General features: G+C 44.9%; 1 protein-coding gene across 1 annotated transcript; it reads right to left on the reverse strand.

The window, feature by feature from the left end:
- Window positions 1-5,842: 5,842 nt before the first annotated feature.
- On the reverse strand, window positions 5,843-120,702 carry LOC142802848 (calcium/calmodulin-dependent protein kinase kinase 1-like). The gene is made up of 17 exons (XM_075887907.1): window positions 120,654-120,702; window positions 81,208-81,286; window positions 63,726-64,091; window positions 58,119-58,338; window positions 56,804-56,992; window positions 53,241-53,292; window positions 50,769-50,798; window positions 45,485-45,506; window positions 44,332-44,420; window positions 40,374-40,447; window positions 39,749-39,848; window positions 16,068-16,093; window positions 13,640-13,761; window positions 10,339-10,426; window positions 9,707-9,835; window positions 8,773-8,906; window positions 5,843-6,355 (listed from the first exon to the last, which is right to left on the reverse strand). Exons 1-17 carry the CDS (start codon window positions 120,700-120,702, stop codon window positions 6,292-6,294), a joined length of 1,833 nt encoding a protein of 610 aa, XP_075744022.1. The 3' UTR covers window positions 5,843-6,291.
- Between the last annotated feature and the right edge of the window lie 23,477 nt (window positions 120,703-144,179).

The raw sequence follows: 144,179 nt of genomic DNA on the forward strand, positions 1-144,179 counted from the left end.
TGGTATCTATTAAAATGCTTGGTGGTCAGTGAGCACGTGCCGGTTCATGATGGCGATAATTTTCTTGGTTGATATTGATCGATATGGGAGGTTTAACGTCCGAAACTACGATATGATTATGAGAGACGCCGTTGTAGAGGGCTCCGGAAATTTCGTCCACCTGCGGTTCTTTAACGTGCACCCAAATCCGAGCACACCGGCTTACAGCATTTTTGCTTCCATCGAAAATACAGCTGCCAGAGCCGATGACAATTTTCTATCTAAGACACACTACGAATCACGACCACAATACAGGCCTGCTATAAAATAATTGCTGTTATTGGGAGTTCTACCGAAAGTTCAGATAGTTGGTAATGATGATTGGGTCATTCCAGTTGGCATGTACTTACCACGTATGCTACACAAGCTTTCTAAAATTTTTGCTCTCAGCATACTTGTCCCAGCTGAGGCGACGAGTACTAGATCGTAACCGGTGCTTTTACAAGCTTACTAACCAAAAGTACTACACAACACATGGTAATGACCAAGTACATGACACTGCTAGAACTGGTCATGGTGCCCCGTGAGAAATAGTCAAGATACCTTTCTCAAGAAAAGACACGGTGACAAGCGTATATGCATACGCATGCTGGTTCCAGCGATACCTCTAGCCAGGTGGTAGTCACCATCATGGGCCTCTTTACAAAACTGTTCCAACCTGCCAATCCGATATGCCACGAGACGTTACAGACTACATGGAACATGCTTGTAGCGCATGATATTACACTTCGTCTATAAAAATACTCTAAGAGTGAACTTCAGCTTTTGAACTCACCATTGTGCATTCTGCTTAAGCTTCTAGAATACCTGAAACATGATATTTGTGAATATAGGCGATAGGTGCCAGACAGACGGTTTTTAACGGTGGCCATACACCTTCAGTGGGACTCGTGCTAGAGTTACGACAAATTCTGTGCGAACGGCAAAGCAGCACATATCCTCTACACGCCACGAAAGCTAACTTTCTTGGGGGCCAATAGCTTCGAAGAAACTTTGTAAACAATGTATATATAAATGTGTTTGTGGGTACATGTGTGTGGCTAAATATGTACGTGGTTTTCAGTGTATATAACAAATTCATCAGCCGGCACCTGCAGTACCGAGTAGGGAAACAGCCATGCTTACATCTCCAGTTTTTTTAAACGTTTTTCTTTTAATAACAACAGCAGGCAGACTTGAAAAAAATATTCCTGCTCAGAACTTCTTATATTGAAATTAAAATACTCGGTCTCTAGTGGTTGAATATTGTAAGTCGACTGCATTCCCCTATTTTTACTATATCTGTTCATGAAATGTGTACGAGTATGAAAACAACAGGTGTCCTCAAGAGAAAAAAACAGCATTAAGCATGAAATAAACTATAGTGTAAAGTCTACGACTAAGAATTTGACAAGAACACAGACGTGATTGCACCCTTAGTTTATTTGATGTCTCAAAGGATCTTACAATAGAACAGGAGGCACAATGGCTTAACAGGTTCTGCAAATTGATCGCGCAAGAATGGTGGGCGCAAGTGTGCTGGTTCATCTCTCTTAACATCTTTACTAGGAAACAACATGTGTTTAAAGAAATTCTGCAAGAGAAAGCAACGAAACTTTGTGAGCAAATATTATTTCTCATGCAAGACCATTTGCATGAATTAGCTGTGGAAATAATTTGCATGGGTAACCAAGGTAGGTAATATAGCTTGATCGACAATTAGGCTAAGCATTTTAAGAGGTCTTTCAATAATAACAGGCGGCATTGCTTTTCATTTAAACCAGGCTTATTTACCAGAAACTGAGCTATGGTGCTTAGTTTGGTAGACGTGGCAAACAGAACCCGCAAATGTTATTATTTCTAACTCCGCCTAAATGTCTTCAAGTCGCAGGCCTCATCTTCCCAATACAGAATTTCAGATGCCCTTTCTAAACAAAACAAAAAAAATATTACACTTGGCAGCTAGGGTTCCCACATTCTGAAAATGCGATTTCATATTATTATAAACAATGGAAGTAACACTGACACTGTCATGCACAATCACCGCATTCTATAGAGAAATGACGTCATTTTGTCTATGCCGTAAAATAGTTACCTGATATATGAATACTTCTAAGGACCTCGCAATAAAACCATTTCTAAAGCTATGTTCATATAGGTGTGTGTCTTCATTTTTCAAACTTATTGACAAAATGTACGTGCAGTTCATCGCATGACAAAAAAACAGGTTTAAAATTGTGTTGCTCTAGTTCAAAGTGTTAGAGTGAAGACAGTCTGTTAGGAGGTTGTACCCAAAGATGTGAGATGAACGAGGAATGTGACATCAAACTGACTCTACTTGTAGCACCATGAGCGAAAAAGAGGCATCGTAGAGAACAAGACATGTTCAAAGTGTAGTTTTCATCTCGTCGGTGGCAAGTGGCGTATAGAAATACACGGGCTTCTAAGTACAATGCATGCTTAATATGCAAATTCTAGCCGCTACAGTGCACATATTATTAGCCGAAACAGCACAATCGATGACACAAAAATCAGCAATAAATAAAAATTTAGCGAAAGTCTCAACAATACTATTTGCCTCTCCAAAACCCTAAAAAAAGCGGCACCTTACGAGAATTACTTATTTTTATCCGACAGCTTCAAATGTCATGTGGCTTGCTTTTACATTCTCGGAACATCGGCGCTTTCCATTTCCCTACTGTGAAGTACTTGAAGGCACCCATGTTAGGCCAGTATTATTATTGCTGTGGAACAAAAAGAAGCCCTCAAGGGTGCAACTAGTTTTGCGGTGCAAAAGAGAGGCCGAGTCGGGCAGTCGAGGTGCACGTGTCTGCTCAAGCGCAGTCGCTTGTCCAGCTTCGAGCAGACCACTCACAAGTGTGATGTAAAACACCTTGCGTGATAAAATAATCTGCGAGGTCTAAGGGTAGTAAATGCACAAGAAGTTGTCTTACAGCTATCAATATTTCTCTAAACTAGTGGAGAACAAAATGCCCAAAGCTTGGCTACTTGCATAATATGGGAGCCACGCTCGAATTCAAATATATGATGCGTGACGTAGCTACAAGCAGTGCTCCAGCATAAGCATTCAAGCGAGGAACGTCATTTTGCAGTGAGAGCGGTGTGAATTACTAATTTTCTCATCAGAAAGAACTGAAGATGTCGCTTTAGTCAAAGTAAATAACGCCATTGTATAGGCCCTTTCCTCCGGCTAGTTCATTCGCTGTACACTGATGACGCTTGCAGCACGCCCTGTCATTTGTTGAGAGCGGCTAGCCTTCCTTAGCGGTACACCGGCCGCTTGACGTAGGTCAACGCATTCTTAGAGTGATTAGAATCGATGCCGGAAAATATTCTTTGATTTACTTGCTCAATAAATAACGTCAAGAGTTAAGTGAAATCGGTTCCTTACCCCACGTTTTTGAAACACCCTACTTCGTTGTCTACATATTTCGGTCACAGTAATTATTACACCAAGAATTGATCCTGACAAGGACTTTGTACAAAACTCTTTTTAATTCTACACGAAGTCATTTTGCCGAACCGACTTAGCAAGATTAGCGAGGCAATGTAAAAAAGAAAGGCCAGTTGAAACAAGTGATACAGGTGTCAGTACATGATGGAACATGGCTGTCTTCAGCTTGAGGGCACCGTGGGTGAAAGGGTTTATTCAATAATTGCACTGCCGTGTGTGTTGAAGCGCCCCAAGGTAACGTGTGAATTGCAATATAAGAAACTCTGCGATCTTAGATCGTAATTTAGTGAATTCGAAATTCGCTAGAGTTGTTATCTAGCGAAGTCGAGCGTTCATTTTTTTTGCAGTTCACTTTATAAAAGTTCTTTAACCCAAGCCATACGAAATCAGACATATTCGTTAGTACGATGAGTAGAACGCCAGTTGCGGCATGTATGAGGCAGCCTTAATTCATTCAAACACGTAGTCTCTGCGAATGACATATTTACAGTGTGAGAAGCAGATCAACATATATTGAGGTATTCAAAGATGAATCCTGCGTCTACCAATGCATTATTGCTCTGTAAAAACCAGCTGCGTGACTGCCAAAATACCTATACCTATTGAAGGAGTCGTATAGGCTTCAAATATTACGTTTCAAAACATCACACATGTTTAATGATCGGAATGAATAAGCAGAGACAAAGCGTACTGTCATATGTGCAATAGGTGGGTAATAACTATAATCTACGCCGTAAAACTTTATCTCGAGGGATACATTATGAGACACTCAAGTCTAAGCATTTTACACAAAGCTTTTTTTTTTAACTTATGAGAGTCAGGATTGTGCAAAGCAAGATAAATACTGTACAAGAGAATTGATCCCTCAACCACCTGTGTTCTACAGCGACACTTACCAGCATTGCAGTGTATATCTGTGTGCAAATATGTTTAAGCCAGAAAATAGAATGAATGGACTTGAGGAGACAGGATAAACGTATAAGGATGGCCTATGATAGGTTGCAAGTATTGTCTATTATGTAGCGCCCGTGTCTCCTAATAGGCCACAAGGCACTCTGCAGAGCCTGCGCTACGTCATCGAAAACAATGGCGCCTTATATTTATTCCTGCAACGAAAAAAAAAGGCGATGATCAAAAGAGCACGACTTATATAAACAATTTTTGCGACAGAATATCAAACTAAGTCACCTTTAAAAATGCATTGGTTACACTGCAGCAAGCTTTTCCCTTTGTTCGACTGAGGCTTTCTTGTGGCGTGACACGACTTACAAAAGCTTGAAAAATCGGCATAGGAATTACTCTCTTCAGTGAAGCGCCGTAACATTATCGATGGTGAAAGAATAGAACGCATTTACGAAAGCAATGTGTGTTTCTTCTTATTTTCAAGTTTGGGATTATACAGTATACGAACATCTCAATGGCTACGAGGAACAAGGGCAAACGAAAACTTGATGTGAGAATCAAGCCACGAATAAGTGCATATACTCTGGCAATAAAAATGTGCCAGAAACACTGAATATGACGTACCACATTGTAGTGGCGCCTTGTGTACTAGTTCCGACGGTAATTGCACAAAGACTAGGATATGGTAATGTCTTGCATGTTGTATATGGGTCACTAAATGTTAAGAATAATGTTGATAGAGTTGAGCTCAAATAATGCCTCCTGGTGAACGAATGTAATGGTAAAGTCACTAAACACGGAATTGATTTCAGTTTGGTAGAACTATTACCGATTATTCAGGCCATTCTGTGCCAAAAGCTACGACTGCAGTGCCTCGAAGACAGCAACGGTATTTTGTGTCTTTACTATTATCCTCTGAATTTTTCATTAAAGAAAGATTGAGGAAGAGTTTGGTTGGGTGCATTCAGGTAGTTCAAAGTCTTGATTCAGCTACCTATATCTAGGCCATTGCCTGATATATCAACGCAGGTCAATCAGGCTTACGTTTATCAAATACTGTAAAGAAAGATGATAAGTAGGTCACAGCAATAATTGACCCCTGAAAAAAGAAGACCACTATCGGCGCACAATTAATGGCGAACCTGTGGAGGTCATAGAAAGATTCACAATGCCGCTTCGAAGAGTGCAGTAGTCTCACACACAAGGGCAGACGCGCTGGTAGCACGAAAAAAATGCAATAATATTTTCCACGAAATGCCAAAATAAGAAAACAAGAAGTCTATATATATATATATATATATTTATATATATATATATATATATATATATATATATATATATATATATATATATATATATATATATATATATATATATATATATATATATATATATATATATATATATATATATATATATATATATATATATATATATATATATATATGTATATGCCAGCGTTGGCGATTGCAGCATCTGTGCTGCGCAGAGTAAAATCGATGAAGAGAAGGGTATCAAAAAGATGGAACAGTGAGGTGGAGCAACTGCACTGTCGCTCAAGTGCTGTCGAGGGTTGAAAGAGTGTCGCTTGCTGTAGAGTGCTTTCTGTGGGTACTGTGCAACGATGAATACAGCTGAAATGGGAGTCGCGCCAACCACGTGTGAATGAGGTGTAATGCTGGCTTTCGGAGGTATAGGCACCGGGAAGTCGTAACACGTAAAAGTTCATTCGTCGCGGATACGTTCGCACCGTACAGTCTTCCATGACGTCAAAGGCTTCTTCCTCGCTTCATCATCGTCTCATAATTCATCCGATGTCACCTACACGTCAAGCGCTCATCAGCGGTGAAGGCCAGCCACGTTGACGAGGCGGCTGCCCACTCTTCGAACTGCCGCTATGTCTGGTCCAGGAAGTTGATTTCGTTGAGGGCCGGCAGCGGACTTTCCAGAGAGACTTTCCTGCGATTGCGCAAAAAGATGCATAGCGTACATCGTTAGGGCTATTCGTGGGTCTAATACTAACAGTATCTGTGATTTGCTGTGGGCTTGCTCGGCCAAAAAAAAAAACAACTCTTATTTAAAGCCAAAAGGATTGACTGAGCAGGTTTCACACATTGGGATACCCGACAGTGTTTCGCATTTTCAACAAATGAGAGAGTCCTATTCGGTGCTGGAGCCAACAAAAAGTGATAATGGGTCATTTTACTTGAAGTCCATAGAAAAGAGTGCACTAAATTAGCGCACGACTACTAACACTGTGCACAAGAAGCGACAACTTTTTCGTGAACTTGTCTGCAATGTCATTGTGTATTTGTAATGGCCACTGATTTTTTCACGATTTCGTTCAGTTGACAGATAGCCTCCTACTCTTCTATAGGCCATGGAACCCCATGGCTAATACGATATGCCGTAGTGCGTTATTTTGGCAGTGCCGAACCCAGACCACCGACGCAACCCGACTGCTCATGAGGAGTACGTCCCGTCCATCTGAGACCTGAAGGCTTTGGCTATACTTGACAAGACCGTACCGACTGTTCACTATTTTCTTGTCCGGGACAGTTCACGCGAGGTTCCTAGCGGAGATAATGCACGTGGTACATGACGTCTGTAACAATAATAATAATAATAACAATAATAATAATAATAATAATAATAATAATAATAATAATAATAATAATAATAATAATAATAATAATAATAATAATAATAATAATAACTAAAGTTTGGCGTCCCAAAAATGGTTATGAGAGACACCGCACGCAGTGGAGGGCTACAGAAGTATAGGCCATCTGGTGTTTTAACGCGCTCTAACATCACACAGTACATGGACCTCTATCATTTTGCGTACTTCAAAATGTGGCCGCCGTGGCCAGGATTGAGCCCGCGACATTCGGGTCAGCATCCAAGCACCTTAAATGGACCCTGAAATCATTTTGACAATTTTTTACAAATGCATTAGGCCGGTAGACCAAGTCTCAAGGGTAATTTAGAGACCAATTTGAGTTCTCTGCGTAAACTGTGTAATTTATTACAACGCTCGAGAGCTGAGAATCGCTGCAACTCGGCCAAACACGTTTTCAGCTGCCCATACACCAAGCTACATGCTCTGCCCCGCTGACGTCATCTTTCCCAGCTGATCTGATTGGCTGGGAAACGCGCAGCACAAACTGCCGGTATCGGATCGGCGGTGGGATTTACGCGTATGTGGGCTGGCACCACATCGTGACGCAGGCGCCGTGAAGGCGGAGGAAGAGTTGAGGGCAGTTGAGGGTGAAAGCTGGAGCAGCGGAGGAGGATACTTATTTAGTACTTGTAGATCCGTTAATAATGGGTGTTTCAATTGAACTCAAATATCAATGATTTGCTCCAGTATTGGTCCAATCAAAATAGGAATGGGGAAAAACCGTTTCAGGAACTTTTTAACCACTGCTCCATGGTGGCGGACCGTCAGGTCTGTTGTGAATAAGACGTACCCACCAGAAGGCGATATTACATCTTGAATATTTCTGCAACCTTGTTGGGTTCAGCTGAACTCAATTTAGTTTCGCTTTTTGTTTAGAATCACGTGTAAACGCTTTAGAGAACTGTACTCATTCTGCTATCTGAGAGCCATATGCTGTCCCGGTTATGCAACAACTTATAACAAAGAGATGACGAAGTGGGGACTGCAAATCTATGAAAGCAAAGGATAAATTAAGTCCGCGTAGCAATGTCAGTATTAAAAAGAATTGTGCAAAGACAACATCATCGCCGGATGCACTGTGATATCGGTCTCTCGCGTGCATGTACGCGCTGAAATGTGGAAGAAAAGCATTTTCGTTGGTTAAAGAGCCTGTGTCCCTGGGCAGAGTTTTTTTTTAAATAACGGTTGTGCCACGGGATATTAGATAGATTAGGTGATGTCATAGTAGATTCTTTTCACAGTCATGCATTTTGTCGCTCTATGTGTTCACCCCAGCGCATCGTGCTTTTGAGGGGCTAGCGTTCGGAAACATTACTTCAGCAATCCAGCTATTTCACATATTCAAAAAACTTGCATTGCCCTCGTCTACGAGGAGCATTCATGGCTGTGAAAACACCCTCTTAGTTTGGAAACTTTGACGTAGGTCTGCATTATGTGATAAACACTACATAGTGTTTGATATCAGATCCATGATACGAATTTAACATTTAGAAGATAAAGAATATCATCGGGCCTTATTCTATCCAGCTAAGATTAGGCATAAACTGACAGTGTCAAAAAGTTGCCAAGTACGTCCATTCACTAAGCAAAATGGCGCTCGCAAATAGCAGGGCACTTGAGCTTTATTCAGCTCAAGCCTTCACTGTAGCTTCAGTATACATTGTTAGTGAAGATGACTTGAAGTGTTGCATACCTTTCGAGGAACACGTCGAAGGAGGAGGGGGCTGAATTCGAACGATTTGCCTTGGTGAAGTGGGCGCGGTGGCGGGGAACGTCCTTGTAAGGGTGGCCAAATGAGTGCTTCTCTAGCATGCTCTTAACCAGGATCTGCGTTCGAATGTAATACGAGATCTGCAAAACGCATCACTAACAAAAGCAAAGGCAGCGCGAGTTGAGTATTCAATGGGAGAATATTTTTGTCATTTACATATGTAGCCAATATATTCTCCCATTTTCATGCGTAAAATAAACCTCCATTCAACTAGTTATAAGATGTAGTAGAATAATATGCCAAATTGAGGTTGATATTTTTTAGTGGATTGAGCTTTTTTATTAGCAATGGACGCTTGAATTAGCACAACGACTAAAGCCTTGTTAGTGACCCTGCAGTAACGAGTACTTAATTCCGCGGTGTCTACTTACAAAAGAATTGCAGATGGGATGACTGGGAGCTATATAGAAAAAGGCATGTTTCTGCCTTTGATTTGGTTGCATAAGCAATCTCGGAATTAGCAACTTTCCTAGCGCCTCACTTATTAGGTAAGTTTTTTCCCAGTTGAAGATAATGCTCATTCTGAAAATACTAAGCACTTCTTTAGGGCTACTTAAATAAACGCTTAAAAAAACCTGCATTCATTTCACTTCTGAAAGCGTGGTTACAACATGTGAAAACTGTCACTTCAGAAAGAAAGGCTCCGATCTCGGCCCCACAATAAAACTCTGGGATTGCAATTGTCATCTTCGAAAGATGAACCTTAAAATTAAAGAACGAGCACCGAGAGATGCTACTTGCAATGACGTCGTGTGAAGAGGTATGGGCGCACTTTCTTTCTCATTGTTGTCATCCTGTATGCTTTACATATTCTGCACTTCCTGAATAATAAAGGAAGATATTTGTGCATCCTTACCAAAGTGTCGAGCTTGGGAATCGTGCGCACACAGTTGTCAGTCTCCTCCTCCGTGACTTCGACGAATACGCAGTTCTCGCTTTCAGATGGCATTGGGAACATGCCATTCTTCGTCACCCATGAATGCACCTGAGAAATGGCCGAAGGAGAACACTGGTAGCAACTACAACGTATGTCTCCACCGCACGCATTCTGTGGAAATGCTCTAATGCTTTTAAGCAGTCACATGCTGCGTGAAAATTGGAATGTAGCATCTGTATCATTGATGCCGAATCAAATAGAGAGATTTGCCCAAGTTCTATTTTTTTCCTGTCGTATTTGAGTTCGTTAATTGAAACATGCTCAGCTGAATTCCCAATTATGCTGCTTTCCTCTTCCTGGAGTTGGTGCGAGCAGCCAAATTGTTGATGTATGTATGTATGTATGTATGTATGTATGTATGTATGTATGTATGTATGTATGTATGTATGTATGTATGTATGTATGTATGTATGTATGTATGTATGCATGTATGTATGTATGTATGTATGTATGTATGTATGTATGTATGTATGTATGTATGTATGTATGTATGTATGTATGTATGTATGTATGTATGTGCGTGCGTGCGTGCGTGCGTGTGTGCCATTTACCTTGATTTCAGGAACTGTGATCCTGTCCGAAGGGTTTTTCTTTAACATGCGTGAAAGTAGGTCTTGCAATTCGGTGCTGATGTTGGAGCTGCGATTCAAGAAATTGGGAAAAAAACATATGCAAAAACATTTCTTAAAGCAACTGCTAATCAAATTTCAAACTTTGTAAATGTGCCATGTATATATTACGGAATATAACTGTTACACTAAGTTAGACACCAAACATAGCAGTACTACACGTATTCTATCTTAGTTGTATTTGATTCTGATTCATGCTTTGACGACTGCAGTAAAGAGGTCATACCACCAAATTTTTGCTCATAATTACACACAAGCTTACAAAATTTTAGTGCATTTTAGTGTTTATTTTATAAATGAATATTTTAATCAACACGTGAGGGAAGGGAGAGGCGGGCCACACTGGCGAATGCGCGAGCCGTGATGTAACAAGCAGCTAGCTGTGTGAGTGTCTGCATTTCAGCGAACGATATACTTCGGGGGCCAGCTGTGCATGAATGAGGGTATTTTATCTCTTTTCAGCTTGGAAATGAAATTCGACGACTTGCAGGGCTGAAGCTTTGGTAGACGACGACAGCTCCACTCGATAATGCACGCAACGTCACACACTCCATGGCGGTCACCGGCAGTGGGCGAGTTTACGACCGTAGGGTGCCTGGATGTAAGCGCGCCCGCTTGGTAACGAAGTCAGGTAACGAAGTCGGGTGCTCCCATTATATACAAACGAATAGTTCGTCGGTTGTTGATGGTCGCGCTTAATCTTGATTGTCCATTGGAGCCGTACTTCTCGGTCTCAAGGAAATAAAAATATTCTGAAACCATTTTTAGCACCGTTATAGCACTGCTAAAAGCAGCATCCAGGCATCCTACACAGGGACAGCGTGAAGGAATCCGCTTTCCGTGTTTAGCGTTAGAGTCGGCGCGAGCGGATAGCAAGAGAATGGTGTTGGTGCCTCCCGAGAGCCGGTTTTGGCGGCGGCGATCCTTTCTAAGAGTGTCTCCACTCTGAGCGGGGGCGCACGCATCGAGCCACCCCATACGACCAGTGATTTGCAGGGCTCGTTTTGCACCGAAATGATATACTACGGCCCACTTTTTATATATAGTATGCGTAACAGGGAATATATTTCTGTTTTTCACTAGAAACCGCCAATTTTTCAATGACCATGTCATGGCTCCTTTATTATACTATGCGTAACAGGGAATCTATTTCAGTGTTTAACGGGAAACCACCAATTTTTGGGTGACCATGCCATGGCCTCTTCATTACGACCCTGACTTGTCTGAATACTCAAACTTGAAGGCCTATCAACCCCTCGTTTCTATTGTCTTGGTCAAAAAAAAAACATCAAGGTTGTCGATTTTATCTTGATGCAAACTTAATGAGAGACTTTAATAATGCACTTGCATTTAGATCACGTCAGCACTCGCGTCAGCCTACGTATTAAATGCAAGCCGTCCACGAAGGAGAGAATAGTTGTGGTTAGTATATTGATTAAGCCCTCTGATAACCTCCAGACGTGCGTGCCAGTCAAGAAGGAAGGCTAATCAGTAAGTGTCCTTTAGAATAATTTTGTGGTAAGTGAATAATTGGTCTCCTTGAATTTGCACGGTTTTATAAGCCAAAACAAAAAGGAATCCCTCTGCAATGAGATAATTTTCAATGGCTTAAAATTTTGATAAAGTACACACTGAGATTGTATTTGTTCTTTTGATTTACTTCTGGCTGCTGTATTCTAAATGCCCTCAGGGCAATACGCCTTTAAAACGACCTAAAGCAAAGGTCTACAGCGAGAAATGCTAAAATGAAGATCCCAAAGTAAAGTTTTATCTTCCTTTGTTATCATAAATTACCGAATTGTCCTACTTCGTTTAGTCATTGTCCTACGCTTTACGCCGGAAGAAATTGAAGTACAACAAAAAGAACTCCGGATCATGCAAGTTCGTCAAAGTAATAAATTACAAGATAGAAATTATTTCTTCGAACATGAATTTCACACGCACTGCGTTGTAATACAAGCTATGGACAGATAAACCAGCGCATAGGCTATAGTTTAAAAATTAGACGCTATCACAGCTTGACGGTTACAGTCAACTGTTTGTATTGCCAACTATCAGTACTCTGTTAACGCTATGTCAATTAGTCCCCCCCCCCCCCCCCCGTGGCATAAAACGTACCCTAGCCGCTCGGCTTGTACAGATTGTGTCACAGCTGCATTTCTCGCAACTATCACATACTAAAGGAGTCGATTCAGTTGAAAACATGTACAAGCACAAATTAAAACGCAGTGTTTCTAAGTTATAACATGTACGCTAAAATTTGTACGCGTGGTTATAGCGTTATGGCAAACATAATGCAATGCCCATTGGCCCATCCGCGTAATGCTCGTCTCGAGCTGTCCTTGCCATCACTTACGCAGGGCCTCCCCTGCTTCATCCACAGCGCAACTTCTCACTGTCCAGGACAATCCCCAGCCCCTATTTTTGTATACTGATATCCTACAACATATTGTCACGTGGTTGATCAAGAAAGACAATGGCATTCGTGAATGTGCCATGAGGGGCCATGAAATGAATGAAAAAGAAGAGCTCGCTTGCACGTTCGAATAAAGAGACTGACCTGCTTCTGCTGTCTCAATCTCTGCAGCAAGACCTCTGCTTTGACGTCGTGACAACATAAGACTGAGTATAGACGCATTTTATCCCCATTTGACCCTAGATTAGATAAGGCATCACAAGTCACGTGGTGGCGATTACAATCATTATTCTTTGCAAATCCTTATGTATTGTTCAAGACAGTCCCTTCGGTGTACGATCTGCAATGTAATTTCTGTCCCCAGACGACCACTCTATTTCACTAGGTCTGGGAGCGCCAAAGAAATTGTAGTATATCAGCCAACCATAATACTACAATTGCCCAGTAAAAGGCGAACCTGTCAAGCTCTGATGAAGTGCAGCAACAGGCCCTGGTCGACCTAGCCGCCCAAAAGAATGCAAGAGCCAATGGTCTGCTGGACTAGAAGGTTCAACCACTATGGTGACCTATTTATTACCAATAAATGGTTTATTCTAACTTTCTTTTCACAGTTTTCAAATCTTTATTGCTGTCCTGTTTCTCCCAAGCTCCTTTTTATAGACATCGCCCAAAAACTGCGCACAGCTGCATTGAAGTTTTTTGCTACTATAGAAAAGTGTGTGAGCTACATTCTCGTGTTGACGTTAGCAATACTCCGGATCTCCAGTTCTCTGTAATTCGGGACATTAGGTGTTTTAGGGCACTCACGGGAAAACCACTGGCTGGTTTCTTATCTTGTTGTAGAGGATGAGCACGCTGGGATCGTGGAAGGGAACGTTACCAACGACGAAAGCATAGAGCGTCGCGCCCATCGCCCACACGTCCACCGCCTGCGTAGACAGGTGGAAGAATAATGTAGCAGTCAGGCAGTTCTATATATAAAGGTGGGATACATTTATTTGAAGTCAGTGCTTTTAGTAAACACTCTGTAGATACGAAGACGCAGTAATGAGAGTAGTTCGCACACATGCTCGCATTCATGCAAACATCCACATACATACATACATACATACATACATACATACATACATACATACATACATACATACATACATACATACATACATACATACATACATACATACATACATACATACATACATACATACATACATACATACATACATACATACATACATACATACATACATACATACATACACAGCTCAAACACCAAGTTGGCCATATATTCACCGTATACAGAACTTCATATGATACAGTGACATTTTGTACAATTCATCTTCAGCTGCAGGCCAGCGCACTTGCCTTGGTGCTCAAATAGCACGAGTGCTATTTTATATGCAACCGCGTACTCTTCTTTGTCAGCCGGTAAACGAAGATCAATAGATACTTGAATATAGGGCCGTTCAACTGATGTCATTGTGTCATTACCGAAGTGGTCGATGGTAGTGTACTTTCTTAACTTTGCGCATACATCGGTCCGGCAAATGGAAATAGCTCTTCTAATTCTTGCGTACTTTGTTCAGTCACTACTTTGTCAAATTTGGCATGGTCCTTTTTTCATGTGCTGATAATATGAAGTATGGCCATGCTGATAATGATGAACGATATGTTAATCAACCAGAGTGAGTGACCTTCGTGTTACGGCACAGTGACATGTGACATTCTGCCGTTGTTTATACCTTGACCAGTAAATTTGTACACGCCACTGACGTCTGCCCCATTCGTCGTCTTTCCTGTTGTTTATTGAGAACTACTCCGGTAACCCTCTTAATTTTTCGCGGACGCCGAGCATCGAATCCCTCCGACCATTTTAGAAATTATGTTAGCGTGTGTTGAATCGTTTCCGCATTTCGTGTTTGTAACACACAACAATCTCGCGCTGCCGAGTCGTTTTACCACATGCGCCTTATAATTACAGCCAGCATGGTGCCCAAACTGCAAGGCAGCACCTATTGTGTCAAATCGTAAGTTTGGCTAGCTAATATTTTGTCCCATTTTATACGGTTTCTCGGTTCTATTTATTTGCGTCCAACTTAGCATCTTATTTTGAAATTTTTTTTGGAATATATTACATTGTGCATGTGTGCTTTTATTTGATATTGATCTCTGTATTACCTTTTTATATGTGTCTGCACGACCTTTCAGGTACCAGTACTTATGTACTGTAGAAGCTACTTTCCCTCAGTATGTGTTTTTTACGCCTAGCAATGAGCGAAGGTTGCACAGCACAAAAGGCCAATGTAAACTTTCTATTCGTGTACGGGCAACTACTAAACGACAAAGAACATGCCGTAAAAAATAGTAAAGTGCTCAGCTCTCAACATGTGATTGTTAGTATTTCTCAAGTTGGTCGCGGAAGCCCAGCGTTCTGCTGATAATCGTAAGGTAGTGAATTATATTTGTGAGTGTGTCTGTAGCCTTCAAACTATTCTTTATTTGGAAACGAAACAGTGCTATTTTAGGCGGTTCTGCAAAATGCCAGCCTTCACACTTAGACGTTTACACATTCGACCCCTGAGTGCACGTACACACCTACCTACGGACACAGTTACTTGCGCCTATACGCCTGGCTGCACGCTCGCAGTTAAGCATGGTTAAAAAAAAGAAGGGCATATTATCACACACAAAGCCTAACAAGTAAGCTGTAGCAGCTTCAATAAATGGGGAATTAAAAGTGAACAATGTCCGGAAATGGCGTCGCTTTCGCTGTCTCGCCTAGCTATCATTCCTGTGTTAAGATATTTTCAAATTTTCTACCACACACATGTTTACAAACTGCCGTCGCGAACGCAAGACGTAACATTCGTGTATTTGGGCAAACGGCGACGATATTCACGTTCGTTTTTTTTTCATTTAAGCACGCGTGCATGCCTTCAGGCGAATGCCAATAGCTTTGATTCGTGTAGAAGCGCATGCAGTGTTTGTGGGAAACAGTTCCTTTCATTGTCATTAAACTATCGGTGTAAGAGCGCATGAGTGACCAAAATAGCAGAGGTGCAGAGTTTGCGTTGTAAATAACCAGGTATGAAATAATTTCAGAGCTGTACAAGGTTAAAAAATGCGTTTAGACAGTAACCCGCAAGTTCTCGTCACTGCAATAAACCGGGATAGTCACCTCGATGGTGCCTCGGGGTGCCCCCGAAAAAATGAGACCAGTTATTGAAGTACTCACCTTGCCGCTGTATTCGCTCCGGTTTTCTGTGATAAGAGAGCAAAAAAAAAAAAGAAGGTGAGTCATGCACACAATTTTTTGTCGCTTTTATATCAAGTCAAGAGACTAAACGCAGTAGCAGTTTGTGCGACACACAAGAGCGAATGTGCACGCTCGAATCGAAAAATAAGTGGCTAAAAGAGGCATTGTGACTGCAGCAATTGCTTGCTCTAGAATTATTTCACTTGTTTAAGACACGCGGGATGCCCATTAGAGATCAAAGACACTAGAAACTACTTTCTCATCGTCCGTGCCTTTGGGTTTGTTCGCTTTTTGTGTGTGTGTTCCTTGTGGATGCAGCGCTGCTTGGCTACGCTATTTGAGATGACGTCTGACGTGGAACAAAGCGTGAATCGCCACATAACATGCATTCTGCGCTAATGAGTTCAAAGAAAGACGTAAAAATGAGTGAAGTTGAACATCTCAAAATCGTTAATGGTACGTTCTGTTTCAATCTGCACACTAAACGAAAACAACTTGAAATAACCAAAAAAAAATGGCACCATATCCATGGAGTGAATGATGGAGAGTGAGGTGAAGCATTCGTCCGTCCATTCGTTCTTGCTTCCGTCCGTCCATGCGTGCGTCTGTTCGTGCGTCCGTCCCTGCGTTCGTCCATGCATCCGCCCCTGCGTTCGTTCATGCGTCCACCCATGCATCTGTCTGTGTGTCCGTTCGTCCATCTATTCAACCCTCCATCTCGCATCTTTTCACCGTATATTCCACGTATATGCACCGCCATCCAGCGGACATTCCATGGACTAAACGAGAGGTGGCACACGCACACTTTTTACAGCTTGCGCTTCGGGTCTACTACCCACCTTTAACCACCTCGAGTTCATGGTATATACCAGTTCATTGTAATCATGGCACTGCGGCTCAACGCTCACTAAACCTTTCTGAAACCAAGGATGTTACACCCAGCGAGTATAACGTGGCAACCCTTTCTTGTCAGATAGTACTCACTGTACATGCCAATGGCTGCTAAGGGGGAATGAGAGACAGGAGAATTTGGCTTTTAGTTAACGCGCACGCTGCGAATTTTTTTTTTTTGTTCAAGAACGGACAGAAAAAATCTCCCACCGGCACCACCTTGAAGGTCAAAATGTAAGACTCGTTACACACTACAACTACGACTACGAGGGACGAATGGGTGCCGCTATAAGAAGCTTCGCACTCAGTGATCAATTAGATTTTCATGCTCATTTGTAAGATGTCTACACAGTCTTCACTTGTTTTCGATGTTTAGTTTGTGTACGTACAAGTTAAGTGTACAAAAAACTTCCCTTTTTCGCCCCTAAAAACCACATCTGTGGTACTCAAGCACCTTCACGATTCACTGAGAGCGTCACTCGAGGGGTATGTGGAAAGACGCCGAAGCAGCTGCAGTATGCAGTCCCGTGGTAAAAAAAAACTCTGAAACCCAGGTTAAAAATCACGTGATAGAAAACTGCCTACGTGTTAAAACTGGATTTAGACATCATTTTACTACGTGCTTCAAAGGTGGTGGTAAAACTATGTCATGTACCATCTTTTACTCCAACACGAGGTAGTAATTTTAAACGCGAGGGAGTTTTCAGAGGTCATGAGCCACAAAAACCCCGAACTCGAATAGTTTTTGCTTAGAGTGTGTAGCCGATTCGTTCACCTAAAGATAAATCTAAATACGGTGTGCCTTCTCCCAACTTAACAATTGGCACGAGAATAATCATCGCGAAATTTCAGCTGTTTCCTGTGAAGAAACTGTAAATGAGAGAATAGGACTTTATACAATTTACTAATGCCATTCAGGTGGATCTGGATCTAATCACTGTTAGCGCTTCGAGGTACTGAAAAATTTTTATGCTTAAACATGCTAAGTTGTATTGTCATTATGGTATAATATTCACAAAACGGCTAATCCAAACTTCGAAGACAACAAGGGCTACTTGAAACAATCTTATGCGAAATATTTTTGGGCAGCTAGCGATTCAGCAGTGCTATGAATTACTGTGTACATATCCGTATTTCTTTTGTTTGCCCTTCAAGTGTTTTGTTGTGCGCTTGCGATATTTTTGCTGAATACAATATTCCCGACCTCCACACTTATAACGTGCACCAATAAAATAGTTTTTTTCTGTGAAGGCTTGGTGTTACCTTCGTCCCTGACAGAAGAGAGTGCCTTACGAGAAATTACCACAGGTGAGCAAGCAGATGAAAGGTGCAGCAAACGTAACAGAAACGGCTTATGTGAAACAATGCGGGTGTACAACGAACCCGCCTTGACCGCCTACACCTATCACTCCAACTCAACAAGACAACTGGACAACCCCAACCTACGATAACCATTTTCTGCCTTGTGTGGTATGGCGCACCTTTTACAAACGTCAGTGCTCCCCGCATAGGAATGTGTCAAGAATGACAAGATGAAGAAAAGAGGAAGAGAAAGAAGTTGTCTTGAATAGGTAATTTAAAATGCTAAGTAACCGGAAATATGGGTTACGGAGGCACACCTTGGTAACGTTGTACAAGATGTATAGGCGCCCCATCATGGAATTCGGCTGCATAGTATTCTTGGGTGGCCCTGCTTATAAAACGAAACCTCTAGTTGTCTTGGAGCGAGAAGCACTGCGAATGTGTCTGGGACTCCCTAGATTTGTGGCTATCAGCGTACTGTACCAGGAAGCACGTCTGCCTACACTACTTTGTCGATTTCGAATTTTGACCGTACAACCATTTTTAAAATTTTATAGCTTACCGGCAAGAAGATCTCAATATGCTTTTATTGCTAACCCAGACGCCTTCTTTCTTGCTCATTGGCCACGGTTTCACACACCTCAGATAATTTTTGTACAAAAGCATCTACAAAGTATAAATGTGAACATTAGAAATGTATTCGAGACTAATGACTCGAATTGTCGTGTTATTATTGAGTATGATGATATATTCCCCCAAAACGCCAAATTACAATATCTCAAAGTTTTAAATAACATATTATTAGATTACGTGGAGCATGGAGAAACTAAAAGTATAATAGCCATATACGCTTCCGTAATTAATCAGAAGGCAGGTGTAGGCATTGCCTCTTATTCGCTTGACTGGTCCTTTTCAGTGAGATTGCCTGATTTTACTCCAGTTTTTGAAGCGGAGCTCGTGGCGATTATTTTAGCTCTTCAAAAACTTCCATCAAATCAAAACAACGCAGTCATAATGACGGATTCTCTTTCAGTTTGTGCAGCTCTGACAGCTTCAGAGAACTCTCGAATTCTAAGCACATTCAAAACATTAGTACCCCCGCAGTTGAGACTCCTGAGGTTACTACGGGTTCCGGGACACTGTGGATTAAGATTAAATGAATTGGCTGATTCCTTAGCACGAGCCGCACTTGATGGGCCAGTTTTGTCCGTACTGCCAGATGTTAAATATATCACGCCAATAAGATATCGAAAATCAGCAATCTCCACTGATACGAGAGAAAAAGTAACTACATAGACAGAATATAACCACCTGATGTTTCCATGGCAACCCCACTGGAGCCAGTCCAGAAAGCTCGAAGTCTTAATTACTAAATTTCGATGTCGTGTCCCCCCCCCCCCCCTAAACCTGTATCTACACAGAGCTGGTCAGACAACATCACCCCGCTGCGCATTCTGCGGAAAAATGGAATCACTAGATCACTACTTTTTGTATTGTCGCCGCTACAATTTACTTTGAAAAAGGTTACTAGTTATGCCATTTCTGAAAAAAGGCGTTAGATTGACGGCGGAAACGGCGCTAAGCTTTGGTGCCTCAGTTTTGGGATATTGCCACAGGGATTCTTTCAGTGCCGTTTGCGATTATATTCAGGCAACCAAGCGTATACCTTTGTGATCTTCAATCAAAAAATTATTAATTATTACTCCCCAGGGCAGAGTGAAGTAAACACAGCTGAGTAGTAATCATAACACCTCAAATCTCAAAATTGCTCAACTTGATTTTTTTTTCGTTTGCTCTTTTTATGTTGTTTTTTACATTTTTCTTATTATAATACCAATTCATTACACATAGTTAAAATGATCACAAAAAACTGCACTACACTTTCTTGGCCAATCCCCCTGAGTGGGTATGAGCTATCACCCCAGGGAAACAAAACAAAACAAATGCTGGAATGAGGGAGAAGAAGAGGAAAAAGAAGAGGGCGCAGGGCGAGTGATGAACGTGAAAGCCGGGACGTGGCGTTCGAGGGGCGAAGGGCTCCGGAAGTTCGGACTTGGTCTCACTCCAAGCTCCCGCCCGAGCACCTGACTCGGCGAGCAGCGCAAGGAAGTACCGCCGCCCCTGGTTCGCGCCCGAGCACCTGACTCGGAGAGCAGCTCACGGAGCAACCGCTGATCCTGGACGGCAGTTTCCCGTCCGAGCACTGACCTCGGCGAGCAGCCCCGGAACCACCGCCGATCCTGGGCTGCAGTTTCCCGCCCGAGCACTGACCTCGGCGAGCAGTCCCGGAACCACCGCCGATCCTGGACTGCAGTTTCCCGCCCGAGTACTGACCTCGGCGAGCAGCCCCGGAACCACCGCCGATCCTGGGCTGCAGTTTCCCGCCCGAGCACTGACCTCGGCGAGCAGCCCCGGAACCACCGCCGATCCTGGGCTGCAGTTTCCCGCCCAAGCACTGACCTCGGCGAGCAGCCCCGGAACCACCGCTGACCCTGGTCTGCAGTGTATCCCGCCCGAGCACCTGCCTCGACGAGAAACCACTGGAGCTACTGCTGTAGTGGTTCTTCAACATCGTCGCTACCGTTGAGCATCGATATGGCGTGTCATCACGCCTGAGAGGGACTCCCAGCGGACCAGAGGCCACGCCACAACTGTAAGCGCGAGACTTAGAGAAGTCCAACGGAATGGGACGTTGAAACGCGCATCATTAAGACATCTCCTTTTCTGTGTTTTTCAACGTGTGCGTGTTTTTGTAGTTATTTAGTTTTGTGATTTTCATGGTAATGAAGTGGTGGTTTTTGTTTGGTACCATCAGCCTCCATGTTTCATTTCGCAACGCCCGACGAGCGAATTAGGCCTCAGTATATACTCGTGACAATGGCGAGCCTGCCAGGATCCATGTAACTGTCACACGCCTAGGTTTGTCGGGAGCCGTGAAATAGATCTGGAACGCTTCATGGCAGCCGGTAGTGCTGCGGGATTATCGGCTGAGACTATAATGACGCTCTATTATGAGGAACAGAAAAGATTACGTGAAGAGCGTGCAGAGGCACGAGAGGCCGCGAAAGATGATGAAGAGCGAGCGAAAGCCACTGAATAGCGTTCGAAAGCCGCTGAAGAGATAGCGAAAGCCGCAGATAAGCGAACTTATAAAAACTTAATGTTGGAAAAGGAACTCACTGAAAAAAAAATTGCAGTTGCGCGCAAGCACTAGTGTGGAAGTACCAGATAGGTCAGAGATGGTACCCCAGACACCAAAGGTGAGTCCGCGTAAGTTAATCGCACCTTTTAACGAAAGGCGAGATCCCCTCGACGCTTACATACATCGGTTCGAGAGAATAGCGATAGGACAAGGCTGGCAGAGGAGTGATTGGGCGACTGGATTGAGCATGTGCCTTGCGGGAGAGGCATTGGCTGTTTTTAGCCGGATGCCAGCAGCGGATGTGCTAGATTACGACAAGGTCAAAAGGGCTCTGCTCCAACGCTTCAGATGAATTGCGGAGGGTTTCCGAGAGAAACTCCAGAGCTCGAAACCACAGGAAAGTGAGACAGGCCAGCAGTTCACTGCTCGAATCTCCAATTACTGCGATTAGTGGTTGGAGATGGCTAACCTAGGGAGATCATTCGAGGATCTAAGAGATAGCAGGATTGCGGAACAATTTCTGGCATCGTGTCACAAGAGAGTGGCAATATTCCTAAAGGAGCGGAACTTGAAGGCGGTGGCTGAGCTGTCCGAACACGCCGACCGTTATTTGGAAGCTCAAGGTCAAAGGAATCTAGGGAAAGCCCAAGATGAGAAAGGTTTGGAGGAGAAAGAGCGAACCCGGAGTGCAATCAAATGCTACCTCTGTGACAAGACTGGGCATAGAGCAGCAAATTGTGCCGTGAGTCGCACTCGCAGTTCATCGTCGAAATGCGACCTGTGCGGAAAGCGTGGGCACACAACAGAAACCTGTCGTGATTGGTCAGGAAATAAAACGGCTTGCATGGTTGCAGATGAAAGCTCTGCTGATGCTGGCAAGAAAAAACAACGTGACCAGGAGGACAAGGATAAGACAAGTGCTGTTACGGCATCTGTCAAGGCGGGAGCAGCCGAAGATGCTATGCCAGTGGTCGTGGGGATGTTGCAAAGACGTAAAGTGTCGGTACTTCGAGACACGGGCTCCAACATTGTACTTGTAAGAGAATCCATGGTGCCAGAAACGGATATCACGGGTACAGAAAAGCCGGTTTGGTTGGCTGATGGAACAGTACGGCGGATGCCAGTTGCTAGGGTACTAATTTTGTCGCCGTATTACTGCGGTTGGATTGAAGCCCGATGTGTCGAAGACCCTCTTTACGACGTAATTCTTGGTAATATGCCAGGGGTCAGAGGAGTTGACGATCCGGATCCCCTCTGGAGATTGCCTACTACAACGCACGCTGAGGGTACGGTGTTCCAACCTCATAAGGTTATAGATAAACGTGACGAGAGATGTGTTGATCAGCATACCAGGGAAGATTCCGCCTACGCCGTGGAGAAAGCTACGAGGAACAAGAGTGAAAAGGAAAAGGAGGGCATCAAGGAGAACAACTCAGTAGCAGCCATGGACATGACTAACTGCAGCAGAAATGGGGAGAATGCAGGAAGCGGACAGTACGCTGCAAAGGTGTTTTGAGATTAAGGGCAAATTGATATATTGTAAGAGGAGTCGGGGTCGGGCATAAGTTTGAGAAGCTTTCAGGGCTGTTGTAGAGAATAGTCAAGACCCATGAGGGAGGGGAAAAGAGAAGTTAGCAGTGCCGGTGAGTTTACGAAGGGCTGTTCTAGACTTGGCACATGACACCATTATGGCTGGCCATTAGGGAGTAAGAAAGCCAACTAGCAGGGTCGCTGAAGAGTTTTTCTGGCCGTGCATGCAAAGCGACATTAAAAGGTTTGTGCGATCTTGTGACACATGTCAGAGAACCCCACCAAAAGGTTTGGTCTCGAAGGTACCTTTGAGGACTACGCCTATTATTGAGCAACTTTTTCAAAGAGTCGCGGTGCACATTGTAGGACCTATAAAACCAGTGTCCCACAGAGGAAACTCCGTGCGGACACATACCTAGTATCATTGTTTCATGGCTGATGTGGGGTGACAGTGAAGTGTGACTGTGACTCACGGAGATGGATGTGCGTGTTAGTATAGGCAAGTCTAGTGGTGCCACTGTGGATTTAAGTATGCCGTGCAGTGACGTGGTGTGCCGTGAAGTGAAGTGTTGTGCGGTGAAGGGAAGTGCCGAGATGTGCCGTGAAGTGCTGGGTCGTGCAGGGAAGTGTTGTGTTGTACAGTGAAGTGTAAGGCGCTAGTGGGGACAATAGTTTTCTTAGAGCGAAAACTAAATAAATTGGGAACCATTGTCAAGAATGACAAGATGAAGAAAAGAGGAATAGAAAGAAGGTGTCTTGAATAGGTAATTTAAAATGATGGAATGAGGGAGAAAAAGAGGAAAAAGAAGAGGGTGCAGGGCGAGTGAGGAACGTGAGAGCCGAGACGTGGCGTTCGAGGGGCGAAGGGCTGCGGAAGTTCGGACTTGTTCTCGCTCCAGGCTCCCGCCCGAGCACCTGACTCGGTGAGCAGCGCAAAGAAGTACCGCTGCCCCTGGTTCTCGCCCGAGCACTTGACTCTGTGAGAAGCTCACGGAGCAACCGCTGACCCTGGACGGCAGTTCTCGCCCGAGCACCTGACTCGGCGAGCATCGCACAGAGCAACCGCTGATCCTGGGCTGCAGTTTTCCGCCCGAGCACTGATCTCGGCGAGCAGCCCCGGAACCACCACCGACCCTTGTCTGCAGTGTATCCCGCCCGAGCACCTGCCTCAGCGAGAATCCACTGGAGCTACCACTGTAGTGGTTCTTCAACATCGTCGCCACCGTTGAGCATCGAAATGGCGTGTCATCACGCCTGAGAGGGACTCCCAGCGGACCAGAGGCCACGCCACAACTGTCCACAACTGTAAGCGCGAGACTTAGGGAAGGCCAACGGAATCGGACGTTGAAACACGCGTCATTAGGACATCTCCTTTTCTGTGTTTTTCAACGTGTGCGTGTTTTTGTGGTTATTTCGTTTTGTGATTTTCATGGTAATGAAGTGGTAGTTTTCGTTTGGTACCATCAGCCTCTATGGTTTATTTCGCAACGCCCGACGAGCGAGCCAGGCCTCAGCATATACTTGTGACGATGGGGTGCTCGGGCGGGGAACTGCAGCCCAGGATCAGCGGTTGCTCTGTGCGCTGCTCGCCGAGTAAGGTGCTCGGGCGAGAACTGCCGTCCAGGATCAGCCGTTGCTCCGTGAGCTGCTCACCGAGTCAGGTGCTCGGGCGCGAACCAGGGGCAGCGGTACTTTCTTGCGCTGCTCGCCGAGTGAGGTGCTCGGGCGCGAGCCTGGAGCGAGACCAAGTTCGAACTTCCGCAGCCCTTCGCCCATCGAACGCCACGTCCCGGCTCTCACGTTCCTCACTCGCCCTGCGCCCTCTTCTTTTTCCTCTTCTTCCCTCTCATTCCAGCATTTTAAATTACCTATTCAAGACAACTTCCTTCTCTTCCTCTTTTCTTCATCTTGTCATTCTTGACAGAATGACAGACTGCGCTGCCCGTGACTGCTATACCACAGAGAAAAAACTAGTAATAGACCATAATACACATATGTCGTTTTTCTTACTACAGCTTCCAGAAAAAAGTATCTCACAGCTGTGTCTGCACACGTTGACAATCAGTCGTTTTCGATCAGAAGATGTAAGAAAGCCAGAACATTTGAGCTTCAACCTAGAGGATGACAAGGACACTGCTGAAGTTTCTGCCGGGAACTTGCTTCTTTGAAAGATTAGGTCACTCCTACGTACGCGTGTGTGTGCGTTTCTACTTCAGTTTCTTCCTCCTTTTCCCCCTCTAGATATTTTCTTTTTTTCCCTCTTTGTCTTCCCTCACGCATTGTCCTGTCCAGGATAGCAAAAGCAAATACCTTCTGTTTACCAAGTTCTATTTGCATCACACTCATCTTTGAATCGCATTTGCAGCATGTAACGAACATCAGGCTGCATTTGGCAATGTTTGGCCAAACTGGCTTTAACATCATGCATCGAACAGCCAATATTACTGGGAATTGATCAATATATTCAGCAAACACTTTCAACCAGAGCTGTCATTAGTTAACAGAAGGCGATATCAGCCATCTTATGAATAAAAATAGCCGCCAAAGCCTCTGTATGGTAGGGTTGTTTCCTTCGGAAAATGGATTGCGTACATTCCTTCTGCGTCAATTGTTATTTTTACATCGCTGTGCCACGTTTGTACATGCAGCTACACTCACATACATTTTTCGTTAAGATATAACCAAAGAATCCTTACGCATCAAAGGGCCATGCACTCTATTGTCGCGCTAAACCGTATGCAAAAACTCACGCCGCACCATCTTTGGGTGTCACACTAAGTATGTAATTGGGAAGGACGGCTCCTGGCACTGGGGCCTATATTCATAAACCAACCTCATCCTTATCGCTCGGTTAACCGATAGCTTGCAACAGAATCGAAAGTTGGGCTAGTTAGATATACATCGTATAACGATCTTTTAAGCGCACAAAGAAACACACACATACACAAAACGGGGAACAAGCAATTTTTCACAACTAGAAGATTTTTCGAAAAGAGAATAATATATAGGCAGATGCTTGTCCCCTATTCTTTTGTGTTTCTACTTGCGCTTCAACGACAGTTATATAAAACTGATAACTTGTCCCTTTAATACGCTTTAAAAACAAGTCTGGATGTAACGCCCACAACGCAACACCAAATATACTTCTCTTGCTTGCTGGTTTACGCTCCTGCAATTGATTTTATTTGAGCATAAGGCCTTCGTTTTAGTAAGGGATGGTGCAGTGCTCTCCCATAGTCGAATACGAAGTACTCGCAATCGTTTAACACTTGATATATATATATATATATATATATATATATATACATATATATATATATATATATATATATATATATATATATATATATATATATATATATATATATATATATATATATATATATATATATATATATATATATTGTGAGCATTATTCATACGCGTCATCTTATATGTACATACTCATCATCATCAGTCTGACCTGTGTTGTGGGGCAGAGGCTCGGCAAGTAAAAGAAGTGTCTTATAGCCAAAAACATTGCTTTACAAGTGGTGAAGAGTGCTTTCCGGTCCCCTGGTCCTCTCCCTGCAGCGCTTTTTCGTTATCTTCGACTCTGAACCATTCCTGGAGCTCCGGTCGGGTCGCCGTCTGCGCAGTCAGCCTATGGTCATGTCGCAGAACGAGCACAACAGCACGGCTCCATCTACCACACCTGCACCCCTGGGAATGCCTTCTTGGACTGTCACCGCCCCTCAAAAAGATCCACCAATGTTCACTGGCCTTCGCGGTGAAGACGTTAAAGACTGGTTGGATGAGTACGACCGTGTGAGTGCGCCTAACTATTGGCATGATTCTGTCAAGCTGTCCCGCGTACCATTCTATCTGACGGGTGTCGCTAAGACATGGTTTCTCAACCATCAGTTGGATTTCCCAGACTGGCCTACCTTTAGGCAGCAGCTCCGTCAGATATTTGCCAACCCTTCTGTACGTGTATACATCGCAAACGGAAGCTTGCCGAACGTGTCCAGCACTCCGGCGAGTCCTATACTTCGTACATTGAAGATGTACTCGCCCTATCAAGTCGCGTCGACAGCTCGATGGCGGAGCATGACCGTGTTCGCCAATTGCTCAAGGGCATAGGCGCCGTCGCATTTAACGCTCTGGCGGCAAAGAACCCGACCACGGTCACCAATATCATCAGTACGTGTCAGCGACTCGATGACCTTCAACTGATATGTTTACAACCTGAAACCGCAGATATCAGGCAAACGCATGACGGTGAGTTCCGTGCGCTGATACGGTCCATGATCCGCGAGGAGCTGCAGCTCCAGGCCACCTCGTCATCTTGTGAGCTCCACCTGCAGGCAGCCTTCGCAATATTGTGATGGACGAACTAGCGTCCATGACATGTGAAGAAGTCCCGAGCTCGCATACCACTCCAAAGCCGACGTACGCTCAGGTGGTTGCAGCGACACCTCCTCAGCAATCACCGCAGTATGGGTCAACTATGCAGCCTTCACTGAATGCCCTCGCCCCAAGAGCAACGCCTTCTTTTTTTCAAGCCTGGCGTCCATCTAGACCAATTCGCTATTATTGCGGAATACGCGGCCACATCTCACGGTTTTGTCATCGACGTCAACAAGACGAAAGGCGTGGCTATGGTGACTTCGAGAGGGAGAAGTTTGCCCCTGCTTCACAACATCGCCACCTATGCCAACTGTACCAACGGCGCTCACCCTCTCCACAGCACTTCGATGCAGCCAGTACTTCCCGCTCCTCGCGCCGTTACTCCCCGTCACCTATGTGCCGTTCCTCGTCACCACTTCGTCCGGCTACCACGGCGTCTGATCATCGCCCGGAAAACTAAACAGTGCAGCTTCAGGAGGGAAAGCTGCATTTTGCGGACTGCATCGAACTCCTCCGGCACGCCCCTCAAATGTACTTTTAGTGTGTGTTGAGGGTATACGGACTGAAGCCTTGGTGAACACAGGTGGATCGCTCTCAGTTATTAGTGTGGACTTGTGTTCGCGTTTGCGCAAAGTGAAGACACCGTATGATGACCCTCCCTTTCGCTGTGCTAATGCGGTTTTTGTTCAGCCTTCTGGTGTTTGCGCAGCACGAGTTTTTATTGAAGGCATCCTTCACTATATACAGTTCGTCGTTCTGTCACCGTGTACCAATGCGCTCATTTAAAGATGGGACTTTCTCTCCTCAGCTTCAGCCGTGATATCTTGCCGTCAGAGGGTCATTTGCATGTCAGATACTGCGCTTTCGTCTGATAACTATGCCCATCATAGCCAGCGTTTTGTCACCGCTGATGACTGTTTTATTCCTCCAGGTAATGAGCATATCCTGACCCTGAAATCAGATAAGATTGGTACTGGTGATGTGTCCCTAGCACCGTGTGGACGTTACATCTCTGGTGGACTTACCATCGCTCCTAGCCTGGTGCGCTTTCGTGATGGCAGAGCATTAGTTACGGCAGTTAACCCTACTTCATTGCCTGTTGTACTGCCCCAGGGCACCCGTGTGGTTTGTTTCACAGATACCGAACCACTTTCTCTGGTTCTCCTTCACGCAGACTCGCCATCTTTCTCTATGAGTACTGATGACCACGCTACAACGGCTGCTTCAACAGCCACAATAAATCCCAATCTCACGTCAGCGCAAAAGCAAGAACTTTTGGGTATTCTTCAAAAACACAGCGCTTCATTTGATGTATCGTCCAAGCTCATGGATCGCACTTCTGTCGCCGTGCATTGAAATGAAACAGAAGGCAATGCAATCGTACGCCGCCGCCAATATCGAGTGTCATCCGCAGAGCGGAAATATTATCGAGGAGTACGTTGCTCAGATGCTCAAACGAGACGTTATCTGGCCTTCGTCCAGCTCGTGGTCATCACCTGTAGTGATAGTACGAAAGAAGGGTGGTTCGGTGCGATTCTGCGTCGATTATCGAGCACTTAATAGGATAACGCGCAAAGACGTCTACCCGATTCCACGAGTCGACGACGCACTTGACTCTCTGCATGGCGCTGAATTTTTCTTCAGCCTCGATTTAGGGTCTGGTATAGGGAAATACCTATGCACGAAGCCCACAAATAAAAAACTGTCTTTGCAACACCAGACGGGCTGTACAAATTCAAAGTCATGCCATTCGGTTTATGTAACGCTCCTGCAACGTTTGAACGCATGATGAACACAGTTCTACGCGGCCTAAAATGGAAAACATGTCCGTGTTGTCTAGATGACATCGTCATTTTCTCCTCTTCTTTTCGTCAGCATCTTGATCGTTTGGACGAAGTTTCGACGTGTATTTTTTGTGCTGGACTTCAGCTTAACGCAAAAAATGCCATTTCGCCAACGAGAACATCAAGGTGTTAGTCCATGTTGTCAACAAAGATGGCATTCGTTCAGATCCTGAGAAGCTTGCTGCCGTGATACGCTTCCCTCGGCCAGAAAATCAGAAACACATACGAAGTTTCCTGGGCCTGGCATCCTACTTCCGCCGCTTCATCAGTAATTTGGCTGCCATAGCGTCGCCACTGCACAAGTTGCTCACATCCGTATAACTTTCGCTTGGAAGGACGACTGCGAGCGTGCCTTTCAAGCCCTCAAGAATGCTTTAACGTCTGACCCTGTTCTGTGCCATTTCGACGAGAACGCACCTACATGTCTGCACACCGACGCGAGCAGCCATTGCATTGGTGCAGTTCTTCTACAGCGGGTACCGTTTCACGGAAAAGAGTTATAGCGTATGTCAGTCGTGCTCTTACGGCTGCTGAACAGAACTACTCCATAACTGAGCAGGAGTGCCTTGCTGTCGTTTGGGCCATACAAAAATTTCGGCCATATCTTTACGGACGCCACTTCACGGTTATTACAGACCACCACGCCTCGTGCTGGCTCTCGACACTGAGAAACTTGTCTGGTCGCCTCGGTCGTGGGGTGCTCCGCCTACAAGATTGCGATTTTGACGTCATCTATAAGTCTGGCAAATGACACCAAGATACAGATGCTCTCTCTCGCTGTCCCCTTCCACTTTAATCATCAAGTACGTAAGCTTATCACTCGTCTGGAGGTCAAGGCACTGCGTCCCCCCTCACATTATTACGCCTTGCGGTTATCGACACGCCGGCTTCAAATCGCTACACCGAGTTCGCCACACGCCAGCGTGATAATCTATATTGCAATCGCATTATCCAACACCTAAATGGCGTATCACCTTCTCCTTATGCTAGATTGCGCCGACAACTACGGCAATTTGAGCTCTATAACAATGTGCTCCATCGTTATGTTTACACTACTGATGGACACCGCTGGGTTCCAGTACTTTCGCGTTCCCTACGTCATCGAGTCCTCGAAGCCTTTCACGACGACCCATGTGCAGGCCACTTGGGATTTCACAAAACACAAAGCCGCATCAGAAACCATTTCTTGTGGCCAGGCATCTCTACCTTTGTGGCCAAGTACGTCGCATCTTGCCATCTGTGTCAATGGTGGAAGCGACCAACTTCGTGTCCTGCTGGCCTTCTGCAACCTATCCCCTGTACCGAGACTCCATTTGCCATCATTGGCATAGACCTACTCGGACCTCTCCCCATCACGCCAGCAGGTAATTGTTGGATTGTGACTGCTGTCGATCACCTGGCACGGTACGCAGAGACTGCTGCACTACGCACAAGTTCTGCTTCAGACGTCACACACTTCTTTCTCAACGCCACTGTACTGCGTCATGGTGCACCTCGCGTCCTCCGGAGTGATCGCGGCAAGATGTTCCTGTCCACCATAATCGAAACCCTGCTCACAACCTGTGGCGCAGTACATAAGACGACGTCAGCCTACTATCCCCAAACTAAAGGGCTGACAGAGAGATTTCATCGGACACTAACAGACAGGTTGTCGATGTACATCGCACCAAACCACGACAACTGGGATGCAATTTTGCCTTTTGTGACGTTCCCCCATAACACCGCTGTTCAAAAAACTACTGGCTACTCGCCTTTCCACCTCGTGTATGGCCCTTCACCGACATTCACTATCGGCGTCTCTCTCCTAATTGTGCTAACCGACGCCTCGGCAACCGTATCAGAGCTGTTCATCACAAGGCTCGAAGAATATCGGCAACAGGCTCGCCTTAATACAGAAGCCAATCAGCAAGATCGGAAGCAACGCTACGACAGCTCTCATCGCGAAGTATCCTTCAGTCCGGGGGATGAAGTGTTGCTTTGGACGCCCATTCGTACACCTGAATTGCATGACAAGTTTCAGTCAAGCTTCATTGGACCATATACAATCAATGAACAAACGTCCCCAGTGAACAATCATGTCACTCCCACCGACCTTTCTTTCGGATCGTCGCTGTCGTGGTTCGGAGATTGTCCACGTATCGCGTCTGAAGCCATTCGTTCGACGTTCCGTTTCCGTCTAAGACGCGTCCGGGCTGACCGCTTACGCGTGGGGGGAAAATAAGTGTGAGCATTATTCATACGCGTCATCTTATATATACATGCTCATCATCATAAATCAGTCTGTCCTGTGTTGTGGGGCAGAGGCTCAGCAAGTAAAAGAAGTGTCTTACAGCCAAAAACGTTGCTTTACAATATATATATATATATATATATATATATATATCTATATATATATATATATATATATATATATATATATATATATATATATATATATATATATATATATATATATATATATATATATATATATATATATATATATATATATATATATATATATATATATATATATATATTTATATTTATATATATATATATAGAAAGAGAGAGAGCATCGAACGCGTTATTCGAAGGTCGTAGGTTCGATTCCTTCTCACGGCTGACTATTTTTTTACCCAGTTTTCTTTCTTGTTATTTACATTCCATTGGTTCTAATAACTTCCCCTATACACTCCTTGGCATTACTGTCTGTTAGATCTCATTATTATTGTGTCAAAACACGGAAAAACAAGCCCTAAGGTACACACTTCTTTACCATATATATATATATATTGTTACGTTATTTCGTCTGACTGAAAGAGGGCATAGTGAGGCATACCCAAGAAAAGGTGCCTCAGACTGATAGTAAAGAAGTGGACGTTGTTGGTGAGCTGCGTTGTGGCTGCGGACTGACAGCTGTTATTTTCCACGTAACAATATATATATATATATATATATATATATATATATATATATATATATATATATATATATATATATATATATATATATATATATGTAGATATATATATATATATATATGTGTGTGTAGATATATATATATATATATATATATATATATATATATATATATATATATATATGAAGGACATAATAAACATGACAATTTGAAATAAGGATGTGATACGAGCTCTAGAGGGGCTACAATGCTAGCATGACTTATTTCGACCTACACTCCCACAAATTACCTGCGAGCTACACGTGTTCAGTTTCCCGGCAAGAAACACAGCCACGCACGTCTTTATGCAATGCGAGTCTATCGAGTCGCCATTAAAACCTACAAACTAAGGCTCCTTTCACGTGATTTTACTTGCAGAAAGCGCCTTCGAGACCCATGTTTGCGAGTATGACAAGACTGTGGCTTTCAACCGAGTGACGCCAGCCCATCTTGGGCATTGACTGTCCCTTTTTTTCGTTCCTTCATCCATTTATAAGCCTCTGGCATTCCAGGGGCGGAGCCCTCGTCGCCTTTATTTGTTGCTTCTCTCACTGTCTCCTTTCAGCATGAAGCCCCCATAGACATCACTACGAGAGACATATTTTTTGTTAAGATGTTACTGGGAAATACCCTAACATCCGCATTTACTTGGAACGCATTTACAGCTGTTCGAGTCGCTTCATCGACTGGCAATGATGCCCCTTCGCACAAGACAACGATCACAATGCTGATACGCCTACGATGCCACGCTTTTCATCTCTTCATGCTTATGTATAACTGACAATCTCTCTCATCTCAAGTGCCCAACCCATTTATTTCATGCGTCATCTAAACCCAGCTCCCTACAGCTGTTGCCCAGGCCTAGTGGTGCGTTGAGAACTGCGAATGAAAACTCAAAATGTCGACTAGGATGCGACACTGCGTAGTGACACTACAGTTTTTGAACAGGGGCGTTCAGACGTTCTATCGCATGTTTTCCTTCGATAACACGAGTGCGAGCAGAGGAGCTTCGTCACGCGTTCCAAGTTTGCCGGTGTTTTTTGTATATATATAGCTCGGAGTTCAGTCGCCATGCCTACATCTTCAGTTGTTGCACCGTAACTTTTCCTAATAGTACCGGTGCTTCCCGACACACTTGCTTTCGTAGTTTCTAAACAGCGTAAATTACTGAGGAAGAGGAAGAGATAGAAAGAAAACGTAGTGGCAGCACTAAAAAGCTCACCACTAGCGCTGCGGTTTGCAATGGTACCCTGGAAAAATCAATTCATTTACTGTCGGCTGTTTCAAACTGTTTCAAAGACGGTGGGTCCTGTAAACCGTGATATATTTTCTGTTCCCTTTATTTTTCTTTTGAAGCGAGTGACTGAATTTATTGGTGTTATAAAGGAACGGCACCTGCACTTCTCTCAGGAGCGAACACGGAAAGAAAGTGCCCTCTAGCGGTGCAGGTAATCGATCGGTTCGATGTAAGAAACACGAAAGTGATTTGCCCACTCAAAGGACATCAGCACAACAGGACTTCGCAAAACTTTCCGCCGATTTTACCCTGTTGAAATACCGAATGTGATGGGCGAACGAAATTGGATTTGGAAAGCGCTGCACGCATGAATGCTCGCGAATATGAGGTTTGCAGAAGCCCCGAGTATTTAACCGTTACCACAACTCTCAGAATTACCGAAGCAATAAAAAAAACACAATAGTCCTAAATGAACGTCTCCGTAAAATTACAAGCGAATCTGACAATAATTCGATGCTGTGAGGCAGTTAACACCGCGCAGCGCTTGGTTTAACGTTTGAATGTCCCCTTTTGTTAAAAACACGTGCAGTCTTCCGATATACTCACCATTAGAGACGATGGCAGTTCAAGTCACCCCAATGCTTTTTCGCTCTCACCCCAAGCCCCCTTACCTCCATCATTCGCGGATATTAAGAACGTGCGGGCAGGGATTCTCATGTCCTTGTGCCTAGCTTTTTTTTTGAAGTTACAAAAAAAACCTAATGGAATAAGCTGTGCACATGTAATAATGTATGCTTCCAGCTTAATGACACACAGAACTTCGAGCTTAATCAACATGGCATTAGTTAAATAATAAAAACAAGCACAGAAGGGCTTTGAGTAAAAAAAAAGCAGCCTATCCACGGGTTGATTGATGGAGAGTGGGGCGAAGCAAGCGTCCGTTCATTCGTTCTTGCTTCCGTCTGTCCATGCGTTCGTCTGTGTGACCTTCCATGCGTCCATCCGCCTGTCCGTGCTTGTGTCTGTTCGTGCGTGCGCACGTACATCCGTGCGTCCAACTCTGCGTTCGTCCATGCATCTGCCCCTGCGTCCATCCATGCGTCCATCCTTCCGTACAGTCATCCGTGCGTCCGACCATGCATCTGTCTGTGTGTCCGTTCATCCATCAATTCAACACTTCAACTACCACCATCTCGCATCTTTTCATCATATATTCCGCATACAGAAGCACCGCCATCCAGCGGACATTCAGAGGACTAAATGAGAGGTGGCACACGCACACTTTCTTACGGCTTGCGCTTCGTGTCTACTTCCTACCTTTAACCACCTCGAGTTCAATGTATATACTAGTTCACTGTATTTATGGCACTGAGGTCCTACTCGCTAAACCTTTCTAAAACCAATGCGGTTACGCCCGTAGCAACCCTTTCTTGTCAGATAGTGCTCAATGTACATGCCAATTGCTGCTAATGGGAAATGAGAGACGGGAGAATTCGGCTTTTAGTTACCGCGCACGCTGCGAACTTTTTATTACTGAACAACACACAGGAGAAATCTCCCAACGGCACCACCTTGAAGGTCAAAGCGTGAGACATGTTACGCACCACTACAAGGGACGAACGGGTGCCACTCTAAAGAGCTTCGCCCCTAATAGCCAAAGAAGAAGTTGTGCAAAAATTGAGGCCTTCTCCTGCTAAAGAAAACAATGTGTAGATGCGAAGCAGCAGGCGTTAACGCTTACACAGGCGGCGACATTACAGCTGGCGCTCAACGCAGCGTTGCGCAGGAATAAAAAACTGAGGAGGCGCAAAGCACCCAGCGATGAACTGTTGATTTCTACTGGAGCATTACAATCACTGCTAATGGGCAGTGCAAAACATATCACTGTTATTGTCCTAATGATTGGACAATATAATGTCCAAATGATTGGACGCTGAACTTTTATTAAAGCGTTACGTAGTGGGCCTGAAGCAACCCAAAGCAAGGTTACTGAATAAAATTGTGACAATTTCTGGAATAACTGCAAGTAATTATTCAAAATTGAACAAATATTAAAAAGCTGCAAAAAATTGGACCTTAATTTTTGCCGTTAAACTTCCAGAACACTGGTCTGTGAAGTCTTATGTTTTCTTCTTTGTTTCGGGTTCTCCTGATGCGATTTCGACAAAACTTTGTAGAGGGCACTAGTAGATGTCCGAAAATATTGAACAATTGGTTGTCAGAAAAAAAAAACATGCTAAAATCTTTGTAGTGATAGAGTATTTGATGTCCAATATATTAGACAAATCGCCATAGCTGAAACTCAGGAGGATATACGCGGTGGCCAGTGAATGGTTGTGCAGCGCGATAGTCGGTGGTGTTTTCAATCAAGAGACTGTCTAGCACATGCTCTCTGCGTCGGTGTTGCGAGGTGAGAGAAAGGGGGCGCAGGAGAGAGAGGGGAAGGGCACGCTCATGCGTAATGGTGCATGGTGTTGACGCCGCGGGAAGGAATGCCTAAAGCCGAGGGGGGAGCATAGGGTTTCTTAAAGTTAACTAAAGGAGACACTGGCGCTGCGATCGTTAAGCGACCATGAGAATTATACGTACGACGCGGCATTGCCTAGCCATTGCCTAATTGCCGACGCGGAAGTTGACAACTGCACAAGTATGAACCTGAACGTTGAGCAATATTGAAGGGCGCTTCGGATGGGGTTGGCCGTCTGGAGTATCGTTTGGCCACTTTGATGCCTTACAGGAGCACCCTTCTGCTCTCCCGTATAGTAGAGTACCATGTACTCTGAATCGTTAAACATTTATTCTGAACACACAAAGTTAACTAGAGGGGTCTCTGGCGTTGGGATCCTTCAGCGAATATGAGAATGACGGGTAGTACACACATTTGCCTGGTATTCGTACTTGCGGGCGGCGAATAGAACTTGCGACTTCGTTTATTGCTGCTTACGGTTTCATTTCGAAGAAAAGAACAAGCCCTGCGGAACTTCGTGATCTGATTCAAAATGGTAAGCCTAAAATAATAAGGTGGTGAAGCGCAACCACTGAGCTTTTGTTCATTTTTGTTTCGAGAGAAAACAGCTTGAAGCCACACGAACACACACGGAGCCAGAAGCAGGCCACAAGTACGCAAACTAGACAATTGTCTGTACTACCCATCATTTCTATGCTCGCTGAAGCGCCGTGCGTTGCAGCTCCCATAGACAGTAGCGCCAGAGTTCTCTCTAGTGTATATTAGGAAACCATATGGTTTAGGGTAACGTTTAGAGTGGACAAACAGACAATGGTACAGACAGTTAGATAGACCAAAATGTCTGTGTCGGAGGTCCCCAAGAAAGACTATCGTCTTTAAAGGTGCGGGAAGTTTGGCCTAAGTCATGTAAAGCTTGGTACAGCATAAGCTCGTGCCTGTCACCACTGGTACTCGCCGTCGAGCGACATGCCCAGGTTACATAAAAGCGGCTCGCTCCGCGGGAGTGCGCACTTTCTTAGGACGTCCCATGACAGTCTCTGCACAATATTGCGAAGCCAGGCTATGCGCTGCAGAGGTTTCCCGCGATGTATCCGTCAGTGGGTGTGACTGATGCTACCACGCATGCACGGATTGCTTGGCCACGAGGTGCGGTATCTGGTCTCGATGCTTGCTCCCTTTTCGCAAGTTTTTAAAGACGATGGTTTTTTTGGGGGGACCTTTGAAGCAAAAATTTTTGTCTGTCTGTCTGTCTGTCTGTCTGTCTGTCTGTCTGTCTGTCTGTCTGTCTGTCTGTCTGTCTGTCTGTCTGTCCAATTGTCTGTTTGTCCACCCTTAATGGTACCGGGCACTTTAAACGGCAGCAGCAGATATCCCTAAAGACGGACCTCATCTGCAGCCCCCATCAATGTGGCTCATGGTTCCGCGTTTATACTTGTGCTATTGTCAATTAAAAAGCAATTATCGCGCATATCTGAGACCATAACACGTATATGTTCTGTATGCGCGTCTTTTACTAGAAAAGGCATACATAAGTTATTCTAAGGACCCTAGCGTTTATCATGCGGCACTGACCGTGTAACGTTTGCACGAAAAGCAAGGCGTTGCCAACGCTTTGCTAAGACGACACGGTGGTGGCACCTACCATCGTTTTGCATGGCTTGCGTGGCTCTGAAACGGGTGAGCGCGCCTACCTGAGAGCCACGCGTTTTGTTTTGCAAGATAACTGCCAGATAGCGCTCAAGTCTTACATGTGACATGACTTAGTGCGCTCGTTCGCCTCCGCTGCACGCTCGGGGCACTCTAACGCAGCGCCTTCAGAATACCATTCACCGATTTCCTTGCGCAGAACATCAACTAAACGTTTTGTTCAAAATCTCTAGACGCAAGACTATCGTCTTTCGACGACATTTGCAAAGTAACATTCAGATACGGGCCACTTTTTCATCTTTGTATTTTTTCTCTCTTATTCTCGCTTTCACAATTTGTGTGAGCCATGCTTTGTTCTCTCCTCTCATCTTTTCCATCCTTCTCACCATCAATCTCGGTCCCTCACAATCACCTACGTATCTTTCCCAACCTTTCGCTACACCATAATAAACAAGGTCATGCTTATGCTCTGCTAACGGCAGACTTATAAAGAACTAAACACCAGACAAAACTGGCGCCCCCATCTTAATGGCATGTTCGTTCTTACCAGCCTCACTGTGCGACATATTGCTACGTAGCTGACATATCAGCGGTCAGAAGACGACAACGAGCAATATTTTGAAGTCTTTTTCCCACTTTTCTGTACTCGTACAGTGTATGTAGGTTAGACGTCGAATGCTTGTTTTGCTGTGCTTGTGCATTGTTGTGGCAGAGTGAATGCATCCCTACGTCATAATGTTTGTGATAATTTCAAATAACCATTGTAATAAATACCACGAAAAAAGGCATCTGGATAACCAAGTTATTAGAACGTGCGCCTTGGAATCCGAGGTACGCGTGTTCCAATCTTGCTTTGTGAAAAATTGTAGAGGCAGGAATTTATTTGCCTGTATATTTCTTTCTTTCTTTCTTTCTTTCTCTCTTTCTTTCTTTCTTTCTTTTTTCTCTTCTTCTTCCTTTCTTTCTTCCTTCTTTTTTTCTTCATTTTTTACTGTTTCCTTCTTTCTTTATTTCTCAGTAGACGTTATCTCACCCATCAGGGTTATTACAGGCCATGCCAGAGACACTGATGCTCGTACGTGTTCTGGGAGCGGAGCAGGAGATCAAGAACAGGGCGAACAAACCGTGTGCCAGTTGATAATAGTGTTCGGTCAACACAGACAGATTATGCAAAGCTAAAACAGCTTCACTGCTAATACTAGCTCGTCTATTGTACACGTACAGAGCTTATATTCATATAACACGTACATGTCTACGATTGGACATGTATATTCGCACTTTTAACAGGATGGGTCCATGAATCCGTGCCTCGCTAAACTTACAAGAAATTGTGTTATTGGGTGCACGCAAAGGCCATGAGTCTCAGAGTAGACGAGTAGAACAGAGTTGGATTACACAAAATTTTCCTTCCGTAAATGAGTTTTTCGATTCGTCAGCCGGCGTCGCTATAATGACCCGCACAGTTATTGGCTGGAATATTTTCTCATGAAGATTTCACGTGACCAGTTCACCAAGGCAAGTTCATATAGTGGTAGACGAGTGTTTCACCATAACAAATGCAAACTTATTTTGTATAGATACGTATAGGTCATTATGAATTATCCCCTTGAAAAACCACGAAACCTTTGTTGTCACAATGGTTTTGTTGGGCACCTAAATATGCGACTTATTGATAATTTCAAATTGGCTGTGCATGCGCACTTAAAAACCCGTTTTCGCAGAGCTAGACTTCCTTCCAGTTCTGTGTACGAACTATGTCGTCAAGTACTGAAGAGACCTGATTCTCCTAATTTTGTTTTTTGCAATTACTTTTCAGCAATTAGGGGAAAATGCAAAAGGTAAATGGTTAGTTTTTTTTGTTAGGCACCATAGTAATAGGAACTGACAGGCATTCATGCTAAAAAAAGTATATGGCATGTTATTAGAAGTAATTCTTACGAAAGTGTCTAGAAAGAAAAGTGGATGAAAAGATAACTTGCCACTAGTCGGATCCTAACCGGCGACCTTCAAATAACGCGTCTGGTGCTCTACGACTGAGTTACAGTGGCAGTCATGCCTCCGTTCCTTTATAGCGTATATATGTTCGTTTAAACGTGGGATCGTTTAAACTTCTTTCCGTAAATTAGTAATAGTTTATAGGAATAGGTGCAGCATCAGTATATGTCAAACTATGCTTTTACGAATGCTTTAGCTTGTTTCAGAATGTTTGGAAATTGCACATGCGGACCAAAGGTTTTTTTTTTTTCATAGTGAACGACTGGCTCGCTTACCACTGAGGGCTTCCGGCGCAACGAAGGCCGGCGTACCCGCTGTCCCAGACAGCAGAGCATCCACTCCTTCAAACTGGTTGCACACGCCAAAGTCTGCGATCTGCGAATACCAACCACGGGAGTACCTCGCTGTATGAGCAATACCCAAGTACAGAATGCTTGAATTCTCCGTATAGCTGGCGGACTAGCTTTGAAAGCAGTCGTGCAGAGAGAAGTTTCCCGTGAAATGCGACTAGTAACTATTCGTTTACAGGGTCATGCAATACTCATAGTTTGTCGAGATCTTGAACTCTTTGGAATATAAAAATGTTTTGTTTCTTGCATAACCTCTTCTCATGGAGTAGTTTACTGGTTTAATTGTCTCTTGTAATAATGTTTTAATAATCACTGCTAAGTGCACCACAAAGCACGCTATATAGTTTACTACACACGTTGAGTATTGTTGTCCTTCGTTTCATGAATTGCCTTGAATTTTTATGAGCAATTCATCATGACGAAAGCACAAATTAGAATACGCTTCCAAGTAGTTCTTTCTGCGTGGCATTTGATTTTAAACAATGCTCGATGCCTTCTTCGGTGAATAAAATGAGTCGTCATACTTTTTATTCTTCAAAATTGCACTTACCTGAACCCTTCCTTTCTCATCCAGCAGCAGGTTTGACGGTTTGATGTCACGGTGGATAATTTTCTGGTGGTGAACTGCAAGACGCAGGAACCAAGCACGACTAAAATCAATATTTTTAATGCTCGAGTGATGCTGAATTTTAAGTCTTCTTAAGCTAAACAATACCTATATATGAAGAACATTTTGTTTTCAAGAACTTTGCTTTGACAAGGCAGTATGAATTGCAGAAGAGATATTACGATCCAGGTTTTTATATCGCTATATGCTAGGTCAGGTAGTGGATCTTTGTACTATCCATTCATCCTCTAGAGACTTGGCTTATCATGAAGTATTATATCACAAAGCAACATGGAGTCTGGCACGAATGCTTTTGGTAAACAAGTTGTGGAAGTGAGATTTACATGGTAATTAATTTACTAAACACTTTCTTTTTCCTGAGTTTCAAGCGCCAGCTGATTTCTGCAATAAGATACCTGGCCCCCACTTATAGTGCCTGCGTTTGTCTTTGCTCGAGTCGAACTCCGGCTTTTCTTCTCACAATGCGCGATAACTACAAACGTCGCCTTCAGTGGTGTACGACTGCGACACCAAATAAGCGGCTGCTGTTGTGAGTTCATGGCCTGTTATGCTGTATTATTGAGAGACAAAATCACCTGGTATTAATGGAGTTCTCACGACACAGAGGCCTGCAGCTACTTTCAAATCTTCGGGAGCAGTGACAGTACCCTAGAAAGCGCCCCTCCTACGAGGTGTTTTCAAAAGCAGAAAATTTCTGAGGCCTTTAGTGACAAAGTACCACAACAAATGTTAAAGGTGCTGCACTGTCTGTTTGATGCATCAAAATTAGCAAGAACCTCGATTTCGATCCACAGTTGCATACCTGCGCAAAGACGCAGTATATAGAGAGTCACTAACACCATCTGTCTTTAATGGTTTATAGTAAACAAACATAAAAAAACGTACTGCAGAAAAGGTGTAGATATGCGCGATTCTTGTTTCATCAGCCGCACTTAACCCTTTGTGGTCCATTACCGGGCAGCGCCCTCCAATGCAACACGGCCGAAGCGGTCAACCGATGCCGGGCACCGCCCGACAAAGGTGTTTATGCAGGCTCTAAATTTCACTTTTTTTCTCAATTCGAGCCGCACACTGTTTTAGCATACAGGAAGCACCAATCCTTGCAGAATAGGTGAGTTTCGTTTGTTGAGGTCTACTTTTTTACACTCAAAGGGAGCACTACGTTCATCACGAAGCTTAGAGCGTAACCACACGCGCGTGGTTCACTGAGAAGCATGGTAACGCTTGCGCCGCGTGCGTTTTATGGTGGTGCTCTTAGCGAAAGCGATCATGACTTTAGCGAGGAAAAGAACTACGTGCATCCACCAGACATTGATGATAGCGAATCGAGAGAAGCGAGTGACGTAGACGACGACCAGGGCGTTGGAGACAACACGTCTGTTGACACACAGACGAACACACAACCCTTGTGTGCACTCGGGAGAATGTTTTGAGCTGTATCATACGCTACCTAATTATCGCTAAATGAGTTGCCTGCAGTATGCAGGAGTAAAAGGTCCTATCCTGTGAATTTTTATTCCATAGTTTGTGATCTTCGTCGCGGTGCCATAAACGGGCAAAATAGTTTCGGACCGGTAGTGCAGGAAAGTGGGTAAAAGTTTAGGACTACGAAGGGTTAATCAAGACAAAATCATGCTACGTTAATGCATACAGAACAATGCCCTTGTACGTTTGGCTTTTTGTTGAAAAAGAGGTTCCTGCGTCGATAGACCATGGGCAGGCTGTTCTAAAGAGACAGAAATGGCTTGCACACCTCGAGGCAAAGTTTCAAGCTATCACAACGTCACGCTGCGCCTCTATTCGTCGTGGGCGACAACGCAGGTGTTCGGGACAGGATTGATTGGTTAGGGCAGCGCCGCTGGCTTTTTTGCAGCATGCCGCATTAATACACGTAATATATAAAAAAAGAGCAATGCAGATCAGGCCTGTTGCCAACTCTTCCGTATCACAGCTCTCCAAATGAATGTGCACACTCATCTGCACACGCTATACCGATTGCCCCAGAAACACTACGCACGCCAACTCGCGTTTCTCAATTTTTGAGTTTCAAAACGCACGAGCGTTCTTATTGATTGGCGCCGAAGTCCATAGCGGACAAGCATCAGAACCTATCTTCTCTATTTCCTTCTGACAAGGATAAAAAATAGCGCATAGAAATATTTTCGAAAAATAATGACGGAGGCTTTACGTTTTAAAACCACGATATGATTATGAGAGACGTCATCGTGGGGAAGTGCGAAAATTTTGACCATGCCGTGTTTCACGTGCACTGAAAGCACACAGGACACGGACTTTTGCCACCACCAAAACTCAACCGCCGTGCACGTGACCAAAGCCCGGCCTTTGAGCCAGCAGCCGAGCACCCTAGCTATCGATTCATCGAAGCGAACCATAGACACTTTCGAACGCCTACCACCTATTTTCGAAGTGGAGCTACAAAATAACATCACCCACCCGGCCAGTTTCTCGAGTGGGCTGCTGCGCAAACTGGGCTCAAGGCGGATAGGGCCTGCAGAAGACTATACAGTGTATGGACTACGTTGGTGGCTGGCGTGCTTAGCCATAGGTTCTCGAAAATGACAAGCTACGACACCACTTGTTTGCTGAAGGTCAGACACTGACGTGGCTAGACTTCGTGTGACAGAGCAAGCCAGCCTCTACATAACCAGCACGATTAAAACCGTGGAGCACAAAGAATGTGGGAGAATCACATTCACTGCGTTATCTTAACGAAAAAAGTCACGTTTTGGGCAGGCACTGATAACTTCAAGGAACGCTCCCAACCGAGGCTGCGCAACGTAATGTTCCTTTCTAAGCTTTCAAGGGCGAAGCTCCTTATGATCGAAGGCAGTCCCTCGTCCGTCTGGCGTAGCCAGCACAACATATTCACAGACAGGCAGGCAGACAGACAGACACACACACAGAAATACACATGGACGAGCGGATGCTTGGTCCCACTCGATCATCATTCTCTTTGTGGATATCATGATGAAGATGATGATGATGATGATGATGATGAAAACTTGGTAGATGTGCTTTGATTTTTTCTTCATTCGAGGCCAAAATAGAACAGGAACAGGGCCACCGAATGAGAGCTACGTAGCACCCTCTGGCCAATGAACGGTGCCAATTGGTACTTATGTCAATTTTACCATTCTCGCACTCAAACGTTTCACAATTGCTACATTTGCTATGAGTAACACTTGCATGCAATAAAAACAGTGAAGCAGTAAACTCGGCGCGAAGGTGTCAATTGTTTATTCAATGTAGCCATTATAAAAACAAGAAACAAAATGTAGTTAGCTTTTATAGCACATAGTGTAACGAAATATGTATTGTGCTCTGGTAAGTCCCACATTGTCATTGATTAATTTAAAACTACTGCTCTCTTCGATGCCAATCCGATTCTGACGTACTAGTAATTTATTTTGACAGAATCTAGTCCAAAACTTCGATAACGGTAGCCATGTTTTATTCGTTTGTCAACCCGATCAACACAGAATGAGAGAGCGTGTGACGCAGGAAATTAACTGGGTTCGAGCGCACGGTATGACCTTCTTTGAATCGTTGATTATTTCGCTGTACCACTACTGGACAAGAGGCACGTGTTTGTCCGAACACTCCACGCGGTCTTCTTACTCTTTTCTCTGATGACTGGCCGAGTAATGAGATTGCAATGCTTCCATTTCTGCATCCTCATGTCCCAGACATCGTATAAGCCCCCTGGGGATCCGAAAGAAAAAAAAAACTGGGCTCCTAGATGAAGAAGTGATTCAACTAGAAAGAGGAACTCATGAGACTGCTGCAACGGAAAAGTACGAGAACATGGGTACGCAAGAGAGGCACGTGAAGTAAGGAAAAGAGATTGCTCGATACTCACGGTACTCCATTCCCAGCACGACGTCCCTGAAGTAGGTCCACGCTTGACTCTCGGAGAGGGGCGTACTCGTCGGAATCTCAATCACCGGCCTGGGAAGCATCACAGAAACAACGGAGCAAATGCTCGCTGCAGTGGTATTGTCGTTGTCTACATGCTTCACAAGGTCACGGCAAGCGCGTACGCCAAGAAACAAATCGGCAGTTGAGGGACTCTACAAGGGCTGGTTTAATCAATCGAGAAATAGATGATCAGTCAATCGGTCATTTTTTCTTTTGTGGGTAAATGTGCGTACACAAAATCAAATTCGGTCTACATTATGGTCACCCAAGAGTTTCTCGGAGTCGCTTCTCAGAAAAAAGTTGCACATGAACTTTTGGTTTTATTTCTGAAAACATTGTTCTTTGCTTTGTTGGGTAATCTCACAAACGAGTGTTCTTAAAACGTGAGCTACAACAATCTATCCTTTTTTGTTTTAAACGAGTTTACGGAGGACCCGATGGCTCCAAGTTCTATCACACACTTCTCATTTGTGGTCACTTTCTAACAGGACGGTTATGAAACATATATGCGCAATAAATGGGTTCCACTGCAAAAACAATTTAAACAGAATTGGTAACATTTATGTGTTAATAGAGATTATACACTTGTAATAGAACGAAAAAAAATAAAGTTTCATCTGTGTTGTTCTACGTCTCCAGAAACAAGTTCATGGGTGAATTGTTTACTGAATCATATGTGAACAAGAACTGTCTCCACCTTTTCTACATGGCTCAATCCTTGTAAAAATAGTAATAATAAATATATAATATAAAATAAGTACACTTTCGAAGCATAATTGCGTAACTGTGAGTAACAAAAAAGCGCAAAAGGAACAATGAAGTGGCGAATATAGGGTGCGAAACGCAAGCTTTTAATCGGTGTGCGAGTGTGTATGTACCTGCGGTCGGAGTTATGACAGTGCGCTCATTACTTATGTACCAAAAGCTGGCATGTTTGAGCAGCAAGGTAGGCCATGCACAGCATAATATAAGCCTTAAGCTGCCTATGTAAACTGCGTTGGTTGCTATTTAGAGCTCAGCACTCACTTAATAACGATGAGATAGCGACTAATGTGAGATGCGGAGAGGATATATAGCAAGATCGACGTGCTTACCCTTTCTCGAGAAATTCGAAAACTGTAAGGAAAAAAAATGCAAAATAAAGTACTTGCTCAACATACACACTGCAAAGAAATTGTGGCATAACCACATTTTTATAGAGTGAATGAACATGTATACAAAAAAAAAAGAAGTGAGAAGTGAAGGCGACTATCATTTTCTCGCTAATATGTCTCGTCATTCGCCAGTCGGCTTTTATGCGCTATGATGTATTGCTAAGGTGAGCTTTATGTTTCCCTTGCTGCTGAGTGCACGTTGGAAAGGGCGCGTGGTTCAGTTATGATTCGCCAGATCCAGCAATGAGCCCGAAGAGATGGGTTTCTGAGATGTAATTGCTGCTTATACTGATTACGGTAAGATCTTTAGATTAAATATTACTGATTTCAACTGCAGACCTGACTGTAATGTGTATCTTTGAAGCAGCTTGTTCAAATTTAATGATGCTATTCTCCTCCCTATTATATACAGCACGTAGCTTGGTCCTTTCGATCCTCCTTATATATATACTAATTTTCATCAGAAGTTTTTGACAACTGGTTCCCAAGCCACAATGCTCTTGAACATTGCAAGAAGGGTCATTGTTGCCTGGCCCCTAATAAATCGAGCACTCACAACAATAAATAAAACCTTGCCAATGAATTCAGGTGCATTCACTTGCAGCATCTTATGGTGTCATTCATTGGCAGATTCGGAGCGCTTCCGGTAATACTTTCTTCTGCTCCATGTGGAGCAAGTCTGTTCTACTGGCGGATTGAGAGTGCTCCGTGTATATATGTTCCATTGGCAGATCTGGCGCAACTTCGTCACGAGATCTACTCCACGGAGCAACTTTTCTGCTCCGCGCAAATCGGCGGATTCGACCGGAAGTCGAAAGCACCTCGTGCCCTGAAACGGTGCCAACTTTGGGGGCGCAAATGAATGCTGGTGGCGTCAGTTGCGCTTCGCGTCGGAGCTCACGTTTTGCCAGCGTAGCGTCGTTGCACCTCATAGAGTTTCCTAAAATTAACTAGAGGGGACTCTGGCACTGCGATATTTCAGCGACCATGGAAATGATGGGTAGTACACACATTTACCTAGTCTTCGTGCTTAAGGGCAGCAAATCGTACTTGCGGCTTCGTTTATTGGTGAATACAGTTTCGTTTTGAAGGAAAGAACAAACCCTTTTGAATTCCGTGGCCCGATTCGAAATGGTAAGCCTAAAAATATAAGGTGGTGAAGCGCAAACGCTGAACGTTTGATAATTTTTTTTTCGCGAAAAACCGGCTCCAACTCAGACGAACACATGCGGAGCCAGAAGCAGGCCAGAAGTACGAAAATTAGACAAATGTGTGTACAACCCATAATTCCCATGCTCGCTGAAGCGCCATTCGTTGCAGTTCCATAGACACTGGCGCCAGAGTTCCCTCTAGTATATATTTAAGAAGCTCTATGCTGTGCCCAGCGGGTCCACTCAAGCAAGAAAAGAGACGCATGCATCGCGTTCCATTCTGACCCTGCCATTTGCTCTAAAGGGAGGGCGTGCGTTCTATTGGTAGATTCCCTTCTGTTGCCCTCCGCCAGAGTGGAGTGCTCCTGCGCAAAGTTTGTGGGTCACTCTGAATCCGCCAATGAATAACGCCATGAATGACCGTCTGGTGAAATCGCTCCGAGTTTTCAGTGACTCTAGAGAATAGGAAAACTATGCGCTGTATTTAAGGTCCTTGCCTGCTTCTGCAAAACTCCGACTCAATACAAAGACAGCACCTATTAATTAAAAAAATACATACTTTACTTGTACATTTTGCAAATGAATATAAATTGATTTACCTAGTGCTTCAGTATGCCAGTGAACAAGACAAACGGCTTCAGCAAAGGTATTTATCATTTGTCAAGCGGCAGCTTCAATTAATTACTTTTTGTCAATTTTGAACGCGCTACCTTTGAAACAAATCGGAAAAGAAGCTATTAAACGACAGCATTTTGTTTGAGATACTTTTTGTGATAATAAAGAGCCGCGTTAAAACTTGCACTTTCGGGGCGAAATTTGAGGCTACAGAATATCGATTTAACCACACAGACGCAGATGTCAAAGATAGTATATGGGATGGTATTTATATCAATTGTGGTATATACAATGAATAAAAATGCATGTATTATTTTGAAAAATTATTGCCTCTTAGTTCCATTATTATTGTGCCTACCAAAAAATGCAAGACCTTAAAATCCCGCTTCTTTGGTTAATTTAGGGTGGCAGCCTGTTTAGAATAAAATGTAACCTCTGATAAAGTAAGTAAAATTAAGCTCTCAAGAATCTTCAAAAATAATATTGGTATAGGTACAGTGCAGTCCCTTGAAAAGTTTTCTTGTTAACCTTCCACGGGGAGTAATCAAAACGTTGCTAAATTTACATGCAGTGCCCCAGTTACAAGCAAAACCAATATTTATTTATTTATTTATTGCGAATACTGCAGGCCAGTTTGTGGCCCAAGCAGGAGGGGCAATTGGCAATACACATAACACTGTTAAACATACATACAAAGAATAAAAATAATAACAATAAAAAGGAGTACAATGCAGATTAGTCAAGGCATAGCACACCATACAATGCATATACTTAGCGACAGATGCTTTCCTGGAGCGCTTGGAAAAAATTCTGGGAAAAATATGTGTGGGCTTTCCCAGCAACCCACCGTCCTACCTGCGCCATCGACCCAAGTTCTTTTTTGTTTGTCTTCCCTACGACGCGTTTTTGTAACTGTATTTTTCGAATTTTTGAGGTTTTTGTTGTTTTCGTATAGTTAACCGGCCTGATTTCCATGTTAAACGAGCGGCGTGACTAGCGTCATGGCGTGCTCGATGAATATACGAAGCCCCGTGTGCATTTCTCTTTTCCACGCTATCTATCGGCGACAGGCTCGTAGATCGATGCGTCGCGGACTGAAATAGTGTCGGCCCGATGGGTGCATCAGGCATCACATATCTGTTGCCTTGACTGTACCTTCCCACCTTACTTTGCCAACTGCAGACGCGCATCGAGATTTTGATAGATGGCGTATATAGATTGAATAGGCTGTGCGTCCACGTCACGATCAACCTGCTGCGTATAAAGATGGAGCCGAAGTGTCGGAACAAGCATTTATGATTGTGAAAACTTTAATGCCAAGCGTTCTTGCCGAAAGTGAACGGCCTGTTTTAAAAGCAGTTCCTATAGGAGAGTAGGTTAAAAAAGTTATATTGCCACCTGAAATTAGAATCAAAATGTCTAGCGACTGTGATTTCGAATGATAACCTCGAAATTTGAGAACACGGTTTGTGAGGACCATACTTTACATACTCTCTGAACACTACTACGACGTAGTTTCCATTGGTGAAAGAAAGCTTACCTAGTAGGTATAAAAAACATAGTTATCCCCATCATACGTGTCGGTGTAACACGAAAGTTAATCTTGTTCTTACAGAAGAAGTTCAATATTTTCCGTACACTAATATGAGAGCTGGCACACTGTCTCTTGATGTTTGACAGCTATAGCGTCTTTTATTGATGGACCCACGTTGAAGCTCAGTCAGACTCCTCCATTCCGTGGACTAGTGTCTATGACCAATGATTAAATAGACAGTTGTGGTCACAGGTGCTAGAGGCGAAAGCGGAATCAACGATTGCGGTGGTACGTACAGTCAGAAGAGCCGTGTCTGAATGGACGCCAAACTCAGGCCAAAGCTGCCAGTCGCGGCATGTTAGATTATTGAACGCCACTGCCCGACTAGACAGAAACGCAACACGCATCGTGTCTATACGCAGTTAGTCGGCCACGATTTTTCTTGGGGTGAGCGTAAGTGGGGAGTGGTAGCAAGTGGTTTTTGGAGAAAATGAAAAAGGCTGCTAATGTTTTGTGCCTGATGGCGACATGGCGCCATGCCTTGTAGCGATGGCCGAAGATGATAAAAAATACATAATCTCCCGCTAAAGTGAACCATGTATACAGCAGGTGGTAACGCCTACACTGGCTTCCCGCGGCGTTGCACAGGAGAGAAACCTGGGGAGGGACAAAGCCACTGATCTCTACTAGGAGGAGCGGGATGGCGCATTGAGCGCGCGTGGTTGAAGCCACCGGAAGCTGCCGTTGGTGTCCCGGAAGCCACCGCCATTAAAAGTCGTCTGATGCCGGCATTAGAGCTTTTTTCTTCTTTTTAATGAAATGCGAACTTGTAGCACAGTTAACTGTTCGGATTGACCTAAAATGTCATCGCGAAAGCATTTCAAGCATAAGTACACCAAAACTATATTACTTTTATTGCAACAGCAATTATATGAACCCTCTCCACTGGATTTTGCCGCCGGCGTCAGTGTCGACGTGCGCGTCGCCGTTACTCACCGTATATGTATACGTATCTATATATAAAGAACCGCAAGAAAGAAAAAATACTGAAAGAGACTCCGGTGAGAAGACTCGAACGTAGAACCTCTTAGTCATGAATGCGAGAGGTTAACCAGTGAGCCCCCAAGCAGCACGTCATTCAACGTTCAAACAGCAAGATATTTATATCTACCACTTACCGCTGGTGGTGGGCATCTCAGGGGGTGGGGGTGGGACTATTGTGTTTTCAGCCAACGCCGACTAAATTTCAAGGCCGAAAGGCTGCCGCAGTGACGTCAGAGGGTGGGGGCCCAGTTACGCCGTGAACACGGCGGAAAGCCTGTGTTTTGTTCACATTTTAGGAGAACCACAGCTCTCGCTCTCGCAGCTGCTGCGGCTAGATTGGGCCGAATAAAAGATGTGGAAAAAAAAGTCTTACTGAGCATGCTCAGTTGGGCAACTGGGCCCCCAACCTCTGACGTCACTGCGGGAGCCTTTTGGCCTTGAAATTTAGTCAGCGTTGTTTCAGCCTTACTAGCGTAATGGTGCAATGAGCACGCGGAGGTGCGTGTATAAAGAGGGAACTAACACGTTTTCAATATTACCAGCAAGATGGCGCAATGAGCGCGCGGCGGCATGCGTTCTCATCTTCCGTGCGTACTTTGCCCTTAAGAGTTGAGAAGTACGATGCTCGCTCACAAGCCCTTATCTCGCGGTGGGGACGACTGTAGGTCTTGGCTAGCGTTGGGCTTTCACTATAGAACGTTCACGTTGTAGTTACCGGGCACACAAAGGTCACTACAATTGTTGCACAGTCTCCGTTTGCGAAAAGAGCGTGTTTTTCAAACACAACACAGTAACAACTGAGACGCTTTTGCTCCACAAAACACATACCTAACTCTTCCTTTCTCAAGCAACGAGCGTGCGAATATGACTCTTTACTCACCCATGTAGAGGTTATTGCTGTCAGGGTCATCTAAAACATGAAATAAGAGACATCGCAATAAAAAGACGTTTACTAACAAGCGCCGAAGTCCAAATAACAACAAAAAGTAATATAAGAAGGTACTGGTCAGTCGGTGTGTTGTTTGTGATAAAGTGAACGACTGTGTATTTGTTCAAACATGAGGAAACACACACACACAAAAATTGTACTACAAACAAGCGTGAAAATGAAATCATGACTTATAGTCAAGAGCCCGACGGAATCCCGTCTGGTCGGGGACAAACATTGTGCAAAAGAACGAAAACGCCGACCAAGGTGAAATACACAAAACTTAAGAAGACGTTTCGGCTTCCCACGCGGGAGCCTTGTTCACAGTCTTAGTCGCTTGGCAATAAACCTTCTTTCATTCATTTAATTCATTAGTTATTGTGCTATCGTGCTGACGTAATGAACTAATTTTAGAACCTGAAATCGGCTGGAAATTTAGGCACTACTAGTTGCTTTGTCAAATATCAACAAAGCCATGCACATAAACACCATCAGGCAGCCCTATCGCCAAAATGGCCTTCTGTGCTGCTAAATGCTCGAAAGGTGCAAATTATGCCATTAGGCTGCATCTAACAGGAACAGTTAACGCTAACGAGCAAGCTTTAGTAGTAGGTGGAAATACTAAAAAAAAATGCATCTCCGTCAGCAGCCCAAAAGTGAATTTTCCGGGGTTCCTCGGCTCGCTAACCTCGCACTGCTTGTCGTTTGAATCTTCTTCGACAGTGCTCTGCTCTGACTCACTCTGTTTATTTGTATAGAGTCACCAAAGGAGCTCACAGCGCATAAACCTCTTCCTACCACTAACAGATAAAAAATTGCCTTCTGCCATGAAGCTATAAATTAGAAAGCCGTGCGAGATGGCCTGGACCTATACAGTGGTATGCGCGCTTTGCATAGCTCAGGTACTTCCGCAACATGCTTCTCTCCTTGGAGAGCGGCAGTAGGGTTAATGGCCTTTATTATTACAATGCAAAAGCCGCCGCCGAGGCAGTATTTCAAGAGTTAACTCTGAATAAGTAAACGCTGTATTTTCTGTATTAAGTGAGAAAAACGCAATGTAGTAAAAAGTATTCTACCTCAACTAACTTGACAATATTTGGGTGATTCAATTTTTTAAGGACGGCTATTTCGTGGTATACTTGGTCCAAAGGATTGCTGGTGCTATTGCTGCACCCTCTCCGAGGGGGTGGCTGGCGTCCTGTGAAGAAACGCGAAGAATAAAACTTTCCATGGTCCCATTCAGCTCAATAACTCTTCATAATCCATTAGAGGTTAATGCCTGTCTTTCCACCTCTTTCAAGAAAAAATGAAAAAAAATGAAGCACGTTGAAGAATAAAGTCCCCCTTCATAAATAAAGTCTCAATAAAATCTGATTTGGCAGAACGTTTCGACATTTAGCAAACTTTCATTTTGTAATGCGCATCATTACACAAATGACAAGCGGTCGGCAAGCCCGCTTGTGAGTCGACTCACCCGGAGCCAAATCGAGCCATGAGTATTAGCTTCAATGAGTCCAAGTGAGTAATATCTCAATGAATTCTAGTCCGAGAGAGTCAGGCTAAACAGGAGTTTCGTGGGTCTAAATATGAAGGAGATAAGATCTGAGTACGGGTGACTTTCAGTTGGCGAGTGCCCAGATGAGCGAAAAGTTTGTTGCGCGGTTGAGGCTTGGGTAGTTAGGTCAAGAAAGCTTTTGCCAGTCTGAACCACAGCGAGTCCGTCATTTGAACATTTCAGTGAGCCTAAGTCCCAGTGAGCCCGGCAGGAAAGTACGTTTATGAATTGGTGTATGATTCAGACTGGCTCAACATAATCACATAATCTCAGCATTTTTGCCTTAAGAAACTCATGCTCATATGAGCCTCAGTGTGCTCCGTTTTTTGCCACCCTGTTCTAATATTGCTTGTGCAATAAACCAGGTACTGACGAATCAGGTTCTTGCTATGTTCAAGTATTTTATTATTCAAGCCACATGCAAATAAAATGGTACATTTTTTTTGACTTCGTGTACATTACTTGGCGAGAGAATATTATGTCTCGACAATTGAGAAAATACTAGACTAAGTGCCTACAAGTTGTCGTGGTATTTATTTGGAACAGCAGCGTGACACGGAGTGCTCTTCAAAAGCATATTTTAGTTATAAAGCAATAAAAATGCCAGAAAGAGCTCTGTCCCAATTACAAGCCTTCCCTGCTACTCATACAGAATATAGCTCGGCTAGAAAATATATACAAGAGGTGACACTGAAAATAAAAGTTCGTTGAAAATGCAATTTGATTTTCATATAAACATTTCTCATTGTGACTTCCACATAAACGTACGAAATAAAAAATAAACATTAACAATCAATTTGCACTACTATTACTAAGAAAACCTTTATTATAAAAGACACATAATTTTTATTTGCTTGGAGGAAACTTACCGAACATTCCAGCCCTCTTCAAAAGCTTTTTCTTGGACAAGATTTTCATTGCCTGTGACAAAACAAACTCGCATTTGATTTCGTCCCCGCCAATTTCAAGTGCATGAGCATATGAGTCACGTCTGCTCTGTATCTCGTAATTCCGATGCCTTTTTTTATGAGTTTTCTTAGTCAGTTTTAGGAAATGCTATATTTGAGAATGATTTTGCAACGTGAGTTCAGAATATATGATCGACGATTTAGAGTATGTTGTACTCTACTATGGGAGGGCTATAAACTGCTGTGTTGCAGACATAGCTATTTAACGAGTGCTCAAAACATTCCTCTTTGGTCCTTATCTTATGACCACTGTGTTGTTTTGCTGGTGACATCTTGTCACCTCTCTCAGTGTTATTCGTAGTGACAGCAGGCATTCTCAACTTGCGTACGTCAAGTTATTTTCTATGGGTGTCAATAAACAGCTTATGCAATAGGAGCCGTCTAAAGTTAATCCTTCTGTTTCATATCTCATGTTGAACGTGTACCAGATATACCTGTAATAATTCGGCATTTCATCATTGTAATTACGTATAGAAATAAAAGAAACGTTAGACCTATGCGACATCAGATCAGATAAGAATACTTGCGAAGTGCTTACATAATGACTGTCGTCTTCTTCGCTGTACGCCAGCTTTACAATACCGAAGGAACCGTGAAATAGAAACGAGCATATTGCGTTAAAACACGCGGACAACCTTTTCCTAGCGAAACAGTGTACGGATACACATATCAGAACAACGCTACCACTTCGGTGAAATGCCATTACCGAAGCTAAGAGCAATGCTCCGTGTGACGTGACCTTTACAGAAATTGCTGCCAAACTAGGGACGACAATATCTGTAGTTCATCGAGGCTCCGATATAAGGTTTACTGCCTGTTAATAATTCTGAAGGGTTCGTCCTGCCTTCCCACCATACAGGCACCATCGAAGTGGTTCATCTTCGCCGCCCAATTTCACGGATCGAGAGCAGGGCCTGCAACACAAAGCCGGCGGGAGCAAAGGGGGTTTCGCCCGCACCATTCCCACAGTAGTTTTCGTGAAACCGGCTCCGATCTTTCCTTCTCTCTATTCTACCTATCTCCTTCCTTTCCAACTTTGTAGGCAGCTTCAGTAAAGCAGTCTTTGAACTGTCACCAACGAGTCGAGCTACTCCTTCCGAAGCTCCACTCCTGCGCGCGCGGCTAAGCCAGCCTGCTATTGTTAGCGCACAGCGAAGAATTCGCTTTCCAATTAGAGTCAACCGATGACGATTAGAGCGCAAGTAATGATCTAAAGTGGCATCGACATATTTTTTCTACGTACCTTTACCTAAGGTGACAGAAAATCTTTGTTCTTCAAGATAGCGTCGTCATCTTCACTCGCCTCCTCTTATAATACAATATAGCTACCACGAGGCATCTCTATCACTGCACTGAATTGTCGATCGGACCTTAAAGAGGCCCGCAGCGCGTATGAATGCAAAAGTTGAGCACGAAGACATCTTGTGCTCTGGAAAATACCCTATCACCAATTTATATTCTTCCCTCTCGACTACCAGATACTTGTAAGCCGTGTCATTTGTCAACGCACTCGCAGTACCAGAATTTACCACAATTTCCAGTATGTTGCCTTTCTAAGAGCTACGTACTTTTAATTACTGCTCCAGTCTCCAACCTCTGCAAAGAGAAGTACTCAAGAAACCAACACAGGGCAGTCTTTGTGAGTGTCTTTTCTTACTTATACTTTTGCTACATTAGAAACTCCACCCACCCGCAAGAGCTCGTGTTCTTTTAAGAAAGAATGATAATGACCCAGCAGTGCTTCCTTCTCTGAAACAAGTGTGATATAATTCATCAAAATGGGTTGATACCGATTATTGAAACACTCCATTTCTTTATACCTAGCGACATAGAATGCAGGTCTTTCTTATTTAGGTAACTGTTGTATATATTAGTTAAGATTAAAAGTTCTTGAACTCTGTCTTATTCACGAAAGAACAAACATATAGTGGTGCAACTCCGCTCCTTGAGGCAGCCAGATAGCATCACATTGCTGGAGATCCAAATCATGCTGGCGGCATCTTGCGGCAGAAAAGAGAATTGCCGCCGTTTCGGTTTTCGAGTGAACCGGTCGCACGCGTTGCTCGCATTCTGCCGCTGTCACGGAGTGGTACGTGGAAGGCGTTCGGCCGAGTGCGTCCCGTCATGCTCGGCCGGTATGGTATGGTATGGTATGGAGAACTTTATTGAAGTCCAGAGGATCAGGCCAGGACTGATGCTGGCTGCTCCCACGTCCAGACAGAGAGGCCAAGCCCCTCTGCCGCCACACGGGCCCTATGGACAGCCCTGAGTTGGTCCGCCAGCTCATCACTGTGCAGCATTCACTTCCGCCTCTGTTCACCGTGAGAAGCCGCACCGGCCATTGCCGAGCAGCGTCAGAGCATGTGTTCGAAATTGAGCAAACACCCACACTTACTACAATAAATCGGAACCCCGCTGTCGGGATTAATTTAATTCATGACGACCGGGTTAGGGTACGTCCGCGTCTGTAGAAGTCTTAATGTAACCGCCTGTGGTCTGTTAAGTCTAGAATGTGGCAAGGGGATTCCCTGCGTTCTAAGTAATAATGTTTGGTTATGGCGTTGTACGTTAACAGCTGGTCTCTAAACGGCGGAGCAGGAGATTCAGTCGCCTCAAGGTAGCGTTTCAAATTATTTTTTCGTGGTTGCGGCTTGGCGCCGCATGGTGCCGCCAACTGAAATGCCTCTATTGGAGCATGTTATTTTTTGTATTTCATGTGACGCTGTTCGGGCGCGTGCAGACGCCCGTTCTAAAGGTAGTTTCAGCTCCTAAAGATCTCTTCCTCCGTGGTCTCAGTAAAGCTTTCAGCGTGTTCTCGTTGGACCTTGTGAAAACCCATATCCATCCGGGAGAGACAACCATGAGGCGCACACACGCGCGGTTCAGCCAAGTCTATATCCATCGCAACTGGCAGCATCGCGTAAAGGGACTATAAAAACAACAACAATGAATTGATTTATGTTGACACACTGTGCTCTGAGAACTCCGACGCCATAAGGTTAACTAGCATAAGTTCGTTGTTAGCGCGGAAATTCAAGGCTGAAATTTCAATTTTAAATTTTGCGTCAAAATTTCTGTGCCTGACGTTAGAAATTTGAAACAGTATTTTTGGTATGTTCATCCCACTTGCTGGATGAAATTTTCCTAAACTTCGTGATCTAGATTTGTGGGACCCACCCATGACAAAATGCTTCATAAAATGCATAAAACACAATAAACACATTAAAATGAAGATTATTATAGTAAACAAAGAAATATGTGCGTGCTCATGAACTTTCATGGTGTAATGTTTTAGTGGTTTAATGTCAGCTGAAAATGAGTGTCTTTGCCACTTCAGCAGTCCTCTCACGTGAGCTCAAAATGCTTCTTAGAGAATGTTCTTTATTATCAACGGCATGGCACTTCACGCAGGATGATGCGTTGGAGTGGTTTTAGGACATCGTATTGATGTTTGGGCAGCTCACCTGTCCAATTTCCTCCTTGAGCCTGTACTGGTTGAGCTGCGTGTAGCCCTTGTGGGCTTCGATGGAGACCCTACGTGATTCGCGTATGCTGCGGCCGAGCCGGGGTGAAGATGAAGGCGAGCTGAATGGGGAGTAAGGGAGTGCCGGATACAAAGCCCGCTCTGGACCAGGACCCACCAGGTGGGAGTCCTGCGTACGTGAAGGAGAGAAGAAACAGATGATTGGAATCAACCCGTCTGTGACTCTTGCAAATTTGCGTTCGCGCAGAGCCTTCCTACTCGACGATCACCTCTAGCAATGAGTCATCTTTGACCCCCTCGCTTGTCTTCTTATTTTACTTTATGTAAGTGAATCTCTACAAGGGGGCGCTTCTATTTATCTAGTTACTTCTAGTTTACCTAATAGGTTTAGCTATGGCAACTCTAAATTCTGAAGCGTTCCCTGTGCTAATGTTTTTGAACAGCAAATAACAAGCTTGGTCTATTGCGGCCAAATTCGCTGAAATTCATTTTCGTTAGCGCATTTACCTACTGGAGAGCTAGCTTCTGTAATGATATGTCCCGCATCGCAATTGCCTCATTTATGCTGTTGCGAAAAGTTTTATGTGAGATGTTTTTTGTCAATATGGGTTACTGGGTACTACGACACCATAAATATGGCGTGAAAGACACCGCATGCGTATCTTCCATACTTCTCTTCTCAAACGAGTAATGGTAAATGTGGAAGGCATAATAGAGCTTTATCATCATTTCTTTCTCAAAGAAGAAGAATCTCTCACAGAAAAGAATTGAAACTAGTAAATCCAGGCAAACTAGATGTTTTACACATATAAGGAGGTGTTTTATTTATAGGTAAAACGACTATCACTTGAATTCCCTTTCAAGGACCCGTACTGGCTCCAACAAAGAGCAGTTGAAACAGCTTAGATGAATATGGTTACACAAAACCACTTTTAAAGCAAAACCTCAATGTTGAGTACGTTGTCCTTGCTTTCGTATCTCACGAGAAAAAAAGAAAACACCTTCTTGCGAATGTATCTAGTTCATAGGCATGCTTAATATTTGTACCTAAAGCACCAACGAAGATGTTTTCATTTTGTCTTATTACCGACGCTGCCATCTTTTACACTACAAAACTCTTCTTGCCTCAAATTCACAAGGTTTTCTTGCCAAAGCGTCAGCTATTAGAGACTATTACCATGACAATAACCTCGCCATATGAGCAAATGCAACAGGGCGAAGGCGATGTTGCTATACAAGACGCGCAGAGAAGAAAAGTCAGGAGCATGCTTAATGCTTTTCTCTTATACCCTCACCTGTGACATAGAGTAGGTGATACGCGGCAGTCGGCGCCTTCGCTGGAAGTCTCCGGCTTCCGGCGGGGGGCTTTCGGGGTTCGGCAGACGCTGCGGCGACGGCGACCGCTGCTGCTGCTGCCGCGGCGACGACAACGTGGGCAAAAAGACCTCCGGCGGCACCAGTTCCGGCGCCGTCAGGAACGGGCTCGACACACGCCGGCATGGCGACAGCGACAGCCTACCGCCAGCAAGATGAAGAGCGTTAAGAGTTTACAAAACATATCCGGTATAATGAACGCTTGCTGACACGATGGCCTCGTGTCTTGATGACAGGACTGGACGAAGGTTGAGACTGGGCTGTACGATAGCCCATAACATTGTTAGCTCTCTTGTACTACTGACACGACACTTTCCAGCAGCCGCTTTTCCACGTCAAACGGAAGGCCAGGTCGTTAACTCTCTAGAGCCTTTACAGAATGCACTGTTAAACTGGAGTGCACCTGGAAACCAAATACAATGCGTTTTTAAAAGCTAGTCTCGGTTACTGCTGTACCAAGAGTTGGAAAGGTGGCGGCTTGGGCTAGCTTGTAGGTCATGATAACTGTCATATCCTGTACTCAGGACAAGCACAGAAAGGTACACGAAGACTGACGCTAGCTTCCAACTATGTTTATACTGTGCAGAACACGAAAATATACGGGTGTCAAAAATCACATGGCATAAAATAAGTACGCAAAGAGGGTTAGCAAAAAAATTCAAAACAAGAAAGCACACTTAAAAGGAAACCTGAAGAAATATCGCACAAATACAGAGCAACTAGTGATAGTTTTTTTTTGTTTCCTTTCTTGTTTCCTAAGCTTTGTTTTTACGTAAGCTTTGTTTTCTTTAATTATTCGCTATGCTCAACCTCTTTGCACTGCTAATCTTTTGTCACATAGTTTTTGCCACAATAAGTTTTCAATTCCTGAACAATGAACATAGTTAAAACTTATCCCTCGTCTTCGTATCTTTTTTATCCTTACTTCCGAGGCCTCACGACGCAATTCTAGCTACTCGTCAGGTAATCGCGCCAAATATTGTGAAATTTCCACGGCCACTACCGTCCATGGATCTGTTGATGATGCACGAGCAGACATTCTTAATATTTTTGACGGCACACTAACAGCGATCTTGAATACTTTGCAGCCAGACCTCACAACTCGCCTCCAGCATTCACAGCACAGCCTTACGTCACGATAGCGTAGGCATATCCCTTTCTACACTGGCGAAGGAATCCTATTCACCCAGCTCTTTCTTCAGATCTCGTGGCGACTACGAAGGCCAAAATGCATGACCGTCTCTGCGCAGCTTTTCTGCCACATAAAAAAATATGGGTCCTGGGAAACAATAACAATGGTGGTGCACTGCAGTTAAAAAATTTACGCCATCTCCCGCTAATGAGAACCATGTGTGGATGCGAAGCAGCCGGCTCTAACGCTCACACTGGTGTGGTGGTGGTGGTAAAAAACATTTATTTCAGAAAAAGTCTACTAGAGAGTTCCGACGTGGCCCATCGGCGTGCTAAAGTGGCAAGACCCTATTCCGGGACGCCAGTGGAGCTGGAAGCTGCCCGCGCGCGCTCCACCAAGGAGCGTTGTGCAGCCAAGGTAGAGCAACCGAGCAGGTGCTCCTCCCAAGCCTCTCTAGTTGGGATAGGAAAAGGGGATGAGAAAGGGACGGGATTAACTGGGCACGATGCTACGACGGGATATGTGTCGGCGAGGACATGACAGGTCGAGCAGGTGCCATTGATTTCCGGCAAAAAGTGCCTGGCGACCGCCGGGCATAAAGGTGTTCGTCTGCAGGCGGCGTAGCAGTCGTTCGTCCGCTTTCTCCAAACCGCGTGCGGGGTCCGGGTAGAGGCGGCGCGAAGCCCGGTAATAAGCCAAAATTTTGCGAAAGCGCGTCAGGTTGGTATTGCCTGATTCCGTCTCGGCACAAGGAGGGGCAACGGCCCGGACAGGAGAAGCGCGGGCAGCGGCATTTGCCGCCTCGTTGCCGGGCAGGCCCGAGTGGCCTGGGGTCCAGACTATACGAATGGGATGAGGGTTAAAGTGCCAAGAGGCTGCCTGTAGTAGGCTAGCCGCCAGCGGGGCAATGGAACCCTGAAGGTACTGAGAACAGGCCGAGCGCGAGTCTGTCAGGATGGTGCGTGAAGCAGGGTGAGAGGCGGCCAAAGCTATGGCAACCTCTTCAGCGTGCGTTACTGTGTCTGCTCGAAAGGAGAGGCCATCTACGGGTTTGCCCTCTGTAATCACGGCAGCCGTGAAGTGACCCGAGGGGGAGGGACTCGAGACGTCCACGTAGAAAACACCAGGACGATCGGAGTGTCGCGTATGAAGGGCCGCGGCACGTGCTAGTCTACGGCCAGGATGGAGGTCGGGGTTCATATTACGGGGTAGAGGTTCCACCCATAGCTTTTGACGCTAGAGCTCTGGTACCGGCTCCAGAGGGTCTTGGTCAGATATCGGGTTAAGGCCAAGTCTGTGTAGAAGACGGCGCCCTCAAGGCGTCTGCGACAGTCGATTGATTTGGTTAACGCGATGAGCTTCGCGCATCTCTGCAAAGGTGTTGTGTACCCCCAAAGCCATGAATCGGCTGTTGGAAGTTGCAATAGGTAGGTCCAGAGCGCGTTTGTATACTGAACGAAGAAGAACGTCCAGCTGGTGCTCGTGTCGACGACGCAGGCGAAGGTAAGGCAAGGCGTAGAGGACGCGACTGGTCACAAACGCGTAGGCCAATCGGAGGGACTGAGACCCGCGGAGGCCGCCACGCTTGGTAGACACTCGCCGTATCATGCGGCTCACCTGTTCGCTGGTGCGTCTGAGGCCTGCTATTGTGCCCTTTGGATCCAAGGATGATGTGAGGTGAAAGCCAAGAACCCGAATATTTTGCACTGACGGGACAGGCCCGGACGGAAGAAAAATTTGAGGCGGCGGTAGCGGAGAGACTGAAAGAAGAGCCGATTTAGCTGGAGAGCACTCCAGGCCGCATGAACCTGCGTAGGTGTCCACCAGAAGGGCAGCCTTTTGCAGGCGTTCTTCGATTTGCGCTAAGGAGCCGCTGTTGGTCCAGATTGTGATATCGTCCGCATATAGTGCGTGTTGTATTCCCTCGACCTCGCTTAGAAGAGAAGGGAGGTTCATCATCGCCAGGTTAAAAAGCAGAGGAGACAGGACTGCCCCTTGAGGTGTACCCCGCGTGCCTAATAAGTACGGGCCGTGTTCGATAGAATTAAGGCGAATGAAGGCGGTGCGATGTGATAGAAAGGCGCGAATGTAGTTGAAAGTCTTCTGCCCGCAGTTTGTGGTAGACAGGTTAGTGAGTATAGTGCTGTGTTTGACGTTGTCGAACGCCCCGCGGAGATCGAGAGCGAGCACGGCTTTATCGTTATGGCACATAGTAGTCGGCTCTATGATATCGTGTTGAGGCTGGAGCAGGACGTCCTGCGCCGACAGATGTGGGCGAAAGCCAAACATCGTGTCGGCAAAGGTCCTCCTGGCCTCCAAGTAGGCGGAAAGGCGTTCGCGAACCATGGTTTCCATGAGTTTGCCTGCGCAAGACGTAAGTGAGATGGGTCTCAGTGCCTCAATACTAACGGACTTTGCCGATTTGGGAATGAATGTCACGACCGATGTGGTCCATTCCGTTGGAAGCGGAGAACCGTCCCATATCGAATTTATAAGGTCGAGTAGCGAGAGGTGTGCTTGGTCGGGAAGATTTGCCAGGAGCGATACTGTGATTCCGTCGCGTCCAGGGGCCGTGCCCCGTCGCATGTTCGTGAGTGCAAATCGTAAATCAGAAAATGTGTATGGGGCGTCGAGGTCGGTGTTCGGGGCGCCGGAATACGTATATGCTGGGCCTGCGGGATCAATTGTGCGGCAGATGTAGCGGTCACAAAGTTCTCGCGTGAGTTCATCCGTAGTGCCCTGAAAGGCATGCAGAACACGGTGTAGCTGGCGTTGCGTTTCTCCCCTGGTGGTGGAGGGATCGAGAAGGCTTCTAAAGAGTCGCCACGCACTCTTACAGCTCATCTGCTTTGCAGCCTTCGAACAGGTGTCTGCCCAGTTGTGGTGGCGTTGCGGAAGATAGATACCTGAGGAGGAGCATAGCATGCAGTCTTGAACCGGTGTTTGCTACTGGAACATGCCCATCATTGCTAATACGCAGTGCGAAAGAGAAGACCCTGATTGAACACAGAGACGCGCAGTCCACTTTCAGTTCAAACGCACGCTGTGCATTTTTATTGTTCAACAACGCACAGAAGAAGTCCCCCAGCTGTACTACCTCGGAAGTCAACGTTCAATGTTTATATATACGGGGTGGCCTGTGAACGGTTGTACAGCGTGAGCAGTCACATCCCTAGTTTTTGAATCTTCAATAAACTTTGTGACCACTTTGCGGAAATATTGATCAATAAGCAGGATATTATTATCGGCATCCTGGACTGCCTTGCGTGTATTTTCCCGAATACTGTGAATGATTGATATGTGACGTTTAATTTCGCAAAACCACAATATTGCCACGAGCGAGTGGCAGTAGAGCGACTAAGAGCAATTATGAGCGACACCATAGTGTAGGGCTTCAGAAATGTCGACCACCCATGGAGTTCTTTAACGTGCACCTAAATATGAAAACACGAGCCTGCAGCATTTTTGGCTCCATCAAAAATGCAGCCGCCGCAGCCGGAATTCGATTCCATGACCTGCGGTTCAGCAGCCACTAGACCACCACGGCCGGGCCCGAACACATTGAAGGCCCAGCAACATAACAGTATCTTAAGGCACTACATCTTGTTCTTCATGAACTGCTAAAAACCTTCATGGTCCTGTATATGCATCTAGCGGTAACATTTTTATAGTTCTTTGCATAATGTTCCAAAAGAACACGCTCTGCAAAGCAGAGACCCTGTGCCAGAGTAACTCGGACAACTTGAGCCACTCACCCTTAAAGAGAAATAATAATGATTATGTAAATCATAAAACCGCGAGCAGTCGGCTTGTTCGACCGAGAAGCTTGCAAGCAGACGCTGCCTGCATCGGCGTTGTGAGGCTAGAGGGGAGGGTGCGTAGGAGAAAGTAAAGGGGGAGAGGGGACGCCGCAGGACAAGGGTGACATGCCCTAGGCTTAATATGCTTCTCATCTAAATCTAAGAACTAAACTATGGCGCTTTCCACGCCAAATTACATCATTATGAGGCATATTCCCTGGGTAGAGGGACTACGCGGGATTTTTTTTCTAATGTTTGTCTAAACGTCTAGTACACGAGTTTGCTATCATTCCATCTTCATCCAAAGGCTGTCTTATTGCTTAGGGATCGGACCTGGGTCCTCGAGTTTCACAGTGCTCCACAATAGGCTCGTAGATCAATTGGTGAAGTATCAGACGCGTCATTCGAAGATTGGATTAGGCCCTCACTAACAGAGAGGATGAATTTTCGTTCACTTTCATTCAACCCGACATGTATCCTTACATAGCAGTTCAAGACAGCGACGAATGGTTCCTTGGCTTTATCTGACCGAATTGGATTTGGGCCTTATTCAGTTTCGTGAAACAACAGATCAGTAGAGAGTCTCAAAGTCACACCTTTCAAAGTCCTCGGCTGCCGACAAGGACGAAGCGGCGCCGCTGCTGATTTCGTCTGGCGTCGAAGCGGCCGACGAAGACGAGGTTGTGGAGAAGCGGGGCTGCCTCTGGGCGGGCATGACGGCGGCGGCGACGGTCACCTCTCGCACGGGGTCTTCGCCCGCTCCTTCCCACGGGTATCGGTGCCTGAGCTGCGCGGTGGGTGAGCTTTCTAGGGCAGCGCCGCCTCCGCTGTTGTTCAGGTGGCCCAGGCTCAGTCCCTCGAACAGCTCCTCGCAACAGCGGGGTGGCGAGCCGCTTTTCGCGGCCGCTTGTACCTTGCCACGGAGGGGTTCGTCATCACCGCAATCTTCAACGCACGGAGGCCTGAGATTGCATCAATGGTATTTCGTCTCATGAAAAGACGGATCACTCGGAGAAAAAAAAAAGCATTTAGGCAGAAACGAAACCAGGTTGCTGTCTATGGACGGTTTCCAGGTGACAAGTGTTGTACCCAAGAAAAGGTCCGGTCACCTCAATTACCAGTTTGAAACGTAGAAACTGAAAGCACGTTTTCAAGTTCCTTTTATATGTAAGAAACGTCCCTCTTTAATTCTTCAGATGAAAAAAAACGTGCGTAAAGTTCAAAAGAATTTCTTGTAGATTTATGTAGCTCAAAAGAACATGTATATGAATATATTTTGCCAAGTATGAGAAAAAAAGTGTACAAACTCAGCGGGATAATTATTGAGCTGTTGTAGCCCATCGACGCTATTCTGGCACATAGGTGGGCGAAACCGGACGTCATTAAAGGGCTGTGTTTGTAAACAGGGAAATGATGTGACGGTTACAACGAAACCACAAGAGGGACATGGGATGCAAATGATTTCGTTTGCTGTAACAGCGAATGGCCAAGGTAGGAATAATTCAATGACACCATCAGCCTTAAAACTGCATCATTTGTAAACACTTCATAGCTATTGCATGCATTATTCATCTCTTAGCCAACCCAAGACAACATTTGCCATCTTTCAGGCCATTTACACCATACTAACCGACGCTACCTTGTGTCAACTTGTGCTGGTAGAGAACAGTAAGTACTGTATTATGCATGATATCATCATTCAAAATTTATGAAAGAGTAAAGGTACGAAAGGGGGGGGGGGTAGAAAAAACTAACCAGTCCAAGTGTAAGACCGGAAGCAAAACGAAATATGTTAATAGCCAAGAGGCAATGGCTCAGCTTGCGGGCGCTTTTTAACAAGAAAGCATCACGTCAACAGGATAGGCTTAGTAGAGGCGGTCGCAAGTGCAGGCTAAGCGTAACAACTCTTGGCAGTCCAGGGGGACTGTGAAGCGATCGGAAGCTTTTGGTTCCCAACCCTGTCACTAGTAATGCCGTCGGTGTATTTATTGAAACCTTCTTTCCAGAACGCAAACAAAGTTAACCTGAGTCTCTATTTGCAGCTGAAAAAGGTCACTACTCCCCTTAAAAAAAAAGTTGTTACACAGTCGTGGTAGGCATGCGGAAGAAGGCGTTTGCAATTTTTGTTCTTTATTTACTTAGAAAATAGGTGGTGATTAACGCATACGAAGGAGATAAATGAGGGAAGGCAGGGAGCTGAACCAGACGCGCGTTTGCTTTGCTACCGCACTCTGAGTAAAGCGATGAAGGAATTCATATAATTAAATAACGAATAAACAAAGAAGGGCAAAAAAATAAACGCTTAAGTAGGCCTGAACCAAAACGATATCAAACGACATAGTTAACAAATCTCTCTATCTAGTGATAGTCCTTCAAAGGTGGACCTCGAATAGGGCGTTTTTTTAAAGCTTAAGACGTATCACAAAGAAAAACAGAGGCATGCCCCATATGTATCGCATGGTGTGTGCACGTGTGTAAAAGAGTTACGCATGCAGCGAAACAGACTACAGTAACTTTTTTGTGACAACACGGTTGTTGCTTTAGTATAAACGCGAAAACAGTAACAGAACAAGCCATTTTATTCTTTCATAACTATACAATTTAGGCCCCCCGGTTATCAAGCATAATGGATACGCACCTGACAGCTTAGGAGGATCGTGGAAAATATCAAAGCGATGTTTTACACTTCAAACAACTATCGGTAGTATTGTGGGGTAAAAGTTTCTTGGTCACATAGTTGTTTCTATTTCACAGCAGGTAATATAAATAACTACGGAGAATATAAATGTACACTATAAATTGAATGGTTCATTCACGCAACGCTGCCAGTAATGTACACAAACGGGGCACAAACAATATCAATAAAAGAGATGCTCCTGACACGTTAACTTTGCAGCTTTTATTATTAGATCTAAAAACTGGCCCTTCGTTTCGAGATACCTTCGTTCTCGTCTCAGGGGGTGACTGTCTGGCCGGCTCCAACAGACACTAAGAAAAGTCGCTATCTTCAAAGCCGGCCTGAAAGTCATCCTCCAAGGACGAGACCGAATGGGCTAAGAAACACAGGGCCAGTTTTCAGCTTTATTAGTTTTTAAGTCCTCTTCCCTAGGCAATATTTGATTAGTATAAAAAGGAAAGAAGAAACAATTCTACTTCTACAGACTTGGTAATTATCACCTTTGGAATATTAACCCTGGAAAAAAATTAAGATTTGTTAAATGACTTAAAGATTTCCATGAAAGAGGAGCTACAAAGTTTTGTTATCGTTAAATAAGCTCACCGCTTCAAAGAGGCAGGTTTAACACTGCGGCAACTGCCACGCCGCCTGTCCAAATGCATCTGAAGTGTAAAAACGTTTTGATCAGACGTATTGACGTGAACTGAGTCAAGTTAGCTTTACTTTGGAGAAATTCCAGCTATAAGAAGTTTCAAAAGACCTGAAATGTATAAATGTTATGAAAAATTCCTAAATGTACAGAATCAACGTGTTCGTAGATTCGTATATATCAGCCGAAAATAGAAATCAGGGTTCTGTAAGCTGAATTTTGGGCAACATATAAAGCGGAGCAACATTTAATTTTGAAATCCCAGCTCACCTCAGTTTTTCGCAGTAGGTGAACTTCCCCGATATTGCGTTCATACATTGGCGCCTTACATTGCAGTGGCATATTTTTGTTAGTTTTACACACTCTCACTTCATTGTTATCTACATATAAATAAATACATAACTTTTCATTCCTGGGTTACAACGTGCTTAATTTGGTTGCTTGTATTCGTCAAATTTAACAATATTCAAGACTAAATGGGACGCTTCATATAGAAAATTCACTATATTGATTCTTGAAAACAGACTTTTTTCGCTTTTGAATGAGTCTGATAGCCAGGATTGATACATTCTATTACTTTCACTGCGACGAACTTGATGCAGTCGGTTGCGCTAGCTGTGGCGACAATGCAAAGATTTCCCTATTTTAATACATTTTGAAGTTCAACATTTGAACCTAAAGCGGTGGCCTCTTGTCTCGACAGCATAAAAGAAGTGCAGTCGGCCATTTTCAATGTTTTAAAAAACAAAGAAAAAATCAAACTTTTCTGCACTTACACAACCGCTAAAAGATAGGACATGTTACGGCTTTCCCGTCGATATACGAGTGCTTGAAATTGCTGCCGCACGTTTCGTGTTATTTTCATGTGTACACTTTACCCCTGAACAAGAAACAGCTAACTTGGTTGTCACTATACAAACCTTTACGAACTGCTCGTCTATTTGTACACGAAGTTACACAACACACCACGCAAAGCGCGAGCTCTTCTCTCCCTGTCGTTCAAACGAATAGTTTATCATCATGAAACATAGGATGGCCTGTATTAAAGGTATCTTGCCGAGATGCTTCTCATTAGTGTCCGTACGTAGGGGCAACTGTGCGTAATTACGAATGCGATGACCCCACCTTCATTAGGTGGGCACAAAAGTTCAACAAGATGCATTTCTCTCTGCGTGGGTGATGCGGCCCCAATTAGTGCGCCGAATTAGAAGGGATTGTTTCAAACAAAAAACAAAGGTCAGATCACGAGCGAGTGAATTTCCCGTATTGAAGTTCAATTGCTGCACGTTAACAAACTGCTTGAAGGCTCATATCCTGTGGACGTTCGAGTATGTAAGCACATACGTGATATTTGCAGTATGGCATACATTTTTGACGCGTTGTTTTTAATTTGTGCAAGGTCAAGCATAAAGACAAACTGTCTGTCAATTCGAATACATTTATTTTTCTCTAATGTAACTGCTCATTCACTTCTCTCGTTTGTTTTACAAATATTATTCTTTCGTCAACTTTGTAATAGATTTCTTCACTATACAGAATCAGTCTTACCACACAATGATAGTGCCCCTCTAAAATGCACCTATGTGTCTTGCACAACATTAAATAGATTCAGTTGAGCGTCTGCAACAGCTTTGTGGGCGCAGCCTGCCACAGAAAATGGCTGGCACGTCACGTCTGCAAAGCTGCTGCAGACGCCCGACTAAATCTCTCTGCTAGGCCCTTCGTTGAACAGTTTTGGTGTGCGAACGAGGTGGCACCAAAACGATCTGAAACGGTCATCACGCGCCTACAGCTGCTGGCGCATGCGCCAAGTTGCATGAGCTGGTGTTCATTGTTATAATAGCTGGCACCAGAACACGTTCATGTTCACATCATAACAGTCTCGCCGAAATACACTATACTCGGTGGCAACTTGCTGTGGCAGCACAGCAAGTTGCCGCCGAAGTCTAAGCACGCCCTTTTTTACTACGCTTCTGCATGTAGTATACGAACGGTATCTTTGGTATATTGCGTAGCCTAAAAAGAAAAGATGTAAATAATATGTGCAACATTGTTTTAATTATTATTACGAAACATGGCCCGTGCAGGTTTTTTGTTCTTTGCTTTTTCTAGTTTTCTTGCTTTCTGGTGTCATTTCACTTTTTCCTTGGCCCGGTAAACAACGATGCAGCAATAGAAACGTTAGAAAACAGTAACGGTAATAATGATCATAATTGAGCTCACGGCACTGCAGCTGCGATAGTCACTGGACAACTGAAAATACTTCTAAGTGTAATCACTCGTCTTAGGTACAGCTATCGTCTGTTTCTGTTTGTACCTTACAAACAAATCAATTGTACCAAGCATAAAATGTCCAAAAACAATCCTGTGCACAATCGGGAGGCCCCTACTGCGTAATCCAGGAGCAGGCTAGAATTCACATTGCACCCGCTTGCCAGTCTCTGTGGTGATACGTGACGCTCCTCTTTAAACGACGAAACGTTCACGTGGCAGGGAGTAGTTAAAGGTCAACTCCGGTGATTTTTCGAGGTCAGTGGATCTCAATGAAATTTACTGGGCACGACGTTTTTTTGAACGTTTGCGCCATTCATGCCAAATTGCAGGCTTGAGAGTGTCGCAGATTTTTTTCAAATGAATTTCGTAGCTTGCCTCAAAACGCTCCTCTCGCTTGCCATCATTAATGTCAACATTGTGTATGTGACGATAAGTTTTGCCTAACGGAAGGGATGAACTGATGTGCCCCTGCAACGTTTGCTTGTCTGCTATGGATTGTGTGGGTTTGGCCGGAGCTTCCTTGGTTGAGCTTGCGATTTTCTTTTTCGTGTTGGGCGTGCGATAGGTGCCAAGTGGCGTGGCATTGTGAGACACACACGATTCGCCATATATTCACCATAACAGCGTAAGCGTTTTAGCCGACCACCGCGAATGTCGTGGACAGGCTGTGCCATCTGGCGGGCATTATGTGCACTGACGCAGGTTCTGGCAACGTTAGGTAAATCCACGGTGGGTAAATCTTTACGACACACGTAGAAGAGCACTCGGGTTGGGTTTCGGTTTCAGTCTTGCAGTTCTTTAGTAATTAAAAATTATTTTCGAATTTTTTAGCATTTTAGTTATCGGGCGTGTGAGATGAGTGTCTAAGGGACATGAACTCACCATTATCCTGACATGGTGAAGCAATTGCCGGAGGTGGCCTTTAAAGACATAAACTTCTTCAAAAAGCTCTTTTTTTTTTCCACACCCGAACCACCGCAGCCACTCGGCGCCGTCTGGTCGGGAACGATACGTTAGTGGAAGGAAGGATATCCAGACCACGGACATCTCAAAGGCGATCGGTAAAAAAAAAGGAAGGGGAAGAAAAACGGAAAGAGAAATGTAGAAGGGAAAAAAGAAAAAAAGGTGGAAGGGGGCGGCTGGGGGGGGGGGGGGGGTTGTCTACCCCATGTTTTCGGTGCTTTTTTTCTCTTGTTTTGCGTTCTCTCTCTCTAAAACTGCATACAGCTGAGCAACAACAAATTGTACCTTCATTCCTGATGAAGGCCAGACTCTGGCTGAAACGTTGAAAGAAATAAACTACGTTTTAACTTCTCATGGAGGATCTACTTGACCACTTGCAACACTATGGCCACTTCACCACCATGACACCATATATATATATATATATATATATATATATATATATATATATATATATATATATATATATATATATATATATATATATATATATATATATCACAAGATGCAAAAGGAACGAGATCTCTCAACCTCAACGCAAACCGTAAATAATCAGAACAATGATACCATGCAAGGTGCCAAAACATAAAAATATTTCAGCATTAATAAGAGACCTAAATACTGCGCCGAAGCGTTTAAATATAAAGAGAAAGTTCATTGCCGAGATGGGCGAAAGATTGTGTTGCCTCAGCACTAACCAATTCTTTGGTAGCTTGTTATACTATAAAACCTGAGAGAATAATGGATACTCTGAACTGGTTGGTCTCCTAATTGTCTAATTATGATGATTACTATCAAGTGATCATGCAACGTTCGGCTAGTGTTTGTATGAGGCCATGGTATAATTAATAAATGAAATTCAGCTGGCAGACTTCTCTAGGATGAGCGAGTGTCTCTAGTTTTGCTTGCTTGCTTATTTTTATATGTCTTGGCTCGTTTCCACCACGGGAGATTAGCCCTTAAACCAGCGGTTATTGCAATGAGGAAACAGTAATCGCAAATTTTGATAAAGAAAAAATTCAGTAATCTAGAGAATATAAGAGTGGATAATTTTAGGGTGACTTACAAATAGAGTAGTTAAATAACTAATGTCTCAAGTTCATAAATGAATAGTAATTAGAAAACAAGAATTTCATTAGTTGAAAAAAATATTTAAGAAGAAAGTTTCTTGTGCCTGTGAGAAAATCATAAATGGCTACACAGACGCTCATGTTGCTGTGGCCCACGGAAGAAGGCCCTAAGGAGAAGAATATTTCTAGAATTAAGGGTAATGCTTAACTTTCCTAATATAGATTCTAAATGTTTTGTCTTGTGTCTTGTGAAACGTCGGCAAATAAGTAAAAAAATCCCAGAGCATTTACGGAGTAAATGATGACAAGTGAGGTGAAGCGCTGGAAGGTTTCATCGCTAAACCGTACACAATCCGCGAATATCGCCCACTACATCATAAAAGGCGTGACAAACAATGTGTATATTTATACAAGAAATTTTAATATTCGTAGGTGGTAGCTATACGTCGCTTCCGTTCCTCTTTCATTATTACGGCTTTATAGTTGGTGAAGAGGTGCGTCGGTGATGGGGCGTCGTAGGATGTTTGCAAAAACGAAGTAGTGGGCAGTCTCCAAAGGTGCAACTATAGGCAGTCACGTACAAACAAGTAATCTACACAGAGGGGCAATCTATGGTTCTTCAACGCGCACCTGGATACAAGAACCCGACCATCTCCCATTTCATATTGGCTACTTCTCAACAGTATTTGCTCAGCAGTATCAGCGAAGTGGTGGATCAGTGATGAGGCGTAGTGGGATGTTTACAAGGACGAGGTAGTGGGTAGTTGGCAAAGGCAGAACTATAGATGGTCGCCTACATATATACAAGGGATGAACAGACCTACGCCCTCAGGAGCTTCGCCCCTAAAAATGACCGGTTGGGATGAGTGATGAAAACGACAACGACGGAATTGTGGGGCAAGGCGCGTGTAATGCGCGCGTGAGGTCAGCCAATCAGCTGATGACCTGTGGTGGATCATAGAGGTGGCGTGCCACGATTGGACCACGTGTGACCATTACGTGGCGGTAGGCTTTGTGGCTGGGGATGAGCCGAAGCAGCGGCAGACGGAAGACAGCGGGCCGAAGCATCGGACGCAGGCGATCCAGGTTCCGGCCAGGGACGCGGCTGTCCACGCTACTGCCGTCCAACTACCAGCTGGAGCGACGTTGCAGGAACGAGTACTGCATCTCGGGGCGCGGCCTGGCCTGCTGTTCTCTTCCTTGCCGAGGGCATCGCGGATCTCGGCGAGGCGTCTCCGTGGTCAGACGTTCGGCACAGCAACGTACGTGGCCTGGCTAATGGTCACGGTTGCGCCGAGCATCGCGTCTCGGCGCAAGCTGTTCGCTGGACGGGCTGGCCATTTAAAGGTATGGAGCATCGCGTCTCCGATGCGGGTTGACTGCTCCGTAGTCGCACCCACGCCGTCAAATGCCGTCTTCTCCAGAGCGTCGCACATCGAGACGCAACCCGCTTCCGATCGACTGTCACCGCCTCCTGCCCTGCACCTCGGCGTTCGTCGGGGCCCGCATCTCATTGTGAGGTTTTGGAACTCTGCGGCCTGAACTCGCCTTCATTTCTTTTATCATTCGATCAGACAGTTTTGTTAATTATTCGGCTTCACGGTTTTTCTGGTTCTGTGTTCTATGTTTTTCTTTCGTGCTCTGTCATAAACGTGGTGTGTGTTGTTACCGCGTCGTCTCAAAGTCCATTTCTCCTCGCACGACACGCAAAACAAGCGTGACGAACCTTGGCACCGATAAAGAATAACATTTTCATTACACCGGTGTTTTCTGGCTTTCTAGCTTTGCCTTATCACTAAGGGCACATACGCTTGCGAAAAGAGAATAGCTGCAATAAATGAACCTTAACTCGATTACAGGACGACAAAACTGAAACTGCTCCTGAAAAAGAAGAACTTGAAATTATCACTCTGGCAACTTATTTCCTTTACACCATCGTTAATCATCTTGATGAATAAGATTCTCCTTAAGTTACTATGCATAAATCGGAAATAGCCGATCGGGCAAGATACCTGGAGCCAATATTTATAGAATGAAAATTGTCAGGACATGCATTCGCTGCTTTCCTCAGAAGCGATTCGTTCTTTCTCTGTCTCTTTCCTGTTTAAGGCTTCATCTCCCCGCGGTCTTCCATCTTCTTGTTTAGAATAAATCGACATAGGGTTCTCTAACTCCACATGTATCAACTGTAAACCCAATGAATCAAATGTGCGTGATTGGGAAAGAAACGCTGGCATAACTATTTTGTGCACGCTTAATGCAATGCGAGAGATGGCAATAAACGTTGTGCAGTATTCGCGTTCTGCTGAAGAAGAAAGAAAGTAGGAAAGACAGAGAGAAAGAAATAGAAAAAGTTGCCAACTTTTTATTTTAGCCTGAGGGCGAAGACACACGACCTCGACATCTGTATTGCTACACGTGCATCTAATTATGTGAATTTGGATACGCATATCCATTTACAAAAAACACGCATAAGCTAAAAGAAAATAAGACTGCTATCGTAGGAGAGCTAGCTGATATTTAACCGACGCAGGCGGAATGTGACAAACCAAGGGCACGAGCGAGTACCACCATGTCTTCACGCCATCTCTGTTCGCTGTGTTCTCGGTGTGCTTTCACGTTTTATGCGTTACAAACATGCCCAATCAATCATCTTGTGAGCAAGATAAATAGCATACCTGCGTTGTCAAAGTAAAGTACGATGCCAGAGCGTACGCACGCAAGTACCCATGCATGCGCGCGCGCAAACACTCATTCATCACGCGCAGACAGAAATACCAGCACAAACACACGAACACACAGGCATACGCTCGTTCACTCACACGTAAACACTCAAAATATGATGCGTGAAAAAAACATGACGAAACGCAAGCAAAAAAACACTATTCTACACGCGAAACCAAGACATCGTTAACAAAACTTCCAGCATAAATAAAAGAACAACAGACAATAAAGCAATGAATGAGCACTCTTCCGTGTTGCCTTTCCTGCTTTGCTGTTCTTTGAACTGAAGTCTTCCTACAGTGTTTTAGCAACCTGCCATGAAGGGTAGCACCCTAAACCTCGCTACTAAAGACACCAACACCAAAGTTGAATTTGAACTTTGCCAAGATTGAATTCACAGGCTAATGACAGAGCAAATGTATTTAGAACGGAAGGAAGTACGAACAAATGTCTTGAGTTCTGTTGTATGTAAAATGTCGAAGTCGGCTCAAATACTGTTCGGTCTAAGAACGAGTAAAACATCAACGTGATAGCTACCCCGCATCGCTACAAAAAGAGCCGCATTAATATGCGGTCAGAGCCGGCGGGAGACTGCGTTCACTTTCAGTGGGAGGAAACCGCAGAAAAGCGTGGGCAGCTACAGAAAATTTGAGCTTCCCTATCCCGTGCTTGCTAAAGAAACGTAAAGGCACAATACATGGACGAAAAAGCTGATCGCAGTTTGCTGAAAGCGTACACTGCGCCTCATGAAATAAATTTCTTTTCTTCAGTATTTGCCATTAGCATAATGTAAGTAATAAACGAGCTTTGTGGTACACTGAAGAGAGTAGGCCAGACACAAACTTCTCACAGTTTTTTTTGTGAAGTGCGAGACAGCTGCTTATCTGTTACATAACAAAAAAGTCACCACGAAAATGTGTACGAATGGCTAACTAGCGAAGCAGAAACGTGGTCCCGAAGTTCATCCCTTGGTTAATCTTGACGTTTCGCGAAAGTCCTTTTCAACTACAATGCTTTCGTCTACCCCGAAATATTATATAGTTGTTGCGTCCGGTGCGTTTTCCACATGATTTTTAGTGGACCAGCGACGAGTAGCGGGGATGGCCGAATTTCTGAGGCTTCTACGTGCTATAGGTGCGTGCATAGGGCAAACAAATTGCGAACTTCGATATAACCTAGCCTTATACAGCTTCGTCGTAGTAATAGAGAAGTTTGTAACGCATTTTTACCAAGTTAGGTTAAGTTAGGTAGACGATAGTTTACAACATTGTTATGTGAATGGCAGCCAAATTCTTGGAACCTTGATGCAGTATTAAAGAGCTTGGTGACGTGACTTTGAATCCAGATTAGAGAGTTTCTTGTCGGCATTCCGCGAAAAGTTACACAAATTCGGTTCTGGGAAATGTGGCCCTGCATACTGCGGGTTTCGAAGTGCTTTCAAGTCGGTATATGCCGTCGCAACGCTTCTATTTTACTTACGCCCACTTTTTCGTCTTGCGCAGCTGTGTCGAGGCGAAAAATAAACGCGTGCGTTGACGAGCCTGACAATTTTTTCACTGCAAAGCGAGTTGTAGCGAACGAGAGTTTGGCATCGGCTCAGAATAAACTTTTGAAGCAGAGTATTCTTATTGCAAGAAAGTGACCTACTTTCGGGCATCGTGACACATTTGTTTTTCTTTCCTAATGAAATGCCACACGAACTTTGTAGCCCACCTTTTTTCAGTTGAAGCATAGTCTACAAAAGGTTTCAACGAGGCCATTGTCTCGCAGCATGCCACGCTGGCCAAGACGTGACTGTGCACAGAATCACGCTTAACCTCCATGTCCTTGCAAGACTTAAAGGCGAAAGTACCTAAAAATATGGTTTTTGCTATTGCTGCGTCAGTGTTAGCGTGGAGTTACATTGAAAGGCGCTACATGTGTTGCGTTAGGTAGTCGCCTGTTTTTTCGCTTTATAACCTAGTTCAGGAATGATTCTTAAAGTTGTAGCCCACTGTGATTTTCACAGTGCGAGGGAGTGCCGTGCATTCTCAGACATATTCAGAGAACAGACGTCGCGTTGAGGCGTAGTCAACTAGTCGTAAAAAAAGTAACGAAAAACGCGAGATACTCCATTTTGCACACGTACGTCTTTCACGTAGAGAGAATTGACATTTCAAACAGCGTTCCTGCGTAAATTATGAACTGTTTGGCAGGAAAGAAAGGGCAGTAAGCGTATATATTTTCTGTTGGTGGATGAAACGCCGCAAGCGGAGGGGGGAAAATAGCACGTTCTTAGTACATTTCATGCTTTGCATATACGAAGAATAGAAGGAAACTTGGACACCGACAAAATACAGAAAAAGAAAATAGAAGGTTCATGTACTAATTTGTACCTAAAACGTCTTATAATTTAAAACAGTTATTGGTAGTTTTTATCACTCCAACATAGCACTTTGAGCTAAGCTTCTTTAACTCCTAAGCTTCTTTAACGCCCTTCTCATCCTCTGTACACGTGTTTTATTGTATATCGCCCACTTAGAAAAGCGGCTGGCGTCCCTATACGAGTCAAACCGGCAGTGCGACAACTTGATAGCTAAGCTATGGCAGCTTCATGTGATTGTGCATGTGCTTTCAAAACATGACGTGTAGGGGCGCAAAATCTATACATGACAACATGTTCATATGTTATCGCAACGCGTCACATAGATTTCATCATGCGCTCGTAACTGCATATGCTGAAATCGAAGTTGGACAAAGTGTTACATGGCAACCTTTCTTTGTTGGTTTACACTTGAAAAATTTTAATTGTAAATGTTGAGTTACCGTTGTTCGAAATCTCATGAACTACATATTAACGCAATCTGTACGCTTATGCTCCGAACAGATGTCAGCTCAAATGTCAATAAAGAGTAATGTTTGCTCGCGGCAAAGTTCAGAAGTCATGCTGTAATTGAAATAACTTTGCGTGTGGACATGCAGTTTTTTTACATTACGCTTTTTTTTTGTTGGGCGTGCGCAGGAGCTCTACGGAAATATGCGCCTCCAGGAACTTCCAATGAGAGCCCGCATCCACATAGTTGCTGCTGGCGCCTATATAATGATAATGCAAAGAATGTTTGCGTTAGTAACAAAGAATGCGTGTTTCGTTAAACCGCAAAAAACCTCTAGGATTCAGCATTTCGAAAAAAACCTGAAACATTCATATTTCATATATGCTTGAGGCCTCATACACTTTCCGCCCTGAAGAAGGCAGAAAGGTACATTAAATATTTATTGAAGTATGACAAATTCTGCTAGCTTATACGCAAGTGCCATCATTACACTGTTAATAACGATGGTGTCGCAGATATAATAAAAGATTATAATTAGGAAAATAGTATTTGTAACAATTTTAGCTCTGTTTGCTTGTTGAAAGAAAATCTGGCAAAGAAATTGGCCCTTCAGAGCCTCTCAATTTTCATGTTGCAGCACTCATCACGCACTAAAGCGAGCACAATAAAGCTTTTTATCCACACATAGATTTAAAGCAATCGCGGACTCATTTGAAGCAGCAACATTTTCGGTGCATATTACACGCTCACATATGTTCACTACAAACAATAATGTTAAGCATATTTGATGTACGCGTACTTGAAACGAAGTCTCAGGCTTCAGATCCGCGTACCACGAAATCGAAGTGCGAATAAGAACCGCCAATCAATTTCTTCTCGGTTTCACAACTTCGAACGAGCAAGAAAAAAAAATAGTGTGCCTTCTGCGACACCTACTTCAATATAAAATATGGTACTTTCTAAGAGAAGCATCACCTTTTTCCAGCTATTTCGGAAGAAGTGACACTCTGTCAAACCTCGTACGTCAAGAAAATGAGCGTGCATTGACGAAAAAAAAGGGGGCGCCACAAGAAAGGCCACTCATGTGTTCAACTAGAACAACCGCTATCAGGAAGATGTGGTAATAAAAGAAAGAGAGAAAGAAAGAAAGAAAGAGGGAAAGAAAGAAATAGAAGACTATGGTAGGCTTTTTCATCATACCAAGCAAATAACTATTTCAGAAAGCGAAAAAGAAGGCGTGGACGCCTCAGATATATCTCTCAAAACACGAGAGGGGAGATACACTACGACGGGGATCAGTACACCATAACACATTGTACTATATGCCTCGAGGTGCGCTGCTTTTCTTCGTGGCTCAACCACGCTTCAGCGATATACGAGGTCAACGTTATTCGAAACGTTTTCCTTTTTTGATACACAATGCTCGGTGTATTCCCGAAAGTATAACGGCGGGAGAAGCAAAAAAAAAAAGCACTCCATTTTCGGTATGTAAGTTGCAGAGAGTGCTAGTGACCGCTGCGAACAAAGCGTGAGAAAGCACTGGAGAAACACGTTGGCGGCCTGTATTAAGAAAGCATCCCTGGGGAAGCGGCCTTTCTTTTGGTCAGAAAACTACGATATCAGGGTCATCGCAGCCAATATCTTCAATAACAGATTTCGGTAAGGTGCTTTGATTGTGTCGGGTGCATTGCGAGAGCATTTCTCTCAATGATACAAAGTAAGAGAATATTTGTAATGGCTAAAAAAGTATGAAGTTGAGCGGAAGTTCGTGCGGTCTTGATGAAATGTGAAGACAGCGACAATAAATGTAGCAATTAAAAAAAAAGAACAGACGTTTTGGCTTTCAGGTGAGAACTGAAACACCTGTTTTGTGTGTTTTTTTAATAATTTATACTTTGTGACTGTCAAAGGTAAAAAAAAAGTTGTGGCCGCAACAATCTTTTAGGCATTGTTGACTGCCCACTACCTTGTTTCAACAACTGTTAAAATTATGTACTCAATCCTCTCCAAAAAGTAATCGGAAGAAACTCTCGACGTCGTTTGATAGCGCTCTCGATGTCAGAATTGCCAGAACAAATTGCATTACTGTTCACGTGAAAATTTAAAACTTGGACTCAATGGTGTAATTCCTATTCAGTGTGAAATAAATATTCACGTAGATAAAGCTAAAAGAAAGAATGTAGCGTACTTGTTGATTTTAAATTATTATCTAAACTTTTGTTTCTCGTGCTGCGTTTACCTTCATCGATAACACTTCAATGAGCAAGCTTGTCAGCACACATTCTGGTAGGAATTTTTATTAGTACTTTGCTTTTTCACACGATTCTCTTTGCTGCGTGATAGGCAGGGCAGCGAATAGGCCGTTTAGAGTGTAATCAAAGAACAAATGATCCACAGTAGAGTAAAGGGCTCTTCTTGGGATAATATTCTGGCGCAGGGAAACGGCGATATGAGTGATGCCTAAAATTTGCACATATGCATTTCATGTGCCACGCTCGTGCCCCATTCTTAAGCACCACAGTGTTATTTAAAGAAACCATACTATCATGCCCGCATTAAAACACTAGCTGCTATTCTTGCTTGAAATTTTCATTGAGAACTCCAGAAACTTTTTGAGTTGTTTAGAATTGCTGAGAAACCATCATAACAGCACAGTTAAGCCACGCCCAAACAGTGCGCGCTGTCGTATCCTTACGCCTTCTGGATTGTGGACGGCGTACTTGGGAAACAGATCACAAATTCGGCAAGTAGCACGTGCTAGCACGAGCCAAGCAACATCAGCTAAGTGCCACATGTGACAAACACGAGAAACAAGAGGATAACAAAAGGGGAAGGAATGAGAAGAGACTGCCATCTGAAGACTTTCTTTGACAGACTTTCTTTGACTTGTTTGTATCTTAGGCGGAAGTTCACCCCAAGTACTTTATTTCACTGAAGTGTGCCTTTAATTGTCCGTTACAGTATCATCCTGCAGCTGTACCAAGACCTAATGTGCTTTAGAGCTTTTCCGCTTGGAGGGATCGTGCGCACGTTGACTGAAAATTGAAGATAACTCCCTCACGAAAATTCCGCAGAATATTTTCCATTGAATATCAACTGAAAAATATAGTTGCTTTCTCATTAAATTCACGTAACACGCTGTTCGCAGAATCATTGCCAAATTTGTTACTTTTATCTGACTCATCGACATTGGACTGTTTCTTCTGAAAGTGAAGCTTTAGGTGCTTTTACGGACGACAAGCTTCCCGCACCTGAAGTCGTTAATACGGGCGTCACGTCAAACAAACCCGAAAAATGTGCAAGTGCCCCTGTAAAGTGTGCTGCACGCATTGTCACAAGACGTTAGGTAAAGCAATCTTGCAAGTTACATTGTCGCGATGATGGTCTCAGTAAAGAGAAGTATGCTTTATTTGGTTGTTCCTTGAACCTGTGCTCCTTGATATGTTGATCATATTTCGAGCATGTACTACGCTAAAAAATAGTCTTCACATGCATTATTTTCGTTTTACTATTTTGTCTGTGATTATAAGCTACATATATTATTCACCAAAACCAAGTCACATTCACCACAAATGAACACACCACGTGCAACAAGACGCATTCGAGATAGCAGTTTTGTGGTACACTTGGGAAACACATGCGCTAAAAGAAATCTGCAACATTGGTCCGGAGCTGATATACCTAATCAGACACCGGTTCTCATGATCCACCGGTTAGCTAGTACAAAGCAAGGACTCCACCTTAACATCATTTACCCTACGTTCTTGAGTGACCGCTGTGTTAAAGCCGCTAATCATTATTGCCTAAATAATCACAATACACTTACGTTTTTGTTAAGCCTTCAATATTATCCAAAAAGCCAGGTCCTGCCGGTCAAGGTTCTTGGTTTTCCTCTAATTTAAGATCACACTTCTTAAAAGAAAACAACGCTTAGCAGGCCAGTAGTGTTGTATATTTGCTTGTGATAACACACGGACTCTCTATGCAGGCTTCGTTTCTCGTCGCTACTACCTACTAGAAAAAAAATTTAATATTGCATCCGCTTCTTCAATATGCCTGCCCCTAATTTTTTTTATTTTGTTACAATGCACATAAGAGGTATGAAGTGAAATAATTATTATTTGAAACCACCACGCAAATGAATTAACACAAGTAAAAAAACTGCAATGCAGCAAATTTTCAATAACAACGTGACGATTATCGATAAGGGTGTATTTACAAAAGTTGTGGACACATTCATTTATCTCGGCGTTTTGCTCGTCATCATTGCACCTATTTCGCAGCCAATTCACAAAACTAAGCATGTGCGCAGTAATAATTTTATTAGTCAGTTGATAACTAGCTGGTTAAGTGAAGGGAAAGGTAAAATTTTGCACACTGGATAACAATGGCAATATGATGGTGACAGCAAAGGCAGTACGCGCGGAAATATCTGGCCGTGGTCGCTAAGATGTTTTCGTTGTGGTTAAGAGTGAAGGTCACACTTATACAGTACGTTCACATATTCAAACATTGAACGAAAGTTCAGTGTATAATTATAATTTAACTCTTGAGCCTCCCCTAAAAATACTTTAAACTGGATGGATAAGCAATAATATACACAACGCTGTATGTTGAAAAATAGAACCACAATACTGATTGCACTAGTGCCGGTACATCTTTACTTTTGTTCCTTTTATACAAACATTTTGATTGGTCACAAATGAACATAGCGTGTTGCAATGCTCATATGGAAGAAATATTCGGTGCATTTCCGACATCGTAGTGACATACTAGTTTTATCACTACTTCGGAACATGAAATAGAGAAAAGAATTGAGGTAGTAAAAAGAAAACTTCGCGGAACCAGCGATACTGCATTGCTCCTAGGAGGCAGATTGTATACATCCAGATTGAAGGGCAGACTCACCGCGGCAAATCGCCTATCTTGGGTGGTCTCACTCGTCGTTGGGCGAATGAGCCCCAGGACTGGCGCAAGCAACTTGGCCCTGCACAAACAAAAACAAAAAATACGAATGACTATGAATGAAGATGACACATATTATTTGCGTACATTATAACGAACAAAACATCACGTTGATGTCATCCCTGCTTCTTATTATTATGTGCTCGTGCTTTCACTCTGAACGAAAAAATCGTACCTTTAGACTTGCTCGTTCATACAGAAAGGAAACATACTGAGAAAAAATGCCACAACAATCTAGAGTAGAGAAGTGATAGCCAACCAGTCATAAAGAAGTTCAAGAAAACTTGCTGAGAGAAACTCTTTTTGTTACCTAATAGCCAATAAATCTACACGTAGTAGGTATCAACATGACACAATTATTTAGTGGGATTATTAGGATGACTTCAAGAAAAGTTACGTAACATTAGTATAGTCATGTATTCAGTATTTCAGAATGCTTTCAAGGTGTGTTTAAAGTTATATGCAAATATCTTAGGTGTTGTCTCTGTGTATGACACGGTGTATAAACGATTTCATTTTGTATGTGTACGTGTACAGGCTGTTTCATACTTAATGTAAAATGTGGAGTGCATTTCCACGTGATTCCTAAAGTGTGAAACAGAGTGAACCTGAAAACATGGTTTGTTTACTAGAACACAAAATAGAATAGGTTCACACATGTGCCGTTGGATTGTACTGTTTCTCGACATCTTGTGATCTTCTACATGTCGTGTATTACGCCAATTTTATTTTTATTTCGTAGTATGGTATGTTCCGCTTTCTAAGCGAGAAGTTGTAGCCCATGTTGCCAAAAAGGTGCCCAAATTCTCTCATGCACCACTTAAGCTCCTTCTTAAAACGACTCCGAAATCGGCTGTCGTCGTGAGCTCGCAACGACTTGCGCTGAAAAAATTTTAGTTACCCCTTAACAGTACGTTATATTGTCGCAGTAAAACGCGAACAAAGCACAAGTACGCCTTGAGGCAGCGAAAGCAGCGTGTTTTCAACAGCTAAACCGCAAGATTGTCTTCTTTGTTGTTGAGTCAAGCCAGAGGCCCACTACATGGTGTCTGCTAAATCCCCACATCATCGTTGTCGTTCACACGCAGTCTCGGGTCATTTGCTTCCCTCTCAAAGAGCCCGATGCGAAGTCAATAATGCAGTTTTTTTAAAGAAAAGTCTCACGCAATCACTCGCTGACGTAAGGCTTCATGCGCACTACGTGAACGAGTTCAGGATGGGGCTGGCGACGATTGGTACTACACGAACCGTCGGGAACAACTTCGTAAGTAACCTCACTCAGTTGTCGCAGTACTCGGTAAGGCCCAAAGTATCTTCTTAAAAGCTTTTCGGAAAGTCCTCGTTTTCGTACGGGTGTCCAAACCCATACTTTGTCGCCAGTTTGATAGACGACTGTTCTGCGGTGAGCATTGTAGCGGTCTGCATCGTGCTCTTGTTGCTGGCGGATCCGTAAACGTGCAAGTTGCCTAGCTTCTTCCGCGCGTTCCGTAAACGTGTTGGCGTATGGGTTGATGTCGCATCTAACATAGTTCGTACTTCTCGTCCATGAACGAGGCTGAACGGGGTCAGGCGCGTCGTTTCTTGCTTTGCCGTATTGTACGCAAACGTTATGTACGGCAAGATTTCATCCCATTTTTTGTGTTCAACGTCTACGTACATCGAAAGCATGTCTTCAATGGTTTCGTTTAGACGCTCTGTCAGTCCATTCGTTTGTGGGTGGTAGGCGGTGGTCTTACGATGCGCTGTTCCGCTCAGCACGAGGACGTGATCCAAAAGAGCTGCCATAAATGCGGCTCCTCTGTCTGTGATCACGACGGTTGGTGCACCATGCCTCAGTACAATGTTCTCGATGAAAAATCTTGCCACCTCTGCTGCTGTACCTCTCTGGATAGCCTTCGTCTCAGCATAACGGGTCAGACAATCCGTCGCGACGATAACCCAGCGGTTCCCTGCAGTAGAAGTAGGCAGTGGGCCCAAAATGTCCTTGCCGATCTGGTAGAATGGAGCTGTTGGGACCTGTACGGGTTGCAGGAGGCCAGCTGGTTTAGTCGGTGGTGACTTGCGTCGCTGGCAGTCGAGACAGGTACGAACGTGGTGCTTCACGGCTGTGGTTAGACTCGGCCAGTAATACTTTTCTGTATTCTGGCCAACGTTCTCGTGTAACCCAAATGGCCAGAGCTCATCTCGTTGTGGCATGCTTTGAGTACTTCGGTACGAAGGGTTGCTGGGATGACGAGCAGATAGGCGGATCCCGTAGGCGAAAAGTTTCTTTTGTAGAGTACTCCGTCCCGTAAACAAAATGATGACAACACTCTTGCGAAAACTCTTGGCGCCTTCTGAGATCTGCCATCCAAGTAGTTAATTAGGCCAAGCAACTCAGCGTCGTCACGTTGTTGCTGCGCAATGGCGGTCGTGTCGAGGACACCGAGAAATGCCATTTCGTCCTCTTCAGGTAGGGTTGCCGACTCGATGGGTGAACGGGACAGACAGTCGGCGTCCATATGTCGCTTGCCTGACTTGTGTACGACTACAATATCAAATTCTTGCAGCCTGAGACTCCAACGCACTAATCGCCCGGTAGGGTCTTTTAGACTTGTTAACCAGCACAATGAGTGGTGGTCACTAATTACTTTGAAGGGGCGGCCATATAAATACGGGCGAAATTTTAAAACCGCCCATACCACGGCGAGACATTCCTTCTCAGTTGTAGAGTAATTAGCTTCGGCACGTGTTAACGTTCTGCTTGCGTAAGCGATTACCTTTTCTGTGCCCTCTTGCTGCTGCACAAGCACAGCTCCCAGACCAACATTGCTCGCGTCTGTGTGAAGCATCGTCGGGGCTTCTTCATCGAAGTGGGCAAGCACTGGGGTGTTTGAAGACGTTGACGCAGGTCATTAAAGGCAGCCTCCTGTTCTTCGTTCCACTCAAAGGCAACGTCGTCTCTTGTGAGACGAGTTAGTGGCGACGCGATGCGGGCAAAGTCTGCAATAAATCGGCGATAATAGGCACAAAGGCCCAGGAAGCGTCTGACAGCCTTCTTATTGGAGGGTACTGGGAACCGTGCGACAGCGGCAATTTTTCCAGGATCGGGTCGGATGCCTGCGTTACTGACGACGTGACCGAGAAACTGAAGTTCGTGGAAACAGAAAGGACACTTTTCCGGTTTCAATGTTAGGCCCGCAGACCGTATGGCACGTAAAACAACTTCCAGCCTTTGGAGATGCTCGTCAAAAGTTGTTGAAAATACTACAACATCGTCCAGATAGACTAGGCACGTCTTCCACTTCAATCCCGAAAGTACCGTGTCCATAAGCCTTTGAAATGTTGCGGGTGCGGAGCACAAACCGAAAGGCAAGACTTTAAATTCGTATAAACCATCTGGCGTCACAAAAGCGGTTTTCTCTCGGTCTCTTGGGTCTACCTCGATCTGCCAGTATCCACTCCTCAAGTCCATGGAAGAAAAGTAGCGAGCGTGCCGAAGTCTGTCAAGGGAGTCATCAATACGTGGGAGCGGGTACACATCTTTTTTGGTCACCCGATTCAGCTTCCTGTAGTCCACGCAAAAACGCAGCGTGCCGTCTTTTTTCTTTACTAGCACTACAGGCGATGCCCAGGGGCTTTGTGACGGTTGAATTACATAATCTTCAAGCATTTCGCGACTTGTTGTTGTATGGCTTCGCGTTCCTTTAAGGCTACACGATAAGGGTTCTGGTGAATAGGTCTCGCCGTGTCCTCGGTGATTATTCGATGCTTTGTCAAAGGTGTTCGACCAACTCGTGAGGTCGATGAAAAGCAGTCGTGGAATTCGGCTAGTAGCTGAAGAAGTCTCTGTCGGTCATCCTCTAACAGAGTGGGACTAACATCGAGAACGGGTTCTGGTTCTTAATTAGGCACTTCGTCTAATACCGATAAACATAAACTGCCTCGCATGTCTACGATATTGTCGTAAGAAGCGATAGCTGTGCCCTTCGGAAGGTGCCGGCGCTCAGTACTGAAGTTGGTCAAAAGTAAATTCGTGCGGCCACCAGTGAGACGGACGATACCTCGTGCGACCGAAATGCCATGGCTAAATAGCAGCGAGCCAATTTGGTCGGCAATGCCTTCGCCATCAAACGCTTTGTGCCCTTCCACCGAAACAAGAGTGCATGACCGTGGCGGGACGACCACATCATCATCAATTATACGTAAAGCGTTACGTATTGCGTCTGAACAGTAAACCAAACCAGGGATGTTGCGGAACGTAATTGAACGGTCCGGGATGTTGATGACGGCACCATATTCTCTTAAGAAGTCCATCCCTATGATCAGGTCCTTGCAACATGAGGTGAGGATGACAAACGTCGCCACGAAAGAAGAGCTGCCGATGCCGAGTCTCGCTGTACACCTTCCGACAGGCATCAACAGCTGGCCGCCTGCTGTCCTCAGGTGAGGTCCCGTCCACGTAGTCTTCACTTTCTTTAGGCGCACGGCAAGGTTTTCACTTATGATAGAAAAGTCGGCACCGGTGTCAACTAAGGCTGTTACTTGCTGTCCGTCTACGAAAACGGTAAGATCTGTGGTCACAGTTTCGTCAACGTTACAACTAGTCGGCTTTACGGCGTCCTGTGGTAAGAGTAACGGGGGCCTTTTTTCGTCGCCTTGGCGGCCTGCAACCTCACCCCCGGAGGTCGCCGCCTTCAGTTTCCCCGGCGTGGACTTGGTGACCTCCTTCCGCTGGCGTCGGCTGTAGAGCGGTGGCGCGACGAAGGCGAATATGCCGGAGACGGAGAACGTGGTCGACGTCCCAAACCTGGCTGGTAATTAGGCTCACTGTCGTCATTGTTGGCACGGCGGTTGTCAAAATGGAACCGAGACAAGGAAGGTCGTTGAGAATCAGCGTTCCGGCGTGGTGGGTAGTCGTCGTTGGGGCGTCGATCGTCAGACCATTGCTGAAGAGGTCGAAACGTGTCGACGCGGTGCCAGCAATGACGAGAAATGTGGCCGACACCTCCGCAGGTAAAACAAAGTGGACGTTTATGCACGGTGCGCCAGACGTCTGTTTTACGAAGCTGTGGACGCCGCAACGGCTCATAATGTTGTAAATGCCGTGTCTCGTTGGGAGACGGCTCTTCGTACGGCAGCATTTCGTACGGTGGCACGACGGAAGGGCGCCGCGGTGTCTGTTCTTGCGGTGGCGACCAAGGAACGGCTGTCGATGGCTGGCGGTACGACGGCGGAACGGGCGGCGGGCGGCGACGCGCGGCTGCGTAGCTCATGGGTCGCTGATCGTGAGTAGGATCAGCTGCCGAAAACGCTCGGCGTATTTCTTCGCGGACGACTTCAGCGACAGACGCCGTGGGTGGTTCCGTGACCCGAGTCCGCAGCTTCAGCAGCTCTTCGCGAACAATCTCTCGTATTAAATCGCGTAACGAGCTGTGATTATCAGATGTCGTAGCGGCGAGTTGAATGTGGGTGCTGCTGGACAGGCGATCGTATTGTCGGCATCGTAGGTGAAGCGCCCGCTCGATAGCCGTAGCTTTTTTGATGAAGTCTGTGATGGTGCTTGGCGGGTTCCGCAAAAGACCGGCGAACAATTGCTCTTTAACGCCATGCATGAGGTAGCGTAACTTTTTGTCGTCGGTCATGTGCGGGTCAGCTTTACGGAAGAGACGGGCCATGTCCTCAGCGAACATTGCGACCGTTTCATTGGGTTTCTGAACCCGTAGCTCGAGCATATGTTGCTCACGTTCGCGCCGGTCAACATCGGCAAATGTGTCAATCAACCCTCTTTTAAAGTCACTCCATGTTGACAAACTGCCTTCTCTGTTCTCGTACCAAGTACGAGCACTGTCGTCGAGATAGAAATAGGCGCGGGAAAGCCTTTGTTCAAGAGACCACTGGTTGGTGTTGGCGACACGTTCATAGTGATCAAGCCAGTCTTCGACGTCTTCATGTGCTCCACCACCTAAGCGATCAGGCACCAGCGGTGAAAAAAAGGTTACCTGAGATGGGGTTGGTGGACTGCTGTCTCGTAGTAACTGTTGTGGACTGGCGGTTGCCATTGGTAGATGTGAGCGCTGCCTTGTAGAGTGTTCCTGCGAGGGGGTGAACTCTGGAGGGAGGCTTCGCAAGCGACGACTGAAGCGATGCACGGGAGTGTCGACAAGTGCTTCTGGACAGGATGAACGGCTCCCCGTGGGAGTGTGGAGCATCAGGTGGTGTCGCGGGCCAGCACCTCCACCAGTGTCGCAGTACAACGCGAACAAAGCACAAGTATGCCTTGAGGCAGCGAAAGCAGCGTGTTTTCAACAGCTAAGCCGCAAGATTGTCTTCTTTGTTGTTGAGTCAAGCCAGAGGCCCAGTACATGGTGTCTGCTAAATCCCCACATCATCGTTGTCGTTCACACGCAGTCTCGGGTCAATATTAGGCTAGCCAGTGCATGGTTACTTTAAAATTGTGCTACAAGCTAGAAACACATCTCATCTTCGTTCTCGGTCTTTTAAGCTCGCACTACGTCTTTCAAGTCTAGTTTTCATTTTGATGGTTTATTTTTCACAAAGCCAGAGAGCCGCGTATTCCGAGCACAGACTGCGCAGATAAGCCGAGTAGATGCTTGTTAGATAGTAGACACATACATCGCAGCCCATGTAATAACGGTCGTTTGCAAGTGTGCTGAACCAATGTCTTGAATCATGTGAGTTTCCGATAATTATGAGCTTCTCGGTGAAAATAAAAAGCGGACATGAATGCTTTACAGAAAACAAAAATATACCGTGTTCTTCACGGAAGAATAAAATTTCAAGAGTTGGTTTGCGTTTATTAGACACAACACTAATCCATCATAACAGATATCAAAGCCTTGTATATCTGATAGTTCTGATTGACGTTTTCGCATAGTATTAACAGACATTGTCGAGCGCACCGTGATTGATATTTTACTAGAAACGAGCAAGGACAACGTTTCTATATTAAAAATGTAATAGTTGGGTATGAATATCAAGGCAGCACGGCCTAATAAAGAGGTGCAAATTGTGCCGGTGTAAAAATTCATTGGACAAGTTCCAAGGCACATTGATACAGCGTTAACAAGCGTTTGTTTAACCCAGTAGGTAATAACCTGTTGAAGAGGAGGACGCTTCATTTAACCGTTTGAAAATTGTGATGTTGAAAATTATCTTGGTAGTGCTCTGTTGTTCTTGATGTCGAGTAATTTGAAAACAAATCAGAGAAACGCGCCCACGGCACACTCAGAGCGTGTGAGATTCAGAAAAATGTTGACATTCCCTTTCGTTTTTTTTTGGAAGAGGGTAATTACGTTGCAAGCTTGAGATAGCACGGAGCTCGAGCTTTGTAATCAGTAGTATGGGGCAATACATGTACTGATGCCTTACTAATCATCAAATGCATTTTTCGGTAGGAAGAAGCTGCGAATGGTATTAATTTCTCGCATCTTTTGGAGCTGTATGCCAAAATTGTTCAGTTCGTCTCGAGGTGTGAGGAACGTCCTTGTTGTGGGCTTGAAGAATTGAATATGAATCTTTCAAACAATAAGGAAGTGACTTACAACAAAATTACACCATCTGCCGCTAAATGGAGGCATGTGCGAATGCAAAGTAGTGGGTGCTAACGCTTACACTGGTGTCGGTGGTGACGCTGGCGGTCATCGCGGCATTGCGCTGGAGAGAAACCTGCATAAGAAGGCGCAAAACAAGCAGTAATGAACAGGCGTTTTCTACTGGAACATGCCGATCGCTGTTAATGGGCAAAGAGGGACAGAAGGCTCTGATTGGACACAGGGATCCAAAGTCCACTTTCATTTGAAGCGCACGCTGCGAATTTTTAGTGTTCAAAGGGCCACTCGCCTGGTTAGACAATTTCAAGCTGAGAAGAGCAATGCGTACATGGGCCATTCACGATCACGTGTGTCACAATTTGCAACGCTACGCACTGCGGAAATGGGTCAAATTTCTAGATGAACGCCGCTTTGCCTTCCTTCCGGGAGCGAGCCCAGTGAATGAGGGCATGACGTACACGTAAGAATTGTCCTACGTACGCATCTGAGCTGTGACGTCGGTATTCAACGTAGACGAGTGTGCTCAGAAGTTTCTAAAGTAGCACGTGCATTCGCTGTAAGGGTGGTCGCACACCAGACAGATTCAGCTCGCCCATAAGATGCTTCGCATCTAAAACTTATTGCCCCGGTACTGTTCTCGAGACAAAATTATAGCCACTACAGTCGGCCGAGAAGTAGCCAGAAAAGAATAAGAGGGTTTTTGTCTACGAATCGCCTTGGCTAGATTTATAAAGGTGAGACTTGTTATAAAGGTTAGGCCTGATGTCGTACTTTGTGTCCTTGGTTTTTTTTTGTGTTTTTGCGATAAGCCTTAAAACTTGGCAGCAAGAAATGGCTCACCATCTGTGTCGCGAAAAATTTATTTTCACGAGGAATAAAATGCTCAATTTTTCTGCCGCAGCAGTGCATTTACAGAAGTTTTAAGTTTTTTACAGAAGCACTGAGTGTAGCGCAACACCGCCCTTCGCAAAACACACTAGGAATAAGTAAACTTGTTCTCCTTTCATTTCATTGCCCCGCCGCGGTGGTCTAGTGGCTAAGGTACTCGGCTGCTGACCCGCAGGTCGCGGGTTCAAATCCCGGCTACGGCGGCTGCATTTCCGATGGAGGCGGAAATGTTGTAAGCCCGTGTGCTCAGATTTGGGTGCACGTTAAAGAACCCCAGGTGGTCGAAATTTCCGGAGCCCTCCACTACGGCGTCTCTCATAATCATATGGTGGTTTTGGGACGTTAAACCCCACATATCAATCAATCCTTTCATTTCATTGTCAGCCACTGCAAAGATGTTGGTGCCGGGAAGACGCAGAGCAAGATTGAAGATAGGGAAGGTAGGAGAAAAGGAAGGCATGACGGAAAGCATAGAGACTGAAAGCAAGTTGCACTTCCGTGCGCGGAGGGCAAAAGTGACACACACAATGGCGAACGCAGCACTGAGTGTAGTCACACACGTATACCGTGCTTGTGACAAAACAGACGGCCTAAAAAAAGATCCTGAATGAAAAGTAGCGAGAAGACGTCCGTAATCAGAATGCACAGCTGGATTGCGTTGGAAACGGAAGCGTATACGCATGGTCAGTGTGCTTCACGACTGGTCTCAGATGGAGCCGCCGTGTTCAGCGAGTGTTCTTTATAACCACTTGGGAACGGGACACCCATCGCCACATTTCTTCGAGCCTGGCTGTTCAACCAGGTTATTCCCAGGGTGTGCTAGGCCCGAGACGTGCTTTTTTAGCCGTGACTGCGCTTACTCGGCAGAATTGAGGGTCTCTGCGCACGGAGAGTCCCATTACTGGCCCATGCGGGGACCTACGTACGTGGGAACGTTTTAGCTTTGCCAAATCAATCATGATACTGAAAATATACAGCAGCCCTCTTTTTTTTTCTCTCGTTATGATAATGGTGGTCTAGACCGAGCAGAATCACGGGCGACATTCGAAGAGATGGCGAAATAAGAAAATCAGAGAGCGTTCTACTATCCAGCTGATCTGGGATCGAGCGTGGTCCTTCGACTATTCTCAGGTATCCCTCGCAGGCCGCGCGTGACCTTTTTGAGGCGAGGAGGTCGGCTGTCCTCGAAGTAGCAGAATGTAGCAAAGTGTACGTGAGCGGTTTAACGAGTGGGGTGGAGCCAGAAACTTTCTTATTCTTGTTCGTGGGAAGGGCATGAAGTGTGTTCATGCATGTGTTTGTATGCGTGTGCATGTATGTGTGTGTGTGCGTGTGTGTGATTGATTGATTTGATTGATTTGTGAGGTTTAACGCCCCAAAACCACGATATGATTATGAGAGGCTCCGTACTGGAGAGCTTCGGCAATTTCGACCACCTGGGGCTCTTTAACGTGCACCTAAATCTGAGCACACGGGCCTACAACACTTCCGCCTCCATTGGAAATGCAACCGCCGCAGCCGGGATTCGAACCCGGGACCTGCGTGTCAGCAGCCGAGTATCTTAGCCACTAGACCACCACGGCGGGGCGTGTGCGTGCGTGTGGGTGCGCGCACGCGCGCGCGCGCGTGTGTGTGTGTGTGTGTGAGTGATTTTCACCGGCGCATAGCATAAATACAGCCGCTACAAAATATTCAAATGCAAAATGCAAAATTTAAACCCAGGGAGGGTGTTGAATTCCCCAATTATGGCAATGATTGCAGAGATAAAGGCTACATAATTTTGTTTAAAGCCTATACTGTGGTGTGATAACGTATGAGCCTTATACAAATAAGCAAGAGAAGGAAATATTGATTGAATGCAGGTAACGCATTTGCATTGTTGTCAGCTTTAAAAAATACATAGACGTAGTAAGTGGAATTGAGCAGAATCGCACGTAACACTTTCATGCCTTAAGAACGGTCAATATTTTTTTCGCCATGAATTCAGGGGCAGGAGAAAAAAAAATGTGTCCACGTTATAGGAAGAAATAAAGAAGAACGGAAGGAAAGAAAGAAAGAATGAAAGAAGGAAAGAAAGAAAGGAAGTAATAAAGAAAGAAAGAAAGAAAGAAGGAAAGAAAGAGAGAATCAGCGATACAAAGAGAGGGAAAAAGGACGAAAAAGCCGTGTAGATCTCGACTCCAAGATTCTTTTGTAGAGGGACGTCCATGGACTTCCGGGATCGTGAATTAAGGTTCTGAAGAAACAAAACCCAATCCAATAATCTTTTTTTTCTGTCGCCAATTGTCCTTACTTCCACTCTTTCCTTTCTGAAACTTGCTTATTCCATATAAATACTTATGATCTCATTATAAAGCTCCTTTTTTTATGGTATAAAGTATCTATCCAATTATCTTTTGAAAGTTAGCTAATGAAGTTTCAGTGCTACAGGACGAATCTTGTGCACGGTTGTTTTCATAACGAAGTTTTAAAGCATCTTTTGTCGTCAATAATATTGTTTCCTGGCGTTCTCTCGTGTTATTTTTTTTCGTTTGTGTTTCTTTTATCTTTTTTTTATTCCAGCTTTTTAAGACTGGCGTTGGTTTTTGTAAAGTATGTTGAGTTCATTTGTTGGACTTCGGCGTTGAAGCAAATGCCATTTTTAGAAGAAATTTTGGCTTTCTTTACATTTATTGTCTAGTAAAGAAAGCGTTGGAACTTTCCAAGTGATAGAATCAACCATTTTTATTTTGCTTTGATTGTTTTCCTAAACGACTTTCATTAGTCCTCATCGCTAGAACTGCGTTTTGTAATGTTCTTTAAGGGGTCAAATTTTCGGCGTTCAGTTAAGCGAATAAGTAACCTAAAAGAATGAAATAATCAGTATTAACAGACTTTCACAGTGTTTGTGCATTCCGGAGAACATTTATGCGCCTCTGTAGCTGCGCAGGAGCTCTTCACCCGTAATATTGAACTTTCTCTGACAAAAAGCGCTACAGTGAGATAAAAAAATATGGACCTTTTTCGGTTCCGAAAACTTCGTGCGATTGCCTGAAGACAAGACGTGACAATCCCAATAGAATAACATCAAAAACTTACCTTGAGAAAACGCATTCGCATCAGTAGAAAAATACCGACAATGTAGACACAAAATGCGAAACCAGACAAACAGACAAACAAACAAACAAAAAAAGACCTGGTAAACATGTGGTGTGATGCTATGGTGGTATCACCTAAAAATGACAACCTGCTCCACCGAGGTGGCGCAACGGTTAAGATACTCGGGTGGCGGGTTTGAGCCCGGCCGCAGCAATCGCATTTCAATGTAGGAATATGTTAGAAGCTCACATACTGTGCGATGGCAGTCCACTTTAAAAAACACCGCATCGTAAAAAATTCTGGAGCCTTCACTACACAGCGTTCCTCACAACCATATCGTACTTTTGGGACGTAAAACCCCGATATTCTTATTTAAAAATCACAGCATATCCACGGAGTGAATTATGATGAGTGGGACGAAGCGCCCATCCGTCCATCCATCCGTGTGTCCGTCCATGCATGCGTCCGATTGCATTCGAGAATGCAGACGGCGCACGGCTGCAACCGACGAGACGCGATCCAAGAAATCCGAGTGCAAGCGCCTTTAACGCGCTTGCCACTCTGCTTTGTCCACGCCCCACCAATGATCCACCACGTACGGCGACTTTCCAGGAGAATGAGAGAGGCACTCGTTCTTCGCGTACCCAGATACAGCCCGTGCAGCAGCCAATCCGAGAGTAACGGTACAGCGCCATCTAGAATATCCTGACTAAACTGCAATTTGTATGTACTTCTATGAGACAGAGCCATCTCTTGTACTGTTTGGGAGATATTTTTTGCCTTCTTTTCTTTCTCGTCTCTTGCCTGTTACGCGTGACGTATGAGAAGATTAGACTAAGAGGAGCTTCACCACTAAAAGAAAAACGTGTGGCCGGTAGCGAAGAAGAAAGAATGATATCCCTACAGCAATCTTTTTGTACGTGTGCGTATAACTGCACAATATTTCTACTACCAATAACATTGTGGCATTTTATCTATTTTTAGAAGGCAACCAAAAGAGCAATGTCGCGAGGAAGAAGCAAAAACGCTATTTGTAAGCACGGCGTTCGTGTGAACGCTGACAAGTCGAACGAAAACGGTTGCTGCAAAGGATAGTGTACTATAGGCTGTCTTTACGGCTCGAAAAATGCTGAAAACACTGCGAGGAAAAAGAAACTCAAAGCATAGCGAGTAATATGACGAAACGGGTACCGCTGGACACGCCAGAAGTCTGGTAGAATATGTAGAGAAGAACGTATAGGAGATTTAACATTTTTCTGCGATGCTCCTTGTGCACGTCGCACAGGAAGGTGCGTCAGCGACAGGATGCACGAACAACAATATAGCTGAGATAATCACATAGCTTCGGATCATATGGTGAAGCTCGGCAGCAGGTGCAAGCGCGAAAAAAACGTTTGATGACACTGGAGTTGAGAAAACATCTGGAAACCAGACCAAAAGAGACATGTAATGATTAGAGCGTAGGCTCAGTGACGGGCGGCCCGTGGCACATGTGTCAACCCGCTGTCAATGGCACTGAGCACAAAAGAGATTGAATGAATCGGCTATGTCGCATAGCGTCGTTAGCATGGCAATTTGCATGAACGCATACGCGTAGTTTGAATATGTCTGCGTTGTTTTCAATCCTATAATAGGCCACTGATATTTCTCGCTGGCGTCTTGTGCGAACCTTTTTCTTACTTTGTTCACAATCACTGTAGTTTCTCGAATATCTGGCAAAGTTCAACGGCACTCTCGACGTCTTGAAATGGAAACTAATACTTTCCAGTCTTCAAATGCAATTAAGGAATGAACGGCGCAAAATACAGGTTTTATTCCTTGAGGCACAAACGCGAATTTGTTCCGAAGTGTCTTGCCGCAGGAGGAACAGGTTATCTAAGCCACGCGTGTGGTAAGTTTGGGACTTTACACTGACATAGCACCGAGTTGTGACATCGGTACCAATAGCCTACAGTACATTCAAAGGGACCATAGATACCTCCTACGTGATTACCTTCTCCTACTGCATACTTTCTGACTTTTGTGTCCACGATCAGCGTTTTTTCTTTCCTTCGCGAGCCATTATCAGGGATGTGTGGCTGTCAAATAGAATGAAACTTCACTGTGTAGGCTGTCTTTACGTGTAGCAAGAAAAGAAACGTCGTTACCATTTGTCGTAATAAATAAACAATGCTGCTCCATTTCCATTCCTTTGTATGTTTTTGCTGACATAGAGAGCACTCGAAGCCATAATCGTTGATGTCCATCTCCTTAAGTGCTAGTTATACTAAAAAAAAAGAGGACAGGCTTCTTTCTTGATAGCACTGATCGCATTCGGTGCTAGAAAGCAATAGCATGGGGAAATAATACTCTGCTACGACACAAGCGTGACTTAAGTTGGGACTACGGTCGCTGCAGTTGTTCGCAAGATGTCTGGGTGAGTTACGTCTTCCAAGTAACAGCTACAATGACGCCAAAAGAGCATTGTGGCAGAAGGCGGCATCGCTGAATGCTCTTGAGAGGTGCTTTATATTAAGGGACGCTGGCGAGGTTTCGTAATGCAGGAACCATGGCCTACTTATCGAATGAAAAAAAAAGAAAGAAAGAACAAAAGAAAGAAAGAAAGATTAATAGATAGATAGGAAGAAAGAAAGAAAGAAAGAAAGAAAAAAAAAGAAAGAAAGAAAGAAAGAAAGAAATAAAGAAAGAAGGAAGGGACTTTTTTGTTGACTGCCTGGAAGAACGTATTGAGTTAGACTTGACTTTTTTTTGCTTTACCATTCCTTGCGCAATGTCTGAAGACGCAGTGTGACAGCTGCTGTCACGTAGTGCTACGTAGTTCACATACCTGCTTCCGCCCACAGGTGCGAAGTTTCCAAGGGATGCTGACTCCATTGCCAAGATTACATAGGAAGAGGTACGTTGTTAACGCTGACGACCCTAACTCTTGGCAGTTGATTTCACTGTTCTCCAGGGCGTTGTTAACTGGTAACGCAAAGTGCCGTTTTGGTAGAACGCGCTTCCTAGCTCATATTATTTATTGACATAGTCTTGCGTACTTTACTCGTTGGTATACTCTGCTAGGTCAAGATAAGCAAAAAAAAGCTGCATTGAAAAGCGAAGCAAATGTTAAGCTCTTCCTTTTTTTTTTGCGAGGCGAGTGAAACCTAGGCTTGATGTTTGTTCCTCGCCGTCCTCCAGCTTTCACCAGGTTCATTTCAGCTCCGAAGCAGTGGTTGAAGTGTTCTGCTGCTAACCCGAAGATTGTGGGTTCGATCCCGGCTGCGGTGGTCACACTTCGATGGGCAAGAAACGCTTGAAGCTCGTGTGCTTCACGACGACAGCGCAGGTTAACGATGGTCAAAATTTCCTGAGTCCTCCTCTACAGCATCTCTCATAATCTTATAATGGCATAGGCTCGTAAAATTTTAGCCACGATAATTATCACTACTGCTTCATTTAACGGTGGTACCTGAGCGTTTCGAGCCAAGTTTGACCCAATTTCACGATAGTGCTGAGAACGCATCTCTGGCTTTACCAGCTACTAAGAGAGATAAAGTGAGTCAGCCTCCTCTGAGTTCATTTTTTATCTACTGATTTTTCAGTCAGTCGCTAAAGACGCGCTCGCACGTAATCGTATGTTTTAGCCGTTGCCTATCGAGCAGCTAATGGGCAATCTGTTTCAGGAAATTGCGGCTGACGTCCATTAGAACGTCCACCATTACTGTCATCGTTGGCGTAGTGGTGACAACAGAGGATGCAGTGGCTCAGGCTACTCATTATCGTCGCATAATCTCCACTTATTTCTCCACAGGTTTGATAATAATTCTAAAGGTCTGACGTTCAAAAACCATGACGTGATTATGAAGGACGCCTGAGAGGAGTGCTCCGGATATATTTACCACCTAGGTTTCTTCAATGCGCACCTAAATTTAAGTACTCCCACTAGATAACGCCCAAGCGTTAAAAGTTGCCAACTTACAATTTCCATGGCGGCCTGTCCGTACCCAGAGATTCTTAGCACGCTCTGGTGCGGCACAGATCTGACCGCCACTGCAGTCAGTTGCTTCGCGGCCACTCGGGCCTCAGGGCCGAGAGTTAATTGGTGGGCATAAAGTGGCAGCAGCAAACACAGGACCGAGGTGACTGGCGAAACATGGGGGAGGCCATTGCCCTGCAGTGGGCGTAGTCAGGCTGATTATGATGATGATGATTTTGAACTCTAAGTACACGGGCCTAAAATGTTTGCTTTCTATTGAAAATGCGACCCCTCCTAATCGTGGGATTTGAACCTGCCATTTTAGAGTCAAAGACGAGCACCTGAACCACTAGACCACTGTGACAAGTTTTGTCACCACGTTTGAAGCAAATAATTTTCGTTACGAATAGGGTCACTTTATTTGGAACAGCTGACTTGAAATTTGCGTATTAGATGCATATTTAGAGCAGTTATGCAGAAAAGTGAAAGCACGTGAACCTCAATTCCAAGTTACCTTATCGAGGTTACTTAGACAACAGATACAAACAAGCGGCGTTTGAATATAGAGATGCACTTATCTTTGGGTGCGATAGATTGAATGACGGACCGGTAGGCTCTATTTGGAACATTAATTTTATTCACGGTGTGAATAAACAGCGCACAGGAGGAACGATTGGTGCACACGTTGTTTAAACTAGACCCTTTTCAGAAACCTTCACTTCGAGTTAGAGTGCTCGCAGGTCTCTTTCAACTGCAGCTCCAAGCTCCTGCAGACGATACTAAGCGCCAAGTGCACGGCGTCGTTCTATATGAACGCACAAGCAGAGCGGCTGCCTGTACCTCGTGCTGATTGCCTTTCAGTGTTATCGCTTGAAACTTATAACAGATCATACGGTTAACGCGGACTCGCTCACTTTGACGAGAATGAAAATCGGGCTAGTGGGCCCTACTTCGTAATGGAAAGGCAGCGAAACCAGACATGGACAGCTCCACAAAAAGCGCACGATGTTTCGTATATCTTCTTTTACTGTCCATGCGTGGTTCCGCTGCCACTTCATTTTAAATATGGCTTACTGTGCCTGGCACGGTATCAAAGGCTGCGTGAAAGATGTTTGAAATATTTGACGTACAGCACTACCAGAAAAGCAGGAATGAACATTGTCTGAAATCACGAGAGCCATTGAGGGTAGAGATAATCCATTCAATGCGTCGGCGCAGCATGGTTTCTTTGACAAAAAGAAAAGTACCCCGCAATTTGCTAAAGCTAATCAGAGCACACGTGAAACCCACTTATCTCATGTGCACATTCACGAAGTTTTTATAACAAATTTAGCCCCACGCCACCGTCACCGGACATCTTACTTTTTTTCTCCCTTGAACGCCTCACATACTTTGGCTTTAATGCAACGGTTGTTGCAGAACATCTTTCCCCTGCACCTTTTTAAACCTTTGTGCTTTATCTAGCGTATGCCTCACAGATTGCCCAACTTAACATCTGGTGTTGTTCCTGTTCAAGACATGTTAACATCTTTTGCTCTAAAATATCGATTTGATGCAGTCAGATTACAAATACAGCCACTATAGCCCCCCCCCCCCCCCCGCCCAGCTTTTTTCTTTGCTGTTTCTTTGTTGTTCTGTAATACCAATACAAACAAACGTGTATACGATCACATTACGAATCAGCATAATAAAATAAAAAAGGAAGGGGAGTGTGAAGAATCGACGACTTTTTAACTTCCTCTTTTCACACAACCATCGCACGAACATTGTAAATAATTTGAAGTGCAGCGCCAAAATACCTAGCGGAATGATAAGCCGTTTATCTAAGCCTTCGGCGCAATGAAGAAGTAACCAGAAACCCTGCCGTTGGAGCCGTTACGCCGAGACGTAGCGCCGACTTGGTACATCGGGCACGATAACCTTATACGACTCCCAGAGGCGCCGTATAGACGGATTCTTTCATGAGTGCTTCACCCGCACGCCACACCTTACGGCATGCCCGAGGCAACATCAGCGCTTTCACTGCTACTAGGTCATTCTCAGCACTGTGAGGCAGTCAAACAGATTGAGATGTCACTGTCGAGCGCCAAAAAAAAAAAAAAAAGCTTCGTTACCATGAGCGGAAATGAATAAATAAGCAATGATGGTCGCAACGACGTGGGTTTCTTCCTCATTTACGACGAAAGAATTAGCCCTTCTGTCATGAACATTGACGCCTGTCCCATTTGCTGCTGGTTATAAGAAATATGCAGCACGTTTTCTGTATACTATTTAGAAGAACCAGCGGAGGAGAACAATAAAGAAGGAAAGCTCGACCGTGTTACTGCAGTGAATGTTGCTTTCACGGATGCTACGGTCGTCAGGTTCTTGTACAAGACATCTCGCTTGGTGACTCAGGACACACGAGAAGCAGCTCCACAACGACGTCAAGTGAACGTCGTCGTAGAAGGCGGCATCAGAAGGGGGCCTTAAGGAGGCCATAGATTGACTGACGTTCATTGCTTCACCCGGGTTGTATCATCCGGTAACAAGCGCCTTCACGTAACGAAATTGACGTCGACCTATAGCTGTGACAGGCAAGCATGTTAAGGGTGCCGAGATCCGATGGCAAGGTCTCACAGCGACGTTAAAAGCTCTTTCTGGTCGTCGGTGCCTCCATCCGATTTTTTTTTTCTACACTGAACTTACACAAGCCGTGTGGTCTCATATGCATAATGTCAGGTTTTGGTGTGTATATTAGGTGTCTGAGCCTCCCAGAACAGCTGCCATAAGAGGTGCTTGTTACGTATTCAACCGCCAGGCGTTTTCTATGGGTTACCTAAACTAAACTGAAGTATATACAGGTTTTTTCCTTCTTATTCTCTTGCTAATGATTTAGGCTGCAGCGCAAGGCTGCCGTGTCGCACCACGAAGAACCTACAGCGTTCGTAGGCGACAGTACTATCATGCATGAAGTGCCCGTTAGAGCTGTCGGATCATGTACGTTTATTAGAAATACCCGTTAAGACTGCGTTATCGTCGTTGCTGAAGCCATAACATATTTTCATTATTTCCTGCCACTTGTTAACCGCCAAAGTTCAGTGTCGTTCACGGAGTGTTTCTTCTTCCGTGCCTTTAGATATGCATGTACTGCTCTGTTTCGCATATATTTCTGGCGCTAGATTAGTTAAACCCACGCTATCGAAGGCGAGGTAAAGCTATGGTTTGGTATTCTTCTACTGAGCATGGCGAGTGAAATTCCCAAGTTTACTGCCAGTTTCTTGAATTACTTCTTTTTGTTCTCCTATATAATAATACGTTGAGGCCCCTCTTATTTAATTTTTGGTACCCTTCACGTTAATGGCACCAAATTATTTTTCAAGGTGCATCGAGCGATAAGGTATGCAAGACCATCACCTCCATGAGTCAGACATTTTTAGTCTATTACAACAAAATGAATGACTGTATAAGTCTTCATTGTTGAGATAGGCGGTATCTATTCTTCGGTATTCGAGTATAGGTGTTGTGGACTTTCAAATGATAAAAGAATGATTTCGCAATCAGCCCGTGGGATATGCTCAATAATGAAGAGAAGTAAAACACTAATATCAACAAAGCCTCCACAAAGTATCTGGTCATGTATAACTCTCAGCTACTGAAGCAGCGTTAGGCAGCGCTGTATTTGCTCAAGGTTAATTTGGGCGACATTAAACAACTATAGCCTATGGTGAGTACGCTGTGCTAGACCATCACTCTGCACAAGCTTTTTTTTCTGCTTAATGTTATATTAGCTCTGCGCCATAAGTGTATACTTTCCTTAAATGTCACGGGTAAAAGTTCTGAACTAGCAAATTTCTGAATGTTTTTTGAACAAAAACTCTTACAATACGTTAAATTCTCAAATACAACCTATACAAAGCTGGCCCATTGCATTCGACGAGCCCACTATAAAACCGGAGCTGACAGACAAACAACGCTGACATCTTGTCATGTCGCCTTTCAGGCCCTCTAGATGCAACTACCGATCCACAGTATGTCGACGCAGTGAACACGGATGCACATACGTCGCAGCAGAGCTACCAATGACAAATCGCCTTCTTCGCAAACTCAGCCGTCAATCGCACGCGAAGATTCCAACACGACTTCCACTCGTATGTGTTCGGTAATATGGAACCCCATTGCACAGTAAGGTTGACAGTGGTAGCCCGTGCTGGACTATAGACAAGCCTAAGGTGAACCCACATTTACGCGAAACTTTACTCACTGCAGAATCGGCAGATGTGCCCAACTCCGTCTCTTCTTTGGCGACGGTGCGAACCACGCACATTTCGAAAGGCCCCACGTTGTGTGCGTGCTTCCGCATGGGGCAGGATGTGTGCCCAACCGCTTGAAGACAAGCGCATGCATGGAGCTCTATATAGCACTGCCCAGGTGAACCGCAATATTCGGTTTAAGGCAACACGTTGACGCTTCCGAAAACGGAATGGCGACACGAACGTATGTTATTTTTTCGTGACTGCCTGCCTGCAGGCGCATATAAATAAAATCGCAACGTAAAAGAACAAGGCGTAAAAAGCTGATAAGAAAGAAAAGCGGCATGCGTTCGCACTACATCAGGCCGGGAACTTATTTTTTGCCCCTATTAAAAAAAAAAAACTTGCGCATAATGATGCTATGCTAGCGTTCGAAGCGGTAACGGGGCGATATTAACCTAGAATACCAAGCTGACAGGAAGTGCGAAGTCAGAAAAAAAGGACATCAAACACATACATTCCCGATCTTTTTGTAAGTTTCGAAAACAACAGTCGGACGACGGGCTAGTTCCATATCATCGTTCTTGAATAAGTTCAAACCTTTTCGCCTATATACTTCAGGCAGTCTTGCGGAAAGGTAAAAATGCCATCGTTGCTGTATACTTAGAGTGGTCAGACGCGCACTTCTTACGGAGATGCAGTCAAGACATTTAACTATAAGCTCGTCCACAGCAATGTGCGACTGCGATTTTTGTGTTATAGGTTCCCCAGCGAAATTGACAATTACCAGCGGTGTTGCTCAATCACAACTTCGAGAACTGATCAAGGACTCCCTCTCTCGCAAAGCGATATCTTCTGCAAATCATTGACGTTTTATCGACTCGGACATTCTAGTTTTATCGACAGGGACAAACGGTAATGTGGATTGACCTGGCCAGATAATCTTTTACAAGGTCACGTATTTATATTCTTCACCATGAGACATCAGACTTTACTATCCGCTTCAAAGGCTCGGCCAACAAGATTTCATGTGCGCACAGCACCGAACTGAGCTGCCAATATATCGCCTAAGTAAATTAGAAGCTCCTTGTACTCTTTGTATATTTGCCCGTAACAAAAATTTTATTACAGTCTCTCATATGCGACCCGAATAATTATTTCGGCCTGTCAAACTGCCCGTGGCTATTATCGCGCAAGCTGTAGCCTCGACGGGGCAGAAATCGGGAGGCCGGCGCGTTCAGCTCAATAAGCATCAGCGGCACGGTTTTCGCAAACTCACCGCAAGCGAACGTCACCACTAATCTTGAGCTCCGTCCGAGAAGGGACAGGTAGGAACGAAGCCTAATCAGAACACGGTTTTCTGCGCCTAAAATATACACACAGCGGCCTCCATCCCACCAAACGGGAGTGGTGTTTCGCGCACCGCAACAAGTTTTTGTATTCTCACTGTTGTCGCATACAAGAAAATGATAGAGTTCTGGGAAGGAAGTGACTTGTTCAGTCATGCATGGTCTCTACAGTAGTTCGTGGGAGAGATATAGGGCGTGATCAACTATGCATAGAACAGTACGCGAGCTAAGCTAGAGCGTCTGCGGCTTCCTCGTTCTGCATTTCGTAGTCACATCAGCCCATGACAACAGCGGTCGTAGCTAGCCTGTCTTGCTGGGTGCACCAAATCATTAAGTGACGTTCTTTCTTGCTGCTCTTATGCTTTCTTTTGCTTTGGGGTATGCAAGAAGGTGCCGTAGAGATCGGTACGTGACGTTGTTAAGACGGGGAAGGATTAAGTGGCGTATTGATCGAAAAAGTTGGAGTACAGTGACGTCATAAATTGTTAAACACGACTGATACAAGTAACTTGTGACGGTGGATCCATATATATTCATGTTATATAGCTAAGACTACAAATTAAGGTAAGTTGTAAGTGAATCTAAGGTGGATCAACGTGCATTAGCATGCATAAAGAGTAAAACAACTTGCGTTAGTGTGTATCAACAAATAAAAAAATAATCATGTGAATTAAACGCAAATAAAAATGTATAAACTTACTGTGTGAATCAGGAGTGAATCGAATGGTATATATGCAAATCATGAGTCGATGAAAAATCAACCGAATCACATAACTGTGAAACGAGGCACAGTAAATACAATCAAAAGTGAATTAACCTGCTTTCGAGTGAATTAGGAGGAACCCTTGAAACAACCTTATCTTCCATAGTTTGCGTTGTTACTTTTCATTATATTGTGAATTCTTCTTTTGGGTAGAACGGCGGCTATGCCGTCGCACTAAAGAGCTGTCGGGAAGGCTTTTGCTATTGTTTATCACTGACCAGAGAGTCACGTAATAGGAACGCACCATTGATCAGAGGGTCACGTAATAAAAACAAAATAAACGATACTTTCTTTTTTCGAAAGATATGACCCATTCTAGTGGGTTGATACTTTCGCGTGAACGTAGGTGATAGATAAGTTTTCCAATACCCGCTAGTTAGGAAAAAGATCTTCCACATCGAAATTTATGCTGTGTATAAAAATTCACATATGACCAGGTTTTTTTTTATTAAAAAGAATGAAACCTACTACTTATGTCTAAGGGTTTCATGCTTTAAATTTCCCACAGCATGGTTTAATAAGGGCACTGTAAAGAAAACGTATCATCAAAAGTGAGTTATGCGGATAGTTACTTCAAGTCAGGTACTTTTGGCCTCACAAATATGGACAGGTTCACGCAGCTAAACCGATGAAGGCACAGTGCTAGAGACCCATGTACTTTAATTTATATGAATGTACAGAAAACCTCAGATGGCCGAAGTTTTTAGAATCCTCCAATGTGGCGTCCCTATACTAATCATATAGTGGTTTAGGGACGTAAAACCTCAGCAACTAACATAATATACGTGATCCTCTACCGGTCTTGCCAATCACTAGAGATACGGCGACATCAGTCAATTCCACTCCGCTACCAGCACTTTTACCGTCCCGCTTGCTTACTCAAGCGTATAGCGACGTGCTCAAGCGCGGCATGATTGCGTAAATGTTAACCCTTAGTATGCATTTTGTTACCGCTAAGCCGCTTCTCAGAGCAATCACGGGCACATCAAGGAAGACTGTTGCTTTGAATGTCATACGAAGAGTGCCACAAGCGTGGAGCACTGCTAAACGAGAAGAATAGACGGCCCATTGTAATTCGCTGGACGGGCTAGACGAAGCAGTAAATGCGAATGACTGACTTTTATTCAGCTTTCATTATCATACCGACCACTAAAAAGTTATAGTCCTCCTTCTGTTCTCCAACGTAAGTATGCGGCTCGGCGCCGCCAGCTTCTCTGCATGTTTTCTCACTGGGCGATGTGGTGAAAAATAACGAGCGCTTCAGAGAATTTTACAAACTTATGCTAATGACTCAAGGAGAGCAGAGCAAGCAACATCGAGGGGCGCTCAAGTGGATATTGCTCGTTTTGATTGCTTCCGCAAGTTAAAAAGTATGGAGGGTTCTGTAGATTTTTTTTTACCTTCGTGTTTGCCGATCAACATATTCTGTGCCGCCAAGTCGGGAGAATGAACGGCAAATAGACTGAGCGCTTAACGTCCTCTTCCCGTCTGATTATCAAATAAAACGGTACGCGCATCGTTTCACAGTATGAGGTCCTGTTAAGCTTTCCTTTTTTATGTCATCCTGCACATATTGAGCTTGAATTTCCTGTGCGCGAGGAAAGATTTTTACCCAAGTGCTGCCTAAGAAAGAAAGAATGGTAAAAGTGTCTGGCTGAGGTAGCGCACGGCAATAAGCGCATAACATTTTTTAAATAGTCTGTCCATGCGTCTGTTGTCCATCTGTCTGTCTGTCTGTCTGTCTGTCTGTCTGTCTGTCTGTCTGTCTGTCTGTCTGTCTGTCTGTCTGTCTGTCTGTCTGTTCGTCCACCCGCTTGTCTGTCTGTCTGTTTTATGTATGCCCGTCCGTCCTTCCACCTGTCTGTCTGTCTGTCTGTCTGTCTGTCTGTCTGTCTGTCTGTCTGTCTGTCTGTCTGTCTGTCTGTCTGTTTTATGTATGCCCGTCCGTCCTTCCACCTGTCCGTCTGTCTGTCTGTCTGTCTGTCTGTCTGTCTGTTTTATGTATGTCCGTCCATCCTTCCACCTGTCTGTCTGTCTGTCTGTCTGTCTGTCTGTCCGTCCGTCCGTCCGTCCGTCCGTCCGTCCGTCCGTCCGTCCGTCCATCCATTCGTCCATCCGCCCGCCCGCTTGTCTGTCTGTCTGTCTGTCTGTCTGTTTTACGTATGTCCATCCATCCTTCCGCCTGTCTGTCTGTCTGTCGGTCAGTCCGTCCGTCCGTCCGTCCGTCCGTCCGCCTGTCTCTCTGTCACTGAGACTGGCGCCACCTGATTCCTTCAAGCTATAACCTATCCGTGCCACTGAAATTGTCTCGTTTGGTACTCAAGCTCTATAAGAAAACTATGCGCGCCGTCATAACAAACATGATTGAGTCAAATACAACGTGTCGTACTCGCGATTGTGATAATTTCCGCATTGGTTCGGACATTATGGGTTCAACGTTTGGTATTTAAGTCCATAAATCAGTTGTATGTTGAAGCTGCGTTTCTAGAATGACAATTTGACACGATGTGTATATATCTGTTTTGTATATACAAAACATCCAATAAATAGTGCATTTAAATGGTGTCGACTGGGTATCATCTTGCTGAGAAATCAGTCAGCTTAATTTTACGTCTTTAGAAAACGTGAACAAAACTTCATGGCCGCATTGTCTATAGGTAATACGGCCAGTGGACCTGAAAGAAGACACGAGTTCTTTCTGCTTACAAGCGCAGGGGGAAAAGGAGAATGTCTGCCGCAACCCTCCTCCTCTAGATATATCACCCTTTCTCTCTATTTGGGGACTTCACCAGTGACGACACGAAATTTTCTTTTCGTGATTTATTTCTAGTAGGATGCCCGGGAACCTTCACTGGTAAAAGTGGCACTGCCACGACCGACAGCGAATACATGGGAAGTATAGGAAGGTTCCGCCCCCTAGAACGAACCCGACAACGTGAAAGTAATCCCGAGCTTGAGACCATGTGGCACAAGGTATTGACGTGCAAGTGGCCCTATAAGATTTGACCACATTGATTCCAGGTGGCAATAGCTGCGCACCACGATACTTCAGCATCGCCAATCAGAACAGGACAAGTGAGCCGTTGTGCTAAGAAGAAGACTGGACAGGGGAAGCCGGGGAGTTGACCCGAGGATCGTCTCGCAGGTGGGCAAGGGGGTGTTCGTGCGTGCGGAAGTAGGGTGGAGGCAGTTCGCCAGCGTCATGGTCGTGGTTTGCCCCGAGTGCATGGCAGACGTCAACAGTCAGAGTGGCCTGCTTTGGTTGACCTCAAGCTTCGATGGCCCATGGAGCCAGCGGGAAGCTTCTACAGCCACAAGGTTCAATGCCAGACGTAGGCCCAAGTGCTTGGTTGTGGTCCCTGCTTTGCTCGTCCGAGAAGACTGCCTGATTTAGTCGGCCCTGTCTTCGACACTTACCTGCTCCGTCAGTGCATACACCTGAGCGTCGCCCTATTCTTCACGGAATGCCGGTGGCGCCGAAAGTCCTGTGGCACACCTCCTCTACATATATGACGAGCGCCACATAACCTTCAAGCATTCACCGGTGAGACGCTCTCGTAGTGAGACTCAGCAGGTGCGTTGCGTTTCGAGTTATTTTTTGTGCGTTACCGCGTTGTGTTTCTGTATAGCATCTTTCTTGTGTGTATGATTTGGTGTGCTGTTTTGATAAAGCGAATGAAATAGAAAACAGCCTCACCGTCTTTCTTGCGGACATTGCGGCCAATGACGCCAGGAGTCCGTCTAATTCTAATATTTCAAAGAACCTCACAACAGCCACATAAAATGGTTAAAGACCACTACTCACCGCTCATTCACCTAATACGAAGAAGCAACAGTTAGTCCGATAAATGGCCGCGAAGCGAGGGTTGCGAGTTGAATACCGTAAACGCGAGCAACGACCCATCGAATACATGTAGAAGCAATATTCATCACCTTGCTAAAGCCTATAAAAATAACCCTAGAGGCAAGCAGATTACTTTTCATGAAGAAACAGTCTAGTTTTGCTGCTTCAAGCTTTGCGCAGCGCCATGCAAGCTCCGCAGTGATATCGCACTACTATCGTTTCTTAATGAGGGCGTCAACATATACCTGCTATTGCCAAATGGCTGTGAAATATCGTCCAATGTTCCCTGTGGATGCCCTGCGCATTTACTACGAGTGATTGTGGCAAAGGTCTGCTCAAGTGAATAATAAAAAGTGCTGTTTTGTTTTTTTTAGCATCACAACGATGAGTGCGGTCACCCAAATTGCTATCTTGCGCAGCGGCGACTTTTCGCTGTGTCAGTATTGCACAGTGAAAGGACACCCAAAAAGCTGTTTTGTGAGCATGTGGCGAATGAACATGAGCTGGCATGTAGCCTTTTTGGAACTGATTGATTGATTAGTGGGGTTTAACGTCCCAAAACCACCATATGATTATGAGAGAAACCGTTGTGAAGGGTTGCGAAAATTTCGACCACCTGGGGTTCTTTGACGTGCACTCAAATCTGAGCACACGGGTCTACAACATTCCCGCCTCCATCGGAAATGCAGCCGCCACAGCCGGGATTTAATCCCGCGACCTGCGGGTGAGCAGCCGAGTACATTAGCCACTAGACCACCACGGTGGGGCTTTAATCAAATCTCTGAAGCCAGATAGCACAGCCGTATTTGATGAGACTAAAGCAAGACTGATAATTCATGTTGTTGATTTACTTGTGCCCCTCCTTTTCATATATGCAATTGCGCACGGGTTACCGGGATTTTTCCTGGTAATATGAAGATAACCCGGCAAGTAATTTTGCACAAAGGTCGTACCTTGAATGGCCTAAATAACTACAGACCAACTTCTGTGCTACCCGTTTTTTTTTAAGTACTAGAACTGAACTCGAAGATAAGCCTGACTCAATTTCTGGATCAAAAGCAGGTTATTGTCTACTATCAGTTTGTTTTCGAAAGAATAAGTCGATTGAAGAGGCGCTGCTGACTGTTAAAGAAGAAATATTGTATAATTTCAAAAACAAACTATACACAGTTGGAGTTTTTCTTCATTCAAAAAAAAAGATTTTGACTCAATAAAGCGCCACGTTTCATTTCAAAAGCTACCTTGATATTGAATCAGTGGCGTTGCCTCAAACCTATTGGTAGTTATTTTTCAGACAGATTTCAATTTGTAAACTATAATGGCCTATTCTCAGAGTTGAAGGAAATTAAATGTGGTGTACCCCAGGGTCTATTTTGGGTCCCCTATTTTTTATAATTTACTTTAACGATAACATTAACATACCAGATGCGCCTAAAATGGTCCTCTACGCTGACGATACGAGTTTGGTTTTCTCTGGTAAAAACTTAGCTGCCCTGCAAACGGCGGCGAACCATTGGTTGCGTGAACTGCTGATTTGGTTATCTCTCAAACCAAATTCAGCTAAATGTGTCTAAAACTAAGTACATTGTTTTCAAACCTAGGAACAAACCTTGTGAAGACGATCACTTCTATTTCTTTTGGTGCTTCTGTCATTCACCAGGTATTGGTGTTTAAATTTCTTGGAGTATTATTTGAACAACAGTTCAACTTGGCTCACCATGTAAACAAACTACTATAGCATCGCTAGATCTAATGGAATGCTTTTTAAAATTCGGCACCTGGCTACGATTTGGCTACCTGTCTCCCATTTGGCTAAAACGTCAGCTGTATTATTCGATGATACACTCTCAGCTATATCAATGCTTACTGATTTGCTGCACGACGAGCAAAACAAACTCAGGTAGGCTGACAGTCCTTCAAAAGCAAGCTTTCCAACACATAGAAAACATTAGATGGCTTGAGCACACAGCACCCTTTCTCCTTTAAAAAAATGACATATTAAAAATTTATCAGCTATATAACCCCGGACTTGCAACGTATACACATAAAGAAATTCTAGAAGATAAATCAACATTTTCAGACATGTAGTTAACCACGTGTGAGCAATGAGATATAGCCATTTCAAGCTTCCGCGTTGTAGAACTAAATACAGAAAGAAATTAAATACCTGATGCTTCTCTTCTAAATCAACATCCGCAACTTCTAAAATATGTGAGTGAAGCCATGTCAAAATCTGTTTTTAAGCTTGTCGTTAAATCTTATTTCTTGTCCTATGTGTCCTTATAGTAAGAGCAGGGCCTCAAGCGTTATGTGGTGTACGACCTTTGTATAAAAAAAAAAAGTGCTTTTGCTTAAATTGTATATCGGGTGTCATGAACTGTTTCTGATAGCACTGTGTCACGTTCTTTTTTTTAGTACTTCCGCTTTCTGCTTAATTGTGTAATTTACATGTGTTCGAAACCCTTTTGAATATTCCTTGGGTAGTAGGGTCATTGTCATTCACGTAAATCTACCTTTAGCTATATGATTCCTTGTCATGTAATGTTTTGAGATTTAACATGTTGAAAATCAATATTATTATTATTATATTATTATTATTATTATTATTATTATTATTATTATTATTATTATTATTATTATTATTATTATTATTATTATTATTATTATTATTATTATTATTATTATTATTATTATTATTATTATTATTATTATTATAAGAGCGTTTTCAGAACATCATCTGCGAGTTTACGGTCATTTGAAGCAAAGTTTTGAGTCGTAGGCACCATCAGACGTTTCCACGGTGACGCTGTCTCTACGTGGGGTCATTGCGCATCCTAGCTCTACATCCTACACACTCATACAGACCGCCCATTATAAAACACGTCGCTAAAGTTGATAAGATGTACTCGCGGTAACCCCAGCAATTAACGAACGTCCACGCGCCGACTCCAATGCTTCATTCACTTAACGCCCCGCATTTGTCAATTTCCCAGAAGAACCAGAGTGGCGACTTAATGAGGCCCCGACCTGCAGAATCGTTAGCCTCGACACGCGTTTAGGTCATTTGGACGTTTCAGGTCCAAATGACCTTGCCTCTTGGCGCAACAAGATTGTAACTGTTGGGCGCGCGTTTAATCAGGACACGCGCAGCATAACGAGCTACATCTGGCAGCGAGGATAGTCAACGCGAACGTGCACAACTTAATTTGCAGCTCAGGAGCTTTATCTTGAACAGCGTGCATCATTTTATTGAAGTCTACCTTTTAGACCAGTTTTAATTACGACGGCCATTTCGTCAGCGCTAATGGGGTAATCTACCAGCGTGAAACGACGCCAGTAACTGCGGCTCCCTTCTTTATCTTCCGTTGGCCAATGGCAACTTCGTTTCTACAGCCTTGTAAATTATACCCAGCGCCACAGCGTGTAAATGCCATCGAACGTAAATGAACGTGTGGCAACCGTGACTATAGGACGAATTTAACGCTGCGACACGCTACGAAAACTATGATTACAATAGGTTTTCGTAGATATTCAACGTTTCTCCAGATACAGGTTTCCATAATTTTTATAGAAGCATCCAGATTACTTGTGGTTTCAGATACTAAAGTGCTTAACCCTGGCGAACTCGTTCTTATGCGCGTAGAAACGTCCTTACGTGTGTTTTGCTTCTACTATTCATTAAGAGGCCTCCAAGAGGCACTACTATGCGTATGTACACTCGAAGAGAAAAAGTACTTACGCTGTTGTTTCGGAAGTTCGGACTTGTCACCTATATGACTTTATCAAAACAGGTACGTAAACTCTCGTTGGAGGTCACTGCGATCTCCTCGCGATCGTTCAAGTGCCTGTTTAAAATAGTCGATTTCGTGTCAAGTCAGGACTGTATACCTTCTTAGGTGTACCTTCTTAGAGCGTTTTCTCGCGGAGAATGCTTATATAAACACATTAAAGCAGATGCCAGCATGTCCTCAAATCGGCAGCCGGAGTACTGAAACATGTTAGGTCGTTTGAAGTATCACTGTGGGAGGTTTACACTTGCAGAGACAGGGACAACAAAGGCTTCCATTTGTTGTTACGAGTGCCTTATATACTCTGTCGGCGAGGAGAGTTAGGAAAAAAAAATAAGAACAGGACGGTGGACGGAAGTCCAAGTTGTGACACTTTCTGCGAGCTCCATTAGCCATCCCTGTCACAGCTTCACACTTACGCACTTAGGAGGAAGCTGTCACTGGAGTAGTTTATTTTACTGATCATTTTGGGTAGGGTAAAGCGGAGCTGACGACAGCGCTCTGGCCACGCGTACGTGGCCGCTACTTCAGGAGGGTGCTACGTCAGCGTCACGGACCAAACTTTCCCGGGTGTGGTCAAGAAGACACGGCGTTACAGCACTTCGCCAGTTGCTCGCCCATCTCTGTTGCTGAGGCGGGAATTCTGTTGTTCTGTTTGTGCACGCCCTAATTACGATATGGACGTAGGTGCGGTGCTGCTGAGCGCTGCGCTCAGCGGTAAAACGGCACGCACGTAAAAATAAGCTAAAATAAACAAAAGGGTGAGAAATTGCACACGCAAAGGGGAAGACGAAGGGTTGATGGTCATTATGGGAGCCCAGAGTATCCCCAAAGCGTCGTGGACGCGTAAAGCAAACTTTTGGGATGGTTGTGTCATGAGCAAGCATTATAAGCCACGAACTCAGCACGTAACGTTGCACGCACTTCGCGATTGCCACAGCAGGTAGCAGTAAATGCGGCTCCGGAAAGTGGCGCTGACAGGTGAGATAGGGACCGCGCAGGGATATTGATGGGCCTAATATGACGACGGGGCTGTGCGTGGTAATAAATACGCTTGAAGTGTTGCTATGTGAAGAGCCGTATAGGCGAAATCTACCTTTCTGGTCAGACTCCAGCCGCAGGTGCGCTGTATATCTGCATTTTCGGGCAGCCGACGTATTTTGACGTCGTCTAAATTGCGTTTCATTCATAGCACTTAAACATAATTAGTCAACGTGTCACGTTGCGAGAGATACCACTGGTTGCAAACACGATGTTGGTGCTCTTTAGCAAATGCTAATGCGATTATCTTAATAAGCTTGTGCGTATAGGGAGGTAATATACTTAGTGTTTTCAATTTGCGGTTATTTTTTTTTTTTGCAAAATCAAACTGTGAGATCAGCCATGCCACCACTAAATATCAATTTGTCGAAACGTTCATCATTGCTTGGGAAAAATATCACACTGTTCCTAATAATATACCCTTAGGTTTTTACGACTATTCAGTTAAGAACCAATAGAAGAATCTGAAATATTGAAGGTGACTGGAAAGAAGTTATTTGTAAAATGTATTCGGAAAACCTGTTGTGCTTTCTATTGCAAATTTCTGCAATATCTAAATCACAGCAGCGCTTATTTAAATGAAAAATTACCGGTTCGTGTAGAAGGCTTTTCAACGTATACCTCATATCTACGATTTCTCGTTAAGCAGCATTACAGACACTCACTACAACTGTAACGTGCGGACTATATAAATAATTAAGATAGCGTTTAATGAGCCTGCCCGACACACTGACTGTCTGAAGTTTGCGGCTTGACGTCACAGAAACATTGCAGTAAGCTAAATATATTTGCTTTATTTGTTTGCTTTCATATTTTGGTATGGCCGCTTTACAAGTATTTATAATAATTTTGTTATTATTAATATATAAGTATCAATATTCCTGTCCCTGTGTCTACTCTTTTCACCCGTAGAGAACATGCAGGCGTTGCGCCGATTCATGAGGCAAACGCCACCCTACTACCTCATTATTTTCGTAGTCTATTTGGATATGCGCGTCAAATAAGCATAAAATAATGAATGACGAAATACTTACAAAAGTGTCCTGTTCGCAAAAGGTATTTCTGAATTGTTGAGCTAAATCGTCTAATTAAAGGACATGTCAAACCAGATGAATTTGTTACATTTATCGAAGCCATATTTGTTCATTTTTTATCACTTGTACTTCTTCATTTCGAATCCGAGCAGAACACCTTAGCCAGATGTTCCGAGTGTAGACGCCTATGTGGTCGGTGCACACATTTCGTGTTTCTACAATGTCGAGGAGCACCGTCGCCATGCAATTGTGAGTGCTGCCAAAGGTTCTGTATATTGAGAGCATATGCATTAGTCTCCTTTAGCAGATATCTGTGCAAATTAGTAAATAGACATGACAGCGCCATATATATATATATATATATATATATATATATATATATATATATTGTGAGCATTATATATGCATGCCATCTTCTCATCTGTACATAATCTTGATACGGACTCATGGACGGATCGATGGATGCAGCGGCTATCACCTCCACTGTCTCAGATGTCCTGCTGGGTAGCATCGATAACGTGCTTATGCCACTCCAGCGCAAGAGGGTTATTCAACTGCTTGAACGCTTTCGTAGCTCTTTCGACACCGGCCAGCCATGGTTGGGGTGCGTGTCTGTAGTGTCTTATCGTATTGATACTGGTCATCACGCTCCTCTGTGGCAGCGTTCCATCCGAGTACCGCAGTTCGAACACCGCGTTATTGGCGACAGCGCCGATCATATGCTCGAACATAGCGTGATTCACGAGCTGAACAGTCCCTGGGCCTCTTCTCTCGCACCAGTGAAAAAAAAAGACAGTTCGATAAGATTTTGCGTTAACTACCACCAGTGAAACAACATTGCGCGAAACGATGTTCATCTCCTACCTTACACTGACGACGACCTGGACTGCCTTGAAGTAGCCGAGTATTTCTCATCCCTGTACCTGCGCTTAGGCTACCGGAAAGTGTCCATGACTGATGCTGACCGTTCGAAAACAGCGCTTGTTACCTCTGATGGTTTAGGCGAGTTTGACGTAATGCATTTCGGCATTTGTAACACGCCTGCCATCTTCGAGAGAATGATGAACGCCATTCTGAAAGGCCTTAAGGGAGACAAGCCTATGCTACTTAGATGACATAGTGGTCTTTTGTGCAGGTTTTACGTCTGATATCACTTGCCTTGAGCAAGCTCTCAAGTAGCTCACAAACGCCTGCTTACAGTTTTAACCTAAAGAAATGTCATTTTGGCGCCCATTGGCTTATCATCCTTGGCCACGTCATCTCCGAAGCAGAAATTTCGCCAGGTCTTGCCAAACTTCGAGCGGTTGTTGAATATACCAAGCCCGGCGCTCTAAAGAAACTCTGAAGCTTCATAGGGTTGTGTTCGTATTTTCGGCGCTTCATCCGCATTTACCCTCCATTATATCTCCCTTGACACAGCCTCTCCCCGGCCGCAGTGATCTCTGAGCTTCGAATGCCAATTGCGATGCGTCATTTACGACGCTTCGTTAACTCTTCACGCCTCCTACAATTCTGTGCCACTACGATCTTTACGCGCCTACAGAAATACATACGGACGATAGCGGTGTGAGTCTTGGCGCGGTATTCACTCAGAGAATCCGACGTAGGCGTGTGCGCAATGCCAGTCGTACCCTCACAAAGGCGAAGTCAGATTACTCCGTCACAGAAAGCACTGTTCAGCAATTGTTTGGGCAATCGGTAAATTTTGCATTTACCTCTATGGACGCCAGCTTGATGTTGCTACTGACTACCACGTCCTTGAAACATCTGACTGGACGCCTCACTTGCTGCGCTTTACGATTACAACAGTATGATTATACTTGTGAGTTACCGCTCTGTACGAAAGAACTCGGACACTGACGCCCTATCTCGATCGCCACTATATATACCTTCCGACTTTGCCGGCTCACTAGCCTCCACTTGTCATTCATTCTTCCTGACCATCACCGACATGCCAGAAGAACAGCGCAAAGATCCTCAGATAGCTTCTCTGCTTGGCATTTTTTTCTCCCCAGTCCCCCAACTCCGTCTCACGCACCCTTCGTCATCAAGTCTAACACTTAGCACTTCGAGAGGGCTTGTTGTATATCGTCGCAATTACCTGACCGACGGCCGTAAGTGGCCCCTCGTGATTCCCGTCATTTGCGCGTGGACATTTGCAACGCCTTCCACGACGACCGTCAGTGTAGTCACGCTCGCACGTTGAACACCTACGCGTCTTCACCTGAGGTACTACGATATGTATCAATACGTTCACCACTACGTTCAGTCGTGCCCTGCCTGTCAACGTTGCAAGGTTCCTACTCACAGCACTGCTGGTCCTCTATAACCACTGCCCTGTACTGCCCGATCATTTGACCACGTCGGCTTCAATCTCTCCAGTTCACTACCGACCAATATTGACGGCAACCACTGGATATCAATTGCCAACGACCACCTCACGTGGTACGCGGAAGCATGTGTGCTACCAGCCGCCATCGCGAAAGACATCACTTGGTTTGTTCTTGGTCATCTCATTTTGTGCCATGGTGCTCCACGTAAATTACTTGGCGACCGTGGCCGCGTCTCTCTCTCAAGTGCCATCGCTAAAAGAATGCCACGTTGTACACCGCACCGCTTCCGCGTACCATGGATCATCAAATTAACGGAATGACGGAACGCTTCGATTGTACCCTTGCCGACATGCTGGTGATTTACACGTCGAAAGACCACACAAACTGGAACCACGTACTCATTTTCGTCACCTACGCTTACAACTCTGCGTCCCAAACTGTCACTGGCTTCTCTTCCTTTTTTTTCTCGTATGAACACGAAGCGTCATGTTCAATAGACACCATTCTTCCCTACCAACCGGACGTTTCTGAAGGCAAACCATCTCCCAAGCTGCTGCTTACGTCGAAGAATGCCGTAAGCTGGCTCGCTCGTTCACCAAGGAAGATAAGTCGTGCAGAAAATTCTGTCATAACGCATCTGCGTCTGATGCCCATTACTCCCCGAAAACGCTGGTTTGGCTTTGGGTCCCGTCTACAACTCTCGAACTTTCCACCAAGCTTTAGCCACGGCACCAAGGTCCTTGACGCATACTGAAGCAGACATCTCCCGTAAACTACGTCGTCGAACCGGTAGACCCATCGCCCGATCATCGCTGCTGAGGCCATAAAACAGTTCACGTCACGCGAGTTAAATACTTCTACGACCCATCTATAGCGTCTTTTCCTTAAGTCGGCAGGATGTGTGCTCTTTGTACGGGGAGACATTTTACTGGTGCACATCGGCGCCAGCTCTGTGCCAGCGAGAGAAAGGACGACGACATCCGTCTGTCGCACGCTTGGCCTCCTGTGTTTCTGTGCTGCAGCTGTCTTGTTTGCGCTCGCGCGTCTCTGGCCAAAACTCTTCCAAAGACACACACACATATATATATATATATATATATATATATATATATATATATATATATATATATATATATATATATATATATATAATGTATATATATATATATATATATATATATACATATATATATATATATATATATATATATATATATATATATATATATATATATATACATATATATATATATATATACATATATATATATATATATATATATATATATATATGATTCAGCGCTGTACGTGCTCTGATGAATATGCATGACAGGAAGAAGAAAGGCCCACTCGTCTTTTTCATTTCTTTTTCCTGCAACAGAACCGCGCTCAGTGAATCGTCTGTTGCGGCGCAGTGTGGGACTATACCCATCGTATAGTCCTTACGACTTAAACGTATACTTGAACGTGCACTTAAACGTGCACGCCTTACGTGCGTGGGTGTTCGTTCATTCTTTAGCACGGTCTTGGGATCGCTGTGCTTTGCTGTACAGAGTGACGGCTTTGCAAGAGAGCGCCACAAAACTTTTACGGTGGACTCTATGAGCCACTCTGGTGCAGGACTTCTCTATGTACTTTTCCCTGCAGTAACGTTATCATGTGAAAGAAAAGCCACGCTCTAAATGTTTTAGTAAGCCGCTCTTGAAGGCCTTTTTTATCGGGTGAATTACTTTGGTGTATTATGAATAAGGAGGCACAATTTTGGTAATATGGAAGGAAAAGACGGTGAGACGTTCCCTGACCTATAGTCTTTTCTCAGACACCAAACGCTGCCGTTGGGATATCAGCCGCTTGTGCTAGATGGTAGAAGTGCGGCTATGATTACACTATTAAATCACTCCACTTCTGTTTTGTGAATATTTTCTCAATTTATTCACCACTTCCTCTGAATAGCAGTAGTCGCGTGACGCGAGAAAATGAGATGGTTTTGTTCATATTGACAGGCCAAATACATGACGCCTCTAACAACCCTGGAAGTAAAAGAAGCCGGAACTGCGTCACGCATTGAGCGAGTACTAAAAAAATAAATAAAGATAGTTATTGATTACCTGCGCCTAATACAGATGAGATCATTTAGTTTCTCGCTTTGATTCAGCGCTGTACGTTCGACAATTTGTGATGGCTGGAAGCTGCTTTTATTTCATTATAATATGAACCTAATTGTTGGCACACAGGTGCGTCGCAACGGGTTATATAGAACATAAATATGTATTGAAGATGCGTGAAACTAACAAAACTCTTTACAATACAATATATTTCACCTGAAAAGGACCACAGACGAGTCGCCTAATTCCAAAGTGTCAAACAGTTTTAACACTTCTCAAGGTGGTGCCACTGTCACAAAACGAGCGCTCAAGACAGGGCGCAACGCCAAATTTTCGCGACGAAGCGCCGAGAAGTCAACGATAAAAAAAAAGAAAACAAGCATCCAAAGACTCCCCGGGGGCGCGTCCCTCTCCCCTCGGAAGCGTGGGTTCACCGACGAACCTCCTCTCATCGGCGCTCGAGCAAGCCTGGAACGTTCTAGATGGAAAGGGGCGTGGTGATGCCGGGTTGCGTCATCTTTCGCGGACGGCCGTCGAACCGTCTCGCCCTCTCCTCACTCATCGCTGCTATAGCACCGACGAAATGACGAGAACTTTCTGGAATCTCGCGCGGAAGGTATTTAACCGAGCAGCGGAGATGGGAGATCAGGCGAAGAAGGAAGTTAGCGCCAGAGTGAGTAGGGTATCCCGCCGCGTCTGTCGGTGAAGGTTTTGTCCGTAGTGACAAAGCAGGAGAAGAAGAAAGTATGCGCCAGAGTGCATAGGGTGTTCCGACTTGTGGCCGAAGCCTTTTGTATTCCGTGACAAAGGAGGAGAAGAAGAGGATTTCCACTTGAGGGGTGAAGACTCAAGCTACAGGCAAGAGTGTGTGTCTACCACTTTCGAGCGAAGACGCGTGGCTGTTAGCTGCGTGTGTGAAGCCGACATGTTTGCGGCGAAGACGTTTGGAGCCTGGAAAGCGGTCATATGAAGAAGCGAGGTTTCCTGGAAGAGAAACTTCGGAGGCAGCGGAACGACAACAACCCTGGAATTTGAGTGAGTGATTCTCGGAAGAGTATCATTCAGACTTTTGTTCCAAGAACTTTGGACTGAATAAGTTTTCTAACTCTTTAGTCTTTAAGTGTCTTGGTTGTTCGATGCATGCGACTGCATTGTAGTGCGTATTGTTATCTGTGCCCGGTGTTTCGAGTGCGGCTGATTGTACTGCGAAGTACGTTGTTTGATTGGTGACATATTGTATTGAACTATTGTCGAGTGTGCATACTTGTGTATCGTTTTGATCTGCCATAATTGAGAGTATATAATTTTGTTTTGTTCATCAACTCTCGGCTCTGACTTGTTCTTTGAGCCACAGCCGGCGTCCGCTGGCGCGCCAAATAGGACCACTTCTGAATTGTCCACGCTTTCGTGGTGCGGTTCGGGGGGCCGATACTTCGGCCCTTGGAACTAGCCCAGTGATCACCTCCCTAAGTAACGGGACCTGGGACAGCCACCTGTGCGAGATATTGAGGCGTCGGTCAAGTTGACAAGACAGCAGTTCCGGAGATGACGGTTGCTGTTTTCATAAGAACAAGCGCGTACGGCACAACGTTATTTGCAGTAACATTCGTTGTCCAACAATTTCCCATGAAGAAATGTAAAGTGATTCAAGTTGGCTGACACGTGAGGGAAAAGCTTGTTGTTTCAATTTGTACAAAAAGTTGCCGTTAAAAAATAATTGGAATGGTCGGGAAGGACTGATTGCCTTTTTATGTGTTTTTTGAGAATCGGTTTTACATGGTGCTTGTAGGGACCCACAATGCAGCGCTACCACGGCGTAGATGAAATTGTCTACGCCATATCAGAGTATATAAGTAAGCATTAAAATAATATTACTGCGAAAAAGTATTTCAGCATTAGATTATCTTTAGCTAGATAATTTAATGACAATACAGAGAGAGAGAGAAAAAAGTCAAAGGAAAAGAGGTTAACCTGGTTGTACCTAGTTTTCTAGCTTACGCGGGGAAAGAAAAAAAAAGAAAGGAATAAGAGAAAGACAGAGTAGAGAGATAACACGCTAGCACGCATACAAGCGTGTGCCACGCATGTCAAAAATGTCATAAAACTCTGTTCTGTCACATAGTACGGGTTCACTTCGACTGTCTTAAGTGACGCACACTGCAATGCATGGTGTCAAAGAATGCTTGCAAGGACAGGCTCCAAGGAGCCCAGAACTTGCAGTGCGCTTCAAGCTGGTGCTGTTGTCAATCCAGTGAAGTGTTTGCGCAGTGTGCTAATCAACAACCTCAACACAGCTATGGCACGTAGCTCGTCGCATCGGAGGCCCTTAGTTGAATACTGTGCGTCTCTCTGTGGGCGCGCCGTGGTGGGGAGGACGGCCACTCGACATCTGCCGCCACTTTCCTCCCATCTGCGTCTCTTGGAATCTTTAAATGTAGCGCGTTGCTTGGTCGGGGTCGTGACAGAATCAGTGATGGTAGCTGCCAGGAAAGAGAAGTAAGGTGCTCCGCTGTTTTACTTCATGGTCAAGATTGGGCAGAGCAACATTCCTATAGACCTTCGTCACTCGGCGTAACGTCGTTTTGGGTTTCTGACAATATCGGCAGCTAGTTTCTTTGTGGTGCCATTCCTCAACATCTGTTTGCTTACGCTCTACTCTTTCTTCACTGCCGAACAGTCTCTCGATGAAGTTTCATGCAAATCACGGCAGTTTGGACGTGTCAAAGTAGTTGACCGGCAGGATTCTGCACTGTAGTGCTCTGCACGTCGGGGGCAAACCACCACGTAACTGAAAACTCCCTTCACGTGACCGATTTTCTGACACTTGTTGCATTGTATTGGTTTCGGTGGAAGTTTCGTGTTGAAAGTGTCCTACCTTCACGTGGGATGGCAAAGTTTCACTTCTGAACACAATATTCACGCTGGGCGAGTCATCCAAGCGCGGATGATGCTAGTGTAATCACTTGCTTCCTTAATCAGCGTCAGAAGATCGGAACAAGGAAGAATGATGTGTACATGGTATTTTACACCAACCAGCGTGTCCTTTCTCAGTAGAATATCAGTTTTTATCAGGACTTTATACAGGTTTTTGATGCAGGTTCGAGATAGAACAGACGGCTAGGATCCTACGCTGACGTCCAAGACATTCTTGCGGTGGTTGATGCGTTCATACTTAATTTTGTTTGGCGCCAAAGACTCAAGTTTTTGCTAGGTGCTCCGCCCATTGAAGTTTCCCAGGTTGGCCAATGGCGCGACTGTCAAAAATATTACGGTATAGTTACCGAAGCCCCCTTCTGCTTTACCGCAGATGTGGCTAAAGGTGGTAAATTTCCGAGCGATCTTTGTTTCAGTTACGACTGTAAACTGGGCTGAAGTCATCGTCGAAGTCGTGACTGGTTGCCGAATAGAGTTCGATGGACTCACTGTCAGCGTCGCTGAGTTCTCTGGTCCGCTTCCACGAAGTGTCCGCCATCGTTGGCAGTATGCCTAGAGGGTGCGCAGGTGACTCTATTACCAGCTTGACCACATAATATCCCGTAACATTGCGAGCAACGTAAAGAATTATCAAAAACTGTCACCCAGTGAAGAAAGGACTCTGCCAGAGGCACACTTGGTCGTTTACCAGGAAATTGATAGTGGCCGGCTATGGGTATGGTGCCATGAATAGTCTTCCAAAGCAAAAGATGCAAAAAAGAAGAAAAAAGTAATATACTGCGTAGGCGCACATTGAAAGGTATGCCACTCTATTAGGTAACTTTTCTTCATTATGTATAAATCAATATCAAACCCGCGTCCAAACGACATGAAATGGCAGAGGAAAAGGCGCGTGTTGCGTAGCAGACAAGTTGGCGGCCCAGATAAGATTGCGTCTGCATTTCCAAACCAAGGCCAGGCCAGTTGATTTCTGGTGACATCAAAACGGGCGAGTTGCGAGAGTCCAGATACCAAACTCAATTTAGAACACTCCATTCCATTAATCGAAACGCCTACTTTGATGTGATGAAAAAGTACACAAGAAGACATACGCATGCAGAAGAAAGGAATCAAGCGTCTGTTCAAGACGTTTTTGCTTCCCGTAGGCACCAACATTACCTAACGAAATTACTTTTCTGAGAATGAGTGACGGATCAATTTTCCGACCTTCGGGAGTCGTTTATTGAACGACTGTGCAAGCAATGTTGAAAAAAGAAGCTGTAATACAGAGGGGATAAGACCTTCTCGTGTTCACTGGAAACTCAATCCTGCTCGGGCGTACAGCCTACGGTCGAGTTTTCACCGCCACCGATATGAACAACGTGAAATGGCACACTGTAAGGGTAAATATCACAGCAAGGCTTGGCGATCCAGATCAGATTGCGTTAGCATATCAAAAACCAGACCTGGCCCTTACACTTTGCTCCTCATTAGACCAGGCGGGAGCAAGAACTCATATGTCAAATGTTATACGTAAGATATAATTTCAATAGAGAAATACATAAAAAAATGTGCAAGGGTACTCAGTGTGCTTAGAAAAAGTGGGTAACGATTTAGAGTACTAGGTACTCTACTATGGGAGAGCACAAAGCCATCCCGTGGGCCTCACGCTTTATGAGGTCCAAGGCAAGGAAGTCACACGAAAAAAGTGACATGCACCACACATCATTATTGATTGATTAACCCCGGATGCCAACATGACCTAACGAAACGAGACGCGTGAGAGTGTTGGTTGGGTGAGTGTTCCAACTTTTACGAATACCTTATCATACGATGAAGCGAGAGTACGGTAATGACGGAATAGGTGACTGCGATATTAGACCACAAAAGACCTCTTTTTTTTTTGAAACTCAGTTCCGCTGGAACGTATAAGTTGCATGATTAAATTTATACCATAAAAAATTAAGACTCAGCCAACACCTGCTCACCCATGCGCGTGTTTCGGCAGCGCTATAAACAGCCTGGGAGAATGGCGAACGTGCCCTGAAATGCACGCCAGGTGCAGCGCATACGCGATGTGCTCGTATGTACCCGACGCTCCTCTCAAAGTGAATTTTTTTCCAACCAGGCAAGATAGCGGCCGGGAGAGAGGCTGTGGCATCCAGGTTTGCAAAACCCTCGAGCCCGCTGTGTGTAGCTTCCGGCGTGAAGTGGGCTTCGAATGGTACGTGTGGCGTGTTTCTCAGTAAGCGCTTCTCGCTGAATGAGAGTATACGTGCTGCGTTTATATATAGTTTCCGTGAGGGACTCCGATGAACTGACTCGGAGGGACAGGCTTAATTTCCGTTTACATAAGGCTCATTAGTAAAACGCCAGTCTTGATGCAGCCAGCCCTCTGTTCAAAACAGTACAGTGTATGAAACTTTATTTAAAGCCATAGGCCGACTTATACGCAGCCAACGGTATTTCGACAGCCGTTGAGGCAACTACCCGATTGCCGGAAGGTGGGATGGATGAATCTTGCGAGGGAGGCTGTAACGAAATTAGGTTCCGTATGGTTATAGCGAACGAGTGCTTACAAGTACGTCCAATACGCCGCGGAACTATGCTAAGGGTTTCTAAGTTGGGTATGCACCAGTGTACGTTAAGATGATGTTTGAGGCACATGGGAGTGGAATTTATGGTAATAACGAGCGCAGGCTAAGATAGCATGTTCCACTATGCCTATACGCTTTGGCAAGGGAGCCCTAGTTTGATGCCTGTCAGATAGCTTCGTTGTGAGCAATACGACCTAAAGACATCAGCTTCGTTTCTATAAAAACGCTGCCGACTAACTTGCGAGTTACTGGGGAAACTCTCACTACCGAAGAAACAAGCATAACTAATGATACAAAATTCACCACGTATCTGCATGCTTCACTGAAAATGTCGTCGAAAGGCCATAGTCTTCTGCCAGCTGTACGTGAGCCCTGGTCTCATCTGCGCGAGATATGGCGCGACTTTAGAGTTACTGTATATGCTACATCTAGGTATGCAAGGTAGCATATACAGTAACTCTAGCGCGACGTGACTTATAGACGCTATCTGACAGTGGCATCGGAAAACATGAGCTTAGGCAGAATCCGGGACCACTGCCAGGTGGCAGCAACATACGTCGGCAGATGGATTTTCGTGCATAGCGTCGCATTATCATCGTGCATAGCGTCTTATTTTCAGCGCAGTCTATGGAACACTATGGTCTGGTGAATTGCGTATAAACATTTTCTGTCAAAGGAACACGAAACCTAATACTTCCGTATTAGGTGGTGTGTCGTACTACTTACGAAAATGTTCAACAGTATGAATGCAGCCACCAGTTCAACATGGCAGGCCATTAAACAAGTGCTTAAAATTTCCGGATGGCTGAATAGTGTGACAGACAGATAGACAGGCAGGCATACAGACAGCCCAAATTTTCTGCGTTCAAGTATCCCCAGAAATATCATCGTCTTTAAAAGTTTGCGAGCTCCATCAATTCTTTTATCTAAAACCTCTTTGACATCACGGCTGGTTGTCTTTCAGAATATGTAACAAATACCAATCAACATGGCCTCTTGTAATTGAACAAGGTCGCAGGTTTCTTTTTCAAATAAAACCTTAACCAATGCGCTTCCGGTTAGGACGCTATAGTGTTGATTTACGAGCCGTTTCGTTCAATGCGCGCGATGATTTTACCCTCACAACCAACGACACTGACGCAGTCACCGAAATATCCGTGAAACGATCTGTTTAACGTTATCGCATTCGACAACCACAAACAAAATATCTGTTTCAGAGCTATTACATAGGGACCACTTTACGGCCAGCCAAAACGTTTTTACCTTAATTTAAATATGCGTTAAAATTGTGCATATCTCATGATGCTCACCCGCAATATTTCTGCGAATTCAGAAGGTTACCTGAATGAAGCTTAATTAGTACATGCGTCATTATTACACCATGTGTGTGCAATCAGCATGAACAAATACTGAAGAACACTTTGTAAATTACAAAATGTGTTCTGCGAAACTCTGAGGTATTCGACTGACTATGTCATGTCTCTTTTTACACTCCAATTATGGAATGACATGCAGACAGAATTTGTGTGTGTTTTCTTTTATTTTACGGCAAATCGTAGCAAAGGCGCGAGACTAATCTGCCTCTATTTACCGAACGAATACGGTGGCTTTGCGCATCGTGCAGACTCCATCCGCATTCTGTCTCTCATAGCGCGCATTTATCTTCCAGTTTGAGAGGCAGAAGCCACACATGACCCTGCGCCAGAAGGCCGGACGGACACCGGTCACCGCGAGTTTGAGCCGTTGAAGGCTTTGACCTAAAAAAAAAAAACGTCTACCGGATCTGTGTTCAGAATAACAGGTGAAAGGTTGATTTCATACGAACTAAGCTACGGAACAGAGGGAGGTTTATTTACACGATGTAAAAAAAGAAAAGGACACACATGGCAAACGTTTCCCTCATCCAGAATACATACACTTTGGCGCAGATATATGCCACCTCGAATTTCACTAGCTTTAGGTGAACACGACATTACTTTTTTAGAGACATCCAAGATGAAACATGTGTTTAGAACAAACGTTCTATGATATAGAGTACAATGTATGCTACTGTGGGAGAGGAGCAGGGCGCCCTCGTCCTAAGACACGCGTCAATAAAGAGGACCTTCACAACCTAGGAGACGAAGGCACTTGACATCGTTAAAGGGCCACTCACCAGGCCCCATGCCGAATTTTAGTTAGACAGTGGAAGTTGTTGGGTGTCTGATGAGGAAAGTTTTGCCACAAAAATTTTTCGAATCTGTTCAATACGAACGGAGAAAACAGGCTTTTTGAAGCAGCGAGAAAAAAGGGTGAGAGGAGGCGAACTTGAAACCCTTGCCGCTCCTCCGCGTAGCCTTCGCAAGCCAAATCTCTTCCCCACCCTCTCCGGCATCCGACCAAGAGGTGACGTGCGCATGACGTGCCCAAACGAGTCCAACCCCATAGCACGCGAGTGGCGTTCCTTTAATGACCAGCGCTATTTTGTGGTATTCTGCCTGTTTCTGCGGCATGGTTTGGAAACGCTGGCTTAGACGCAATAGAGTAGATGAGCACAATGAGTGCGCGAACGCGTAGGAGTGTTTCACGGTGGTAGTGTGCTCAATGCGCTGACCGCAGGGACACGAATGCATGCGGAACGCTGGCATATTAGCCCCGCATCTCGTAACATTTCACGGGAACAAATGGAAAAAAAACGCACACAATTTTTGACTGCGTCTCATTATTTATTTCAAGTTTTATGAATCTCTTAAAGCAACAAATAGATAAACTACGCATGTTGTGGTAAATATTTTAACCATATCACGTGGTATACTATTGACAACGTCAGAGAAGACTCGTCAACGTAGAGCACAGAGTTTCCCAATATACACTAGAGGGAACTCTGGCGCTAGTGTCTACGGGAGCTGCAACGCACGGCGCTTCAGTGAGCATGGGGAAAATGATGGGTAGTACACACGTTTGTCTAAACTTCGTACTTCTGGCCTGCTTTTGGCTCCGTGTGTGTTCGTGTGACTTAAAGCTGTTTTCTCACGAAACAAAAATCAGCAAATGTTTAGCAATTGCGCTTGACCGCCCTATTTTTTCGAATTACCTTTCCAAAATTGGGTCACGAAGTTCAAAAGGGTTGAATTTTTTTTTCAAAACAAAATCGAAACACAACATTGAACGAAGCCGCAAGTACGATTTGCCACCCGCAAGTACGAAGACTAGGCAAATCTGTGTACTACCCATCATTCCCATGGTCGCGGAACGATTGCAGCGCCAGTGTGCCTTCTAGTTAATTTCGAGAAACTCTATGACGTATAGGACAGCGTCACTGCATTGGCGTGTACGTAGGGCCATTCCTACGCCTACGTCATGCCCTCATTCTCTACGCGTGCCCCGGCAGAGGGGAGGGGGAGCAACATTCATCTTGAAATTTGACCTGTTACCGCGGCACTTAGCGTTGCAAAGTTTGGCAGACGTGATCATGATTGCCTCGTCTACGCATTGCGCTTGTCAGCTAAAGATTGTCAAACCTGGTGAGTGGCCCTTTAAAAAAAGGGGAGTTTAGTTGTACACCTAACTTCTACATACACAAGTGAAACATTGAACACAACTAAGACCGTGTACACATCTTACAAATGACCACAAATATTCAGTTTAGATCTGTGTATCGAAGTGTTACAAGTTAGAGAAAGCTTAAAATGAACCGAGTTATTCATATTTCAGAGAAGGACGCGCACGCATGCGTACGTGATGCGTACTAAGGTTGGCACATGGGTAGTACGGATCTGGAAGCTCCAGCTGTGCCTTCCGTACTCTGAAGTGTTTAGAAAAAAAAAAGAAGAGCAGATGCCACACAGCGGGAATCGATGATATGCGATGTACAAATTAGTAATTTGGACACGTCACTTTAAAATCAGCAAAACGTTACGAGGTGAAGGTAAATGACGCCGTAAATGATTTTCGTGCCATGATTATCACGTTAAGATGTGTCGTTTACCTTCATCAACATTTCACGTCATGTCATACCAAGTTTAGTATATGTGGAGGTAGCGAAACGGCGACGAGCACGCTATGAGCGTGGTATGTTGTCAAGTTCTTGCATGACACGCTTGTCAGGATTATGTTTGCACCAGTCATATATTTCGTCATCCATTGATGTCATGTATCAACGAATTTGGTATGTGTGGAGCTAGCAAAACGGCCGCGAGCCCATCATGAAGGGCCCAATGTACTCCAATGTAGCATCGACGCGCGCGCACGCTGGACACAGCGACGCTACATTAGCAGAACGCGAGCACCTATGTCTCACGCCAGGCGCGACCAGCGTCCGTCGGGGTGGCCCGACGGCAACCGGTGCGAAATGCGACATGCTGCATTTCACGCCAATGCTTTTCAGTAACATTACTCTACGCCGGTGCGTTTGTCAGACAACACTGCGGCTCCCTCTTTACGTGACGGAGGGACGCCGGACGCGCTGAAACGCGCATGATTCAAAGCTAAGCAGCGTGACGCGCACCTGCGAGCATATGGCAGGACCAGCGCCTGGCGTGGCAACGCTGGCTTGACGCAACGAAATGAACGCCAGGGAGCACGCGCACCACGTCATGCCGAAATGTATTGGCGTCTTCACTGTGGCATCGAGTCATGTTCACATATGACACGCATCTCATGAATATTATATTTGCACCAGTGACATACCTTCGTCATCCAATGGCGTCACGTGATACCAAATTTCTCATATGTGAAGCTGGCGAAACGGCCGTGAGCGCATCATGAGTGTGGCATGTAGTCATGTTGTTACATGACACGCATGTCGTGATTATCATGCTTGCATGCGTCATTTACCTGTGTCGCCCGTTTGGATCAAGTAATACCGGGTATGGTACATGTAAAGCAAGAGAAACAGCTGCGAGCTCATCATAAGTGTAGCATGTAGTCATGTTGTTACATGACACGCATCTCATGTTTATCATGTTTGCAACAGTATCATACCTTCGCCATCCATTCCTATCTCGTAATACGAAATTCGGTATAAGTGAAGCTAGCGAAATGGTCCCTAGCGCATCATGAGCGTGTCAGTCTTGTTACATGGCACGCATCTCAAGATTATCACGTTTGCACCAGTCACATACCTTCGTCATCCATTCACGTACTGTAATACCAAATTTGGTATATGTGATGCAAGTGAAACGGCCGCAAGCGCATCATGAGCGTGGCATGTAGTCATGTTGTTACATGACGTACATGTCATGATTTTCATCTTAGGCTCTGTCGCTTGTTTTCGCCATGCAATCGTGTCATACCATACCAGTTTTGCAACTAGCTATGTGAACGAAACCACCGGAAGAGCTACAACCCCACGAAATATAAATAATGACATGTCTTGACTTTCATGTTATGACTAGTGAAATATGTTTTTCATACAGTCATGTTATGCCATAGCAAGTTTAGTATCAATACCATTATCGAAATGGCTAAGAGAGCTAAAAGTCGTAGGTTGCTAAAAGTCGTAGAGCTAAAAGTCGTAGAGCTAAAAGTAGTAGGTCCCGAACAGTCGCGAACGGTCGTAAACGGTCGCAAAGCGACTGCTTTGGCTAGTCGCTTCTTGCATAATTTTCAGTCGCGCGACTGCAGTCGCAAAACTGCCGGAACCAATCAGCGATGCCCAGAAGTGGCACTAGCATTTATTTACTAGCAGTTTGAATTCTTAGTTTTTCTTATTGTGCTGGTCTCCTGTCGCCCAATGCAAACGAGTGCGTTCCTGTGAGTGCGCTCGCCGGATGCAAGCGAGTGATGTTTGTTCTCGTCGTTCCTGGGTATATGGGTACTAAGTATCAATCACCTGTGGCACGCAACCGCATATTAGTGACACATACCTGTCCGTGGGTTTGTGACACTGTCTGGCGGGAAGTGTTCGATGATGTGCGCGACGGTATTGTGACATTATTCATATCTTGACCAGCGCGTCATATTCATCAAACCGTCTTGCCCTCCCGAGCTAATTTTGGTTGACGCCATGTTAAGGGGTGACCAATAGAGTACACAAACGTAAGCTCCTAGATAGATAGATAGATAGATAGATAGATAGATAGATAGATAGATAGATAGATAGATAGATAGATAGATAGATAGATAGATAGATAGATAGATAGATAGATAGATATGTTCAAGGTCGCTGAAGTTAACTATGAAATGCATCGCATTTAAAACTTGTTAACAATTTAGAGTGCTTGGTACTCTATACTATGGGAGTGCATAAATCCGTTCCGTTAAACGTAAGCCAACCGGCTATTTCAGGATGGGAACGGCGACCAGTACCGTAGGATGTGTTCAGAAAAAGTGGTTAACGATTGAGAGTACTTACTACTATGGGAGAGCCGCAGGCCGAACGTGTGAAGAAATGTCACTTTGATAAAGTTCACCGTTTTAAAAGCAGTCAGTTATATGAAGGTACAGACGCATGTTCTTGCTGCTGGTTTGTGATCAAAAATTTGATGGGCCTAGAAAAAAATGCTACACCGGATTGCAACAACGTTCTCAGCCAAACAAAATGCTTTAGGTAGAAACGTTGAACCTTTAGCTTAGAATATGCGTACTATTTACACTATCTGAAAGAAAACGCGCCTAAGATTCGACCAGAAACGAGCGAGCATGTTTGCTCTTCACGAGCGAATGCAAGTAAGTTGGTGATAGGTAGGCTTGGAAAAGGGTTATCGCGCAATAACCGAGGACACACAAAAAAATTAGCAGATCTCATGGAGTTTCATACAATTATACTTAGAGGGGAATCTGGCGCTACTGTCTACACTGTAAGCAAAAACTATCCGAGTTTGGGGTTTTTCCGGCTCATGACCTCTGAAAACTCTCTCGGGTTTAAAATTACTACCTCGCGTAAGAGTAAAAGATGGTACATGACATAGTTTTACCACCACCTCTCAGGCAAGTAGTAAAAGGATGTTAAAATCCAGTTTTACCACTTAGGGAGTTTTCTATCACGTGATTTTTAACCTGCGTTTCAGAGTTTATTACCACGTGACTGCAAGGTGCAGCTGCTTCGGCGGCTTTTGCCCCATACCCCCCTTGTGACGCTCTCAATGAATACTGAAGCATAGCCTCCTATATTTTTTTGTGCCCGCGCATTAGCGCTAAATACATACGCGCCATCCGTCCCTTATAGTTTTGGCGCTCGCCGCCAGATGCCGCACCGATCCCATAATAACAGCAGACGACGCGGCCTATGCACGCTTGCGTTTATGACGGTCTAGAAACCGTCTACATTGCATTGGATTATGCGTATACGTTAAGAAGTGCGCACACACCAAATTTTTAACACAAGCACTGTATGCAGAATGCAATGTGAGCTTTGTTATTTGATTTCGCGCTCAAAGCTTGAGCACTTTTCGAGACAATGGTTTGACATGAAAATCTTTTGCCAAGTCGTGTTTGTCAGTCACACTCGTCGCGAAGTTCAGAAAAAGTGGGCGGAGAAACTTCACGAGCACAACCTCCAAAAGTTTTTTATGATGTCCCGGGGTCGAGCACTTGAGTTTGTCACGTTTCTGTAGTATTTGCGCGGCGTTGTCAACGGCAGCCTTCAGTGGCTGATTCATCTTTCTCGCTCTTGCGAGGAAAACTTCCGCGTAATTCTTTAGAGAATTTAGAACCATTACGAGCTCAGTTGACGGATACAGGAGTACACCTGGGTGGATATCTCCACATTCAATCAGAACATGCTCCACCGTTTCCTTATCTTTCCCGCAGCATGTGCATTGTTCTTCTTCTTTACTGAATCTTGCTTTATAACTACGCGTTCTAAGGCAACCCGATCTCGCTTCAAACAGTAAAGCGCTTCCCCTTGAATTATCGTAAAATGCCTCCCTCCTTATTTCATTTTTGCCCTTTCGGTAGTTACTCAAAGCCGGTTTTTTCTCCATAGCTGCCATCCATTCTCTCGTTTTGCGCCTCGGCGCTCCGCCAGGAGCGCTCGCATCCCATAATAGCTCGGGGGACGGCGCTGAGGGACCGACCGCTCGGGCACAAAGTTATAGAGGAGGCTATGACTGAAGGTACGCGAAATCCACAGATGTTTTTTTTTGTTTTTTGCATCGCCGTGCCTCTGGACTGACCTCGAGTCAGCGCACTTTTACTGGAACTGGCGGCAGCATAAGCACAACAAGCGAGAACAGCATTCTTTGAACGAAAAAAAAAGACGGGGGGGGGGGGGGGGGCTCTCAAAAGAGAAAAAAAAAGAAAACCTGCTGTGGAAAGCTGTCCTGCATATTTTCGCAAAATGTTGCTTTTGCTCGGCGGTGGCCTTGGAGACAGACAGTGCAAGAAGCTCGGTATCTGTGTGTCTGGTTGGGCTGATGGATCTCACGTGTTTCCTACATCACCGAGCGACCGTGCTCGTCCGAGCGCCTCCGAACATGCACGTCGCGGATATCTCACTTCCGAGCCGAATCGTGAAGATCTGCCAATGGTAACAAAATCAATCTGGCGTCATCGTCCGTGCTTGCCTGCTGGAGAAGCAATAAGCAAAATGCTTCACTCTGTCGTCGTCACCGAGCCGTGGCCACCAGTGACCAGTGGGAGTGTGTCGCCGGGGCAGGTGAAAGAAGCATCGCATATATTTTGTTCCACAGTAGGCGATGTCTGCATGAGTAAAGTGCTGCCCTAATTGCCCACCTCATGCACCAAATGTTCTCAAATATGTAGCGCGAAGCCGATACGAGGCAGACGGAAACAACAAGAGGCTGCCCGTGAGTACGAAGAAAACCCGGATGGTGGTCTTTCGTTGGAAGTGTGCATACACCACCCCGTCCCCGTAAGATAGCGGTGACGTGTTCATTTGTGTCTGAAATGACGACGAAATTCGCACAGGATATGTGTTCTGTGATCGCCAGCTGTGTTTTATCGGATAGCCGTGCTCCTCAAAAAGGCCTAGAACGCCGTCGGTAAGCAGCTTGTATGCAGGCGTGGACCACTCTTCTACGCCCGTTGTGATGAATACGTGCTGCTACTGTGTTTGTGCACCGTCGCTGAATGAAAATCATTGAGCTACCATGCTTTGTGCGTACTTAGGTATATTTTGTGGACTTGTGCATCAGCAGTGCTCACACGCGTGGGGCAAAGAGCCCGGTGTGCCAAGCAATTATTGGATAATCAAAAAGGTGAGATCGTGTAGATTTGTAATAAAAGGTTGGTGTGACATTTAGTGCCCTGCAGCCCACCTGAAGCTTACGCTTGCACCTTCAAGCGTTGTTGTTAATCGATGCAAAAAAAGAGCTCTCCTACCAGTACTACATTGCCGGTCAAAAAGTCGTGCCTATATATATACTGGATTGTCGAAGTGTAGTTGAGCAACGCGTGCAGTCTGTCCTAGTGTTGTATTATTCTGCATTTGTTGTGTGTGCGTGTTTGCCTGTATGTGAATTTATGTGTCACCAATTCTGCCGTTCGATAAATTCAATCAATTCTGCTATTCAATAAATTTGTCGACTCTGGGCGAATGCACCCGTCATTTTTATTTTTTTACCACCAGAAATAACTCCCAGTGATCACCTCAAAAACCTTGTGAACGTAGTAAAAATTTACTCTCTCTATACTCGCTGAAAACCTCGCTGGGGTAAATAATTACTACTCTCGCTACGTTCAAAAACTCAGTTAGCACGAGAGTAAATTTTTACCTCGGTAGTAGGTGGTAAAAAAAACCCAGGAAAGGTAGTGCGCTAGAGGACAAATGGTTTAACCAGTTTTTGAGGTTATTTCAGGTCATTTTTGTTTAGTGTGTACGCGGGCTCTTTCAGCGGCACTCGTACCCCCATGGGAATTATGTAAAGTACAGGCCTCGGATCTGCTTCGGATGAATTACATTCTTGAGATTCGCGACGCTTCTTTTACGAGTGTAAAACAGAGTGATATGAACTTATATTTCATTGAAACTGATGTCATTTATTTGTACGCAAACTTCATTGCAAAATGTTTTCGTTACGAGGCGACAAAAGTGTAACCTGGGCAAATTTAACCACCAGGGTATGCATCCGTCTGCCATTGCGTTCCAGACTTGGCATCAAGATTTAATGAACAATTCTTTACAACACTTGAAAACAAGCATGACTGTTTTTCTCTCAAAAGTACGCATTATCTATTTATGGAAATAACAGTACATTATTAAGCAACAAAACTTAACGCTTCGTCTTCTGTGACGCTAGGTGCGTCTGTCCAAGTGGTCTGCCCAAAAGAGTTCCCCAATATACACTAGAGGGAATTCCGGCGCTAGTGTCTATGGGAGCTGCAATGCCCGGCACTTCAGCGAGCATGGGAATGATGGGTAGTACCAACGCCTCCTCTAGAAAGATGCCTGCCGCATGAGAAAAACAGCTGCCACATCCTTTCCCTCCTTCATTTTGAAAATGTTCTCGGTCTCTAGCGTCACTTGTGGCGGATGGTGCAACAACGCAACACTTTACATAGCCTCCGAAACAGTGGTGCACAGTTGCAGGTCTCGAACAACTCTCGACTGACGCGCCCCTATGGGCCGCAGATGAAAGAAGCTTAGCTGGTACCACCCTTCGCCGCGATAATAGTGTCGGTCGCGAGCCCTAGCGCGGAGCTTGTTTAAAACTGAAGGCAGGCCAACTCCGCTGGGAGTGCGAGCCATTCCTCAGGCATCTTTCTAGAGGAGGCGTTGGTAGTACACACATTTGTCTAAACTTCGTACTTCTGGCTGCTTTTGGATACGTGTGTGTTTGTGTGGCTTGAAGCTGTTTTCTCACGAAACAAAAATCAGCAAATGTTCAGCGATTGCACTTCACCACCCTAATTCTTTTCGACTTACCTTTCCAAATTTGGCCATGAAGTTCAAAAGGGTTGAATCTTTCTTTCAAAACAAAATCGAAACAGCAATAAACGAAGCCGCAAGTACGATTCACCACCCGCAAGTACGCAGACTTGGCAAATGGGTGTACTGCACATCATTCCTATGGTCGCTGAAGGATCGCAGCGCCAGAGTGCCCTCTAGTTAATTTTGAGAAAGTCTATGGTCTGCCCCCAACGCACCTACCTCTGGTTCTGTTATCAAGCCGAGTCAGTGGAGCGGGAAGGTGTGTCTACTAAGCTCCATCACCGTTTTGCAGTAGACCTAAATGAATTAACACAAAACTCGCTCATGAAAAAACATGAACTTGATGCGATATCTTGTACTTGCATGAAACGCTACATCTATGCGCAGCGGTGAGTAGACGACACCTTGTTTAAACTGTCAAATACGTCCTCTAAAGCTTGAACATCACAGGTAAACAACATACCTAGTGATCTTCATCCTCTTCGAGCAACAAATGCACTGCTTCAGCACTTTTCACTTACCCCACTACTCACGCTGTGCGAAGAACGAAATTGAAATTGTAGAAAAAGGTTTGTAGACAGCTCACTAGCTAACCCTATCCAAGCCGAAGCCTGTATTTCCCATTATTCCCATGGGGGTACTAGAATGTAGCACCAGATTATTTTCTAGGTATAATTGCATGAAACTCTATGGCAGATCCCACGTACAGTGAGAATCGATGATATGCGAAGCGTGAATGAGAAATGTTGATAAGTCACTTTAAAATCAGCACAGTGTTACGAGGAAGAGATAAATGATGCTATACATGACTTCTGTGTCATGATTATCATGTAGGAATGTATTGTTTACCTTCGTCTTCTATTCACGTTACCTGATACCAAATTTGATAAATGTGGAGGTAGCGAAATGGCTGCAACACGCTATGAGCGTAGCTTGCAGTCATGTTTTACATGACACACATATCATCATTATCATGTTAAAGCTGGTCATTTGCCTTCGTTTTCTATTCATGTGACGTGAAACCAAATTTAGTATATGTGGAGCAAGCGAAACGACCGCGAGCACGCCAAGATTGTGGTATGTTGTCATGTTCTTACATAACACGCGTGTCAGGATTATCATGTTTGCACCAGGCATATAATACGTCATTCATTGACGTCACGTAACACCAAATTTGGTATATGTGGAGCTTGCAAAACGGCCGCGAGTGCATCATGAAGGGCCTAATATACTCCAATGTAGTGTTGACGCGCGCGCACACTGGGCACAGCGACACTACGTTAGCAAAACTCGAGTACGTATATGTCTGACGCCAGACGCGACCAGCGTCCGTCGGCGCGGCCCGACGTAAACCAGCGCGAAATGCCACATTCTGCGTTTCGCACCTATGCCATAGAGTAACGTTACTCTATGTTGATGCGTTACCCAGACAACACTGCGTCTCCCTCTTTTCTCGACGGAGGTACGCCAGACGCGCTGAAACACGCGTACATCAAAGCAACGCAGCGCGGGGTGCGCCTGCGAGTATATGGCAGGATCGGCGCCTGGTGCGGCAACGCCGGCGTGACGCGACAAAATTAACGCCGGTGAGCACGCACACCCCGTCATGTTGAAATGTATTGGCAAATTGACTGATGCATGTCGTCATGTTCTCACATAACACGCATCTAATTATTATTATGTTTCCACCAGACACATGTATTCGTCATCCATTGGCGTCACGTAATGCCAAATTTGGCATATGTGAAGCTAGCGAAACGGCCGCGAGCGCATCACGAGTGTGGCATGTAGTCATGTTGCTACATGACAGCATGTCGTGATTATCATGTTTTGATGTGTCATTTACCTATGTAATCTGTTCACGTCGTGTAATAAATACGAAGTGTGGTACATGTGAAGGTAGCGAAACGGCTGCGAGCACATCATGAGCGTAGCGCGTACTCATGTTGTTACTTGACACGCATATCATGTTTATCATGTTTGCACTAGTATCATACCGTCGTCATCCATTTACGTCCCTTAATGCCAAATTTGGTATAACAGAAGCTAGCGAAACTGCCGCCAGTGCATCTTGAGCGTGGCATGTAGTCGTGTTGTTGCATGACACGCTTTGACAAGGATGTGTTGTACTTTTTTGCGTTTTTTTTTTGCGCTGCCAATTTCGAATATGGATTTTCAATCCAACCTAATCAAATGTCAATTCTTCTGCTGTGAACAAAGATTGCGTTTTTTTGGGTTGTAACCAACGAGATTGAATAAATGGTTCGAACAGCATAAGTTAAGACAAAAGCCTTTGATACCTCACCAAAGGAGAAAAGGGACCGTCGGCTGTGACCGTCCAGCTGATTCGGGGACGAATGGTGTAGAAATGGTAATCAGCAGTGATGTCACCATATAACGTCGTCAGAAAGTCACAGATTGCTAAAATGTTTGACTCCATAATGGCGCTACAAAATCTAGAGTGACTTCATGAGTTGTAACGCCACCCAGTGCCGCGGTAGCGAGCTCTTCTAAGCGGCGAACAAAGCCAGAGGACGCAGGACCTCAACGAAAAATGCTACGATGGCGCTTGGTAGTGGCACTTGAAGCCGCGGATCCTGTTCTCTTCCCCTTTTTACATTTACCGAGGAGAAGAAGAAGACAGCTTTTCCCTTCGAGTTGTCTTACGTGAATGCACAAAAAACACTGTGACGTTTTTACCTAAACTTTATGTAGCCACATGCCCCAAGAGATAAGCCAAACATTGCTCAGTGGGTAACACGATGATCCCGTTCCAGCTGAGACATTAAAGCAGACGGCAAATTCAAGGCTGGAAAGACATTAATAACGCGAGAGAGTGCAGATTGGTACACATGTATAGCGCCCCAGGTGTCGCTAAAACTACAAGCTGACCCGAGGGCGCTACATAATATTGTACATATGCCCCAAGACCCAGGTGGCAGCGGACTCGGTAACAGGCTGTTTTGGCGCCGAGCTTCTCGAACGGATAAGTAAAACCTATGGCTGTTTCTTCCACTGACATTACTGGTAATTCCGACGAAAGCATTACTTTGACAACATCGAAAGAGCACAGCCATTTTACCTTCCCTACCCCTCTGTCAATTCCAAGAATACGCAAAAGAGTGACCGACTTGTTTCAGTCGCCCTTATATCTATGGACGCCGATTCTTGATTGTCACGGACCACCATTCTTTATGTTGGCTCACTAGACTACGGGACCCATCTGGTCGTCTTGCTCTTTGGGCGTTACGATTGCAAGAACAGGATTTTGAAGTCTGCTACAAGAGCGGTCGTCGTCATGCCGACGCCGATTGCCTTTCACGACTTCCCTTTCCGACAACCGAGTATGACGCTGACAACTTTGATGAATATTTGGCTGTAGTGGATACTCCGTTTCCTGACCTAAACACTTTTCGAGCAGAGTAACGCAATGACAACAGTCTCGCTTCTTTCTTTATTTCCGGAACGAATGGTCAACGTGGTTTCATCGTAAAGGATGGCGTTCTTTACAAAAAGAATTAATCTGGCGTAGGCCCTCGCCAACTTCTAGTTGTGCCTACAAATCTTCGACAACGCGTACTTCGAGCAATGCACGACGACCTCACATCTGGCCATATGGGTTTTAGATGCGTAGCATCTAATACTCGAGGCTTGTAGTGCGGCGCCGTCCGCAAGCTTCCTCCTCCTTCTTCCACCATCTGTGCATCCCTTCCTCCTCCACACACCGCGCGCGCTTCACTCCTCCACCATCTGTGCACTCTTCCTCCTCTACACACCGCGTGTGCTTCTCCTCTTCACGAACATTCGCTAGCTGTATAATGTAGCGCGCATGCGCCGTCACGCTTCGAGAACATCGGCAGCTGACGCGCGCGCATGCGCCGTCGCGCTTCGAGAACATCGGCAGCTGACGCGCGGGCATGCGCCGTTGCGCTTCTCCCCCTTCTCGAACATTCGACAGCTGACAGTGCATGCGCCGTCGCGCTGTATATATACTCAAGGTCGGTGCTCGCTCGCTCAGTTGCCGCTCGTCGGTTGGTTTGTACGGCGCGTCGACGTCCGAGGTCACAATAATCGACGTCCCTTCGACCAGCGCCGGCCAAAGTGTTGGCGGAACCGCAACCAAGTCGTCGTCCGAAGACAAGGCAGCGCGGAGAAGAGCTCACGACGCCGAACGTAAACGTCGGCGTCGAGCGGAAGATGCTCAACTTAGAGAACGTGAAGCCGCTGAGAGACGTCAGCGTCGAGCAGCAGCACCGGATTCGGCCGCTTTGAAACGTAAGCGTCGACAAGAGGACCCGGACTTTCGAAAACGGGAAGCCGAGTGCAAGTGTCGGCGACGAGAGGCCGATCCCGATGCTGCCCGCGAGCGCAAGCGCGCCGAGGTAGCGGCTCCGCATCCTCCTCAGTGTTCCCGCGAGGGAAGCTGCGGGCAATTTTTTTCTAGGACATTTTATCGCACGCAAGAACGCTTCTTCTCGCCGAAGATGCGTAAAAGTGTGACTGCATACGTTGCGAGCTGTGAGCAATGTCAACGCCACAAGCGTCCTGCAACTCCGCCAGGCGGACTACTTTATCTCATAGCACTTCCGGGTTCACCATTTGACGTCGTAGGTGTCGACCTGCTCGGCCCTTTTCCGCGTTCAACGAACGGCAACCGATGGATTATTGTGGGCGTTGACCACCTCACACGTTACGCCGAAACTGCGGCGATTTCTGCGGCAACGGCTACTCACGTTTCACAGCTCATGCTGTCACACGTTATATTACGCCAAGGATCCCCCCGTGTCATCATCAGTGATCGTGGGCGGCAATTTGTTGCCGATGTAGTTGAAGACATCCTTCGTCTTGCTTCGTGCCGTTTTCGTCACACTACCCCGTATTACCCGCAGGCTAATGGTTTGACGGAACGAACAAATAGGACTCTCGTCAACATGATTTCCATGTATGTTGATTCTGGACACAAAACATGGGACGCGATTTTGCCATTTATAACTTTCGCCTACAACACTGCACAGCACGAAACAACGAGATACAGTCCATTTTATCTGCCCTACGCACGCCAACCCCGCACAGCTCCTGACACTATCCTTCCTTTTTCCGAGACTGATCAACCTACTCTCGCCAAAACCATTTGCCGCGCAGAAGAGGCCCGGTGCATCGCCTGTCTTTGAACTTTCGTCTCACAGAAACGCTCCAAGAATCGTTACGACAGAAGTCACCGGCACGTATGGTTTGAGAAAGGAGATTTGGTGGGGCTTTGGACGCCGCTTCGCAAGCGCGGCCTCTGCCAAAAGTGTCTGGCCAACTACAACCGGCCGTTTGTTGTCTTGGAACGTCTCAGCGATGTCACGTACGTGGTATCTCAGCTGTTGTCAACTGGCCGCCACTCAAGCAAGACCAACGTCGTTCATGTTGCCCGTCTAAAACACCATCATCATCGCAACGAAGCCTAACACTCGCCCGGTGGGCATCATCTTCAAAGGGGCAATTGCTACGATACTGAGGGGGCGCGTAGAAGAAGAGGAGAACGAGGTTGGCACGAGCGGTGATCGGCCAGATCCCTGGACTCTCGCATTGATCATCTCCTGTAAATAAAGGCATCGCATCGTAACAATATGTTTGCCTAGGTGTGTAACCGGTTTTCCATAATGGTTACCCCTACGTACGTTTGGCGTCTTGACGTATTTGCAAAGGTAAAGTTTGTAACACTGAATTTTGGTAATACTTCTAAAGGCCAGAGACTTACATGCACATTTCGCGTTTTACCTCCTTTGCTGCTTGCCACTGTTTCCCATTTACCGTGCAACTTTGCAAATAGACGTGAGCTGTACGAACGTCCTTGTCAGGCGTTCTGCTGTACAAAAAACTCTCACTAGCCTCTTGCCGGAGTAGTAAAAACGTTTCGGTAGAAAAACATTGCACGCAATGCTGCTTCAGCAATTGCATACATTTTCATTCACAGGCTGTACATTCTCGAAGCGCACTTTTAATGAACTGCTGGAGTTTTGTCGATGGCACTGCTTGACCCATCTGCCGACCTACTTACCACTAGCGAATGTTCTTCTCGAGACACAAACGGGAACACGTCGTAAAGTATCAGGCCGCTATGTGTGTGAACGGCATCGTCTGCGACTTTGGTGGTGTATATTTCAGCCACAGGCATAATGCAGGTAATGAAAGTCCCTCCATTTTGGTCTTCCCAAACACTTTGTTCGAGAAATCTTGCATCTGTTACATCTGTTACAAAAGGGGTTTGCATCTGTTACAAACGGGGTTTTAATGGGAACAAGGACGACAACTGTCATATGTAGGTGGTGTCCCAGCGTAATTATTCCTAACAAATTTGTGCCTTGGGTGTCTGCAACTCTACATACTGACTTATATTTTGTTCTCTATTACAGGACTACTTCGTGAAAGTGGCTTGTATGACAAGCTTGTACGTCTGGGGCAGGGCAATGCATTTACCATATATCGTGAGCACACGTTACCCCTCCGGCCTTTGCTGATGCGGCCATATGCTGGTGCATGTCTGAGCGAACAGCAGCAAGAGTTTGATACTGCCATGAGCACTGTAAGCAAACAGTAGAATGGGGATTTGGCAAGTCGATCAGTTTGTATGCCTTCTTAGACTACAAAAAAAATCAGAAAGTCTTTGTTCAGAATGTAGCCCAACTGTACAAATTGGCAACAACACTAGCAAATTGCCACACCTGCCTTTATGGAAACCAAGTGGGCATGTTTTTTCCCCTTCTTGCGCCATCTCTGCGAGATTACATTGTATTGCATTACAACCGAAAGAAAAGCTTGAATGAACATCGCTTGTTTGTCTTTATTGCACACGTAATTACTGAAACAACAATTTGAGGTTGTTTCACATGCAAAGTGTCACACACTTATGGGGACAAGGATGTTACAAAACATAATGTTAGCCGGTGTGTGATTGTTCAGCAAACAAAGTAGTTTATTTCCGCTTGGCCACCAAATCATCTTTTAACAAATCAAACAGTTCCTTTTGTTGTATCAGGAAGATACACCTCTCTGCTTCTCGGTCCCAGTGTGCTTAAGCGAATCGTACCCTTTGAAGCCTTCTTCGTTCCAACTTACGTTGCTCAAGTGCGAGCCTTCGTTCCTCCAGCTCCAGACGCTGTTTTTTTGAGTGCTGCTTCTCTCTCTTTTGCAGAACGTTCAAACTGCAGTTTCCTCTAAAAAATGCCAGGTTGGCATCAGATGAATTACCAGCTGTAATTGAAACAGATAAGTTATACATGTACTTCCTTCGCCAGCTTGTAGGTATATAGCATGTGCTTCGCTGTTTTGAATAAAGAGAAGAAGAACACTTTCATTGTCCCTCTTAGGCAATAGAAGCTTGCCTACTTATTACCGTTCAGGTCGAAGTCAGTTCATAAACACAAGCTGAAAACGGCACAGGGGCTTTCTTCGAGGATTATAGGAGAAAAGTATGAATTGCCTGCCTCATTTCCTTTGCTGAGTGCTGCTCCTTCACACACTCGATTGATGAGCTGTAGATTGGAGGGCCCAACCATGTACCGCCTTGCTTCATGCACCATGCTGCTTGTGTCGAGATGGTCTGATGGTGATTCAGGCGACTGTGTGTGGCATGGAATGTTGGGGACTGGACGTTGTGGCTGGCTCTTTTGCGGTGCTGGAGAGCTGGCGCCGTCCCTTCAGATGCTTGGGACAACATACTCCGAGCTTGGCGCAGTTACTGATGGTAAATCTTCACAGTCGGCCGTGTACATGCCTTCCAGAATTGGAAATGCTCTTGTGGCTGCCAAATCGGAGCCTGCAAAGAAAGCTTAAATATGATAAACATGTTTCAGTCCCGTGCTTATAAGCTTCGTATCGTAATATGCCACAAGGCTTTCCTAAATTGTACTGGGTGCACCACCTAAACAAGTGTGTCGGAATAATTTGATATACAGCTGAAATCACGCCGCTGGTTTGACAAATAAATGCGAGAGCTAGTACAGAAGCGTAGAGCCGTCGAAATGTTTGGCTAGCACGCAGCGGCTGCCAAATCGTAAAACGAAGTTGCAAAAAAGGTATTTGTTTTGTGGGTATGCACTCGCCTTCATCATGTTTTCACTTAATTCGGTCTTGTGGCGAACACAGACGCAAAACATTGTGGTTCGCACGTGGTGGGAAAACATATGAGCGAATGTGTAAATTACAGGGTGCGATTTGGCACTCAAATTTCGTTATTCGATTAAAAAAGTTGCTAATCCATCCACCTCGATGTCATGAAGTTGACCACAGCATGTTGCCGCTCCCGTTTTCAGTGTTTCATTAACCACACGACGTTCGACAGTTGCAGTGCTGTGGTCAGGTGGTGTTGCTTGTTGCTGTACTCGCGCAACTACCTTATTTAAGCCACCACCTCTGATAACAAATCCGAACTCATTTGCAAAGGTTATGATCTCTGTGAGGAATTCCACTTTTTCGGAGCACGGCTCCTTGGTTCCCGACTTGCAATAACAGATAACCGTCAGTTTCGTATATTCTCTGCGCATGAGCTAAAACGCGTATCAGCTCACTATTTCGCTAACAGATTGATTGGGAATTGTGGCAAACGCACGTAGCCGTAAAAAAAGTAAGAAACACTCGAAGAGCACACATATGGCGCCATGTTTTTGGGAAAAGCACAGGAACTACGTAACATTTTTTCCAGGCATGGGCTCAAAAAATAAAACGTGAGAACCCAAGAAACATTTTGTCTCACCCCGTTCACGTAGAGTTCTAGTGACACCATTTATTTAGAGCGGCGCATCCACTACCACTCACCCAAATGCTTGACACTCGCACGTTTGTTATTCGTTAGGGTTAGAGTAAAATATTTTACAATTGCCTGTTAGTGTATACAGACAGGGCCAACCAAACGGAAAGGCACGCGCGTTTCGTCTTACGTGCATTGATGAACAAACTTTATTTATTTAGCAGAAAGGTCCTCTTCTCCTTTCAGGTGCGTGAGGAGAAGTGAGGACCAAACCTAGACGACGGCCATATTCCCATGGGCCCTGGGGGCGTCTTTGCCTGCCGTATTAAGCGGGCTTGCAATTGAGAGTCATTGTAATAAATTTTCAGCGCCAACGGAATGGAGAACAGGAAGAGGACAAAGGACGAACGCTCTCTATCAACTCAAGTTTATTTAAACGAAAGTTACAGACCCCGAAAACGAACATAATGCGTGCGCAGTGAGTTACGCGACGTCAAAGAATTCGTTGAGCTTACCTTCTTCTCAATATAGTAGGCAAACTGACGGTTGAGAAATGCAGTCATCACCCGTGTTTTTGATAAAAAAAAACGCTCCCGCGAGTTCACGCTGAAAAGTTTATTACAACGCATCATCTTCAACTCGTCCGCCTCTCTACTGTACTTTGCTTCTTACGTGTGCTTTCGTCGAGTGACCAGCCTTGTCATGGGCTCCCTCGACATGCACTGCTACATACGGTTAGAGACGAGGCTTCGCCTGTCTCCACGGAAGCGTTGCGAATGCAGCTGCTCTTGGGAAAACGATGATTACAGACACTTTCGGGTTACAATGGGTAAGCTAAGACACGCAAGCATAAAAGGTTGTTTGGTAAACGTACACTTACTTTCCAAGATTTTCAGTGTCCTTGTGAAGCAACTGCACCATCAGCAGCTAGCATCGGTTGCGTATAGGCCACAGTGAAAATGTCATCCCTGTTTCTTCTGGAAGATTTCGCACCACCTGTTGACACAGCACCGAGTCTCGAAACGAATTGGTAGCAAGTACTTCACGGAGTAAAGAAATATCGTTTACGACTGTGTGATGTGAACGTACGTACCATGTTCGCAGAGCAGTCATGGTCATCATTATACCCGCGCGCGCTCGAGCATGTGAGGACAGCTGTGATCTAAGCAGTCGGATAGCCAATGGATTGGGATGACTGCAGCTTGTATGGCTCCTTTTTTGGCTATCTTGTCATGTCTCGTTGCACGCGGGAATGGCGCAAGACGCCTTGGGCCCCACGCTAGTTTTTGATTTTTGGGCTTTGGGCCAATACGAAAGAAACGGCCCAAAATTGGCTTGGGCTCTGCGCATGCGCCCTAGCCGCGCGCTAACTTCTTGGTTCCGGAGGCTTCTTGGGGCCCCAAGCCTCAAACTCGCTATGGACGACTGACGCTCTCTGCGCCGATATCAGTTTACAGCGTGCATCGCTTGCTGCAAATGAAATTATCTTTTCACGGGCACAATTTCAGCCGTATAAGGAGTTTCATCTTGTGGAAGCCTACTGTTGTCTTCGTCCACGTCCTGACCACGTGACATCTAAAGCAGGTGCTAGGTTCTTTATTTTCCGGAAGCCAACGATATGACGGAAGTCAAGCTCTCAACGTGAAAAGAAAAAAACTATTGACCATCTCCCCGAAGGAAACCCCGAAGGGATACCAAGCAGAGGTGCGCACGACGATGGCCCGGTTAAGACGGGCGTCGACGTGGGTGCTGCAATAACGGTTTGAAGCGAAACTCTGTGTCGCGTTTATCAAGTGAACCTTGGTTTGAAACACAAAGACCCAGGAGGTGGGACGCGTTGAACACGCTTGCACTCGGGTTCCTTGGCTCGCGTCTCGTCGGTTACCCGCGCA

Source organism: Rhipicephalus microplus, chromosome 3 (genome assembly GCF_043290135.1).
Source record: "Rhipicephalus microplus isolate Deutch F79 chromosome 3, USDA_Rmic, whole genome shotgun sequence".
Taxonomy (NCBI): domain Eukaryota; kingdom Metazoa; phylum Arthropoda; class Arachnida; order Ixodida; family Ixodidae; genus Rhipicephalus; species Rhipicephalus microplus.

What these genes read in the sequence shown, in the direction of transcription:
- LOC142802848 (XM_075887907.1), bottom strand. Translation starts at nt 120,702, where the DNA reads ATGGCGGACACTTCGTGGAAGCGGACCAGAGAACTCAGCGACGCTGAC. An exon ending in CAGCAATAACCTCTACATGG is followed by an intron (nt 45,507 to 50,768) that starts GTGAGTAAAGAG and finishes TTTTCCTTACAG; the next exon opens with TTTTCGAATTTCTCGAGAAA. An exon ending in TGCGCCGGAAGCCCTCAGTG is followed by an intron (nt 16,094 to 39,748) that starts GTAAGCGAGCCA and finishes CTCTTATCACAG; the next exon opens with AAAACCGGAGCGAATACAGC.